Source organism: Periplaneta americana, chromosome 16, assembly GCF_040183065.1.
Source record: "Periplaneta americana isolate PAMFEO1 chromosome 16, P.americana_PAMFEO1_priV1, whole genome shotgun sequence".
NCBI classification, from domain to species: Eukaryota; Metazoa; Arthropoda; class Insecta; order Blattodea; family Blattidae; genus Periplaneta; species Periplaneta americana.
The window spans coordinates 69,267,522-69,389,741 of NC_091132.1; the positions used below are offsets into that span (position 1 = coordinate 69,267,522).

The 122,220-nt window shown below is 33.0% G+C and overlaps 2 protein-coding genes across 12 annotated transcripts; one reads left to right on the forward strand and one right to left on the reverse strand.

The window, feature by feature from the left end:
* Positions 1 to 23,279: 23,279 nt before the first annotated feature.
* Sec31 (secretory 31) lies at positions 23,280 to 110,526 on the reverse strand. Of its 11 annotated transcripts, none has more exons than XM_069849455.1 (25): positions 110,400 to 110,526; positions 109,865 to 110,083; positions 106,320 to 106,512; positions 103,795 to 103,930; positions 98,065 to 98,162; positions 95,504 to 95,646; positions 93,882 to 94,146; positions 91,717 to 91,845; positions 88,848 to 89,144; positions 85,333 to 85,422; positions 77,357 to 77,443; positions 70,104 to 70,215; positions 63,088 to 63,242; positions 60,582 to 60,732; positions 58,808 to 59,118; positions 56,951 to 57,100; positions 55,357 to 55,648; positions 52,870 to 52,980; positions 47,657 to 47,958; positions 41,475 to 41,555; positions 36,390 to 36,482; positions 35,296 to 35,544; positions 32,884 to 32,955; positions 32,387 to 32,604; positions 23,280 to 23,936 (listed from the first exon to the last, which is right to left on the reverse strand). In XM_069849455.1, the coding sequence occupies exons 2-24, from the start codon at positions 110,065 to 110,067 to the stop codon at positions 32,416 to 32,418; spliced, it is 3,909 nt and encodes a 1,302-aa protein (XP_069705556.1). In that variant the 5' UTR covers positions 110,068 to 110,083; positions 110,400 to 110,526; the 3' UTR covers positions 23,280 to 23,936; positions 32,387 to 32,415. The 11 variants fall into 11 exon arrangements, with proteins under 11 accessions (XP_069705556.1, XP_069705553.1, XP_069705557.1 ...); XM_069849452.1 differs by having other exon boundaries at positions 23,280 to 27,806; XM_069849456.1 differs by having other exon boundaries at positions 32,382 to 32,604.
* A 37-nt stretch (positions 110,527 to 110,563) lies between these two features.
* Positions 110,564 to 112,268, forward strand: LOC138716401 (protein aveugle-like). The gene is made up of 3 exons (XM_069849463.1): positions 110,564 to 110,745; positions 110,849 to 110,962; positions 111,728 to 112,268. The coding sequence occupies exons 1-3, from the start codon at positions 110,707 to 110,709 to the stop codon at positions 111,902 to 111,904; spliced, it is 330 nt and encodes a 109-aa protein (XP_069705564.1). The 5' UTR covers positions 110,564 to 110,706; the 3' UTR covers positions 111,905 to 112,268.
* The last annotated feature ends 9,952 nt before the right edge of the window (positions 112,269 to 122,220 follow it).

A 122,220-nucleotide genomic window follows, 5' to 3' on the forward strand; every position in this document is an offset into this window, starting at 1 on the left:
TATTCTATTCTATCTGTCTATTCGACTCTATCTATTCTATTCTTTATATTCTATTCTCTATATTCCGTTCTATATATTCTATCTATTATCTATCTATCCTATCTATCGTATCCAGTCTATCCTTTTCTTTCTATCTCATCTATTCTATCTATCCTATCTAATATATCCAATCCTGTCAATCTATCCTGTCAATCTAATATATCCTATATAATCTATCCAATCTATCCTGTCCATCTATCTATTTATCTATCTATCCTATGAAAGCTAACTAATCTATCCAAACTAAGCTGACTAATCTATTCAGTCTAAGCTATCTAATCTATTCAATTTATACTTTCTATTCTATGCAATTTATCCTATCTGATCTATCTAATCTTTCCAATCTATCCTCTAATCTAAAATATTGAAAATTTTTCAAAATAGCAACAGCTTTCAGAATTTTCAAAATTTTTCACAATTTCTAAAAATTTTCAATTTTTCTTAAATTTCCAATTTTTTCAAATTTAAAAAAAATTCAAAATTTTTCGGAATCCAAAAAAATTTCTAAAATTTGCAAAATATTTCAAAAATTTTCAAAAATCTCCTAATTCAAAAAATTTCAAATTTATAAAATTTTCAAAATTTGAAAATTCAAAAAAATAGTTAAAAAAATTTAAAATATTTTCAAAATTAAAAAAAAGTTCATAATTTTCAAATTTTTAAAAAATTCCTACAAAATTTTCAGAATTTTTCAAAATTAAAAAAAATACAAATTTTTTAAAATTTTTCATAAAAAAAAAAAATATAAAATTTTTTAAAATTCAAAATAATTTCAAAGAAATAAAAAGTTTCCAAAATAAAAAAAAAATTCAAAATTTTCGAATCTTCTCAAATTGTTGAAAATTAAAAAATTTTCAAAAATTTAAAAACATTTTCAAATCTTTAAAAAATAAAAAAAATCCAAAATTTTAATTTTAAATATTGAGAAAATTTTTGAATTTTTTTTTATTTTTGACATATTTCTTAAAATTTTTTTTTTTTAATTCGAAAATTTTTTTTTAATTTTGAAAATATTTCAAATTTCATAAATATCTATGACGTAGTGCAGAGGGCGGCTACTAGAGGGAACCTAAGAGTTGGAACTTAATCTGAGACGATTCTGTCCGGCGCCGGGGTGGGTATCCGGTGTGACTCAGTGGATGAAGCATCAGCACGTAAAGCTAAAAACTCGGGTTCAAATCCCGGCGCCGGAGAGAGTTTTTCTCCGTTCCATTACTCCTTCATCGTATGACGCGGAATATCTGCATGGAAATATCATATGTACTTCGGTACATTAAAAAAATCTATCTATCTATCTATCTATCTATCTATCTATCTATCTATCTATCTATCTATCTATCTATCTATCTATCTATCTATCTATCTATCTATCTACCTACCTACCTACCTACCTACCTACCTACCTACCTCCCTACCTACCTACCTACCTACCTACCTACCTAGCTATCTATCTATCTATCTATCTATCTATCTATCTATCTATCTATCTATCTATCTATCTATCTATCTATCTATCTATCTATCTATCTATCTATCTATCTATCTATCTATCTATCTATCTATCTATCTATCTATCTATCTATCTATCCTATGTATCTATCCATCCTATCCATCCTATTTATCCATTCGATTCTATTCTTTCTATTCCATTGTATTGTATCTATCTATCTACCTACCTACCTACCTATCTATCTATCTATCTATCTATCTATCTATCTATCTATCTATCTATCTATCTATCTATCTATCTATCTATCTATCTATCTATCTATCTATCTGTCTGTCTGTCTGTCTGTCTGTCTGTCTTTTTTCTATCTATTCCATTCTATTCCATCTATTCTCTTCTACTCCGCCCACTCTATTCTATTACATCGATTCTATTCTATTCCATGAATTCTTTTCTATCTGTCCTATTCTATTCTATCTATCCTATTGTATCTAGCTATCTATCTATCCTATCTATATATCCTATTCTATCTACCTATCCTATCTATTCTATCTATGCTATCTATTCTTTCTCTCCTACCTATTCTATCCCATCTATCCTACTACCAATTCTACCTATCTACCCATCCTATCTATCCATCGTATGTATCTATCCTACATATCCATCCTATCTATCCATTCTGTCCTTTCTATTCTATTGCATTTATTCTATTCTACCTCTATTCTATGTATCTATTCTATTCTCTTATATTCTACCTATTCTATTCAATCTATTATATTCTATTTATTCTAGTCTATCTATTCTATTCTATCTGGCCTGTGTATCTATATATCTATTCTATTTATTCTATTCAATCTATTCTAATCCAACTATTGTATTCCATCTATTCTATTCTCTCTATTGTATTCTATCTATTCCATTCTATTCTATCTATTCCGTTCAATCTAATCTATTCTGCTGTATTCATTCTATTCTATCTATCTATCTATCTATCTATCTATCTATCTATCTATCTATCTATCTATCTATCTATCTATCTATCTATCTATCTATCTATCTATCTATCTATCTATCTATCTATCTATCTATCTATCTATCTATCTATCTATCTATCTATCTATCGTTCTATCTATCTATCTATCTGTCTGTCTGTGTATCTATCTATCCCATTCTAAATATTCTATTCTATCCTATTCTCTATTCTATTCTCTCCATTCTATTCTCTCTATACCATTCTATCTGTTCTATTCAATCCTTCCTATTCTATCTAGCCATTCTATTCTATATATATTATTCCATTTATTCTATTCGTTCTATTCTATTCTATCTATTCCATCAATCTATTCTATTTTATCTATTCTATTCTATCTATTCTCTTTTATCAATCTATTCTAATCCATTTATGAATTCTATTCCACCTATTCTATTCCATATATCTATTCTATTACATCTATTCTATTCTATTCTATTGAATCTGTTCCATCTTTTCTATTCTGTCTAATCTATATTATCTATTCTATTCTACCTACTCCATTCTATATATTCTATCTATCTATCTATCTATCTATCTATCTATCTATCTATTCCATTCTTTCTATTTTATTCCATCAATTGTATTCCATCTATTTTATCATATCTATCTATACTATTATATCTATTTATTCTATTCTATCCACTGTGTTCTATCTATTCTATTCCATCTATTCCATTCTATTCTATATATTCTATACTATCTATCCTATTATATTCGATTTATCCTATTCTATCTCATTCTATCTATACATCCTATTCTATCTATTCTTTCTCTCCTATCTATTCTAGCCTATCTATCTATTCTACTATTTAACCTATCTATTTATCTATCCATCCATCTTATCTATCCTATGTATCTATCCATCTATCCATTCTATCTATCCATTCTATTCTGTTATATCTATTCTATATTTTCTATTCTATTCCATTCTGTCTTTTCTATTCTATATATTCTATTGTCATTCTTTCTATCTATTTTATATATCTATATCTATCTATCAATATTATCTATATATTCTATCAATCTATTCTATTCTCTATTCCATTCTATGTATTCTATTCTATCGATTCTATCTATCCTATTTTTCTATTCTATTCTATTTTATCTATCTATTCCATGCTATCTCTTCTATTCTATATATATATTCTATTCAACCTATTCTATTGTATCTATTCTATTTATGATATTCTATTCTATCTATTCTATTCTATCTATTGTATCTATTCTATTCTATTTATCTATCCTAGTCTATCTATTCCATTCTATTCTACCTATCTATTCTATTGTATCTAATCTATTCTATCTATCTATCTATCTATCTATCTATCTATCTATCTATCTATCTATCTATCTATCTATCTATCTATCTATCTATCTATCTATCTATCTATCTATCTATCTATCTATCTATCTATCTATCTATCTTATCTATCTATCTATCTATCTATCTATCTATCTATCTATCTATCTATCTATCTATCTATCTATCTATCTATCTATCTACCTACCTACCTACCTACCTACCTACCTACCTACCTACCTATCTATCTATCTATCTATCTATCTATCTATCTATCTATCTATCTATCTACCTACCTAAATACCTATCTATCTACCTACCTTTTTATTCTATTCTATTCATTCTATTCTATCTATTCTATATCTATATATCTATTCTATCTAGTCTATTCTATATGTTCTATCGTATCGTATTCTATCTATTGTATTCAATCTATTCTCTTCTATCTTTTCTATTTATTCTCTTTATGCTATTCTATTCCATATATTCTATTCTACCTATTCTATTGTCTTTCTATCTATTCTATTCTATATATCTGTTCAATGCTATCTAATCTATTGTATCTATTCTATCAATGTATTCTGTCTATCATATTCTATATATCTATTCTATTATATCTATCTATTCTATTTTATATATCTATTCTATTCTATCTATTCAATTCTATATATCCTATTCTATCTATCTATTCTATTCTATTTATCAATTATATTCTATCTATACTATTCTATCTATTCTATTCTATCTATTATATCTATCTATTCTATTTCATTTATCTCTTCTATTCCATCTACCTATTCTATTCCATATATTCTATTCTATCTATTAAATTCTACATATTCCATCTATCTATCTATCTATCTATCTATCTATCTATCTATCTATCTATCTATCTATCTATCTATCTATCTATCTATCTATCTGTCTGTCTGTCTGTCTGTCTGTCTATCTATCTATCTATCTTTTTTCTATCTATTTCATTCTATTCCATCTATTCTATTTTATATATCTATTCTATTCTATCTATTCAATTCTATATATCCTATTCTATCTATCTATTCTATTCTATCTATCAATTATATTCTATCTATACTATTCCATCTATTCCATTCTATTCTATATATTCTATACTATCTATCCTATTATATTCGATTTATCCTATTCTATCTCATTCTATCTATACATCCTATTCTATCTATTCTTTCTCTCCTATCTATTCTAGCCTATCTATCTATTCTACTATTTAACCTATCTATTTATCTATCCATCCATCTTATCTATCCTATGTATCTATCCATCTATCCATTCTATCTATCCATTCTATTCTGTTATATCTATTCTATATTTTCTATTCTATTCCATTCTGTCTTTTCTATTCTATATATTCTATTGTCATTCTTTCTATCTATTTTATCTATCTATATCTATCTATCAATATTATCTATATATTCTATCAATCTATTCTATTCTCTATTCCATTCTATGTATTCTATTCTATCGATTCTATCTATCCTATTTTTCTATTCTATTCTATTTTATCTATCTATTCCATGCTATCTCTTCTATTCTATATATATATTCTATTCAACCTATTCTATTGTATCTATTCTATTTATGATATTCTATTCTATCTATTCTATTCTATCTATTGTATCTATTCTATTCTATTTATCTATCCTAGTCTATCTATTCCATTCTATTCTAACTATCTATTCTATTGTATCTAATCTATTCTATCTATCTATCTATCTATCTATCTATCTATCTATCTATCTATCTATCTATCTATCTATCTATCTATCTATCTATCTATCTATCTTATCTATCTATCTATCTATCTATCTATCTATCTATCTATCTATCTATCTATCTATCTATCTATCTATCTATCTATCTATCTATCTACCTACCTACCTACCTACCTACCTACCTACCTACCTACCTACCTACCTATCTATCTATCTATCTATCTATCTATCTACCTACCTAAATACCTATCTATCTACCTACCTTTTTATTCTATTCTATTCATTCTATTCTATCTATTCTATATCTATATATCTATTCTATCTAGTCTATTCTATATGTTCTATCGTATCGTATTCTATCTATTGTATTCAATCTATTCTCTTCTATCTTTTCTATTTATTCTCTTTATGCTATTCTATTCCATATATTCTATTCTACCTATTCTATTGTCTTTCTATCTATTCTATTCTATATATCTGTTCAATGCTATCTAATCTATTGTATCTATTCTATCAATGTATTCTGTCTATCATATTCTATATATCTATTCTATTATATCTATCTATTCTATTTTATATATCTATTCTATTCTATCTATTCAATTCTATATATCCTATTCTATCTATCTATTCTATTCTATCTATCAATTATATTCTATCTATACTATTCTATCTATTCTATTCTATCTATTGTATCTATCTATTCTATTTCATTTATCTCTTCTATTCCATCTACCTATTCTATTCCATATATTCTATTCTATCTATTAAATTCTACATATTCCATCTATCTATCTATCTATCTATCTATCTATCTATCTGTCTGTCTGTCTGTCTGTCTGTCTATCTATCTATCTATCTTTTTTCTATCTATTTCATTCTATTCCATCTATTCTATTTTATATATCTATTCTATTCTATCTATTCAATTCTATATATCCTATTCTATCTATCTATTCTATTCTATCTATCAATTATATTCTATCTATACTATTCTATCTATTCTATTCTATCTATTGTATCTATCTATTCTATTTCATTTATCTCTTCTATTCCATCTACCTATTCTATTCCATATATTCTATTCTATCTATTAAATTCTACATATTCCATCTATCTATCTATCTATCTATCTATCTATCTATCTATCTATCTATCTATCTATCTATCTATCTATCTATCTGTCTGTCTGTCTGTCTGTCTGTCTGTCTATCTATCTATCTTTTTTCTATCTATTCCATTCTATTCCATCTATTCTCTTCTACTCCGTCCACTCTATTCTATTGCATCGATTCTATTCTATTCCATGAATTCTATTCTATCTGTCCTATTCTATTCTATCTAACTATCTATCTATCCTATCTATATATTCTATTCTATCTACCTATCCTATCTATTCTAACTATGCTATCTATTCTTTCTCTCCTACCTATTCTATCCTATCTATTCTATCCCATCTATCCTATCTATTTATCTATCCTACTACCAATTCTACCTATCTACCCATCCTATCTATCCATCGTATGTATCTATCCTACATATCCATCCTATCTATCCATTCTGTCCTTTCTATTCTATTGTATTTATTCTATTCTATCTATCTATTCTATCTATCTATTCTATTCTATTATATTCTACCTATTCTATTCTATTCAATCTATTATATTCTATCTTTTCTAGTCTATCTATTCTATTCTATCTGGCCTGTGTATCTATATATCTATTCTATTTATTCTATTCAATCTTCTAATCCAACTATTGTATTTCATCTATTCTATTCTCTCTATTGTATTCTATCTATTCCTTTCTATTCTATCTATTCCGTTCAATCTAATCTATTCTGCTGTATTCATTCTATTCTCTCTGTCTATCTATCTATCTATCTATCTATCTATCTATCTATCTATCTATCTATCTATCTATCTATCTATCTATCTATCTATCTATCTATCTATCTATCTATCTATCTATCTATCTATCTATCTATCTATCTATCTATCTATCTATCTATCTATCTATCTATCCCATTCTAAATATTCTATTCTATCCTATTCTCTCTATTCTATTCTCACCATTCTATTCTCTTTATACCATTCTATCTATTCTGTTCTATCTATTCTATTCAATCCTTCCTATTCTATTTAGCCATTCTATTCTATCTATACTATTCCATTTATTCTATTCCTTCTATTCTATTCTATCTATTGTATCAACCTATTCTATTTTATCTATTCCATTCTATCTTTCTCTTTTATCTACCTATTCTAATCCATTTATGAATTCCATTCCATCTATTCTATTCCATATATCTATTCTATTCTGTCTAATCTATATTATCTATTCTATTCTATATACTCCAATCTATATATTCTATCTATCTATCCGTCTATCTATCTATCTATCTATCTATCTATCTATCTATCTATCTATCTATCTATCTATCTATCTATCTATCTATCTATCTATCTATCTATCTATCTATCTATCTATTCCATTCTATCTATTGTATTCCATCAATTGTATTCCATCTACTTTATCATATCTATCTATACTATTACATCTATTTATTCTATTCTATCCACCGTCTTCTATCTATTCTTTTCCATATATTCCATTCTATTCTATATATTCTATACTATCTATCCTATTGTATTCGATTTATCCTATTCTATCTCATTCTATCTATACATCCTATTCTATCTATTCTTTCTCTCCTATCTATTCTAGCCTATCTATCTATTCTACTATTTAACCTATCTATTTATCTATCTATCCATCTTATCTATCCCATATATCTATCCATCTATCCATTCTATCTATCCATTCTATTCTATTATACCTATTCTATATTTTCTATTCTATTCCATTCTGTCTTTTCTATTCTATATATTCTATTGTCATTCTTTCTATCTATCTATATCTATCTATCAATTCTATCTATATATTCTATCAATCTATTCTATTCTAACTATTCTATTCTCTCTATTCTATTCTCTATTCCATTCTATGTATTCTATTCTGTAGATTCTATCTACCCTATTTTTTCTATTCTATTCTATCTATTCTGTCTATTCTATTTTATCTCTCAATTCTATGCTATCTCTTCTATTCTATATATATACTATTCAACCTATTCTATTGTATCTATTCTATTTATGATATTCTATTCTCTCTATTCTATTCTATTCTATCTATTGTATCTATTCTATTCTATTTATCTATTCTAGTCTATCTATTCCATTCTATTCTATCTATCTATTCTATTGTATCTAATCTAATCTATCCATCTATTCTACCTATTCTACTCTATTCCATTCTAATCTTTCTCTTATATCTAACCATTCTATTCTATCTATTCCATTCCATCTATCCTATTCTATCGATCTATTTTAGCTATTCTCTTTTATCTATCTATTCTATTCCATCTATTCTATACCATCTGTCTGTTCTATTCCATCTATTCTATTACATCAATTCTATTCTATCTATTCCATTCTATCGATTCATTTCCACATTTTCTATTCCATCTATTCTGTTCTATTCTGTCTATTCTATTCTATCAATTCCATTCTATCTATCTATCTATCTATCTATCTATCTGTCTATCTATCTATCTATCTATCTATCTATCTATCTATCTATCTATCTATCTATCTATCTATCTATCTATCTATCTATCTATCTACTGTATTCTATATATTCTATTCTCTCTATTCCATTCTATATATTCTATCTATTATCTATCTATCCTATCTATCATATCCAGTCTATCCTTTTCTTTCTATCTCATCTATTCTATCTATCCTATCTAATATATCCAATCCTGTCAATCTATCCTGTGAATCTAATATATCCTATATAATATATCCAAACTATCCTGTCCATCTATCTATTTATCTATCTATCCTATGAAAGCTAACTAATCTATCCAATCTAAGCTGACTAATCTATACAGTCTAAGCTATCTAGTCTATTCAATCTATAATTTCTATTCAATGCAATGTATCCTATCTGATCTGTTTAATCTTTCCAATCTACCCTCTAATCTAAAATTTTGAAAATTTTTCAAAATAGCAACAATTTTCAAAATTTTCAAAATTTCTAAAAATTTTCAGAAACTTCCAATTTTTTCAAAATTCAAAAAAAAATTCAAAATTTTTCGGAATGCAAAAAATTTTTCTAAAATTTGCAAAATATTTCAAAATTCCAAAAATTTTCAAAAATTTCCTAATTCAAAAAAATTCAAAATTCTAAAATATTCAAATATTATCAAAATTCAAAAATTTCAAAATTTTAAAATATTTTCAGAATTAAAAAAATTTCATAACTTTCAAATTTTAAAAAAATTGCAAAAATTTTCAAAATTTTTCAAAATTGAAAAAGATTACAAATTTATCACAATTTTTTATAATTAAAAAAAATGTCAAAATCTTTTAAAATTCAAAATTTTTTTAAAATTCCTAAATTTTCTAAAATTGAAAAAAAATCAAAATTTTAAATATTCTCAAATTTTTCAAAACTAAAAAATTTTGAAAAATTTTAAAAATTCCAAAATTTCAAAATTTTGAAAATTCTCAAAGTTTTCAAAATTAAAAAAAAGTTTCAAAAATTTTTCAAATTTTTAAGGAAAATTCCAAAATTTTAATTTCAAAAATTTTCAAAATTTTTGAAGTTTTCTATTCTTGACACATTTTGAAAAATTCTGTTTTTTTTTTTAAATTCGAAAAATCTGTTGTTTTTTTTAATTTAGAAAATATTTCAAATCTCGTGATTTAAGACGGCGCTTATTCCGTCGGATCCCGGCCAACTAGTCACTGATAACGAGTGCACCTGAGCACGTGTGGACTTCAGTCCTACTATCATAGATGTCTATGACGTACTGCAGAGGGCGGCCACTAGAGGTAACCCAAGAGTTGGAACTTAATCTGAGACCATTCTGTCCGGGCGCCGGGGTGGGTATCCGGTATTACTTAGTGGATAAAGCATCAGCCTGTAGAGCTGAAAATCCGAATTCAAATCCCGGCGCTGGAGAGAGTTTTTCTCCGTTCCATTACTCTTTCATCGTATGATGACGCAGAATATCTGCATGGAAATATCATATGTACTTCGGTACATTAAAAAATATCTATCTATCTATCTATCTATCTATCTATCTATCTATCTATCTATCTATCTATCTATCTATCTATCTATCTATCTATCTATCCATCCATCCATCCATCCATCCATCCATCCATCCATCCATCCATCCATCCATCCATCCATCCATCCATCCATCCATCCATCCATCCATCCATCCATCCATCCATCCATCCATCTATCTATCTATCTATCTATCTATCTATCTATCTATCTATCTATCTATCTATCTATCTATCTATCTATCTATCTATCTATCCATCCTATTCTATTCTCTCTATTCTATTCTATTATATTCTACCTATTCTATCTATTTTGTCTATTATATTCTATCTATTCTGTTTTGTTTTATCATCCTATTCCATCTTTTCTATTCAATCTATTCTATTCTATCTATCTATTTTATTCTATCTATTCTATCCACCTATTTAATTGTATCTATTCTATCTATCCTATTCTATATATTCTCTTCTATCAATCTATTCTACACTATTCTATTCCATTCTATCTATTCTATTCTATCTATTCTATTTATTCTATTCAATCTATTCTGTTCTATTATTCTATTCTATCTATTCCATTTCATTTATTCTAACTATCTATCTATCTATCTATCTATTCTATTCTACATATTCTATCTATTCTATTCACTTATTAAATTGTATCTTCGTTTCTATCTATCTATCCTATTCTATCCATTCTATTTTATCTATTGTATTACATCTATCTATTCTATTCTATCTATCTATTCTATCTACCTATTCTATTCTATCTATCAATTCTATTCTATCCTAATCTGTCTAGCCATTCTATTCTATCTATTCCATTCCATCTATTCTATTCTATCTATTCTCTTTAATCCATCTATTCTATTCCATTTATCAATTCTATTCCATCTATTCTATACCATCTGTCTATTCTATTCCATCTATACTATTACATCAATTCTATTCTATCTATTCTATTCTATCGATTCATTTCTACATTTTCTATTCCATCTATTCTGTTCTATTCTATCTATTCTATTCTATCAATTCCATTCTATCTATCTATCTATCTATCTATCTATCTATCTATCTATCTATCTATCTATCTATCTATCTATCTATCTATCTATCTATCTATCTATCTATCCATCCATCCATCCATCCATCCATCTATCTATCTATTCTATTCTATTCTATTCTATTCGACATATTCTATCTATTCTATTCACTTAAAAAATGTATCTATTCGATTCTATCTATCCTATTATTTCCATTCTATTTTATCTATTGTATTACATCTATCTATTCTATTCTATCCATTTTATTCTATCTATCTATTCTATCTACCTATTCTATTCTATCTATCAATTCTATTCTATCCTATTCTGTCTAGCCATTCTATTCTATCTATTCCATTCCATCTATTCTATTCTATCGATCTATTCTATCTATTCTCTTTTATCTATCTATTCTATTCCATTTATCAATTCTATTCCATCTATTCTATACCATCTGCCTATTCTATTCCATCTATTCTATTACATCAATTCTATTCTATCTATTCTATTCACTTATTAAATTGTATATATTCGATTCTATATATCTATCCTATTTTATCCATTCTATTTTATCTATTGTATTACATCTATCTATTCTATTCTATCTATTCTATTCTATCGATTCATTTCCACATTTTCTATTCCATCTATTCTGTTCTATTCTATCTATTCTATTCTATCAATTCCATTCTATCTATCTATCTATATATCTATCTGTCTGTCTGTCTGTCTGTCTGTCTGTCTGTCTATCTATCTACCTACCTACCTACCTACCTACCTACCTACCTACCTACCTACCTACCTACCTACCTACCTATCTATCTATCTATCTATCTATCTATCTATCTATCTATCTATCTATCTATCTATCTATCTATCTATCTATCTATCTATCTATCTATCTACTGTATTCTATATATTCTATTCTATCTGTCTATTCGACTCTATCTATTCTATTCTTGATATTCTATTCTCTATATTCCGTTCTATATATTCTATCTATTATCTATCTATCCTATCTATCGTATCCAGTCTATCCTTTTCTTTCTATCTCATCTATTCTATCTATCCTATCTAATATATCCAATCCTGTCAATCTAATATATCCCATATAATCTATCCAATCTATCCTGTCCATCTATCTATTTATCTATCTATCCTATGAAAGCTAACTAATCTATCCAAACTAAGCTGACTAATCTATACAGTCTAAGCTATCTAATCTATTCAATCTATACTTTCTATTCCATGCAATCTATCCTATCTGATCTATCTAATCTTTCTAATCTATCCTCTAATCTAAAATATTGAAAATTTTTCAAAATAGCAACAGCTTTCAGAATTTTCAAAATTTTTCACAATTTCTAAAAATTTTCAATTTTTATCTTAAATTTACAATTTTTTCAAATTTAAAAAAAATTCAAAATTTTTCGGAATACAAAAAAATTTCTAAAATTTGCAAAATATTTCAAAAATTTTCAAAAATCTCCTAATTCAAAAAATTTCAAAATTCTAAAATTTTCAAAATTTGAAAATTCAAAAAAAGAGTTAAAAAATTTAAAATATTTTCAAAATTAAAAAAAAGTTCAACATTTTCAAATTTTTAAAAAATTCCTAGAAAATTTTCAGAATTTTTCAAAATTAAAAAAAATACAAATTTTTTAAAATTTTTCATAATTAAAAAAAATATATAAAATTTTTTAAAATTCAAAATAATTTCAAAGACATAAAAAGTTTCCAAAATAAAAAAAAATTCAAAATTTTCGAATCTACTCAGATTTTTGAAAATTAAAAAATTTTCAAAAATTTAAAAACATTTTCAAATCTTTAAAAAATAAAAAAAATCCAAAATTTTAATTTTAAATATTTAGAAAATTTTTGAATTTTTTTTTATTTTTGACAAATTTCTTAAAAATTTTGTTTTTTTTTTTTTAATTCGAAAATTTTTTTTTAATTTTGAAAATATTTCAAATTTCATAAATATCTATGACGTAGTGCAGAGGGCGGCCACTAGAGGGAACCTAAGAGTTGGAACTTAATCTGAGACGATTCTGTCCGGCGCCGGGGTGGGTATCCGGTGTGACTCAGTGGATGAAGCATCAGCACGTAAAGCTGAAAACTCGGGTTGAAATCCCGGCGCCGGAGAGAGATTTCTCCGTTCCATTACTCCTTCATCGTATGACGCAGAATATCTGCATGGAAATATCATATGTACTTCGGTACATTAAAAAAATCTATCTATCTATCTATCTATCTATCTATCTATCTATCTATCTATCTATCTATCTATCTATCTATCTATCTATCTATCTATCTATCTATCTATCTATCTATCTATCTATCTATCTATCTATCTATCTATCTATTCCTTCTCTCCTATGTATTCTATCTTATCTATCTATCTATTCTACTATCTATCATATTTATTTATCTATCTATCCATCCTATGTTTCTAAGCATCCTATCCACCTATTCATTCCAACTATCCAATCTATTCTATTCTCTCTAATTTATTCTATCTATACTATTCTATCTTTTCTATTCTATCTCTTCCATTCTATCTATTCTATTCTATCTATCTATCTATCTATCTATCTATCTATCTATCTATCTATCTATCTATCTATCTATCTATCTATCTATCTATCTATCTATCTATGTATCTATGTATCTATCTATCTATCTATCTGTCTATCTGTCTATCTATCTATCTACCTATCTACCTACCTACCTACCTATCTATCTATCTATCTATCTATCTATCTATCTATCTATCTATCTATCTATCTATCTATCTATCTATCTTTCTATCTATCTATCTATCTATCTATCTATCTACCTATCTATCCGTCCATCATATGTATCTATCCATCCCATCCATCTATCCATTCTGTTCTATATTATTCTATTCTGTCTATTAAATTCTATCTATTCTATTCTATCTATTCCATTCTATTGTATCTATTCTCTTCCTTCTATCTATTCCATTCTATCTATGTATCCTAACTATTCTATCTATCTGTCTATTCGGCTATCTATTCTATTCTATTTCCTCTATTCCATTCTATCTATTCTATTCAATCAATTGTATTTTATCTATTACTCTATTTATCTATTCTATTCTATCTATCTAACCTATTCCAACTATTCTATTTTGTCTATCTATTCTATTCTATCTATCCTATTCCATCATTTCTATTCAGTACATTCTATTATATATAGATTCTAACCTATTTATCCTATTCTATCTATCTATACTATTGTATCTATTCTATTTTATTGTATTCTATCTATCAATTCTATTCCATCTATTCTATTCTATCTATCTATTCTATTTATCTATTCTATTTTATCCATCTCTTCTACTTCATCTATTTTATTTTATCTATTCTCTTTTATTGATCTATACTATTCTATCTATCCATCCTATTCTATCTATTCTATCTATCTATTCTATTCTATCTATCCTATTCTATCTATCTATCCTATTCTCTCCATTTAGCCTATTCTATCTATCTATCCTATCTATTGTATCTATCCTATCAAGTCTACCTGTCCTATCTATTCTTTCTCTCCTACCTATCTATCTATCTATCTATCTATCTATCTATCTATCTATCTATCTATCTATCTATCTATCTATCTATCTATCTATCTATCTATCTATCTATCTATCTATCTATTTATTCTATCCATTCTATTCTATCTCTGTATATCTATTCTATCTAGTCTATTCTATATGTTTTATTGTATGGTATTCTATCTATTGTATTCAATCTATTCTATTCTATCTATTCTATTTATGCTATTCTATTCCATATATTCTATTCTACCTACTCTATTGTCTTTCTATCTATTCTATCCTATATATCTGTTCAATGCTATCTAATCTATTGTATCTATTCTATCAATCTATTCTGTCTGTCATATTCTATATATCCTATTCTATCTATTCTTTTCTATCTATCAATTATATTCTATCTATACTATTCTATCTATTCTATTCTATCTATTGTATCTATCTATTCTATTTCATCTATCTCTTCTATTCTATCTACCTATTCTATTCCATAGTCTATTCCGTATATTTTATTGTATCTATTAAATTCTACATATTCCATCTATCTATCTATCTATCTATCTATCTATCTATCTATCTATCTATCTATGTATCTATCTATCTATCTATCTATCTATCTATCTATCTATCTATCTATCTATCTGTCTGTCTGTCTGTCTGTCTGTCTGTCTGTCTTTCTGTCTATCTATCTTTTTTCTATCTATTCCATTCTATTCCATCTATTCTCTTCTACTCCGCCCACTCTATTCTATTACATCGATTCTATTCTATTCCATGAATTCTATTCTATCTGTCCTATTCTATTCTATCTATCCTATTGTATCTAGCTATCTATCTATCCTATCTATATATCCTATTCTATCTACCTATCCTATCTATTCTATCTATTCTTTCTCTCCTACCTATTCTATCCCATCTATCCTACTACCAATTCTACCTATCTACCCATCCTATCTATCCATCGTATGTATCTATCCTACATATCCATCCTATCTATCCATTCTGTCCTTTCTATTCTATTGTATTTATTCTATTCTATCTCTATTCTATCTATCTATTCTATTCTATTATATTCTATCTATTCTATTCAATCTATTATATTCTATCTATTCTAGTCTATCTATTCTATTCTATCTGGCCTGTGTATCTATATATCTATTCTATTTATTCTATTCAATCTATTCTAATCCAACTATTGTATTCCATCTATTCTATTCTCTCTATTGTATTCTATCTATTCCATTCTATTCTATCTATTCCGTTCAATCTAATCTATTCTGCTGTATTAATTCTATCTATCTATCTATCTATCTATCTATCTATCTATCTATCTATCTATCTATCTATCTATCTGTCTGTCTGTCTATCTATCTATCCCATTCTAAATATTCTATTCTATCCTATTCTCTATTCTATTCTCTCCATTCTATTCTCTCTATACCATTCTATCTATTCTATTCAATCCTTCCTATTCTATCTAGCCATTCTATTCTATATATACTATTCCATTTATTCTATTCGTTCTATTCTATTCTATCTATTCTATCAATCTATTCTATTTTATCTATTCTATTCTATCTATTCTCTTTTATCTATCTATTCTAATCCATTTATGAATTCTATTCCACCTATTCTATTCCATATATCTATTCTATTACATCTATTCTATTCTATTCTATTGAATCTGTTCCATCTTTTCTATTCCATCTATTCTATTCTGTCTAATCTATATTATCTATTCTATTCTATCTACTCCATTCTATCTATCTATCTATCTATCTATCTATCTATCTATCTATCTATCTATCTATCTATCTATCTATCTATCTATCTATCTATCTATCTATCTATCTATTCCATTCTATCTATTGTATTCCATCTATTTTATCATATCTATCTATACTATTACATCTATTTATTCTATTCTATCCACCGTCTTCTATCTATTCTATTCCATATATTCCATTCTATTCTATATATTCTATACTATCTATCCTATTGTATTCGATTTATCCTATTCTATCTCATTCTATCTATACATCCTATTCTATCTATTCTTTCTCTCCTATCTATTCTAGCCTATCTATCTATTCTACTATTTAACCTATCTATTTATCTATCTATCCATCTTATCTACCCTATGTATCTATCCATCTATCCAATCTATCTATCCATTCTATTCTATTATATCTATTCTATATTTTCTATTCTATTCCATTCTGTCTTTTCTATTCTATATATTCTATTGTCATTCTTTCTATCTATTCTATCTATCTATATCTATCTATCAATTCTATCTATATATTCTATCAATCTATTCTATTTTCTATTCCATTCTATGTATTCTATTCTATCGATTCTATCTATCCTATTTTTTCTATTCTATTCTATTTTATCTATCTATTCTATGCTATCTCTTTTATTCTATATATATTCTATTCAACCTATTCTTTTGTAACTATTCTATTTATGATATTCTATTCTATCTATTCTATTCTATCTATTGTATCTATTCTATTCTATTTATCTATCCTAGTCTATCTATTCCATTCTATTCTAACTATCTATTCTATTGTATCTAATCTATTCTATCTATCTATTCTACCTATTCTACTCTATTCCATTCTAATCTTTCTCTTATATCTAGCTATTCTATTCCATATTCTATCCAAGTATTCTATTTTATCTATTCTATTCTCTCTATCCTCTTCTATGTATCTATCTATTCTATTCCACATATGCTATTCCATTTATCAATTCTTTTCCATCTATTGTTCCATCTATTTTATGCTATCTTTTCTATTCTATCCTAATGTCTATTCTATCCATCCTACTCTATTCTGTCTATTCTATTCTATCCTATGCTATTCTGCCTATTCTATCTATTCATTCTATCTATCGTATTCTAATCCATCTATTCTATTTTAACTATTCTATTCTATCTATTCTAATCTAGTCTATCTATTCAGGTCCATCTATTCTATTCCACCTATGCTATTCTATTTATTCTATTCTATTTTAGTCCATCTACCCTATTCTATCTATTCTATCCTATCACATTCTATTCTATCCTTTCTGTTTACTCTATCTATCTATTGTATTCTATCCATCTCTTCTATTCAATCTATTCTATTCTACCCATTCTATTCTATTCCATATATTCTATCTATTCCATTCTATCCATTCTATCTTTCTCTTAAATCTAGCTATTCTATTCTATCTATTCCATTCTATCTATCTATTCTATTCGATCTATTCTATTCTATCCAACTATTCTATTTTATTTATTCTATTCCATCTATCCTCTTCTATGTATCTATCTATTCTATTCCACTTATGCTATTCCATTTATCAATTCTTTTTCATCTATTCTATTCCATCTATCCTATTCTGTTCTATCTATTTTATGCTATCTTTTCTACTCTATCCTATTGTAACGATTCTATTCTATCCTATGCTATTCTGCCTATTCTATTCTGTCTTGTTCTATCTATTCATTCTATCTATCGTATTCTAATCCATCTATTCTATTCTAATTTAACTATTCTATCTATTCTAATCTAGTCTATCCAGGTTCATCTATTCTATTCCATCTATGCTATTCTATGTATTCTATTCTATTTTAGTCTATCTATCCTATTCTATCTATTCTATCCTATCACATTCTATTCTATCCTTTCTGTTGTCTATTCTATCTACTGTATTCTATCCATTCTTTTCTATTCCATCTATTCTATTCTATTTTCCCTCTACTTTCCTTCTATTTTCTCCTGTATAATTCACTCTACAAAGAGATAATAGAGAAATAACTGAGGAGACAATACAGAAGATAACACAGGTGAAAATGAAGAGACAATACAAGGAAAATAGAGGGAAACTACACACCAGAAAATAGATGCAAAATGAAGCCAGGTTACAAAAGAAAATAGAGGGATAACAGAGTCGAAATAGAGGAAAAAAGAGAAAATATATGCGCACATATACGAATAAAAGAGGACAAAATAGACCCGAAAAAGAGACAACGTAGAAACAAGTGTAAGAAAAAAAATAGAGGGAATAAGAGGAGAAAGTAGAGCGATACTAGAGGGGTAAGAGGAGGAAATACAGGAAATATAGAGGAGAAAATGCGGCGAAAATAGACCAGAAAAAAGACGAGCAAATTCAGGGAAAATACAGGAATTAGTAGAGAAAAAAGAGAGATTATATAGACAAAATAGAGGGATAACAGAGGGGGAAATAGATAGGCAAATACAGGAGACAAGAGATTGAAAATGGAAGACAAAATCCACTTAAAATACAGGGGAAAGATAAAGAAGAATATAGAGACAAAATACATTTAAAAAAATAGACAAAAACAATGGATGGAAAATAGAGCAGAAAACAGGATAATAATTACACAGAAGCGATAAATCACAAGAAAACATAGGGCATATAAAACAAAATCGGGGTGAACAGAGAGAAAAATAGATTGGAAAATAGACGAGAAACTAGAAGATAAAATAGAGGGGAAATTAGAGGAGAATATACAGACAAAATTATACGACACTACTGAGGAGAAAATACAGCAAAAAACTGATGAAACAATACAGACAATAGAGAAAAAGTGCGCAGTAGATAGAAAAGAAAACATACAGTAAAATAGAGGAGAAAATAGAGACAAATTAGAAGGAAAACAGACCAAAAAATAGAGGGCCAAACGGAAGAAAAAGAGAGGACAATAAAAGAATTGGAGGAAAAATATTTTATAAAATACAGGGGAAAATGGAGAGCGAAGTAGAGGGAAATAGAGAAGATATTAGAAGAGAAACAAAGATAGAAGAGACAATAAAGCAGAAAACAGACGGCAAAATGGAATGTTGAGCTAAAAGACAGAAAAAGAGGGGATAATTGAGGGAAAATGAAGGAAAAATTAGAGAGTATAATAAAGGAGATAACGGAGAAGAAATATACTGAAAATACAGATGAATATAGAGCTAAATTATAGAACAAAACAGCGAATAAAATACATGAGAAATAGTAAATAGAGGAGAAAATATACTGGAAAACAGAAGGCAAAACAAGTGACAAGATAGAAAGAAAAAAAGCAAATACACAGCAGAATATAGGACAAAATAGGGAAGAAAATACAAAGAAAATATAGCAGAAAATACTCTACATGGCTAAATAGAGGACAACATACAGGGGGAAATAGACGAACAAACAACTGAGACAATAGAGCAAAAAATAAAGGAAAAATAGAAGAGAAAATGGAGTGAAAATTACAGGAGAAAATAGAGAAATAACACAAGAAAATAGCTGGAAAGTAAAGAACAAAATGGAGGGAAAATAGAGGTGTAATAAAGGACAAATACAGGGAAAATAGGATGAACGATAGATACAGGTAAAATAGAAAAGAAATTATAGACAGTATTAGAAGAAAAAAACCCGAAAAATACTCAGATAATAGCGCAGAAAAATGAGAGACAATAAAGGAGGAAAACAAAAAATGCAGGAGAATATAGAGGAGAAACAAGAGGCGAAATAAAGACAATATTGCTGACAAAATGAAGGGAAAATAGACTGCTCTTCCTGTGCTCTCACTGTCCCATCTGCACTCTTCCTCTTCTCTTCGTTCACACTCTGTCCCCTCTGTAGTCTCTCTCAACCCACTCTGCTCTCTCACTCTGTCCACTTTGAGCTCTCCCTGTCCCCCCTGTTCTTTACCTGTCACCTATGTGCCCATTCTGTCCCCTCTATGCTCTCTCTGTCCCTTCTGTGCTCTCCTCGTCTCCCCTGTGCTTTCCCTTAAAGAGAGAAAAATAGGATGTGACAATGGTGACAGGTGGCTGCTGTTAAGTCAGTAATGCAAACTGAGAACAATAATTACACAAATGATGTCACACGGATATACTACGAAAATGTGGCTACTAAACCAACCAGAAATACATAGTTTTGTGCCATCTATCATCACTCAGAATTGTCATTTTCTATGGTTCCATTTACCCTTCTATGCACTCCTATTTCGTCTCCTCTTCATAATGTCCTTTATATCGGTATATGATGTCACTACTTCCCCATTGATGACTGTTGTTCTTCTGCCTTCATCTTCTGGGAGTTAGGTGCTATGTATTCTCATTTTGTTTTCTGTATTTACGTCATTTTTCTGTAATCTAATTATTTTATGTTCAAATAACAATTGAGCTGTGGTTGTCTGGAAGAAGCTGAAATCAATATGTTGTTGTTGTTGTTGTTTGCTACTGCTGAATATATGACAACGAAATCATTAACTCTCTCGCTCTCCAGTATTTTTCACTCAAGGATGCCAAGTTGATAATGCCTGGGCAGTTGAAATCAATATGATACCTACTTATACGGAGCTCCATTGTATTTTCTTATCCAAAGCAAGATCTATATTGTTTGTTAAAATTTGCATACTTCAAACTGTACAGTACTGTATTATGTATGTTTTCCCTTTAGTGTAGAATATAGCTGATCACACTGCAATGAAAATGGGTGTAGAATATATTTACTGACCTCAATTATCTTTTTGGGTTCTATTCACCTTCTGGGATTTAATTTTCCGCTAAACTGGAGAATTCCCACGGTATCTTTGAACCGTGCCGTTACGTTTAGCACCAAATTTAAGTAAATACACAATCTTGCCAACATAAGAACACGACGTTGGTGTGTGGTGTTGTTGGAGGGAGAAATTTGTTTCTTTTCTCTCTCTACCTCCTTCGTTCTGAACATTACTGAGAGATAGCACCACTGTTAGCTACAAGATATATCTGCGCAAATATATTGAAGTAGATTACGTGACCTATTACGTGACTTAGATGAGAGTCTCGAGACAAAACAGTTTTGCTATATTTCTTTTTTTATTAAATGTTAAGCACAGGAACGCCATTTCGTAATTTTATTTAAGAAACAAGCCACACAAATTATCCTTGCATCAAAAACGGATGCTCCCTGGACCAAATTATCGTATTTTATAATTGTTTGAATGCAACAGAAGCCAGAAGTCTTGCACTTGACTAATGCAGTGAATTATTTAAGAATATAGTCGCGAATTTTACTACCACCATTTCGATTGTGTTTTGTTTGGCACGGCTCGGTACGGCCTGGTGACTAGTGGCCAGCGAGTAACGTCGACTATCGACATTGCTCTGCCGTGGGTATTATCCAGTTGTTCCTAATTTTCTTATACCACTCTTAGCAAATTTCCAAGTTCTCTACTCAATCAAAATGTAAATCTAACTTAACCTAATCTAATCTAAGTAAATGTAACCTAACTCAATCACTGTAATGTAATCTACTCTAAAGTTACATTTAAAGACTCAACATTTTCGGAAATATTTGTTGACAACATATTTTGTCCACAAAAACATAATAACGCAGTTGTGAATGTTGGCAGTATTCATGCTGACAATATGTTGACAACAAAAAATATTTTTTCGTTGGTGAATATTGTACCAAATGAATGTTGGAAACATACACTGACAATATTGTTAAGGCATATTTACATCAGCGCAACATAGTTATAAAGATATAATTTTGCTTCAGAATCAAGGTTATGTGCTTTTAGTTTCGTGAATTTCATTAATTATTAGGTACTTACATTCCAATATGGAATAGAAACAAGAAACTACCTACAGTTATTTTAATAGAAATGTACAGAAATCTTTCAGTTTTATAGGCTGTTAAGCATGAAGACTACAAAACAGAAACAAGAAACATGACAAGAAATTTTAGGTGTGTGTAAAATATGGCAAAAATTAAGGTAGAAAAAAATGAAGGATGTAGTGCCAACTTACATTCCCAATAATGTTATGCTGATATAAATGTCCCTTAATATTCACCATCAGGTAGAAAGATGATGTATTGGTTATTCAGCTAATGGTTAAACCAAATAGCTATTTAGGACAGTTGTACAACCAAAGAACTGTGATAAATAAATAAAGAATTCACAAACATTTTGATAGAAATATATTTCCACGAAAATCCAAAAAAAAGTTACCATCATAACAACATTCAATATGCTTCTTATTATTTCAGCTTACACTGTACATTTTACGAGCAACATAGTGAACAGATGAACTGATGACAACTTCTTTTACACTTATAAAAAGCTGTCTTTTTTCTTATGTACAATCAATTAAAGCACATGTATCTTTTAATGAGTGCTCAATACTTGTTGCTGAGACCCTGGGAAGGTAAGCACTGAAATCTTATGCTGATGTCGTAATTATGATTTTGACTGTTTTCTTGTGATGAATCTGATATAGCAGGGTGAGCAGAATCACAAAAAAATACTACAACCTCAAGATATTAAGCCTTAAACTATGGTTTAAAAATGCAGATGTTAATTTTTGCAAAGCAAATAAAAACATCTGTTAAATTAATGAAACGTTTCACAATTGTTCACAATGATCCAACAATAGCGTGTAAGGATATCAATCATGTAAATCAAAACAAAGATTATGTGTTTCCCATCGAGACTGTGTTTGTGTTACCGGTACTTTCTTCTGTTAGTTCTATGTTGTCTCAGGTGCTGTTCTTGCGCCAGCTAAACAGGTAACAGGAAGGAATGCTACAGCATAATCAACTTTCAGAGATGATGTCGTTACTAAGAAGGAAAAGAAATATTTTTATCAGAAGAGAGGCATGAAATATAATTTTATATGCTCCTCTATTACAATTGCGGAAAAATTACACAAATGCTATTTTTACATTTAGTGTAATTTTGTCACAATTGTAATAGATAAGCATAGACGGCTTTTTAAAATACAATTATATTTTACGGTTACGGCTTATTGGAAAATCAAAAATGGTTTTAAAAAAGAAGAGAGGCAGATTTCATCTGGGGATGCGAAAACTGGGGCAGGTTGAAAGATAGGATTTAGAGTTGCTTTTACCCTCGGCCAAGTAAACCTCAGGACTGTTCTGGAAGTTTTGGCAACGAAAAAATCTTATCATCCCCTGGAATTGGACCCGGAGCTTTCCAGTCCGCTGCCAGTTATTCTACCTAGTGAGCTACCCAGCTGCCTCTTACTTAAAAAAAAAAACAACTAAATATACTCGTATCAAATAGTCACAAAATTACACTCATTCTAAATTGAGGATGTCACCGGAATAAGGGTGTATAGAGGAAAATTTAGTTCTGATATAAACTAATTTCAATGTTTGTCAGCTGCCAGGTTGATCATAGTTGTGTCGAAAAAGTATAATTTAGCAGTGAAGAAAAACTTCTTCGACATAACTGTGATGAACCTGACAGCTGACAAACATTGAAATTAGTTTATATCAGAACTACATTTTCCTCTATACACCCTTATTCCAGTGATGTCCTCAATTTAGGAATATTAAACCTGGAGTTCCCCAGGAATCAATTTTAGGTCCACGATTTAACCTTGACCATAAACAATATATATACCGGTCTAAACTTATTTGCAGATGACACGAGGATGTGATTATCTTAAGGAAAGAATATTATCACTTTATAAACACCGTAAAATGGGGTGAATAGGATCAATGGAGGGGAATAGGATCAAAACTTTATTCTTGGTTATAAAGTTTGTTATAAACTGTACTTGAGCGGGATCAGTCATTGGTTACTATTATTGTTCTAGTAAGCAATGACTGTCTTTCCGCTCAATTGAAGTTTATAACAAACTTTACAACCAAGAATAAAGTTTTGATCCTATTCCCCCCCACTGATCCTATTCACCCCATTTTACGGCATTTCCAATAAAGTGTTAAACCTAATGAATGATTGGTTTAATGCAAATAAACTATAAACTAGCAATTACTGGTTTCATACTGAATCCAATTATTATTTTTAGGTTTGAAATAAGTCACGTCCAACCATCTGAGGTAAACAAAAAAAAAAAAAAAAAAAAAACATATATACCAATTCATCACTATTCCATATTTTCAAGGAAAATATCAGGTGGAAGGCATCAGGGAATTGCATGGTTTAATGATTGCAGCGAGAGGTACCTTGTTACAATCACTCCAAAAATAGTCATTTGAACCATTAAAGAGTCTGCAGCAATTCTCAACAACCATTTTTATCAAATATTATAGTTCCCTTATTTTCAATTTTCATATGAGGAGACAAAGAGGAAGGCAGAAAATAGGAAAGACTGGAGAATGCTGGGTTTGCAGTGAAAGGTCTGCCCTTGGACAGAATACTATGAATGAATGAATGAATTTTCAATTTGTGTTTGTATAATATGTGTAACTAAAGAGGAAAAAAAATAGGCTGGGTCACTGGCTAAGAAGAAACTGTCTACTGAAGGATGCACTGGAAGGAATAGTGAATGGGAGAAAAGTTCAGGGCAGAATAAAATATCACATGATAGACAATATTAAGATATGGGATTGTAAGAGGAGACTAGGAGGAAGGCGGAAAATAGGGAAGATTGGAGAATGCTAGGTTTGCAGTGAAAGATCAGCCTTTCGGCAGAAAACTATGAATGAATTTGTCTTAACCCTACAGTCTTGTTTTCTGTTCACGTAAATTTGTCTCAAATGTAATTTTTATAATTTATTACTGTTATATGTATTATTCTGTGTTTCTGGCAACCCAGAATGTCTGTGCACAAGATTTTTTGAAAATAAATTATACATATAATTATCTAGTCATCTTAAAAATCACGAAATGCGAAATAATATTTGTTCCAATGATGTTCACTCTGTTCCAGCAAATTCTTAATTTACAATTTACAATAAATGAATCAGAAAGATGTCCTTAAAGAAATATGTATTTTTTTCACACAATTTTCAGGCTTAATATCAATAAGCTGTTTACATTATTATTTTACCATCACATTTTTATCTGCATTTAGCACACAATCTTAGATATTTGTTGCCTATGAAACCTGGTCACCCCATGTTACACTAAATACATTCTCGCAACTTACTTGTAAGGTTATGTCTGACTTTATCACCAGTACTAGTCATAAGAAAACTTTGCGTGTCATTTGTGTCAGTTATATGTACCACTGGACAATAATTTACTAAAATCGTTCGTTATTAAGCTAAATGTTATTTGTAAGTAAATACACTCGAAAGAATTATTTTTTTTTTATATCATATGAAGAAAGTCAAATAACTAAATCAGATACCTTCACCAGTCAGAAAAATGCAGTCATGTAACATGATTTCGTAATGCAAAGTAATTTATAAACACTGTATATAACATAAAATTTGTATTCTGCTTTTTTTGTGTAACAAGTGTTTTTGAGTTCATTCTTATTCGTAACATATCTAGGTTACAGAGTAATAAATACATTTCATAGTTTAAAATTTTCCATACATTCTCATTGAATATTATAAATCCTACCTATAATAAAACTGCTTACGATGTAATTTCAACAACCTACATCTGTATTACAAGGAATTTATTATGCTGCAGACAAAATTCTGACTGCTCCTCCATTTCACAAACTATAATTTCATCTTCCCTACAGAGTATTTATGAATTTCTTGTATCATTATTTAAAAGTGAGTTAAACTAATCCAAAAGGACTAAAATCAGTCCAGATATACTACAGAAAAAGAATAAATATCTATGTGAATATATGTCATTCTTGGATAGATATCCTAAAATTGAATTTCTCTCAAATAACTTTGTCATCATACTTCAACAACTGTCATTGATTACACAATTCAACATGAAAGTTGTTACGATATTTATTAATTTTTTTGGGTGCTGGGCACGAAAATAGAATTAAAAGTTTTGGACTGGCTCTTTCTTTCAAGTAAAGAAAAGCTCTCTTATCAGCAAGTCTTATACTAGCACACCATGGAACAAAGATGTGACAGTGCCACATTCTATTATCACGAAATTTAATAAAAAAAAGTACATCTACTATGTGTACAGTGCTTCTTAGTAATGATATACCCATTCAAGAACTACTATTTCAACTGAATTTGGTAAGGAGCAGCATGACATACCTAACCTTCACAGAGGTGCAAAGGGCAAGGGGAAAGGTCTTAACCGCACCATTCTGTTGACAACTCAATTCGAGACAGCAGCACTAAATAAGGAATATTTTTCAATGCCACAACTAACTTTGTTGCTGGTAATTACGTCATTCAAGAGAGCGAGCATAAGGAAAACAGTGCAGTATCTGGCATCATACATTATATGAATGTAATTGTGCTGTGTTGATGAGAAACAATAAATTATAAACAAAATAAATATCCATTATAAAATACACTTTCTTCATCACATGAAGATAAGTAGAAAGTAAATACACATGGAAAGACTAACTTTATATTTGAACATAAAATATGTAAATAAAAGATGCTAAAATGTTTATGCAAAAAACAAATGGATTTATTGATGTGATATTAAAAATTCTTTCTTCTGTTTTCCTCGCATTCTTTTCGGTTGTATCTGGCAATGGTCTAAGAAAGGTGTGATGGATTTAGTTCACATCTGGTAGCAAGATCCCCAATTTTATCCAAAAAGTCATTGAACTCTTTGCTGAAAATTACAGAAAAATAGAATTCAAGTATAGATCAGTTTAGAAAACTTCAAAGTTCCGTCAATTTATTATATTATTTTATTACTAGGTCTATTATTATTATTATTATTATTATTATTATTATTTGCATAAAATATTCACAATATAAAATGATACATTATCGTTACTTTCCATTTCTAGTGCCAAACTAGCATCATGATGCACTTGGGAGCTACAATAGGTTACGAAAATCAGCTGTAACAGCTGAGGGGAACATTGTGCTAACCACACAATGCCTCCATTATGGATGGATGATCGTCTGCCTCTGCTTCGGCATGTGGACATGAGGCGAGCAGCTGGCTAGTCAGTCTGGGCCCTTAAAGGGCTGTGGCACCACGGATTATTATTATTATTATTATTATTATTATTATTATTATTATTATTATTATTATTATTATTATTATACATTATTCAACATTAAAAATATTACTTTACTTGAAAACCTCATGCTATTGGAAAAATCATGTAGACTCGGATGACAGAAGATTACCAAAAAAGGGTTCTCAACTATGTTCCAAGAGGAAGGAAAATTGTGGAAAGACCAGAGAATAATCAGTCAGAAACACAAATGATGGGTGAAAGGTATAATGCTTAACACAGGTAAGTTCATAGCAATATTCCATGTCCAACCATTTAATGACAAAAGCATAGATGTGAGTAGCCATATTTTTAAGAAAAGTAGAGGTCATCCATCAAATTAATGTCTATTTTCGTGTTCAGTATGGTACCAATATTTGTTGAACAGTGTTATAAGAATGTCTTTACTTCACTAGTTCCACATTTCATTTATTAATTTGAATGCAAATCTTTAATTTTAACATTTCATATTTGTCACTTTTCAATGTGTACCTAAATGAAAAACTCAGAATAAAAGTGTTCGAAGTTTTATTTTTTTAATTTTTAAGGTAACAAACATTACACATTTTCTCATAAATCCAGGGTAATGACTACCGAAGTGTATATATGATGATTCCCACTTAAGACGTTTTCCAGAGGACCAACACATGTAAACTTCCTATGATGGAAAATATCTTAAAAGGCTAAACTAAAAATTATAATAGAATTATAACATAATTACTATCGAAATTGAATGAAGTCTGTATTGATAATTTGAGAATGCCTAAAGCCTGAAATTATTAATTACACAACAACAGAACCATCAGTAGACATACACATTTTGTTTTCACACTTAGGTTTCATAACTCACTTCACAACTTTTGTGAATGTAACCATTCAATGCCTCAAAGTAAATATTTAGTCACAGAAAGTTATTTTCTCAGCTTTTACCCTAATATCGGAAGTGCAACATATATATTGACGCCACGTTTTTTTTTTTTAAATCATCCTAGCAGATCTGTTCTGATCTTCTGGAAGTCTTTTATTTCATTTTGAATCTTGCATACACTACTTTTAACACTTGAATATAAGTAATTGATTAACTAGCGGACTTATTCGTGTTAATTATGTAAGTTTGTGCGGCTTACAGCTGTTTCGGTGCTTCATCACACCATCCTCAGAGCCTACTAGATCTCGGCGTCATCTCGACCTTCTCTGCCTATTATGTGGGTGCATTTGATTGTTGAAAGGTGTTAAAAAGTGGAGTCAAATAGAGTGTGTACTGAAATTGATCTGTGTGTTGAGAATTTGATCGGGGTGTGTTTTAGTGTGTTTGTATATTTCGTATTGTTCTAGTGTGTTGAGTTTTTGATTCTTGGGCTGTATGTGTAGGATTTCCATGTCCGCATTTATGTTATTGTATGTATGGTTAGCATTGGTTATGTGTTCTTTGTAGCGTGTTTGGAATGATCTGCCTGTCTGTGCAATGTAGAACTTGTCGCAACTATTATATGTGAGTCTTTTATTTCTTCCTGCTTGGTTTTGTACTTCCACCTTGCTGTGAAACGTCATTTTTATGCGCCAACATTTGATTTACAGTTGAAACTGGTAAACCTAATTCTTCTGATAAATTGATAACATTTATTTTTTCAGCAATCGATAAATAATTCCTTTCGTTTTCTGTCAATTTATAACAAAAGAAAAGGATACACAGAATAATACAGTATTTAACTAATCACTTTTTATAAAATTCAAAGGAGTTCCTTACGTGAACAAATGACCGCACACAGAAACATATGAAATAGACAAAAAAGATTGCTTATCTCATGCGGGAAAAGCAGAGCTATTTCTGGGATCAAACAATTAAACATTTTAGGCAGAAAATATTTTAAACATAATCTTAAGTGGAAACCATTGTGTTTACATTGAGAGATACATTAACTTTTATTTTTTAACCAAACTATGCCTACTACAATATTGAGTGAAGTTAAATAAAACAATAATACAGCGCTCAAAGAAATTGTTGCATATTATTTTATTAACGAAGAAATATGTAATATGTAATATGTAATATTTTTTAACACAAATATAAATTTCCATATTACTTCGTAAGTTTGTAATAAAATAATATGCAACAATTTCTTTGAGCACTCTTAATTACAGAAGTAAACGTAATTTAATAAAAATTTAAGGAATGAGACTAAAGCTGCAACAATATTTTTATTAAATTGTACATTATTTATTCAAAATATACATTTCCGTGTTTCTGAATTCATAAAGAAAGGCATCAGACCTATTCAACAAGTCTTCTGTACACTATGTAAGGCATTTTCCTTTCCTTTTCACATTCTGTCTAACTAATAAAACAAATAACATGCAAATCATATAACAATATGTATAGTTACTCTTTTCTTGTGAAATCTCTATATCAAGATGGTCAATAACTAAAAGTGCAGGCAAATGTAATCATGGAGCATTTGATATTATTCTTACATATCATGGACTTGTACTACTGGAAAACTTATTATCACTTTGTCTTTACACCTTGCACAGTTTTTTTATTGGATATATGATAAATTACTGTAATAATAAATAGAGCCCAGATTCATACAAGTTAAGAATGACACAGAATATACTGTATTAGAATGAATATGGTGTCTATTAGGAGGAATTTAAACCTAGTTACTCCGAAATCTAACAATAGAGAGATGAGTCACAAGGTTTAGAGAATATATCTTATAACCTGTGCAATGACTTAGCAATTAAAACCATTAAGACCATTAATGGTACTAAACTGAAATACTACCTGGCAAGAATGAAATTTGAATACGGAGTGAGAACATAATCATAAATTATATAGAGTAAAAATATTAACTTTCCTTTTTTTAAGTTGAAATAAATCCGGGCTCCAATAAATAGCAAGGATTCAAAGAATATTGCAATTTGTTAAATAAGAATATGCCTCAACAGCACAAAGACTGACACCTCTGTTTAACCATTCTGGAACCTAAAAGAATATACAATCATAAAATTAAATGTGGTGACATGTAATGTTATGAACTATAATACTGACCAGCCATGGAAACATGCCTATTACTCTTAGATTTCACTTGAAATCTCCCATTGTTCATTTGTTGTGGACTATATCCTATCTTACTAACCCTTTGCAGTTTTGTGTCTGGTTTCAATAGACACATTTTTCTCTGGATTTCAAATTTGCTTCGTTCTAGATATCGTCATGATATTCTGGAACTAATTTGTTCCTGATAAATTACCGTATTTACTCGCATATTTTTCGCACTTTCTTGGATAAATAAGTCGTCTTGAAATAGGGTTGCATAAATTATACGAGGAATTAAAAAATACACATAATATCTTGCACTAAAGTACCATTAATTTTATTGTAATGTACTTATATATAAGTTATATTGTATATCAAATAATAAGTACGTAAATACAATTAAAAATCTTCGAAAACTGAATGCCACTTCAGCAAAATCACGGTTGACTGAAAAACGAATAAGAATACAGTAACATTAGGTTTCATTACAATTTTACAGTGAACGGTCAGGATGGAGGGGATGTTTTTATGCATGTGATGACATTGATTACAAGCAACTCTTTGTCACAGCAACTCAAGGACAGCCACGGGATGTAGTGAGGCATATGATGAGCCGTAATGCCATAGTATATTTTTTACCATTATAACTGGCCAGGAGGCTGAACTATGCAAAAGAAAAAAATAATAAGAAGAAAAATGCTTAAAAGTTGAGGTGCGTAAATTATGCAATGGCAAAAATTACGCGAGTACATACAGCAAATTTTCAGTGAAAGTTAAAATTATGTTTCATATTTATTTATGGAATGATGTCAGTCAGTGGTTTTGACAAGTTGCTCATTATTGAAAATTAATTTAGAGTAGATGTTGGTACTCCGATTGGAGGATGAGGAGAGGTGGGGGGGGGGGGGGAAGAGAAGATGCAAAAAGTTAACAATGAGAATAAATAATATCATGTTATGTAAATTCTTCTACATATAGGTAAGGGAGATTTTATAATAAAATTAAACAATTCAAATTGACTTAAGCAGCATCCCACAACTTTGGTCCTATGTGAATGAGATGTATAAAATTCCTCTAATGGGAATGCCTGCTGATATGTTCTGCAGCTTATTAATACGTGAATAAGGGCTCAACTCACATTACCTTCCGATGGTCTCAACAAAGCGAGACATTTACTGCAGATATACGTTGAGTTGCATGGCTGATTGCAGCAGCACCTTGAGGCCAGGCATGAAACTAGCAATCTGCGAGAAATCCGATCCTGACACCAGATGTGTATGCAGGGATAACCCACCAGTATAGTCGCCAATCTGCACCATCTGCACCATCTGGTGTAGGCCTTGCAATGTATTTGGTGACAGCTAAAATACACAAAGTGGGAAATGTAAGTATCGCATTTAAACACACTTAAATGCCATTGGCCTGGGTTGGGATCAAACCCGCAACCTCAAGCATAGAAGGCTAGCTCTATACCAACTATGCTACCGAGGCCAACCCTACGTATTGCTATGGTTAAGACATATACTGTAATATTAACCACAATAACAAATTTCAATTAGCCGCAATGTTATTTGTTTTCCCCATTAGTGACCAAGGAAGAAAATGTACGACTGAATTTCAACAGGACAGGGAATACATACCTTTGACTCCCTAAGGGCATCATACAAGCTCTCAAGTTTTCTGGATACATCTTCCAGTTTTCGTTTCAATTGCTGTAACAGAAGTTAAAATGTTATGAATTAGCTATTCTGTAGACTAATTTATAACTATCATATTTACAAGAGTAAATGTCCCAATTCTTTTTATTTAATTAATAATTACAATTTAGGATGTAGCAAAGAAGGGCAGCACTTCCACTTACAGACCTGTTACTAAATCTACATATTACTCTGTGAAAAGATTTATTAAATCTACATACTTAGACTTCAACAAGCAAAATTTGATAACACAATCTCAAAGGAAAAAATGGAACTCTCTGCATCATAATCCACAGTTAATTCCCGATTTACCACGCAAACCATCTGTAGCTGCATTTAGATTGGCAACAGGCCATAACAGTTTGGCCAAACACCTGCATAGAATTGGAATATATCAGTCCCCTAATTGCCCATTGTGCAACTCAAACCAAGGGATTCGGAACACCTCAAAATCTCTGCTTCAGTGACTGACCATGACAATATCTTTGAAAAATATTGGTGTTCAAGAGGACAAATGACTTTATTGTCAAATGCCTGACATTAGAAAACAACAACAACATATACATTACTAATTACTAAAACTATAAACCAGATGTTTAAAATTGTAAAACATAAAATAATAAGATAAAACTCAAATACAACACTAAATGTATCAACTCCCAAATTTTTAAGTTTCACAGCTTGCCACTTTCATAGAGAAACAGGTACAGTATTCAATAAAGCATATTCAGAGAAGCTCTGTAGGGAAGGTGTGGCATATTATAAATAATGTAATTATCGTAATATAATTATTTATACGAGTATCAGAAATATATGTGCGTTTTTTATATGGATTATAATTCTTTCTTAATTTTTTCCTTAAGAATAAAGTGTGACCATACATCTTTTCATTAATTCTGGTATTTTTTTACCATTGAAAAGTAAAGTGCAAGAATAACAATGACAACAATTTCTGTGGGGCGCAAATGTTATGCCATGTACAAAGTGGCATCATTATCTCGATTTCTTTTATAAATCTTATTATTTCTCAAGTTAGAGTGGCTCTAGATAAGAGACCTACGAATGACTGCACTAATTAGTTTACAATTTAGCATTAAGACCCATATTACCCTCAGATATTGTCACTTAGATCTTCCCGGACTCTGCTAGTCTGGTGGTACTGAAGTAGGGGCATCTCTAGGATAGGATTCATTACCCCAATGATATACCGGTAACGATAAATGGAGATAATTACCAACAGTTTAATCTTAATGAGAACGGGAAAATGACGATAAATTTTGCCTGAAGGCATCTTACTCAAGGACAAAATTACATCCTGTTTTCCAGCAGTAAATGCGTACTTCTACTTTTTTCATCAATAACTCAAATTTCCCTCCCTCTTACGAGAAATATGACAAAAAATATGAGAGGTGGATCCATATTACACCAGAATGATGACGACAATTATGATGGTGACGATGGCAATGACGGTGATGATATAGATGTGGAGTGGTGAAATGCCAGCAGATAAAATGAAGGAAGCCTGAGAAAATCTTCCCCAAACATCATAAATTCTACTTGCCTTGCCAGAATTTAAACTTAAATTTCTGGTACAGAAAACATTCTCTAGCAATTTAGCCTATCCGCTGAGAGATGAGACTTTTAGATTATTTCCTTGCCGATTTATAACCCTTTAAAATCAATTATTTTCACTCTATGAATTTCAGAACTAGCAAGCATTACAATCTTAAGTCACTGAAAGGCACAGCACTAAACAAATAAGTTGAACTCATTTCAAAGTCAAACAACATGGAGGAAAAAAGATGATTAACACTTGACGTCTTAAAATGTCCCTCATTGCTGAAAGCATTACTGTCAGTGACACAGTTCATATGCCCTGGAAGGAATGCGGAGTTGGGGTAGTAGTTTCGCACTAGTAGTGGATGAAGTGGACGGAGAGAAAGTTAGAAATACAATGTAGCATACATTATAAAAACATTGATTTACCAATTCCACTCACGTTACTATGGAGTACACTACACATGAAAGTTATATTGCTACGTCTTAACTTTGAATATATATTTACACCAGCAATTCTATTAAGCAAACGTTCACCTTAGTCTTCCAAGTACAAATGAAGAGAGAGAAATGCTTTTTTTTTTTGGAGAAAATAGAAAGGGGATTAAGCAGAGTGTATTCACACCAAAAGTACTGTTAGCTAGCCGCTTGCTCCAAAGTTAACCTCACACCCCTAACTTCCCCAAGGTTCAGGGTAGATGAGCTGTGTCATTGACAGTACGAGCATTAAATAAGCACCTATTTTAGGTTCGTATCTTACAGAAGTATTATAACAACATGCTATATATTGTTGCTTACAGGGTTGCTTGCTGCACATGTGCATCTGTTTCTCAATTCCTCAAATACTGTCTGAAGATACATGTGCTCTTCTGGAATGGGCCCTTTGGGTTTGGGGGGCTCAGCCACTTTTGCTGGAGCAACAGGTGGTTGTGGCTGTTGTTGCTGCTGCTGTTGCTGATGTTGTTGCTGAGGCATATATCCTTGGTGTTGATGTGGTTGATACGGAGTTCCCACAATGGGGTCCACATATCCTCCATTCATGGCCATCTGAAGGCAAAGCAGAGAATGAAGATAAAACACACTAATATTAATAACTACGTGAGATTTGAGACCATTTGTCAATATTATAGAAATGTTTGATGTGGTCAAGTCTCTCTACCACAAGCTTCCAGTAATGCTGTATGACATTGTCGAGCATTCTTGCCTCTTGCAATCTCAATTTTAATTAAGCATCTTTGTTCGTATTTGCTAAACGTTTTAGAGCACTACAGATAACAGCCTACAAATTAAACTCACTACAAATATCTCATAAATGATATTATTGTCTCTTCAAACTCACAGATAACATACAACAGATGCTCTTCTTTCTTATTGTTATCAGCTTGCATCATTTACCACTGATAGCACCACATACAAACATTGTTGCCACTAATTATTGAATGACCCATGTATTATCCTCCCATCTATGCCTCCCCCAAAGGTCTTTTTCCCTCAGGTCTTCCAACTAATACTCTATATGCATTTCTGGGTTCACCCATATATGCTACATGTCTTGCCCATCTCAAATGCCTTGTTTTATTGTTCCTAATTATGTTACATGAAGAATACAATATGTGCAGTTCTGCATTGTGTAACTTTCTCCATTCTCCTATAACTTCATCCCTTGTAGCCCCACATATTTCCTTAAGCACGATCTAGACTCTACACCAAAGTTAAATTTCGCAAATGTCCAAAATTCATCATGTGAATGGAGACTATCTACTCACTTTGTCCACTGATCAATGAGATCGAAGCTAACCTACCACTTCAACTAATTAAATATTATTTTGGCAAGAAAATGGAGGAAACCCAAGTTTCTCAGCATTAACAAATACACAATAAAAGGTACGTACATTTTGCATGGCGTTAGGGGGAGCTGTTACTTGTTCCACAGCTCCATATAATGGGTGTGTGATTGGATTAGGTGGTGTGTAGTCTGCCTTTGGCTGAAACAAAGATGTAAATGTAATCACCTTTACATTAGCAGGAGACAATTTATATACAAAGTTATACGTAGCTGAAATTTAAACACATTAAGCTCAAAGAACCTGCTTTATAGTATAAGGCTTTATTTTTTAAAATAATTACTAACAAACAAAATTAGAAAACTGGTATTACTTCCATCAAATGAAATAATGTAAAATATTAAATTAAATTAATCATGTTTCTTAACAAGAAATACTTAAAAGAGAATGAAATTCTCGTGCTTATCAATGTGCCGAGGTATCTAAAAGAATGTACGAACAAATATACCATCCTTAAAAATTCGACCATTTTAAGCGAGATAATAATTATTACTTTCACTTGGACTAACTAATTACATAATTAAAATTAAAAGCTATTCCTACAAATGCAAATGATCTTTGCTCTATATAGATTTTCGAACTCTATTTATGTACTGGAAAACATATTTTAATTAAAATGTAAAAGTGATAAAAACTGAATAAAATGCGATGACGAACATTCTCTATTCTCCGGTATCTCTCTAAGACATACATATCCAATTTTAAAATATTGCTCTCGAGAGAGAATAAACTCTGAAATATGGACGCAGACAGTTATTAGTCCAATGTAGACCCACTATTCTTTTCATTCTTAATAGATAGACGACTGCTCTAACTTCACATTATTTACACAAAAGTTTCTTTGCAGGTTATGTTCATGGGACTAATGTTTTTATCCTTAATACTTAAATGCAGAGTTTTACCAGAATTTCGGTTTTCAAGAAGATATCCTTAACACCCTCCAGCAGCTATTGAAATCTGAATTGTAGCCTGACCATTATCGGCTTGTTAATTATTGCACACCCCACTGTGTCTTGGGTCCCAAATAACTGTGCTTTATTATTTCAGAATAGAGTTACGAGGATAAATAAAAGAAAACATATAAAGAAGCAACTGTCACCAGACACTACTGAACAACTGCCAATATACTTTTAAAATTTAAACATATTTTAATCCAAACAGTGAAAGGGTTGAAAAACAGTAATAATAGCTTGTCTTAAAAAATGATATAATTGATATAAAAAATCAGGTTTGCCAAGCCTGGAAAATACTTCTTCAAAGCAAAATTCAATTTTGTACCCTCAGAGCAATTGAAATTAGAATTTCGTTACTATTGTCATCTTTGATATGTCAATCTTGTCTTGGAAAACCTCCAATAATGTAACATGAAAAATATTCTTTTTTTTTTTTTACATTTTATCGATGCAAACATTCCTTTACTCTAAAATACGGGGTGATTCACAAGGATTTACCGCCACTTAAGGAGCTTATTTCTGAAGACATTCTAAGGAAAAAATATCATATAAACATGTGTCCTAATCTCAATATTTTTCACAGTTACACTAATTGAAGATGACAGTAAAATACCTTTTTTCTTTTGTTTTAAGGGTAAAAAATATTACAGATAGAGAATGAACTATTCAGAAGTGTCATCATATATTTAATTGGCTAGTATTCTGAAGCTAAAAATGTGTTGTTAATTCTTTGTACAGATTTTGTTTTTCAATTTTTAACTAAAAATGACTTGTGTACTTATCACAAAAATTGTTACAAATCATATGACTTTAGCAACTGTTTAATTATGCATTCTAATGTACAGTCTTAAAGAATTTACAAGAGTGGCGTGATTTGTAACAATTGTTGTGATAAATGCATAAGAAAATGTAATGTTGTAGTTAAAAATCAGAAAAAAGTTCTGTACGAAGCAACTATGGAATTCACAATATATTTTTAGCTTCAGAATACTAGCTAATTAAAAGAATGATACTTATTAATAATTCATTCTTTATCTGCAATACTCTTTTACCCTTAAAACTCAAGAATAATGGTATTTTACAAATAACTTCAAATTAGTGTAATTCTGAATATATTGAGGTTAGGACAAATGCTTATATGACTTTTTTGCTCAGAATGTCTTCGAAAATAACCTCCGTAAGGGGTAAATCCTCCTGAATCACCCTGTATATGCAATTACGATTACAAATTAATGTAAAACTTGTAATAATACCAACATGAACCATGAATTTTAAACATCTCGTTTAATGAAATTATAAAACACTAAAAGAAACCTTTCTCTTATATATTGCAAACAAAAATAGAAAAAAAATAAATCCATAAAGCTCTTTCTTACATAACTAAACAAAAATAGAAACAAAAAATCCACAAACATACGCTATTACAAAACAAATGAAATTAAATGAAAAAAAAAATGCAGGAATTAAAAGAATATTAGTAACAGGTGAAAGAAAAAAAACAAAAACAATGAACAGAAAAACATAAGGGAACATATTATTAACATTTCATGCTACGTATATGTGGTTCAGTTGTGCATGATTCACAGAATTGTTGTTTTATAAATTATTCTGGGTTTTGATAGCTCATGAGATTGCCTTCCACGACTTTATATCTAAGTGTAAAGTACATTACAAAGAAGATGGCTTTGGATTGGAACCCCCAGGGTAGTAGAACAAGAGGAAGGCCAAAAAATACATGGAAGAGAACAGTTTTGGAGGAAATTGCTAGGGAGGGGAACATGGAGCGAAGTGAAGAAGTTGGCTACAAATAGGATCCGATGGAGGCACTTTGTGAATGCCCTGTGTTCCTCATGAGGAGATACAGGAGTTTGATTTGACTGAAAGTACATTATCGTACCATAACTTCAGGTGAACTACTCTCTAACCACAATTAAAATTTTAAACCTTAATATTTACAGGTTTTTAATTTTACTCAAATAAACTTCTCTTTTACTTAATGCGTGTTCAACTGCAGAAATAATTCAGCACTCAGTAGGCCATTCTTACTATTGTTGAGGTCTTGCATCTATTGTCGTATGTTACAGAAGACTTGTGTTCATGTAACTGATTTTAGATTTTGATTAATGCGTATGATATTGCCGACTGAGATGGTGATGAATCATGCCATGTAAATTTCCAATCCAACATTTGCCTTTGTGACTGAGATCTGGCCACAGGGTTTGAAACCAGGACCTCCCGAATGTGAGTCTCAAACATTACTGTCTAAGCCAACTCGCTCAGTAAAATGATTTTGTAACCAGCAAAAGTGAGAGTATCAATATGGAAGTTAAGTTGTCATTTTCTTAATTGAGAAATAATTCACTTAATCAATATTATATAGTTGCTGACATTTCAACAACCAGTCTGTGAATCCAGAGCACAACAAAAGTTTATCAGAATAAAAATATAAGCACAGTAAACCATGAAGGAAACATTTGAGAATAACATGGTAAACTACACTATAAAAGTCATGCAGAAAGGAACTGCCAAGCATGTTCTACTAATTGTAATACCAATCTGTTTGTAGTGATGCTGTGAAATGTACCATTTAACAATATATTCTCTATAATCACTAGGTACTGTGAAACAGAGAATAAGCTGACTCCTATTATGTGCAGGAATATTACATCTAGCATCTGAATGTAATTATCTTACTTTCTGGATTATAAAGCAAAACTCTCTTCATACAAAATAAGTTTCCGAGGCATGTGAGCAGAGGCAAATAATTTAAATTGTGTCTAATTTAAGTGTTAAATATGACAATGAATAAAGAAGATATGAAATGAAATCTAAAATATCAAGCTATATCGTACCAGTAAATCTACAAATTTAGTACACATGTGTCAAACACAGCTAACTTAGAACAGACGTAACATATCTTACTTAACATTTCTCATCTGTTTATCAAAATTAAAATTCTATTAAAATTGACAATATTAAATAAAAAATGTTTTTGTATCATTATGTTTAATTTATCCAATTGGTTTTTCGAAATATGAATAGACTGACTTCAATAAAAGCTGTATAAATTTCACCGATTCAAAAACTTTTAATTTTTTCTTATTTTCCTCATCTACGACAATTTCAGGTCACTATTACACTTTTACTACGTCATACTACAATAAAACGGTCTGGAACGACGTGTTTCAACCAATCATGGCTGCTTATCCTGCAATTTTTATCACCTCTCTAGCATTTGTTTGTTTGTATCACCTCCCTAGAATTTATTTCTTTGTTTGACAACATTGTACTTTCAATAAATTGTACCTTTTAAAATGAATTATTCATGTTTATTTCATCATATTTAATTAAAACTCTTCTATCATTTATCTTATTTATATTATTTAGGTTATGTAATAGCTTTTGCTGTGAGGTTATGGATAGTCACGTATCAGAGATTGTTTAATATATATTGATAACTGAAGTGGAATGCAACCGTTTTAATAAAAATGAAATTGAATCAACAAAATCTTCCTCACTAGTAATTGTCCATAGAGTGCAATGAAGATTGTATAGTACACCCAACTAGTAACAAGAGAACACTAATCAAAACACATTACTGCCATCTAGCGGAATATTTGTAATGATGAGACGGTACAATAATACATTTTCAAGACAGTTTAGCAAGTCAATTATTAATATTTTATTGTATTAGAGTACTTTATTTCTTCTAATCATGTAATAGTCAATTAAATTCCACTCGACTTTTGATTTTCTGTATATAAATCATAACCTCTAGTGAGATTATTGTTGATGAAACATACATAGAGTTAAAAAAAAAAGAAGAAAAGCAGTATTTTGAAAGAGCAACTTGCATGAGAGAAAATTATACAGAAATGTTTTTCTTTATGCATATGATTTTCAATTATCTTTTTGCTGCACAAAGCTGCAAATGCCTTAATTATGAGAGTAATAATAGTTTGTTTTAAATAAAATAATTTTTCTACTTGAAGATATTGAACTTTCCTAATTTGGAATCCTACTGGAGAATGTTCCTAACATAACACTATGAATACATTGAACTTATAGAGCATGTATGTTATGGAAGATCAAGTAATGTTCTGCCATGAGTTTCATTGGTATGGCATCCTTTCTGACAAGGAAATTGGGCACTTGATCGCATGCAGCATGCTTGCGATACCTTGTGACCTATAAAGCTTTTCCATTTTCTGGTGCCCGCATGTTCAGCTGACATTTCTATATTTGGCTCACTGTGCACAGCCTACATTATACAGAAAAAGAAATCAAGTGTACTTACAAGTAGGAAGTCGTAATAAGCAAGCTAGCAAGAGAAGAGAACCTGTATTAGATGGGGAGCACAACAACTTTCTCAAACTGCTTGCATACAATCAAATTTTTCTTCCAATTCAATACTCTAAAACAAAATTTGTCAATGATTGATCAATACTGAAAAATATTTGTCAAGAACTGTTTCATCTTGCTAAAGATTTGATAACATTTTAAAACATTTAACCTATGTAAGCTTACCTGTACAATATAAATATGTAAAAATAATTACGTTATACAAAACAATATATATTTTGTTTTACTTAACCCAATTAAAATTATAGCTATTTATCTTCTTCTTCTTCTTCTTCTGTCTGACAAATGTTAGGCCACAAGGCCTGTTACAGTCTCACATATTTATGTATCAAGTACACAAAATAAGGCTTTAGTGGACGAATTCAGTGTTTTTGGAGACCAAAATATAGGCTGAGTCAGCTAAAAGTTTTGCATATGTGCTGCATACAATAGTTTTTAGTAAAAGCCTAGATCATATATGTAACAGATATGTCGAGGTTATAGGCTTTGAGGTTAACAACTTTTGTCAGGTTTACTACGCTGCCATCTAGTTGTTACATAAGGAGTCACGTATATATACCCATTTGAATTGCATTAGCAACTGTGCTGCCATCTCGTGTTCGTTTACGGCGGACGGGTGGCGATCCTGGCGGTTGTTATCTTCAAAGTGCTGCCAATTTTAACGTGGCGAGGAGTTATCTGTTACATATATGATCTAGGGTAAAAGCTACCTTAAGCTATTATGAAGAGTACAGGGGAAAAACATAGTAGTCACGTCTTATTGCTTTTACAGGAGAGCAGTTAAAAGTTTCAAGACCCTTTATAACCTATTGTATTTGGGTTACAATTCTTCAAATTTCTTTGGACTAATGAGGTTGTTATACTATACCATTAAACTATACAAATCTACACTACCAGAGCTATTACAAGGCATCTAAAACTAAAAACCGAAGCATAAAAGGCATAGTCAGTCAACTGTCATATTTTCACCGCCTAATGATAAATGTAATGAAACAATGTTGGCATATTAAAGGTTGCCATGACGACTTTAGTGGCCTAGGCTGCTAAAGTTCAATTTTTCAGACTGATAACAGTCCGAAAGGCAACTATTTTAAAGAGCATGTACTAAAAGGAATATTAAGTCTTACGAAAAGTTGAATTTGAAGAAAATTTGATCATGTACAAGCATGTTTTTTACAAGGTTGCAATAATAATTATAATTTGATACAGGTACTATACATTTACATATTCTATATTTTAAACTTGTGTAAATGTCTACATCGATAGCAGATTATCTCAAAAAGAAAAAAAAGACATTTTAATACATACTAGCAATAAACATGGACTTGATGACGGAACATATCAGTAATAATTGAAACTACGCAAGTACTACTGAATGAAAAACACTAAAAGTATACAACTACTTTGGTATTGGTATAGTACTAAAATAATGTATGGTTGTAACCAATTAATGTAAAACTGAACTTTGTAATTAGTATTACATATAACCTTTTCCAATAATTATTCCTATGATATAATTTAACCAACATACATTTTTGTGTTCAATTTACAAGTTGTGGTTAAATTACTTTTAGAGACATAAGCAAAACAATTTTTGTAATTTTACTGATATTAACATTTTAATACGTTGTGTGTGTAAACTACACACAATTTCTCATTACACCATATTTTAAACTATTAAATATTATATGGTAAATACTGGGAACCTTCAGACTCCTATCCTCTCAAGTGGAAGAAGGGTAAGATATGTCTAAGAAAATTCAATAATTAAAAAATAAATCAAGTTCACTGCATCACATAGAACAATTACACATATAAGAATAAAAAGACATTTTAATACATACTAGCAATAAACATAGAATCTCAAAAGTCATGCTCCACTATCGTCCAAACGGGAAGAGATCTCTCGGTCGTCCAAAGAAGCGCTGGATTGAAAATTCAACTGTGAGATCGTAACAGGCCATTTGGCCTAATACTTGAAGGGAAGAAGAAGAAGAAGAAGAAGAAGAAGAAGAAGAAACCTTTGAAGTATATATTAATTTCTGCCTAGAGTTATTAAAAACCATTTAAAACAGGACACGAATCTTGGAGTACCCAAAACTACTCTTGGTAAAGAAGTATCTTCTCTATATATGGATCATATTTTTAACAATATTTATATTTTGCTGATTTGTGGCACAAATGGGAATGAGAGAGCTGATATGTTGGCGAAAAAAGGCTCCAAAATTGAACAGAATACAAGTCTAAATCTATCCTATGAATCTGTCAAACGAATCATCAAAAGCAAGATCGACCACAATTACAATATTAAAATATTAGCAGAAAGTGATAATACTAAATGGAAAAATCTGTTGGAAAACACTCATCTAATCCCAGAACTTTCTCGTAAATCTGTTGTTGCTATGTTCAGGCTACTCATTGGCCATGATTTTTTAAGTAAACAACTCCACCAAATTGTTTGTTATGCTGTCAGAAGCAGGAAATGGATATGGATCATCTGGTAAGCTGCACAGCCCTTCAAATAGCTCAAGACCTCAGATCGAAATATTGGGAAGCACGAAGGAGAATGACTTTCATTGTTAAATCAAGAGCAGTAGATACATAACATATTTGGTGATTTTTTTTTTTTTAGTAGGTTATTTTACGACGCTGTATCAACATCTCAGGTTATTTAGCGTCTGAATGATATGAAGGTGATAATGACGGTGAAATGAGTCCGGGGTCCAGCACCGAAAGTTACCCAGCATTTGCTCATATTGGGTTGAGGGAAAACCCCGGAAAAAACCTCAACCAGGTAACTTGCCCCGACCGGGAATCGGACCCTGGCCACCTGGTTTCGCGGCCAGACATGCTAGCCGTTACTCCACAGGTGTGGACCATATATTTGGTGATAACCAAATTCTTATTACCAAAACAGAACACGAACTACAGTGTATCATTCACAACTTAGAAAAAGTATCAAGATTATTTAATTTGGACAAATATATATACAGGTATATATAAATATATATAAGGGTATCTGTCGGATACAGGGGGGAGAGCCATTAATCCTTCCCATTGAAGGTTTTAAGGAACCAACCTGGACAAATATCCAATGTCCCATCCCTACCTTCCCGTGGTGCAGCTGTTAGTAAGCATAATTTTACGAGCTGAACTAAAGGGAGGGGCTACTCATCAATTAGCACTGGTCAGCTTGATGAGTTAATGACTGAATTTGGTATAATTTTCCTCTATTCAATACCTAATTCCCTCTTTACCCTTTCCTATCCAGTCCTCTGACTGAACTCTTACTTTCATCAACCCCAATGGCATTAGAGCATTCGAGGCCTAGGGGTTCATTTCCCTTCCCTTCCTCCTCTTTCTACTTTTCTGTTCCTAGTGCTGACCTGCTATGGCACTAAAATCGTCCTTCAGTGGCTTAAGGAGGGAAAGCTGGTGATAAACAAGATCTCCCAGCTAGGTCCAGTGGACCCGTCGACCAACAGCAGGTGTGGTCCTCCAGACATTCTGGGGGTTGTGTGTGAATAAAGTAGCCACCAAAACGTTAAAATATGGTGTTCACTTAAATCGGCTACAAGTTGCCATTTTCACTCCAATATGAAATGAGTACCATTAAGGTAAAATTATCCGGAGGTAAAATAATCCCCCAATCGGATCTCCGGGCGGGGACTACTTTAATGGTACAGAATCATCATAATCCACAGTTAAATCCCGATTTACCACGAAAATCGTCTGTAGCTGCATTTAGATTGGCAACAGGCCATGATTGTTTGGCCAAACACCTGCATAGAATAGGAATATATCAGTCCCCTAACTGCCCGTTGTGCAACTCAAACCAAGAAATGGATTTGGAACACCTCAAAATCTGTGCTTCAGTGGCTGACCATGATAATATCTTTGAAAAATATTGAAGTGCAAGAGGTCAAATGACTTTATTGCCAAACGCCTGGCATTAGAAAACAACAACAACAACATATAAAACCAAAGTTATGGCTTTCTCTGGAAAAGACCATGTCACAACTAAAATTTGTGTCAACAATTCATATCTTCAACAAGTTAATTCTATTAATTATTTAGGCTGTGAAATATTACATATTGTGTACAATGAAGAAAAAGATATGTCTGTGAAAATATAAAAGTTTATAAGAATTGTGAGAATTACAAATTCAATTTTTATGGCCTCTCTAGCAAAAAAAGTACACTCAGATCAAATTCATAAAACTTCGACAAAACCATTGCTAGTCTATAGAAATGAGGCTTGGACCATAAAGAAATTGGATCGGCATCGACTCACAAGAGCAGATATGCGACATAATGAAAAAAACAGCCGAGTATTCCCTTTTGGATCATAAAACGAACTTGGACACATTGAAAGAATTACATACGCAGCCAATTTTTTAATATATTCCCGACTGCAGATTGAACTGAATACAGCTTGTAGAGAGGATGAATAAAGTAGCAAGATATCCAAACAGCTCTTACACTACTAGCCTAAGGGAAGAGATGTTTTGGACGACCAAATAAACGACTGATTGAGAAGACTGTAATAGGCCACAAGTCCTAAATCAGGAAAGGAGGAGGAGGAGGAGGAGTAGGATGATAATGATCTACACAGATGAATCATTAATACCTAGAAAAATGTGACAGATGTGGTGCTAATCCAGTCTGTGATATATTTGTATTCCACTAATCAACTAAAGAAGTATGAATAAATGAAAGTGATGCTATAAACATTGTTCCTTCTCAACTTCTCCAAAGAATGAAAAGCTTAAACAATATTGTAATTTTCAGACACCAAGACTGCAATTCAACAACAGCAGAAAATAAACCCGTCAAGATAAAAGATACTGAAGAAGAAAGCAGTGCCATCATTCAAAGATTAAAGAAAACCATAACGTTCAAAGTATTTCAGCTCTTTGTTGCATCATCAGAAATGAAACAGCTGACCAACTTGCTAAGAAAAATGATTGTGTAATATGAAAACTACTTTAATTGTCCCATTTAAATCATTAAATCCATTATAAAATAATTTTATCAAGTGAACAAAAGGAACTTTTTCAATTATGGTTATTCTCACTAAGTGATGCATTATACCAGGAGAACCTCGAAAATCTGTGACCTCCTAAGTTCTTCTTCAGGCTACTAACATTATTGAGTGCCACTGGATGCAATATGACAAATGTCTTCATTGTCAAATAGCTGTCCACTAGACACTATAGCTGTCCACTAGACACTAACAAACCATATTTAAGAAATTTTTACTTAATGTGTGTTAATATAAAATCATGATAATAGCTGCAGAAGAATTTGGTAGAAAGATCAGAAATACAGCAATTCATATATTAACTGGTTTACGGCATTCTACATGCAACAATATCTGTCAATATATCATATACGTAATAACAGCACAAATTGAAAATGGGTAACAACTAAACCAGCAGTCATCAGCACAGTGAACTCTCGGACCTCCCTCTCCCTTCTGTACGACAGTGCATATTCTGATACACTCCTTACGTTACCCATTTCACAGAGTGCTGATGACCGCTGAACTAAACCAAGACCAACTGAGAAAAATCAGTAACTTCATTGCCATGTGTTCAGCAATGGAAAACAAGAAAAAAAAAAAAATTATTTTCCTTAATGGTGATTCTTATATTAAGGTGAAAGATCAAGAAAACTATTGCTCGAGATTTAAGAGTGCTATTTACGTCATGATTCAAATAACTGTCATTATTTATGAAGGAAAGTTGTGATATTTCACATGCATTACCATCTGTACAGAAATTAACTATGTACAAAACTTGTCCACTAGCTTAAGAAACAAGGCTGTACAAAGAATGAAACAGACAGACCAACAACCAGAAAATAAGTGTTTCCACATCTCTGCACTGAATAACAAAAATTTAATAATTTATACTCAGATATATAGAAAGTCCCAACAGAAATTTAGATTTATTATACAATTTGACTTAATTGCACTTGAAGAATAAGATTGCTTACCTGGTTTCGAGCAGAATTTTTCACAGCAGGTGGGTCATTCCAGCCAGGCGGAGCATTTGCCAGAGGAGTTGGTATTGTACCAAATGGTTGGGCATTTACATTATCAGCAGGATTGTAGACATGTGAAGTCGGATACATTGCATTGACAGGCTTGTTGGGATATGTTGGTGCTGCTGGATTGTTTTGTACAGGAGCTGCATTGAAGCCACCAGAGTACATGCCCCCTGGATTGCCATACTGGGGTCCAGTCTGTACAGATGGGTCGAGCACATATGGTTTTCGTGTTGTGGTAGTAGTGCCACCTGGAAATATTTCCATAATTTACAACAAGTTTATCTTTCAAAAGTTAATTAAAATTTCCAATTGAAAGATTGCAAAAACAAGGACTTTCTTGGAGTGGTATGGGTGGTTTCCATTGTTTAACAATATAAATGGAATTAAATGCTACCATGCAAAATTTAAAATTTATAAAAATAAGAATATCTTATGTCTTGTATCTTTCACTGCCATTACTAAGTATTTTAACAAGTTCAGTTCTGAATTCAAAGGCTGTATTCCTAAAGATGATGAATTGAGATAATCATATTCATATATTTTCTAATTCATATTGAGTCCAAACATCTATTACATATTATGATTCCAAAGAAGAAAATTGTTTAGATATAATTAACAAATTCAATCCTCTGTACCCTATTTAATACATACAGAATGAACCATAAGTAATTCATTAATCTCAGGGGGATATTCTTTGACATATTTTACACAAAAAAGTTTAATACAACTGTGTTCATTTTTGCTTCCTTTTCGAGATAAAAATTATTTTATATGAAACATTTCATAGCGTGTTTGGGGAAAGCTATTGATTTAATTACCAATTTGCTCAGTCAGTTTAAGAGAGCAGTGTATTATGATAACATATTATCGAAAGAATTTTAGTTTTGTCCTTTAAATATAGAATTCTGATCCGAACAAATGTAACGCTGTAAAATTCCTTTGCACAACAAAAACTTACATTTGTTCGGATCAAATTTCTGCACATTTAAAGGACAAAACTAAAATTCTTACAATAATTTATTATCATAATACACTGCTCACTTCAATTGACTGAGCATACTGCTAATTAAATCAAGGGTTTTTGCAGAACACGCTATGAAATGTTTCACATAAAACAATTTTTCTTCTCGAAAAGGAAGCAAAAACGAACAAAATTGTATTAAACTTTTTTTTTTCAAATATTTCAAAGAATAATCCTCTGAAATTAATGACATTACTTACGGTTCAATCTGTGTAACTATATACCTCATAAAACATTAAACTTATTATTCTGGAGCAATAAAACTTCAGGTTTAAGAACACAATGAATTCATTAAACTTATTATTATGCAATAATAAACCTTTATCTTTAAGGAAACACTAATTCAGCAAAACATTCCACTACTATTATTATTAATTGTAAAATTATTGTATATTTTGTAATTATTGTGTATTGTAATTATGTATGTATTTATTCACACTGCAAATGGGTATATACCCGGTGGCAGTGGTAACTAATTACACTCAATAATGACAACTAATAATAAACACAACTAATAAAAATAATAATAATAATAATAATAATAATAATAATAATAATAATAATAAAATAATAATAACAAGGAGCATCCTAAATTAAAATGAAGCATGGTCACTTAAAATAACATTTAAAGTAAATCTAATTTGCATCTTAACCCTAAGCTCGAACTAAGACCCACGAGTCTGACAGGTTCATACCTGCACAAGTACCTTTCGGCACTACATTATTTCGCTATCAACTTACTTACTGCACTGATTCTACCTGATTTCACTAACACTTCTAACCATTTCACTGTTCGAATACTTTGCACAGCCACTTCACTGACACCAACACACTTCACTTACATAATAGACTTCACTGACACTACACACTTCACTGACACAACACACTTCCTCACTGATAGAACACTTCAAATAACAAGATATCAATTACACCCTTTAACTAGTGTGTATAATATACACAATATATATTGTGTATTAATTGTTTATCGTGTATTAATTGTAATTATTGTGTGTAGGCTAATTAACCCCTTACCGCATTCTGAGACAGATATGACACATACCGGTTTTATATTCATATAATATAAGCATATAATATTTCAAACTACACACTGGACAGATATGACACATGGTCAAGAACTGGATTTGACCATATGTGACATCAGTTGAGAAAGAAAGAACTACTTAAGTTATTTAAATATTAAACCAGTGTGTGCAAGACTGTCCCATGCGGTAAGGGGTTAAGTTACCACTGCCATCGAGTATTTGCCCACTTGCAGTGTAAATAAATACACATAAGATTTGAAATATTAGTTACCATATCTACGAATTCTAGAAACTAAGACAAACCTAAAACAGGTCAGGAGTAGTGACTATAACACACAATCCAGATACCCTAAAAGTAAGACTGATTAATTCGTTTTGGAGGAGAAACAGACCAATTTTATCTACTTCCTGACACTGTTGATGGTGATGGTAGTGAGGATGATGACGTTGAGGATGACGACGATGATATATTTAATAGGAATAAATAAGACAGAAATGGAAAGAGGACAACTGATGGTTTTTACATTTTGAAGAAATGAATAAAAGTTAATTTTCATTAACACTTCATGAATTTCAGTTAAAAGAATGTGAAGAATTTATAGTAATTACAAAGAAAGGACCATTAGACAAACAAAAACAAGAACTGTCATCTTAAAAATGCTTCCGTTACTTCACATAAAAACATAATATAATCTGTAAAATATGTATTTCGTCTTCATTTTAAATTTACAACGAAATGTGAAATTTAAAATTAGACTATCAGGTGCTTTAATCTTTCTATCATTTTCTTATGTGGCTAATATCTGTATCCTCTTGGTGATATCATCTAATACAGGTAAATGTGAATACCCTGTTTTACATAATATTAATTATTTTATCTCTGAAGGAAAGACTTATTGTAGATCCTTAATATTCATTTATAAATCTATTTCAATTAATTTCGAACTCTAGTAGTGAAAGAAATTAATTCTAATATGAAAGAACATAAGTTTAAAAATAAAAGCCATGTTTTTGCAATCTTAGTTGGAAAGCAAACATTTTTATTTCACAAATACAGCTAATCATGCAAGGTAAAAAATTAAAAGAATTAAAGCATGCTTTTCACACCATCAACAACTACACTTACTTTCAAACATGAACATAAGGGTATGAAGGTGTACTACAATAAAAATATGGTTTGGCAAGAGCAAATAGATCTTTAAGACATGTTAGCTACAGTAAAGTATAGCCCTTGAATTGTTCCACATCCTAAAGCTTCAATGCTGATGTAACATCTATGGAATACAATAAATTAAATGAAAATTAGGCAAAGACAGAGACCAGAAGAAAGGATGGATGAATTTGAAATTATTGTATGAATAACAAATTGAAAGTAATGCAAACTTTAATTATCACAATTATTACATAAATAACTTACTTGTCTTTAACGATAACACAATTTAGTTTACTTTGTTTTGAGAATTATGTCTACTAAATGGAAATCACCATTTCTTACATAATCCTGCAGCTGTGCCTTTCAATTTGCTACAGTACTTAATACTGTATCATTTGGCAATGCAATAGCTAATTTTAGATCTTCGGTTCTGCATGGTCTTCCAATATAGACTTTCAACTTCTAATAGCCCCAGAGGAAATAATCACATGCTGTCAGCTCTGGGGATAGAGCAGGACAGGAAAGGTCGCCATTCCTTGAAATACCACGCCCAGGAAACATTTCTCGGAGCACAGCCATTGACGTTCTTGTTGTATGTACAGTAGCGCCATCTTATTGAAATCATAGGTTAGGAGAATTGATTCCATGACTAGCCAACTTCGTTGCAAGAAGTTATTCAGCATTTTTACATAATGGACTGAATTAATTGAAACCATTTGACAATCACCTTAAAAAAAATACGAAACTATCACTCTGAATTTGGCCATAGCACAGCAAACAGTCACACAATCAGAATGAAATGCCTGTTCATGAAGCTGACGAAGATTATCTGCCATCCAATATCGAAAATTTTGTCTGTTTAAACATCCAGAAAGATGAAAGTGGGCCTATCAGACATTAGAATGATAGTGTCATCATTAAGAATGTTGAGAATGCACGTAGCATTTTGGAAGTCATGGTCACTTACTTCTTGCACTTAGTTTTATATGGGTGGAAATGAAGGTCCAAATGAGCAACCTTTGAACACTATGGTTGGTTATGCCAAGAGTAGTGTGTTGAGTGGCAGAGCAATGTGGACTCCTAGTAATTAAGTGGCACTAAGCTTCAACATTTTCTAGAGAACATATATTATGTGGATTGTTTGTAGGTTTCTCTTTTAGAGATGAACCTGTTTCTCTAAAAGTTTTAACCCAACGCATTATTGCATTGTGACTGGATACAGCACCATGTCAACTGACATTGAATGGCCTATAAACAATCACTGGATTTGGACTAAAAAATCATCTGATTGAAAATATGTTTCAATAACAAAGTTCCACTGCCTCATTGTGACTGAATGGCACTGAGTGATGGAGCCAACAGCATTCATATAACTTACTCCTTGCAAGTAACAGAGATGTACTGACCATTTCACAACAATTCATTCTTTCTGTAGGTCCCTGTATACCAGTATAAAGTTTAGAGCAATGTAATGTATTTGTTTGTTTTATAAGACCACGAAGCTAAACCACTACACATCTACGAGTATACATTTTAAAATGTTTTGAGTTTTAGATAGTCTTATCACATCATAAAAGTTGCAGGAACACCTCTGAACAAAAAATACTGGATTCATTTTTTTATTTAAGACAGAACCAAGACATGACCTAGACATTTTGGATATGTAATACCTAGCAACATTCAATTAACAACAGAATTTCATATAGAGTTGGCAATCATGGCACCACAATGTTACGTAAATTTAAAACTTTACAAATGCAGAAAATTGAATTACATATTTGCATTAGGCCTACATATTTTAATTAGTTTAAATTCTACACAGATTATGTTTGCTAACTACTGAAAAAATGCTGCACGCTTTAAGCAATGGGGAAAATGGGGAGGAGGGGAATCTACTGCATAAATATACTCAACAACCAGTGGGAAGCAGAAATCTACTTACTCCACCTGGAAATATTTGCAGCCTTATCTCTACTCTGAGACGATTCCCAAGACTTCTGATAAACACTTGGTTCCACTGGAGTGTAGGACCTAGCATATGTAGGCACAGAACCTAGAGTAACAACACAACATCATGCTCTATCCAATTAGGAAGCAAGTCTAGCAGATCTTGGTATCCATACAACAACACTACTGTTTGGTATTTTCGTATTGAAATATAATTTTACTGTTCTTGAATGAAGAATTTGGTGATTATTGTATTATATTCTGAAACAGCAGCAATATAAAAAGAGACGATAATCTTTTCCTGCTGTGTATATAAGGACATCCAGATAAAATAGATATTTGACTGTATGTATTATCAACTGTCCCAAATTTCTTGTGTTTGAGATTGTTTCAGTAAATAGATTTTGAGCGAAAATTTTAAAATAAATTCTCATATTTTTTCCTTAAAAATACAAAACGTATATCTTTAAAATCACACAATTGTACTAATTCAAATCAACAGTTTCAATAGCTTGTGGATAATGTATATTATGTGCACTTAAATGCATTCCTATGAACAATTCAGGGGGTGAAATCGATATACTGTATTGGCAAAAAGATCAATGGTGTCATGCAAAGTAAAATACCTTTTTATTATTTTTTTTTTCAAGCAAACCAATATTCACAGTATTTCTAAAAGAGAAAAGAGTTAAGTTAATTATCGCACTTATAGTCGCAAATTCTAATACCAAAATAAAAGCTAAATCAGAGAAAATATCAGCAATAACTTCGAGTATCAGTATTTGTCAATTTATTTCAACTTTTCAATCTGAAATCATAGAAACAAATTCTGGAGAGTACGAATAGGCAAGCCTTTAGAATGGCAGTTTCTGTGACTGAAGTCATTAGTCATTTAATAAGGGGGCAATGAAGCAAAAGGAAATATGTATGTATGTGAACGACCACAAATAATATCAGAAAATGCAGGCTCTAAATTTCTAAAATTTTACAGGAAAATGAACTCGCAAGTGGACAAAAATTAGTAACAATCATTTTTTAAAGCTAGTTTCATCAGAGTATGAAAAAAAAAATTATGCAATTATATCATTTGGTAACCTTAACATTGTTAGGGTTTCTCTGAAATCTTTTTGATCTAGAGAAAATCAAAACTCGAATGGGATTTAATTGACTATTACACGATTAGAAGAAAGTATATAAAGATTAGAAGAAATAAAGTACTTTAATACAATAAAATATTAACTGACACTAAAATTCTATTTCACTAATGTTAGCTTCACCAAAAAGTTTGAACAGAGCCGCCATTTTCAGTTGACTGTCTATGTTGTAAACAAATGACGATCGCAAAGCATGTTTTATAGTACCGTAAAGAATTTGCAGTTTGAAATGTTGGCAAACAAATGATAGGGACGTGATAAAACAGAAGAAAGTATATAAAGATTAGAAGAAATAAAGTACTCTAATACAATAAAATAGATATTAATTGACTTACTAAAATTCTATTTCATTAATTTTGCCTTCATCAAAATGTTTGAACGGAGTGCCATTTTCAGTCGACTATCTATGCAGGAAACAAATTACCATCACAAAGCATGTTTTATAGTACCGTAAAGAATTTGCATTTTGAAATGTTGACAAACAAAGAAACAAATGCTAGGGTAGTGATAAAAACAAACAAATGCTAGGGAAGTGATGAAATTAAACAAATGCTAGGGAAGCAATAAAATTGTGCGATAAGCAGTCATGATTGGTTGAAAGACGTCCTTTCATACCGTTTTATTGGTGAGAACTAGTATGACGTAGTAAAAGTCAATATAAAAACAACCACTCAATACTGGATCCATGTTTATGAGGAGGGGCTCACGACAGGAACAGTTTGGCTGTGGCACATGTGCAGGCCTCTCATGCAGTGCCAGCACGATCCTTACCTGGTTTTATTTTCGCGTGCACATTCGAGATCTAATTAATTAATTAAGATCAAATCAAAAAGCTCTCTTCGTGCTCTGGTTGCACATCTTGCATATACGAACGTTAAGTTTGGTTAGTTTCGGTTTTTATTAACCAAATCCGTGCATTTCACGCATGAACAGTTATCATCTCACAGCCAAGATGATCCTGTCGTGAGCCGCACATTGTTTATGGGTGATTAGTGTGTCTGGTCATTAACTGACATCTCTAGGATATAAATGTCTTAAAACTGTGAATATATAGATCGGTTAATTATAAAACCGAATTTGATTTAGTCAACCTGGTGTTGCATCAACTTTTACAAAAATAAATGATTCCGGGATATCCTCACGTTATGAATCTCAGTCATGAACCACCCTACAAATTTTTAATAACTCTTTAGCATTCAATGGTCTCATCTAGGAGGTCAATGCGAAGAGGTCTTGCATTACTCTATTTATATTACATCACATTGTTATGGTCGTGTGTGGTTTACTGTTAGAAGAAAGCCTACAAGAGTGAGACAATGGCAACTTACCTGGCTGGACAGGAGCCACAGGTGTAGCCGGGATATTTGGCTGTGCGGGTGCCACAAAGCCTGGAGGCTGAGGAACAGCTGGTGCAGGTGAGAACGGTCTTGGGGGCACAGCTGCTGGGGCGAAAGGCTGTGGTTTGGCAACAGAATTTCCGGGATAGTAATTTGGTACAGTTGGAGCACCAAAAGCAGGCTTTGTAGGCACTTGTGGCTGCTGAACAGGAAACATTGAGGAAGGCTGAGAAACTACAGGCCCACCATAACCCTGTCCATACTGTGCAGGAGTCGTCTGTTGCTGTAATGCATACAAACAGGTTAAGCAAAAGTTAGTTGTTTGGTTCCTACAGACAATTAAGACAAAAGTTTTTGTGAAAAATTCCATCTGACGTAGAAAAATGTGAAGGATTTAATCCATTTTTTTAATGGATTGTTTTGCAACGCTTTATTAACTGCTGTGGTTATCTAACGTCTGAATGATATGAAGGTGATAACGCCAGCAAAATATAGTAAGTCTAGGGTCCAGGCCGAAAGTTGTTGTTGTTGTTGTTTTCTAATGCCAGGCGTTTGGCAATAAAGTCATTTGACATCTTGCACTCCAATATTTTTCAAAGATATTATCATGGTCAGCCACTGAAGCACAGATTTTGATGTGTTCCGAATCCATTTCTTGGTTTGAGTTGCACAATGGGCAGTTAGGGGACTGATATATTCCAATTCTATGCAGGTGTTTGGCCAAACAATCATGGCCTGTTGCCAATCTAAATGCAGCTACAGACGATTTGCGTGGTAAATCGGGAATTAACTGTGGATTATGATGCAGAGAGTTCCATTTTTTCCCTTGAGATTGTCTTATCAAATTTTGTTTGTTGAAGTCTAAGTATGTAGATTTAATAAATCTTTTCACAGAGTAATACGTAGATTTAGTAACAGGTCTGTAAGTAGCAGTGCTGCCCTTCTTTGCTAAAGCATCCGCTTTCTCGTTTCCCAGGATTCCGCAATGGCATGGTATCCATTGGAATAAAATTCTTTTATCGAGTGATATTAATTCAGAGAGCATTTTAGTTATTTCTGCTGTTTGAGATGAAGGTGTGTGCTTAGAGACTATTGACAGAATAGCTGCTTTGGAGTCTGACAATATAACTGGCATTCTTAAATTTATTGATGTGGCATAGAAGATTCCTGAGACTTTCACTTATTGCAATGATTTCTCCATCAAAACTTGTTGTTCCATATCCAAGAGATCTATAAAGTGAGAAGAGACAGCACATAACACCTGCACTGGCCGAAAGTTACCCAACATTTGTTCTTAATGGGTTGAGGGAAAACCCTGGAAAAAACCTCAACCAAGTAACTGTCCGAGTCAGGATTTGAATCTGGGCCTCTTGTTTCCAGTCAGGCATGCTAACTGTTACTCTACAGCGGTGGACAATATACAGTATGTCTTCTTAAGCAGTTGTAATATTCTTTTTCAGTATTTGGATATCAAGCATTATATCTATTCAATCACTATGGACAACATTTACAAATTGCTTTTAAAGGACAATAGATTTGGATCAATATGGTAACTGTAATATAGATTATGTATTAAGTAACTTACCAGTCCAGGGAAAGAAGGCTGCCTTACTCGGCCAGTTGGTGCAGGTGGCTGCGGCTGCTGCTGTTGAGGCTGCGCCTGAGACTGCTGTGGATATGCTGGACTCAAACCGAGAGTCCGATACACACGGTCCCGCAACATCACCATCTGCTCCTGTAGGCACAAACAGAAGACAGTCAAATTTATTATTGTAATTCTGTATGTACTACTGTATCTAAGTTTCAAACCCTTACACCAGAATAACAACACGATAATGACAACAATGTCAATGATTGTCACCACTGGACTTAGGATTTGTGGTCCATTTTCAACTACAGTCTGATCTGTTTGGGTATGGATATTATTAATTCATTATTATAAAGCTATTATGATAGCAGGAAAAATTTCTTGCTGGTTACATTAAGATTAAAAAAAAAGGGAGTTTTCATATATGACAATCAACAACGATAAAATATGGTGTTCACTTAAATCGGCTACAACTTGCCATTTTCACTCCAATATGAAATGAGTACCATTAAGATAAAATTATCCGGAGATAAAATAGTCCCCCAATTGGGGATCTCCGGGCGGGGACTACTTTAATGGTACAGAATCAACTAAACAGAAATAGATTCGGAACACCTCAAAATCTGTGCTTCAATGGCTGACCATGATAATATCTTTGAAAAATATTGGAGTGCAAGAGGTCAAATGACTTTATTGTCAAACACCTGCCATTAGAAAACAAAAACAATGCACAATTTGAAAAGACAAATTAAAATTGTAGATGATTAAAATGGCTACAAATCAACAGTGGGCACAATGTGTTCTTTGGTATGCTAAATTTGAGTGTGTTAAAAGAAGTTCAAAGGAGATTTCGACGTGAGTATGGTGTGTATAATGTACCTAAATACGATTCCATAATGTTGTGGTATCGAAAATTTGTAGAAACAGGTTCTGTGTTAAAAAAACATGCAGGAAGTCGCAGGCGAAACCCAGTACGAGAAGCACCTATCTCTTGGCTTGGTCTCCAAACTTCCCAGATCTAACCCCTCCTGACTTCTTCATGTAGGGTTTTGTTGAAGATATAGTCTATTAATAGAAACCCAGGAACATTGATGATTTGAGAGTCAAAATTACTCAAGCTTTTCAACAAATCACCCCTCTTATGTTACAACGGATATGGGCTGAATTGCATCACCGTTTTGAGTTGTGCAGGGTGCGCAATGGGGGTCATGTTGACCTCTGAGGAATCTCCCATCTTTCAGTGTTGTATGCACAAAGTTTCAACAAATAAAGTTCAGTAGTAAATGTTTTACGGTGCTTTTATTTTAACCATACCAAACAGATCATCCTATATAAGAGAATTCATGTTTCCATTTACTCAGAAGGTATCAACATGTCCGTATCCTCTGGGTTAACAAGTTATAATTTTGTGGGGTATCCCTGCTGACATTCTGAAAAAATGCTTTCCAGTATAGTTTTTCCTCTGGGCCACCTGGTTTCGTGGTCAGATGCACTAGCCGTTACTCCACAGGTGTGGACTAAGGCTTCTTGTGCTGACTTCCTTTTTAGATATAGATGATTGTTTTAAGTCTGTACGACTGCATTCCCATAAGTACTGTGACTTGCTGTTTGGTGCCATCTATTGATTCAGCTACACAATGGAGTCCACTACAAGAGTCCCTTGCCCTCCTGGAACTTCAGTAGCTTCCTCAAATCAATGCTATCTATATGCAAGTCACAGTACTACATCCTGCTGCATCCTATACTGATCTGAAGATTGCGTCTGTAGGTCTCTTGATTCAGTAATTATATATCTATTTTGAAGTGATAAAAACATTAAAGTATTTACAAAAGATACAAGATATTATTACTTACATCCTCAGAATTTCGTAAATATGTCAGAGCAGCAGTGAGATTGCCCTGAGAAGCAAGCATGGCAGCATAGTGCGACAGCAGTTCTGCCAGCTTGCCTGACACCTCCACAGTGCGTCCCTGCTGCTCCACGGCTTTTCTCAGTAACATCGTCAACTCCACCAAGTGCTGCAGCTTGGCAGGTGTGTCAGGCTTCTCCGCTTGTGTCCAGCTTTCCACTAGTCTGTTCAGGTTGCCAGCACAAATGTAACATAGCTGTGCATTCAAAGATAAGGGGCTTTTTCCTTCCACTTCAAGCCGTGCTCCAAGTTGTTCTGTTCAACAAAACACAAATTAATGATATTTAGAGCTGAACTACTGATTTGTGACCCATTGCGTGGAAAGGGACCTAAAAGTCATGAAATGAAATTTTACAGAAGAACAAAATAACGAGTTTGCAATGTAATAACTGCATTTCTATCTTTTGACATCTTGTGCTACCTGTAGACTTTCTTTACACATTAAACTAGGACGTAGTTTTATTATTTGCCACAAAATCTCGCAAAACGAGTTTTACTGACTGAATGCCAACAGTAGAGAAGGGACCCAAAATCATTTATGGGATTATAACATTGCCGATTTTAGGTTCCTTTCATTTTGTACTATTATTATCTGTTGGAATTGACACTGATTTGATGTTATGGAGAAGGAAATTAATAAAGAAGGTTTAAGTGACGAATTTCAAACTTTTATACTGATTTTTTACAACACGTGACAGTGAAAGTGAAACAGAAAGTGAAGTGGGGAATGAAAAATCTGATGGTCAGCTAGAAGACATTGTTTGAATTATTGTTTTTTTTTTAAGTTCTTTATGTTTTGTGTATATATTTCATATCAATTCCATACTATAACTTAATGTTTAAAGTGTGCGTTGTGTTTCATATTAATTTATATTCACTTTACATTCAACTCATTTTGCAGAAAAATTTACTTTTATATTATCAAACACAGCTTGCAACATACGAATACATAAATAAGCAATGTTAATGTTTTTATACCATTAAGTACGAGAAAAATTCGTACCGGCACCGGGAATCGAACCCAGGACCTCTCAGCTGTGCGCGCTGAGTGCTCTCTAACCAACTGAGCTATGCCGGGACCCGATTCATGATGCCGGCCGAACTCCTCTCGTAGTCCTGGCATAGCTCAGTTGGTTAGAGAGCACTCAGCGCACACAGCTGAGAGGTCCTGGGTTCGATTCCCGGTGCCGGTACGAATTTTTCTCGTACTTAATGGTATAAAAACAAACTGACTAGTCATACTAGTCAAGCAAAATATAATGAGGTGGGCGAGACCTCATTCATATTTGATACATAAATGTTAATGTTGTTTTTACCTTATTTCATGTATGTATAACGTACATAATAACTACACACTGCTTCTTAAATACCTAAATCTTTCTTATAGTTGCTAAGAAAATAAGTGAAAACTTTAATTGCATTTTTATCGAAAAGTACATAATGTAATATCAACATTCAATAAGTAATTAAAAACTATAGTACCTAGAACCATGATTTTTTTAAATGCTCAGTATTGCATCCTCTTTTTGAAACACAAAAATAGAAAAATGGAAAATCCTACTTTAGGTCCCATTCCTGCAACTGGTCACATTTTACTCCAACATATGATCACTTATTTTTATTTTATTCTTAATACCAAAAACTGAGACAGACATTACTATGCAGTCTCCAGTTTGACTGAGTTAATAATAATGAAAATTCTAAGACAAGAAACATACCACAAAGGGTTGGGAATTCATCGTTCTTTGTATAAGTGAGGGCAGCTGCAAGGGCCTCTTTCCAACTATCGACTTCACATGACCCAATCACTTGGTTCCAGTCCTCTGTCACCACTGCAGAGATTATAGTTGACAGGTAGCCTTTTGTTTGCTGTGAAGAAAGAAAGAGATTTCACACACTCATTCATAACAGTTCGTAGCTAATCAGTAAGATAGTTCTATTATTTGTAAGCACATGAAATTTAACACTGTTTTATAGATCAGGTCCGTGAGCTTTTGTGGTGGAAGTGTTGTAGCTTTCATGGAGCTTCAGATCAGTGGTCAAACCAAAATAGTATTACAACTTTGTCCTTCCAATAATTCCAATGATGGTGATGATAATGAACTAGGGAATGTTATCAGAGAATGCAGAAGTGACTTAAGAATATTAATTACCGAGTCTTTCTCTACCATAAATTCCAATTTCGACTCTTTAGGATTTTAGCCTGTATTTATTATGTACTGGATGGGCGGATTAGCTATGAAACACGACTGCAACAGTGGTTAACCAGTGTTGGCAAAAAAACTGTTTTATTTAAAAAAAAACATGTTTTGTCTTGTTTTAAACTGTTTTTTTTTTTCGTGTTTTAAACTGTTTTTATATCAGTTTTAAACAGTGCCATGAAATAGTGCGTTTTTAAAATATGTTATTATTGTTAACTAATGCTGAGTTCTTGGCAATAAATTCTATAACTGTTTTACTCTCCAAAATTTCTCACACAATAGGTTTAGGGAAAGAGCTCGACATCACTGAAGATGATTCTGACTCATTTCTTAAGATGAAGCGAATTTTTACAGATAAAGAGAATTTTACCGAATTTTGAGAAATAACACCATTTTTGCTTTAAATAAATCCATCTTTTAACAGGACAAAGGAATAAATAATAAAACGTGAAGCAAATATCATTCATCACAAAACTGAAATGATGCCAAATTATACTGTAATATGTGCTACCAATCACTCTGACTCTCTCTTTTTGTGTATTAGTATTGTGTGCAAATTACTGCTCCTACTCTTTGTGGAGACGTGGAGAAAAATTTCTTTCTTCTTTGTGTTTTCATCATTGATGGTGTGTTTGGCATGTTAAGAATGATAACAAAATGCCAAAACCTGGGGTTTCATTAGTAGATGAAGCAAATGAATTTAAACAAGAAGGCTTCATTGTGTCGGGTTCACTTCTAATGTGCAAACATTGTGAACGTGGTCTGGAGTATAAATGGAAAGATGTGCTTAATAAACATTCTTTGTTCCGAGTTACTTCTGTGGTAGCATGTCTGTCTCCAGATTAACCGTCCCGGGTTCAATTCCCGGCAGGGTCAGAAATTTTCATATAAAATTTCTACCTTGGGGCTAGAAGAGATGGTGGTGCAGAACTTCTAATCTTCGATTGTGCACCAATATGCCTTGGTTAAATCCAAAATCTCTCCATAGAGCATATAAGAGAAGACTGTTCATACTGATTCATCTGTCGGACAGGAATGTTAAGCCTGGAGGGCCCCTGAGTGCTATTTGACAGGAGTAAAGTACATGCCAACACCGAGTTTCCCCTTCTCCCTTCCTCATCTTCATCATCATTCATTCCATACTCTACACTTACACAAACATTTACACATACTCACCCTAGTATACAACACAACTCTCTACAGATCACATGTACAGCACGGTCCACCAAAGTGGTGTGCAACTAGAAAAATGGGTCACATACATACATACATACATACATACATACATACATATATACACTGTTTGTCTGACAATGAGAAGCATGTGCAAAGAAAAAAAAATATTCGTCTGTCCAGTCAAATGGACAACAAGTTGCAATTGGAAGAATCAATTTCCATTTAGTGAAGGGCATAATGATTTGTAATTTGATATGTTTCATTACTTGCAATTTAATGAACAATGTCTATGCACACACATTTTAACAGATTCCATATAGCGTAGAGCTCAATATTTTATAATTTCATGTATTTAATTATCTGAAACCTTGTCAGTACTGTACATACAGCATATATTAATTAATACAAATAAAAACATCAAACGTCAGTTTTTTATATTAAATAAACACTTTCTGGAAAAAAATAAAACCATTTTCAAACACACTTAGTAATTGCTTTCAAAGCAAACTCTTATTAAAGTATTTTTGGAAATCTGGTTTTTATGTGAATTTTCTCCCTCATTATAATTTCATAATTTATTTCATTTTTACTATCTGACCTTCCAAGCCTTACCTATAGATACAGAATAACACACAATTTACAATAATGGTTGTACATGAATGGGGACATGAAAAAAAATATAGATAAAAATTTAAGATATAAATATAGATTTTCAATCACAAATATATCATTAAACAATTATGTGGAGTGTTTACCATGTAGGTGATTTTTTTTAACATTTTCTAGATATACAGGATTTGATGATAAACTATCGATCTGTAGTAAGCATGGCTCTTAACTTACTTACTTCAAAGTAACGATACTGAGTCTTCGCTAAAAGGTCACTACCGCCAGTCATGGCAAGGATGATTGCATCTGCCATGCGTCCATTTTGCAGACACAGCTCAACTGCTGCCTCAGTGTTGCCTAGCAGCAATGCCTGACAAATCAACCCTTCAGTATCTGTAGCAAAGAAACAAGGCAGGGGACTGTAATGTACTTTCTTTACGAAAAATGATTCCTATAATCCTTTCACTTCTAAAATTAACAAATCACTAATGTGGACTACAAATTTATAATGAACTTGAATGTAAAACTCAGTACCACAATAGAAAGTATGACAGTATTCATAGCATGTTTGACTAATGTAGTAAGGTGACACAATGCAACTATTGACAAGTATACAATTCTGACGGGAAAGAGTATAAATAATTCTGTATATAATAATTAATTTCTCTAAAGTCATTTTTTTCCTTTCATACTAAGTAGGGTAAACACTTTTCACTGATTTCAAATATATTTCAACATTACACAACCCTCAGTAATGGTAAGCATGACAAATAAACATTGTGTTATTTTTAGATCTCTCTTTTCCCTGAAAATGGGTTTAAAATAATAAAGTTGACTTTTTTTTCATCTTTTAATTGCTAGTTTACATTTACCCCTTTGAGAGGGAGGTAATTGTAAACACCAATTTTCGCTATCAGACACTGAACATTTTTTATTCTGTTTCAGAAGAAAGAGCTGGGTTAAACGAGCGTTGAGCAGATTCCGCCGATTTTGGAATAGACACCGACGCACTTAGGTTAGGTTAGGTTAGTTTAGGCTTTTATTATCCCGTCAAGATGAAGATGAAAGCGACTGAGTGTGATTTTTTGTTTTCTATGTTGGCAGTTCAAGTACGTTGGTGTCTATTCCAAAATCGGCGGAATCCGCTCAACGCTCGTTTCACCAAGAGCTGTACTCCTTCCAACTCCAATTTTGGTCATTGGTACATTTCGTCCCTTTAACCTATGATATATGACGATATACGAACTCAGTACCTCTCCTGAGCTTGACGATAACTGTAGTTACTATTTTTCACATCTGTGACAACCCTCTCTAAATCCTCTACAGTGTAGTTGGGTGGGGGTCTCTCTGATTACTGAAAAGTACGAAATGTACAGTAACCGTAGTAAAACATGTTTACAATTGAATCGGTCATTGCAGAAAGGGGATAAGTCATAAAATCTTACTTTTGAGATAATCAATAAAAACTGTTTTCTTCTTCCAATACTGGAGTAATCATTATAAATATTTTTTCTTACTTTGTTTATGAATAGTGAAGTCTAATACATCATGTTAGACATCTGACATCTCAAACACTTTTGTTTAAAGTTGTTTAATCGAACCATGACTTATCCCCTTTCTGCAAGGAATTGTTAAATATAAAAGAAAAAAATATATAAATTACAATTTTGGGCTAATGTAATATTTGAAATCAAACTAAATGTTAATAATTACAATAATAACGATGTTTTTGTGTGTAATTAGTACACTACTATCACCATTTACATAATTATTTTTGCATTTTAATCATTATTCCTACTACAGAAATGTACCAATATGTGATTTTATATCACAGTTTTAAATCAAAACTCTACTTTCAAACTAATACTTAAAACTGCATATAGGAGAGCACAATAAAAATACACTAAAGTACTACACAAAATCATTTGTTTCAATTGTTATAGAGTGTATTGTTAGACGTTGGAAGCAACGTCATTTCTAGATTCCTTGTCACAAGGTGGCCAGTTCAGGATCTCTTCGTAAAAGAAAGTGTGTTCCAATGGAATGTATTGCCTCACTTTCGTTACGTCTCCAAGTTTTTTTTTCGTATTAATGGGAATTCTCCCATTGTATGCTTTTGTGTAGGCATTACTATGCATCCAGAACCTGGTTTTTTCATACAGAATCTGTGTTTCTTCATTTCACTACCAATGAACAAACTGGCAGTCACACATCCTGGATCATCTTTAGAGTAAACAAATTCACTGAATTGTGCTGAAGAAAACATATTATCTTTCCCTTTTTTCCTCAGTGTGTCTAATGAGCAGGTGGTTTTCTTGTAACACTCTGGCCACCAGTATTTAAAATTCAAAATATCATCAGTAGTAACTGATTCTACAGAAAATCTGTTGTTTGTGTTTGCCTGGTGGATCAAGGTATTGTATTGGTCTGGCACATATACCCTGTCTGTCTTACTTAGTTTGCGCTTCACTACACCAAAGTTGCGGTCACAGGGAAGAAATGAATGGCCTCGTTGTCGAAAATAATGAATGATTTTGTTAAATCTCCCCATTTGGGTCAGTGGAAGCAACAATCGAATTAAGGTATGATTTTTATTTTCCCTCCACAGTTATCAGAGAAAAGATACAATTCCTTGACTGAAGAAGGGACATTACTTTCAATGTAGTTCAGAAGGAACACACTTCTTTTGAAGATTTGTGGCCTATACCTTCATGATAGGAATAGAAGTGCGCCGTATGGTCTTTGAAATTGTGAATGTTGAAAATTGATGACCCAAAGTTGCGGCTAAACAAACAATGAGTAGTTTCTTACCCACATTGTTCTCCTGTCGTACGGGCTGCTACAGAGTTCCCAATGGAATTGACGTTCCAATGCCTTCAGTTTATTTTTCTTATTTACATTTCTGCGGTAGTTAATTTCATTGCGTTTACGTTCACCACTAATAACACAGTTTTCTTCCCCTGGGTCACTTACTACTTCTAGCTTATCTGTCATTTTCCTTTATCAGCTGATGGGCGCGTAACTTATTAGATCCGCGGGACTCAATTGCGTCATGTCGTCAGTCAGTGCAGAAAGAAGGTAAGTCGCTGACTTGTCCCCTTTCTGCAATGACTGCGCTGCTTATGGTACTCTGCTTTGCTTTGGGAATGAGAAAATTTGTCCCATTTCTGTATGGAAATGTGTGTCTACGTCTGGAGAAAGCAATGGCACTCTTAACTCATTTTCGCGTTTTTCATGACTTATCCCCTTTCTGCAATGACCGATTCAATTACCCCCAAGCAATTAAACTACGGAACAAATGTAAACACGTCATAATTTAATGAAGTGAGGTTATGGGAGATCTCAAAACCGTTGTAATAAATCTTAACTATTATACTTACTTACTTACTTACTTACAAATGGCTTTTAAGGAACCCGAAGGTTCATTGCCGCCCTCACATAAGCCCGCCAGCGGTCCCTATCCTGAGCAAGATTAATCCAGTCTCTATCATCATACCCCACCTCCCTCAAATCCATTTTAATATTATCCTCCCATCTACGTCTCGGCCTCCCTAAAGGTCTTTTTCCCTCCGGTCTCCCAACTAACACTCTATATGCATTTCTGGATTCGCCCATACGTGCTACATGCCCTGCCCATCTCAAACGTCTGGATTTAATGTTCCTAATTATGTCAGGTGAAGAATACAATGCGTGCAGTTCTGTGTTGTGTAACTTTCTCCATTCTCCTGTAACTTCATCCCGCTTAGCCCCAAATATTTTCCTAAGCACCTTATTCTCAAACACCCTTAACCTATGTTCCTCTCTCAGAGTGAGAGTCCAAGTTTCACAACCATACAGAAGAACAGGTAATATAACTGTTTTATAAATTCTAACTTTCAGATTTTTGGACAGCAGACTGGATGATAAGAGCTTCTCAACCGAATAATAACACGCATTTCCCATATTTATTCTGCGTTTAATTTCCTCCCGAGTGTCATTTATATTTGTTACTGTTGCTCCAAGATATTTGAATTTTTCCACCTCTTCGAAGGATAAATCTCCAATTTTTATATTTCCATTTCGTACAATATTCTGGTCACGAGACATAATCATATACTTTGTCTTTTCGGGATTTACTTCCAAACCGATCGCTCTACTTGCTTCAAATAAAATTTCCGTGTTTTCCCTAATCGTTTGTGTATTTTCTCCTAATATATTCACGTCATCCGCATAGACAAGAAGCTGATGTAACCCGTTCAATTCCAAACCCTGCCTGTTATCCTGAACTTTCCTAATGGCATATTCTAGCGCGAAGTTAAAAAGTAAAGGTGATAGTGCATCTCCCTGCTTTAGCCCGCAGTGAATTGGAAAAGCATCAGATAGAAACTGACCTATACGGACTCTGCTGTATGTTTCACTGAGACAATTTTAATTAATCGAACTAGTTTCTTGGGAATACCAAATTCAATAAGAATATCATATAATACTTCCCTCTTAACCGAGTCATATGCCTTTTTGAAATCTATGAATAACTGATGTACTGTACCCTTATACTCCCATTTTTTCTCCATTATCTGTCGAATACAAAAAATCTGATCAATAGTCGATCTATTACGCCGAAAACCGCACTGATGATCCCCAATAATTTCATCTACGTACGGAGTTAATCTTCTGAAAAGAATATTGGACAAAATTTTGTACGACGTCAACAAAAGTGATATTCCTCGAAAGTTACCACAGTTGGTTTTGTCCCCCTTTTTAAAAATAGGTACAATTACGGACTCCTTCCATTGTTCTGGTACAATTTCCTTTTCCCAAATAGCAAGTACAAGTTTATAAATTTCGCTATATAATGCGCTTCCGCCCTCTTGTATTAATTCTGCTGGAATTTGATCGATACCTGGAGACTTGTACTTTTTCAGATTTTCTATCGCAATTTAGACTTCTGAAAGCGTGGGTTCGGGTATAAATGGCTCAACAGTTTGTATTTCAATTTCGTCCCGATCATTTCTATTTGGCCTGTGTACATTTAGTAGTTGCGCAAAATAGTTTTTCCATCTGTTTAGGATTGATGGAGAGTCTGCAAGCAAGTCACCATTCTCATCCTTGATCACGTTTACCCGTGGCTGATATCCGTTCTTAAATTCCTTTATACCTTATTATTGTTTCCTTCCCCATAATACAACAAGTAATCTCCTATTTGTGATATGCCATTCCCATCTAACCTAACCTCTTGTACTCCCACGAAGTCTATTCTATATCTAGCTAGTTCTTTAGCTACTAATGTTAGCCCTCCTGTTCTATAAAGACTAGTTACATTCCAAGTGCCAAATCTCAAAACCTTATTCCTTTGCTGTGGTCGTGCCAGAGAATCAGTCCTATTCCGAGGCTTATTATAGGGATACGTAACAAGCTGTTTTTTACGGTGATGGGTTGTTAGCCCTTCGCCCAACCCCCAAGCTGGAGGACCACCCCTTATCGGCTGTCCACGACTGCTTATTCAATATATTCGCAGCTACCCTCCATATCTGGAGGCCGTCTCCTCTATCCGCAACCTGAGGACGCGCCATGCCGTGGTGATAGGGACCCACAATACATGGAACTATTATACATTACTCATAAAAACAACATATTCTTAAAAAATAGCACTGTACAAACGTACAATGCCAAAAATTAAGGTGAAGCAAAATTCTTTCTCAACTTTTCTTGTAGACTCTTACAAAACATTCGTTCACAACTAAGCAGTTATTCCTATTTGGCGCCAAACTGTTTTGTAGTTTAGCCAACATGTTAATTTAAATAATCCCCCGAATTAAAGTTTTTATATTGACAGTTTTGTATTTCTCACAGAATTTGTTTATAATTACCCTCATCTACCCTATACCATTTCATTTGATGGTTTATTCTAGCAATACAGAAATTCACAAAGAAAATAATAATTACACTAATTTGGACTAAATTACCATTGTGAATTACTGGTTTCAAATAAAGATCCATGAATTATTTAAAATATCATTATATTCAGACAGAGAACATGCTCAATACCACTTATTCAGTATCACAGATGATGAAAAAATATTTTCCGTGAAAATCATGAAATCATTGTTTTTTAGTATCAAATACTTTCGCAGGGTAAGTTAATAAAATTTTAGATTTTAAGACAGAATAATATTTAGCACAGCAACTTCTCTTGAAACAAAACCATAGATTTACAACTAAGCCAATTTTTACAAACACTCACAAAAAAAAGAAAATGTAGTACAAGTACTAGATTCCTAGCGTGAATGAAACTGATGATAGTGAGATGGTATTTGTCAAGGTGAAGCCAAGGATTCGCCATGTGAATATCTGAAATTCGCCTTAAAGTTGCGGAAAACATCGGAAAAAACCCAACCAGATAATCAATCAAAGCGGAATAGAACCCATGCCTGAATACAGTCTTGGAGAAGCTGGCACATGCACTTACCACGTGACTTACACCATGCTTTAAAGTATTACAACAACAAAAAATTACTCTATTTCAGAAATTTAAAATATATAAGCCCACATCTTTCTTGAATTTTCATTACTTTTCAAGAAAAACTCATTTTGTACAAGCAATTAAGTAAAGAAAATACTATGCAAATCTGGCTTTCAGGTAGAAGCTCCCTGTGAAGCAGGCTTCAATAATTTCAAGGGAGAAATTCTTCTGGGGCCAGGTATTGATCCCAGGACACTTCGCTTAGCACACGAATGCTCTACCAACTGAGCTACCCCAGGAACTATACACGACATCGTCACAGTTCCTCCCTTTTATCTCCACACAACTCAAATGGGCTGACAAGGCACCAGAAACCCAACTTTGAGTGCACACAATTCTGTGTGACTTAATTATTATTCAAGTCTGCTTCACAGGGAGCTTCTACCTGAAGCTAGATTTGCATAATATATTCGTTACTGTAGGTACGTTAACAGAAAGTCACACAGAATTGTGTGCACTCGAAGTTGGATTTCTGGTGCCTTTTCAGCCCATTTCAGTTGTGTGGATATAAAAGGGAGGAATTGTGTCGGTGTCGTGTATAGTTCCTGGGGTAGCTCAGTTTGTAGAGAATTCGTGTGCTAAGCGAAGGGTCCCGGCATCGATACCTGGTCCCGGAAGAATTTTTTCATTGAAATTATTCAAAGAAAATACCTTTAAGGCAAACTTCTTCAAAGAATTACAATAAAGATATAATAGCCCAATTATGTGAGAAATGCGAAAACTACTAGCAGAAATGATTTTACAAGAATACTTACCATCTCCAATTAAGATCTTGAAGGGGTCAACCGGTGACTTGCTAACTCCATTCACTTGACTGCTAGCTGCTGCAATAGCATCGAAGGCTGCAGATGCATCTCCATCTGGTACCTGCGGTAAATTGTTATGCAAGGCCATGCCATTAGTAATCAAGTTCCATTGTCATTGTAATTAGTCAAATTATGACGTCTATGACACAAAGTTTAATACTTTATTTAAATAAATTCTCCATTATTTGTCGTTTGATATATCCTCCACAAAATGCTATTAATAAACATAAGAAGGTGCATCTACAAAGAGCGATCATTCCTAAACATCAAAGCAGGTATTGCTGAATCAATAAGAGCTGGCTTAGCAGTTCCAGTTTCTTATTAGTCATCATAATCTCCAATTTTCTCCCATTGTACCCTATCTTATGCTAAGCTCTGCTACATGAAACATGGTACAAACAATGGTGTACAAAGCTTTCTTCTAAAATCTACTGCAGGATACTGAATGTAGAATAGTCAGTCATAATCTCCATTACAAAATACTACCGGAAAACATATAATACAATTTTCACAACAAAATACTACTGAAAGGTGTGAAGTTACATAAGCAAGAGCTTGAAGAATCTTTAGCATACATGCACAGAAAACTAAACCAAACAAAACAGAATGACAAAATTCAAATTTACAATACTGAATACATAAAAAGGGCTTCTTCATTTCAGAGAAGAAAATGCTGCATAAAAACTTGAAGTTTATATTAACAACTTTTGGGAATTTAAAGAGGAGCAACCGAGATTAAAGCACTGACACTTCACCAAACCAAAATTTTGAGAAACATTTCGAAAACACTAATAGTTTTTTTCCTTGCAACTAAATTAAGTGGTATTAGCTTATTATTTCATTCAAAGCCAATGTAATATTTCCCTCCATTAGTATCTTGATTACCAACATTAATTTCGTTCAGATCATCTAATCTAACTGAAACAACAATATAGTGAGACCATTCATAATTCTGTGCAATGAACCCAAAAAATTTGAAGATACATTTAACAATAACATAACATTATACATGTACCAATTACAGACTAAATTTTCATATTTCATTACTGTGACTTAGTAAAAGTTTCAAAATTATATCGCTTTACTTCAATCTCGCATCATATTATGGAAGAAAATAAAGAGAGAGTGGACAAGGGGGAAGGAGCAAAAGAAACTGCACAGTTACAGACTTTGTCTTTCCAGGATTAGAATGTCTGTCTACAGCACGAAAAACTAATGAAATAGGTAGCTATCTGACTAGGAATGAACCTAATACGACATTAATTAGACTATAGCAGTGTGTTACATTCAAATATTACCTTATCTCTTTCAAGGTAATAGAATATTTCGAAATTTGGTTTGTCTTTTGACGAGAAGGTGCATAGGGAACAGAGAAGTCTACCTTATCAAGCTATTATACAATGGTAACATAAAAACTTATCTGTCAATTAAATAAAGTAAAGGCATTGCGTTTTCTAGACATATAGTTTTTATAACTATTATGGCCTTACACCAATGAATTTTTGTTCCAACAGCAGAGAATATTCTATATACATGTACATGCCCCACTCTCTCACATGCAATTTTGACGGACATTCACAAACAAACACATTGATTTGGGACAATACACACTAAAACGAAATTTGTGATTAATGCTCTTTTCCTTGTAACACATGCTACTACAATATAGGTAGTTTAACTTCATGAGATTTTCCATTAAGTAATTACATTTAAATGCCCCAATCTAAATTTAATTGCTTCTTTATTATGAAATACGTGAATTGCATAAAAACTTAACACAGCATCCAATAAATATTTTAGCAGATACAACTTCGAAAGTGCTTCTTTCGTGAAATACACTAAAATGATATGTGGATTTTTGGGTACGTTCACTGATTCAGGAGACATTTAGATTGGAAACAGAAGAAAATGCGAGCTTCTAAAGATTTTGGGTCTATCTTCGCCACGAAGTTTAAAAGAAGCAGAAAAAAGAAACGTCATTCATGACTCTTACAAATGGCTAAATCAACTTTACTGACAAAGATGGTCCAGTCACCTGTAATGGGCACAATAACTACAATTTATTTTTCTCTTCCCTATTCTCATCTCAAGACGACAAACTGCTGAATAGGAGGGGATTTGGGATGAATGTGACCTACTTAAAAAAAAAAATATCAGACCAAAAAGACAATAACAAACGATAAAAAATAATACTTCAGAAAGAATGTTACTACCTTAATTTTGTACAGTAACAATCCTATACATTCATAAATAAACACATATATGGTGGGAGTGCTTATGGGCTTTACATATTATGAAGCACAAAGCAACAAACAAAAGGGTCTTACCATGGAATTGGAGTGGGTACTCTCAGAGCCATCTGCATCTCCATCAGAGTCGCTCTAGAAGAGCCCAACATAAAGCAGGAAAGGTTAGGCAACACCCAAACCAGCATCAGCACCATGCCACACGATCACAAAGAGAGGTAACACAAACAAAAACTCACTGTTATCTTCCTAGCTTCAATTACAAGACTGAAGGATATCAAGATGCTATATAAAATTTTCAACTAACCCAAAGGACCCAAGTACACGAATAATTCTATTTCTATTTATACGTAAAATTTGAGTTGTACTACGATTCCATTTTCTCATTAGGTGGAGTACAAGAAAGTAGAATAGTGTGTGAGATGATGTTATATGATTTCATAACATATACTGAAGGTTTTATGTTCCTAATATTATAATTATTTACAAAGACAAACCATAATTATTTATTATTATTATTATTATTATTCCTTAAAGGGGATTATTCCTGTGTTCGACCATGGTCTGGAATTTAGGTTAAGTTCAGATTTAAGACCTCTCCTGGAACCACATTATCATAATCATCCTATCACATCATCGAGGTAATGTAACTCCGCCTTCCAGGCGCCCCAACCTCAGAAGTGGGTTACAATTAAGCCACGGCCAGGAGAGAAGACCAGAAATGTCGAAAAGACAACCTGGTGGCATTGGATTTAAAAAAAAAAAAAAAAAAAAAAAAATTATTCATATCATGAACAGTGTGTAGGGCATACCTTACTACTAAAGTTCCTTGGTATACAGCACTGAGTACCTGTATACCTATAATCCTACATAAGTAATACAAATTACATTTCACATTATACCAGTGGTTTCCAAACTATATACTGTTGTGTCCTGCGGTGTTGCAGCAAACTAGTATGGATGCTGTAGAATTGGGTCACAACCACTTGGATGTTCCTTCTAGAGTTTCTTAATTTATTGTTTCTTTAGTGCTTTATTAATATAACAATTTTTTCTCTAGATGTCATAATATATAACTACAGTACCAAGAGCAGTCTAGCTACTGCTGCTCCTTTGAGTAATATGAGTAAGAATTTTTACGTGGGAGGGAACCAACCTGCTGCACAACCCCCAACTTGGAGGACCAGGGTTTGATTTCGAGAAAATAAAAAAAATGGTTCCAACATATACAAAGAATGACACTATCAAAACCAGTTACATGCCTTTATGAATATAAACCAAAAGGAAAACGAAGTACTAGTCGACCATGACTATGATGGGAAGACGATCTTTGACTCGGAACGGACCGGAATCGGTCCACCTTGAAGTAGATGATGATGATGATGATGAGCAGTAAGAGCAATATGTTATAATTTATAGCCAATTACGTTAAATTGATTTCACCCATGAAAATGAATCGCTTTCAAGAGCAATTGTTACTGCTCAGTGACTCTTTTGAAAACACTTTTTAGTACACTGTAGATATACAAGACCCCAACACCTCCTGAAACCGCATCTGAATTTATCTCTGCATAATAAGAAAATTTTATGGAACTTCAAAAGCAATATTTACCATTGCACAACTAAATAAGTTTTGTACATCTGCAAAAGAAGAATATCCACTACTAAATTTTACAAGTTAAGAGAATTCCAATTACATTTGAAGGTTACACGGGAATAACGAACAATGTCCATCAAAAATCGAAATTGAGTTAATAGTGCCATCTGATAGTAGAAGGGGAGTACTTTCATTTGGCTGCATTGGTATTATGTAAGAACGAAAATTGTCCTCAGTATTCTGCGTTAAAGTTTCTGTATACTTTGGAAGAATGAACAATGTCACATCCATCCCAAGAAAGAACGAACAATGTCCATTTTAAACACAGAAACTAATGCAGACAGCTTTTACAAACTTGATCTTAGAGTCATAGCACATTGCTGGTTAGTTTTTTTTTTTACATATGCCAATACAATCTGTATTATACAATAATAATATTATTAAATGACTGTATGATGTTTAGCTGTTATTCCATGTGACAATAAATTCCATTAATTTTCATTAGAACTACTTGTGAGCATAATACAAACAGCTGTACTATTCCAGTGTTCAGATGTCTGTGGTAGGGTATTGATTATTTCCTTTATTATACTTTTATGGTACATACTATAGTGTTTGTGGTTAGTGCAATTTATTTTTATAATGTCTGACGTTAGAGAAAATTAATTATCCGGACCCATTCCATGTTCTATAAATTCAAGGAAGAGAAAATTTACAGGACGTGTTACAGATGCATAAAAAATTCGTGCTATGAGTTATATTATGGGAGAAGACTGTAAATATTCTCGTTTTCCGTGTTTTCAGAAAATAAGCCAAAGTGAAAGAAGCGATCTTATTAAACATTTCAATGAATTAGCATCATATGACACTCAAAATGCTCACCTTTCAGGACTAATTTCAGTACTTCCTGTGCAAAGAAGAAGATCCAGAAAAACACAAGCCGAAGCTGATTTTCGTAATTTTTCTTATATATATAAAATGCGAATAAACAAAGATCGGCAAAATACTGATGTTCCCGTTTATAAAACAATTGCTCTACATGGAGTAATAGGCAGACGTTTAGTCACTTTGAAAACGTCATTGACTACTACTGGAAAAGCCCATACAGAAACAAGAGTTAAACATGGAAACAGGGCTCACCAAATGAAAGGAGAGATTTTATCTAAAATTTTTCAGCACATTCAGTCACTTAGAGGTCAGAAAGTCCACTAATCTCGTCACGATAGCCGAAGGTAGTATCTTCCAGAGGACTTGAATATTTCTAAGCTGCTTAAGTTACACTTAGAAAAATTTCTTGCGAACCCTGTGTCTCACGAGCAATACAGAGTAATTTTTGTCACTAAATACAACATTAGCTGACATTTCATACATTAAATCAGAAATTTCCAATGAAAAAGATGCAAGTAAATTAGATAATTTTGAGAAGGAGAAACAAAATTTAATTTGAAAGAATGAATTGCACAAGAGAAAAGGACATAAGTTCTATGAAGTAAAACAGGCTGCACGTCTAAAATCCAGGAAGTCAGAGTATAAAGAGGCTATCTGCATGGATTTCCAAAAGAATTACCAGTTCCAAACTTTTCAACTATTGAGGGCTATTATCGTCGACAGCTGCCCTTTTATTCTTGTAACATACATACACTGTCAACAGGAAGACATGTATGACCAAAATATTTAAAGTAACGGCTCTGAGGAAGTTTGCTCTATGTTATAGCACCACTGTATGAATAATGTACCAAGCTGCGTTGGTGAACTCCGTATCTTCTACGATTCTTGTTCCGGACAAAATAGGAACTTTACGGTATTTAGATTTTGTGGATCACATTTCCCACTCGAGGTCACTCGTACATGGAATGTGACAAAAACATGGGACTTGTCAATCAGAGAGCAAGGTGTGAAGTACCCGATGACAGAAGGCAAGAGATTGCGAATTCTAGGAGGAAACCAAACCATTCATCATTGTAAACTGTAAACAGCTACAAGGCAATGTACAAGGAATTACAAATTTTGAAAAATGTTTGTTCTCCAACTGCTAGAGAATATTTCAGTCTTTCTCCCACCAATGACGAGTCACAAGAAGTCAATAACAGTGAATGAGACGATTTTATAGTTCAATCTATTCATTTACAATGGAAAATTCAGTGCAATTAGATTAGTTTGTAGATTTGTTTTTCAATAATTGTTTGGAACAATGAACACTCAAAGATAAAAATATTTATAATGGGTCAACAATATTTATAACCTTTAAAAAGGATACCCTACACGAAAGTAAACATGTGCTACATTGTTTGAAAATATTATGCCTGATTCTATTTCCAACAAATATTCAATTAAATTGTGACATTGTTCGTTCTTCCCGTTTATAAAACATAGCAAAGTAGACTTTTTGCAGTTTTGCATTGTTGTAATTCATGAAATCAAAACAATATTTCGTCACATATTTGCTTTATAATGGTACATTCTTGTGTGATAAAAAATAACAGTAAGTTAACAATAAACTATACATTTCAAGTCCTCAAACTTTAAATTTCATTTATCTCAAAATTATTCTGAATGGACATTGTTCGTTATTCCCGTGTACCCTTCATTTTTGTAAGATGAGTGGAAATCTCTACATTACACTTTTATGTGCGTACTTTCCATTACATTTATTTTTAATTCCTCGATGCTACATTTTCTGATCTCTTTGAAATAATTCAGAAATTATTATTATTATTATTATTATTATTATTATTGTTTGGTCAACTGTCCAAAGACAAGTTTTAATCTCATAGGTGATACCAATAAGGCATCACTCATGAGGCAACTAAGCCAGGAGATAACGGGTAGAGTGGCCAGTTTCTTTCCTCTTCCATTGCATACATCACTGACTAGTAAGTTATTATTATTATTATTATTATTATTATTATTATTATTATTATTATTACTATTATTATAGGCTATTATCTGAAATATCATCCACTTGGATCTAGTTCTGAATATAATAATATTGTTAAAGAAGTGAGTTTCAGGTAGAAATATGATTTTAAACCAGATCTACTGCAAAATAAGAAAACATTAGACGAATAACTACTTATTTAGACATTTATCAATCAGATGTCCACACCACAAAAACCCACCTTAATATCTATATGTTTACAATCATATGAAATTACAATTCCCCAATGATAAACCTAAAGATTACCAATTTTATCAAATTATACCTACTTTACTTAATTTCACCAACCAATTACAACTACTTATTTAAATCACTCTTGTAACTACTACCGTCTTTAACCAAATGGCTGAAATTAACTCAGTCAGATAGGGATATCATGCCATGCTAAGTCACTCTAATACTTCCGTTTGTAAGTTCATACCTTTAACCATTTTAATGCGGCAGACTTTTTAAGTTCTGAAGTGGGTGCTAGCACAGAGCGATTCAACGACGTTCTCTGAAACTTTGTCTGGTGATAGACAAAAGAATTGGTTAAAATAATTAAAAAAAAACCAAACAAAATCAAATATAAAACAACAGCATAATTCAAAATTAATTTTTTTAGTGTGCAGAGAGAGATTATGCATCATTATGACAACTAAACTAATAATGAGGTTAAATAAAAGAAATTAATATTAATACAGTAAAACCTCGTTCAAATATTTCTGTTTTTAAGGAATGATTTCGAAAGTTCCAGCAAAACTACATAAAATAAAGGTAAGTGATTTCTGCTTTTATGGAACCCAACTTTAAGGAAAATTCCTACATTTAAGAAATATATCTGAATGGATCTGCAAATACACATCTCGTTTTAATGGAATTCCAAACCTAGTCCAAACGTTTGTGATTGATTTCTGAACAAGTGTCTAGCTTTAATACATTATGATCGAATAGTATGTACTGATATCTCGATTGAAAGTAAGCTTGTCTTTGTATATGAAAAATGTAAATTTCAGTACTTCAAAATAAGTTATGATTTTGTAAAAAACATATCATACCGCATGTTTGCGAAAGTTTACTATTAATGAGTTTTTGCTAATAATAAATTTTATGGATATTAAGAATATGTAAATACAACGTACTTCAATGGTCTAAGAGTTTTCTAATTTCTAATCTCAGCCATTTCTTGCTTATTTAAGTGGAAATCCCCCTTTTACGAAAAGCCAGCTTTTAAAGAGAAAATAATTAGTCCCCCAGACATTCGTTAAGAAAGAGTTTTACTGTATATTGTTTGTGATAAATCGTTTCAATTTATGAGAGACTTTCAGTTTAATTTGAAATAAATATCGTTCTATACATTACTGCTTAAGTCTACAGAATTATAAACAGTTGGTTATAAAATTATACCTACAATTTTAATAAATTTATCATGCATTCAGACTTGCATGGCATTGTCCCACACGTTCAGGCCATAATAATATGTCTTAAATGACAGATTTTATTTTTATGGAATATCATAGATAAAAAATATTCAGTATTTAAATCATCTCCAAAAATGTTATTTATTAAAAGAATGGCTCAAAATGATCGAAACACTTTCACATACTTATTATAAAGTAATTAATAATGGTACAATAACATTGAGTGCATCATTGTTAACAAAACTCTCCAAGTTTCGTTTTTATCAATGGAAGAAGTCTGTTTCATACTTTCCAATACAGGAGAGACAGTTTGGCAAAATGGCGACTTTACAACACAATTTGTTTTTCGTACTGCAAATAGGGAAGACGTACTCAGTAACAATACTGCAAATGTTCATATTGTTTCTCCTTTCTAATGACATGGCACTCTGCCTTGTTTCCGTAATAAAGTATCCATTTCTCTCAATGAATATCTGCCACATATTTGGATTGGACGTGCTACTGCAATTGATCTGCTCTACAGTGCTAGCTTCTCAGGTCACCAGTTGATTCCATGAGATTTCTTTCTTTGGGGTAAATGAAGGACGACGTCTATGGCAATCTCTGCCACATGAGTTGCAACAATTAAGGTAAAGGATCATTGCTACGATTGTATTCATAAACAGAAATATGTTAATGACAATGTGGCAAATACCTAACTGTCAAATTTATGTAAGTAATTAACACAGAATTTTCACATTCGGTGTTTGTAAGATCTCAAATAAAACTTTGAGAGTTTCGCTGACAATTGATGCACATCACATTATTGTATCATTAATAGACCTGTATTGTATAGGACATCCTGTATTTGAGACTATAAAAGCTTGCCCTTATTGACCTCATACAGGACGTCTAAGATCCTGTACTTACAGACTAATAAAAGAATGGATTTTTACAGCAGTGCTGTGTCTATTTCAGGACCAAATGTCTATGTCGAAAGGGCATTTTCTGTTACTAAAAATAAGTGTAGGGATAAAAGGAACTAATGTTCCATAGATCTCACGAAAGCTGAGGTCCAAGTTACCTCAAAATGTAATCAGGTTGTCATTCATTTTTTAACCAATTAGGATAGATTAAAAAAGAAACAAAATCAATAATCATAATATACGTTGTACTATACAGAAATGCGATAAATTCAGCTTATAAACACGTATACTTTTCATTAGAAAACAGTAATTTTATTGGATAATTTAGTAGCATAAAATCATTTAAATTGTTATTTTATTCCAAATCTCTATCACAATAAAATAAGCTGCTAATTAGGAATTCAGTGTGAGTGTTTTTAGATAAGTACAGAACTATGGCAATAATATGGCATAATGTGCAAATGGGGATATCTCAAATTATGTGCATTTTTCTTTCAATAAACATCACACCTCAACGATTAACCTAATTCTGTCCCTTACTGACATTCTGAAAACCTGATAACCTTAGATCTAAACCTTTACATTTTCATAGGTGTACATTATAGAAGTTAGCGTCCTTAATATACAAGTGCGGCAAAAAGCTGCTTGAAACCATGTAACACAGCGAGAAAGTGGAACAAAAGTGTAAATAAAGACATAAGAGTGAGGTATTTTTACATGCAAAAAGACTATATGTGCACAGAAATTACGTATATGTGCAAAAAAAAGAAGTACAAGTGATAACCATACAAATGACATCCCATTGTAGTTCTTCTGTTCACAAGTTGTTTTGAGTGCACATAATGGTAAAAAGTGTGTTGAAATATACTTCACAGATGTTCCACAGGAATGTGAAAGTTCCTTTGAAAGACAAGAGTATGAAAACGGTGTATGAATAGCTTCACTCAATAAAAATGACCAGCCTTCCAAAAATTACAATTTCTGAACTCTTTGACTGCATTCACATAAGAGGAACCCACAAAATAATATGATTCCAACAGTATTTCCTTCAATGCAATGTAAGTACAAGTAAACTAAACGACATTCTATTCAATAATTCATACATCTCGATGGATAAGCACGAAACCTGTAGCCATAGCACAAAAGTTCAAATCTGATCATCCATAATGATTTTTTAAATTGTTTATCTTTACAGAAATTAATAAATGATATTTTATTTAATAAATTGTTGTGTCTTCTATCAAGGCTAAAATATATTGGAATGGGAATCATTTAGGCACATCATATTAAAAGAAAAGAATATGAAACAAAAACATCATCTATTGAGTTGAAATCAATAAATAAATAATAATGGGCATGGGTATACTCTAACACCCTGATTCAAGTGCCTTTTACACTCGGGAAAGATCCAGTATTCAATTTGATAAGAGGCTGAATGGACCTTGGCGACTTTCTGAAAGTTTTGGCAACAGGAAAATTCCTGCCACCACCTGGGATCTTCTAGCTTGTCTAGTAACTGGATGCTAATTGTTATAAACATACTGAAATAATATTAGTAAAATTATCATTTAAGACATATGAACTGTCTTGTCCTTCTGTTATGCATCGTTTACAATGACGCGACATACGTGACACGACACAGCGACGCGACATTATATAAATTATGGCCCAATAGGAAATCCGAGTTCCATGATGTCATGACGCACATCGCGACGCGACAAAAGTTAAAATTGAGTTAACTTTTACAGCGCGACGTTACCGGAATGCGTATGTGTTTTGTTTATAATGGCGTCGTCTGCAACAAAATTGAATACTTTTTCAGATGAGATGCTGATAGAATTGGTTAAAGGATACCCTGAATTATACAGAATGAACCGTGAGTAATGTCATTAATTTCTAGAGGTTATTCTTTCGGATATTTCAAACAAAAAAGGTTAATATAATTTTGCTCGTTTTCGCTTCACTTTCGAGAAAAAAATTGTTTTATGAGAAACATTTCATGGCGTATAGGCTATTTTGGGAAAGCCATTGAATTAACTTAATTCCCAATATGCTTAGTCAATTTAAGAGAGCATTGTATTATGATAAAAAAAATAGTTTTTGTCGTTCAAATATACAGAAATTCCATGTGAACAACTGTAAATTTTCGTTCTGAAAAGGAATTTTAAAACGTTACATTTGTTACATCAAATTTCTGCGTATTTATTATCATAATACAGCACTCTCTTAAATTGACTGAAAATATTGTTAATTAAATCAATGGTTTTTCCAAAAGACGGTAAGAAATGTTTCATATAAAACAGTTTTTATCTCGAAAAGGAAGCAAAAGGAAAACAAAAATTACATTATTTTTTTTTGTTTCAAATACCTCAAAGAATAACCCTCTGTAATTAATGACATTATTTACTGTTCACCTTTTATATTACGATTTGTTTACGTGAAAAACATAATGCTTTCCATCCATGGCTCCCATGAAGTTCGGAAAATTTACTTTTTTCTAATAGGTATCCTTCCACCTTCGTGAAATTGTCCTCAAAAAGTTTCCACTTAATGAGGTGCTTTTTAATTTATCCCAGATTACAGGACTTGTTTCTAAAACTATAGGCCTAATGGACATTGTGTAGTTAAAATACGAAAATCGTAAAGAGAGAGAACCAAGTTCTTAAAGAGAGATACCAACTAATAGGGAAACCTAACCTCAAAGTTACGCTTAGACGCTCTGCTGGATGCCTCCCGCATTGGAAGTTTTTGTATTTGAGGGCCAATGATATGCAGGACATCATCAAATTGCGAAGATGTCATTCGCATATAGTTATGATATGTTGATTTCTTCTACTCCAAAAACCGAGAAGGCAGGCATCGTTTCATTTTAATTTTCCTAATCAACACGAACCAGCGATTCAAGTCGCGGAATTGTGAACACCAGTCCGCGACGCGATACTGCGATGTCGCATCGCGTGTCGCGGATGTCGCGTCATTGTAAATAAAGCATTACCAATAATTATCAGTTTTTAATACTTAATTAAACTTCATTTTACTTAATTCTACAAGTAGGGAGTTACACAGAGCCATCTCCACACAGATCTAAGCTATTGCCTTCTTATTTTTATCTGCCTCACTATAAATTCGTTATTAACCACTAAGTACACATCAACATGAATGCAACTCTCACTGTATAACATTATTTAATTTCATAAAAGCATTTTAAATTTATGCCACTAATATGAAAATTAAAGTTTTCTTCTGTCACAATAATATGTTTGTATTTCATTTACAGTGGACTGTAATGAATCAGAAAGTGAAAAATAGTATGAGAAGTAATACCACAAAAAGACACTTAAAGACATAATTTAATTTCTTCTATCACCTAACTTTGCACGTTTAAAACAGGTATGAATGAGAAGTTCAAGAAAACTGATTAGTTTTATTAGTCACCAGCAGATATAAGATGAAAGAAAACGAGACAAGGCAACTGTGAAATTAAAACCCATATCATTAAATTAAACATACTTTCTCATTACACGTATGACATAGTGATTAAAATAGCAGTTTTAAGTAAATATCTGTCCAACAAATTAAACATTTCTTTCTTTTTCAGTCGTAACACTCCCATTGCCAAAGTTCTCTAATGTACAAATCCCTAGAGTAGAGATGTACAACTCAAAATAAAGATGAAGGGTGCCAATTCTTGCTCCAAGCTTCAAACTGATACTATCATCTAAAGATTTTAAAAATTTATCATATCTACTAAGTGACATAATGCCAACGCTTCCAACAACCTTCAAGCAGATATTGCCATTCAGGATTCCATAAACCTTACTGCATCTACTAAACTGGTCTGATATACTACGAGTAAATCAACATTTTCTGGAACATATAGCACATAGTTTAATTTATAATTATTTATTATGCTTTACAAAGTAAAGAACAAAATGTCAATAAATCACAATTTTGACATAAGGACTTACAGAATCTCCTGTTGTTAGGGTAAAAATTATATTTAAAATGCATATTTCCTGCAAACATTAAGGAAAGGCAATATTGCATTGTGACAATGAAAACAAGTAAGGAACTCGGAAAGAATGGCTTGGTTCAGGCTGTTTCTCATCATCCATGACATGTTCCTTTCACCAAACTGCCATGCACAATCTTTCCCCACACGAAGATTAGTACATATTCTCTTTACATAAAATCTAAAGTGTAAGTACAGATTCTAAAAATCACGGTTTATATAAATATTTATTTTCACGTGTTTATTACTTTCACAACTATTTCCCAACATGCACCAAAAACAAACATGAGTTCTATTCTGCACATTTTCGTGCAGGATCCCCAGATTCCCCGTCAGTGAAACATCATTGTATTTCCACTGCTTACAACTTGGAGTATGAGGTATTTTATTTTTTAAATATAAATAATTTATGTAATACTTTCACGAAAGATTAACATTATATCGAAAGTCAGAAAATATTACCGTCTTCCCCAAGTATATAAATTATGTGTAATATTCAGCAAAACAAAAACACAAAAATGTATCATCATATTAAATGAAGTTAAACTAAAAGAAAACCTATATACCGTTTATAACACACACAATTACCTAATCTACACTCACTCACTTAAAACAGAGTTTACACGTAATTACTCTCTCATGGTCTTAGTAACATAAACTTAACATGAGCTTTCCATTGCAATGGGTAACTTGGAATGAATTAATAACTTACTAAAGAAATTAATTTAGTTTATAAATATGTCAATCACAAATAAGGTGAAATTATAAACTTTTGAAAATTTACTAAACTAATACAAGAGAATAATTTCAAGAGAAAAATTGTTCCGGGGCCGGGTATCGATCCCGGGACCTCTGGTTGAACATACCAGCGCTCTCCCAACTGAGCTACCCAGGAACTCCACCCGACACCGTCTCAACTTTTCCCTTTATATCCACACAACTCGCGTGGGATGACGAAACACCAGAGACCCACATCGAGTGCACACAAACTCTGTGTGACTTGGAATTGTGGTTTTCTGTTAACGTACACAGTGACGTATATATTATACAAATCTAGTCTAGTCTGAAAGACTAGATTTGCATAATATATACGTAATATATACTGGTACGTTCAACCAGAGGTCCCGGGATCGATACCCGGCCCCGGAACAATTTTTCCCTTGAAATTATTCAAATCTGCTTTACAGGAAGCTTCACCTGAAAGACTAGATTTGCATAATATATACGTCACTGTGTACGTTAACAGAAAACCACAATTCCAAGTCACACAGAGTTTGTGTGCACTCGATGTGGGGCTCTGGCGTTTCGTCAGCCCACGCGAGTTGTGTGGATATAAAGGGAAAAGTTGAGACGGTGTCGGGTGGAGTTCCCGGGTAGCTCAGTTGGGAGAGCGCTGGTATGTTCAACCAGAGGTGCCGGGATCGATACTCGGCTCCGGAACAATTTTTCCCTTGAAATTATTCAAATCTGCTTTACAGGAAGCTTCACCTGAAAAACTAGATTTGCCTAATACAAGAGAGTCTCAAATCTTATAAATGCAAATCTTTAAATAAAATTACATTAAAAACTTTCTCAGAAGTGTCGTATACAATCATCAGGAGGTTATCCCATTATTTTCACAAATAGACCTAAGATTCGTGGATTCGCACTTAGCTAAGGTCAAACTTATGTGCTCAAAATACTAAATAAAAAATGAATTCTTTCAGAAGGGAAGTGAAGCTAGGGTTTCATGCCATACATTGTTATGTAAAAAAAATCTACTCCTAGAAAAGACGGCTCCAAGTAAAATGGCTCCAAGTAAAATTTATGGGCCATTTATTGTCCACGTCAAAATTTAACTCTTCTAGTCATTATTTTCTAGAAGTATCATATCATCAGGGGCTTCAAAAATGAAATTTATAACTGTTAGATTAGAACTCAATACATTCCTTGATGATGTAAATATCTAGAGATAATGGAAACCAATCACCTTTTTAAGAAGTGCTATGGGAGTTCTTTTATACATAAAATATGACGTTTCACTGAATATTATACATGCACACAAGTTAGTAAGAAAGTTAAATAAAAACAATAAGCTTACATCACGTCCTAGTGCTGCCACTCTATCACCTAGGCCATCCACTTCATCAGCAGGGCGAGCATTAGCTGGTTTTCCAATATATCTGCCAAGCTGAAAGAAGAACATAATTAAATAAATATAAAAAAATTCTCCTTAACAATAATCTAGTACAACAAATATTGTAACACTTTTCTGATATGAAATCCTAACCTTCTTCTCGCACGCACGCACGCACACACACACACACATATACAGATATATATATATATATATATATATGAAATCCTAACCTTCTTCTCGCACGCACGCACGCACACACACACACACACATATACAGATATATATATATATATATATATATATATATATATATATATATATATATATATATATATATATATAAGTGTACTGTAACATAGCAAACATTTTCTCATATTGTAAATTTTATATAGTTATATAAATAACAAGAATGCTGTAACATGGCGAACATTTTCTTATATTATAAATTTTATGTACTAACTTACTAAACACATTATCTTCAGTGGTCTAATGATTAATGTACTTGCTTCAGGAATCAAATATCATAGGTTCAAACCAAGATGGCTTTTGATTAGGGACCAAAGATACTACAGCTGGGGACCATTAAGACAGGAAGTGTAAAACATAAAAACATATACTTTTCATTCTGTAACAGACAATTAATAAAAAAAAGCTGCCAATATACAAGCCAAAATAATGCACACTATAATTTTCAAGATTTTTATACTTCTCAATTAAACTAAGGAAGAAAACAGTAGCCATGTTCAGATTAAATACACTGCATGATTGTTTAGCATCACAACTCCACAAAATTAGTATCAAAGATTCACCACACTGCATCATCTGCAATAACCTGCCACTATTGTGACGAAAAACCATCTCCTGAACTGCTCAGCCATAAAAGAGAAATATAGAACTGTTGTCAACCTCCTAAGAATCTACTAGAACACTAGATAAATGCGATAGTACTTAGAGTCAACACCATTGAAATAATAAAAAAGATGTTAGCTATTATTTGTTATTACCAGACAGTGAATTTTCGGTCCCTACACAGTGACAAAATGTCACGTCCCTTGGCTTACAGAAGGAGCGTAGCAATGAGTGTGATGACTTGTCTGCAACTGACTTGCACCTAACATTCAGTATTGGGACCGAAAATCTGGTTATTAGATTTGTTTACTGTATTATTATTGTGGTTGCAGGGAAAGATGCAACTTCTGACATTTCTAGTACAGCATTTGAGATGTACAGAGCCAAAGTGCAACATTGCAACTAAACAGCATTTCCTCTTCCCTCACCCCAATAGCAGATAGTCAGCTGGAGGGCAGCGGGTGAATGAGCAGGCAGGAAAGCACAAAAGGAAAGTTAGGAAATATAATCTATGTGACTACGTCATGTCCACTTCGTTGATTATGGCGTTTGGCAATGGAAAGACAGCTTTAGTTGTATAATTTCGAATAATAATAATAATAATAATAATAATAATAATAATAATAATAATAATAATAATAATAATAATAATAATAATAATAAACTAAACATCTCTCCTCTGTCGTCAATCTACCTCAAAATTTTCCAATTACTTGTTCAACACCATGTGCATCATAAATCAGGTAATAATAATAATAATAATAATAATAATAATAATAATAATAATAATAATAATAATAATAATAATAATAATAATAATACAATAAAAAAGAAAGTAATTTCAGGTTTTTAATTTCATTTAAACACACTCAAATCAGTATCTGACAATAGGGAAAAACATTATATTGCAAAACTTAGAAATTACTGTACACATAAATCATAAAAAATTAAAGGGAACATGACCTATTGCATCTTGCAATTCTAACGCATATTTACTAACAGGATAACATGGTATTTGCAAAAAATATGCTAATGACAATCACTTTTACGTTGCTTAAGTTATCTCTTAACATTTAACAACATACATAATTATGAAGGTCATACCGAAAGCACTGTGCAACAATTTTCTGTGAAGTGGAAGTTTCCAGAAAAATTAATCTTCTTAATAGACACACAATGATCTCTATTTCTCCGGGCACATTTCTCTCATTTTATCAAAGTTTGAACATACTGTTACAAAGGAACTTCGTTCCAGCTGCTCAAAGACACTGTTGCAACATGTTACTGGATTGCCTCTGTGTTCTTAGACTGTATATCTTGCATATGGTCCTTTACAAATCCGAAAATGTGATAATCAAAGAATAATAAATCAGGACTGTAGGAGGACTGAGGAAGGAACTCCAAGCGATGCCACAATGTGGAGCCAGTAATAAATGTAAAATATCTATCTATCTTCATAGTGTATCCAGTTATCTGCTGACAACACGTGTTTCATTATGTTTCACTATGAATTTCTTCTTCTTACAAATGATGGGTAAAAAGCATGATGCTTGTTGTATATTTCAGTAGCCACATTCCAATAATTAGATGTATTCAAATTGTATTGGAGAGAATTGTCCAAGGTTACAGGGATTGCAGATTTTATATTAGTTCTGTAGATGTTTGTGACAGGGCAGTTTAAGAGGATATGTTCCAAATCTTCTTCGTTATAGTATCAGCCTCCCTTTCCTTTCCTTTTGCTCTTTCCTATCCAGCCTCCCTTGGCTAACTCTTGTTCTTTTCGACTCTGATAGTATTAGAGCATGCGAGGCCTAGGAGATCATTTCCTCTATCCTTTCCCTCTATATCTATCAATACTTAATAAACCCTCGTAGGTACTCACCTAGTGATGGTGAGGTAGCTTCAATCCTTTAGATTGAGTTAATAAATAATCAAGAGATACCTAAATAAGCTGTAAAAACATCTACTACAGCCCCACTCTTTTTCACTAACAAAAATGTAAAATATAAATATTATAATACCCTTGAAAACTGTTCCTTAATCTTTTCACTACAGGTGGGCTAATAATTGAACAAATCTTTAGGTTACTTAATTTTTTTTATAAAACAAGATTATAGTATTCTCAATAAAACAAGGTTGTTACTAAACTAGGATCTATGAAATTTAACTTAATACATTCTAGAATACGCTATCACCATATTCGTAATACATTGTATGTACAGTACATGTTTTGTCCAACATCAGCTGATCTGACAGCACTGTTACATTGGTGCCACTTTAATCCGAAAATGTAGTAATGTATGCCCTCTTTATTTACTTTAATGCTTGAAGGTATACACCACGCGGATCCTGAAACTCGCAACACACTTGAAAATGTGACGTGAAAGAATTCTGAACAAAACAATGGGATAGAAAATTTATGAACTGAGCAGCTCAGTTGTTTGCATAGCCAAACATAACGAGCCCAACATATCTATCTGCTCTCATGATGAAACCTGTATGTAGTTCTGAAACGTTGGAAAGTTAATTTCAGCACACAAAATATTCTAAAATCTATTTCTTATATTCACACTGTGAAATCCTACAAACATAATTTAAACAAGAATAGTACAAAATTCAGAAAATACCTTGCTATTTATTTCGTCTGGCTTAAATCCCAACAAGCTTAGGAGTTCAGCACGAGGATTGGCATCAAAGCTAGCACGAAGGAAGTTCCAAACAGAGCGTTCATGGGGAGTCGCACAGGTTGCAATCTTGCTTTGGCAGAAGTCAGCATATTGACCATACTGTAACGTTGCCTCCAGTTGATTGGAACGTGCTATCAGCTCTGGCTCTGTTACAACCTGACTCACATACACTGCTCGTGGTACTGCAGTCTGTCCTTGCTGTGTCTCAATTCCAAATGTCACAATTTTGCCACCAAACTGAAACATAATTAAATGTTCATGAAATCTGATAATATGCTAAATTCTGCTGAACAAAAGGAAAATAATAATTCTAACAACAATATACATGCTAAAATATTTAATATAAAGTAACACTGACAAATATTGCTCTTATATAAAATATATGTATATTTTTTATTGGTAGAATCCAAGCAACAAATATCAATAGAAAGCTTAGAAGTGCAAGGAGAATGATTTATGCTGGAATGCTAATGATTTAGATTTCTGAGTCCCCAGAAAAAGTAAGGATATGGCGACTAATACCATAATTTCTGCTGCAAATGTGAGTTAACACTACAATAGATAAAAAATAGTTCTTGCATAGATCAAAACTCTGAATATAATTAGTTAAAAGAGAACACCTATAGTTTCCACTTAACCTAGCCAAAACCAAATCAAAGAAATTATAGTATAACCTCGATTATCCATTTTAATGCATAGGACATAGTGAACAATTATTGTAATCACATAAAATGGACAATCAATGATCTGAATGCATTTAAATCTTTCTATGAAGCTTTAAAAAATCGGTTATATTTTTCTACACTTTCAAACAAATAATTTTCTTTTTATGTCCATTCTGAGGTCCATTTTAAATTTACTATTTACCAAGACATATTCGAGCATTTCTCAACTTTCATAAAACGACAATATTACCTATCACTATAGCTTCCCTAACTATGAGGTCAGAAAAACTCTTTTTGGTTTAGATGGCATATGGAACACAAAAATCCTGTACTTATGGACAGTGTGTCATAGATGGCTAATGTTACTTATTTTTCTTCAATTCTTTTCTCATAAGTTTTGTACAGATATCGTGTTGCAGAAATATCACATAAAACAGTCACGTTTTTTTTAACAAATGTCTTAAGAAACGTGACAACAAAGCAAATAAATTTAAACCTCTAGCATCTTCTGTTTCATTTACAAGTAATTAGATTGCCAACCAATACTTGTGAGTAATTCTGAAACAGCAATTGTTGGATTTTGTGTAGTATGTGTGAGGAGGTGAAGAGTGTTTGAAATCAAACTGACAATGAGAGATTCTCTTTCACACGAAATGAAAAGGAGTTAGAAAAATAGAACCTTTATTTAATAACTGATAACACAACTTTTTTAGTCATCTCATCCCAAATATCATCAATGTTTCTAATAAATATAACAGCTTTAATGGTGAAAGATTCAAATATGTTAGTATATGCTCTGAGATGGAACCCACATCTCTTTCTCTCTTAGATGTTCCTCGTATTTTCCTAAAGTTAATATCGGAATTGTTCCTTATTTACTTATGAAGATCTGGTTATCTTATGCTAAACTTATAATCAATTAACGCTCACCAATAAAATACTGCTACTTTCCTGTAACTTTTAGCATTCCTCAAAGAAGAAGTGGACAGCTTCAAATACTTGGATGTGCTATAAGTAGTAACATGAGCTACTGCCAGGAAGTCAAAAGGACAGCAATGGCAAAGAAAGCTTATAATAGAAAAAGCAGCATCTTCTGCGAACCTCTGGAAAAAGAACTAAGGAAAAGACTACTGAAGTGCTTTATGTGGAGTGTGGCATTGTATGGGGCAGAAACATGGACATTACGACGAAGTGAAGAGAAATGATTAGAAGCATTTGAAATGTGGGTATGGAGAAGAATGAAGCATGTGAAATGGACAGACAGAATAAGAAATGAAGCTGTGCTACAAAGGGTGAGTGAAGAAAGAATAATGCTGAAAATAATAAGGAAGAGAAAAAGAAATTGGCTGGGCCACTGGCTAAGAAGAAACTGCCTAGTTAAGGATGCACTGGAAGGAATGGTGATTGGAAGAAAAGTATGGGGCAGAAGAAGATATCATATGATGGCCAACATTAAGATACATGTCCACACCTGTGGAGTAACGGTTAGCGCATCTGGCCGCGAAACCAGGTGGCCCGGGTTCGATTCCCGGTCAGGGTAAGTTACCTGGTTGAAGTTTTTTTCCGGGGTTTTCCTCAACCCAATATGAGCAAATGCTGGGTAACTTTCAGTGCTAGACCCGGGACTCATTTCACTGGCACTATCACCTTCAACTCATTCAGATGCTAAATAACCTAAGATGTTGATGTTGATAAAGCGTCGCAAAATAACCTACTAAAATAAATAAATTAAGATACATGAATCATACGTGAAGACTAAGAAGAAGGCAGAAAATAGGAAAGAATAGAGAATGGTAGGTTTGCAGTGGAAGACTTACCCTTGGGCACAACACTATGAATGAACAGATAAAGGAATGAACAGACATCTATTAATAGATAAATGAATGAATAAAGGAATGAACAGGCATCTATTAATAGATAAATGAATGAATAAAGGAATGAACAGGCATCTATTAATAGATAAATGAATGAATAAAGGAATGAACAGGCATCTATTAATAGATAAATGACTGAAGAAAAACTGAATGATTTAAAAGAAAATAATAAATATTTGATTAATTTCGTACAATATCATAACAATTTTTAACTAAAATAACAAGAGTCTTTATCAAAATTATTGCATCTAATAAAGACACAAAACTTACACCAAATGATGCCCCAACAGGCCTCCGTAGCCACTTGGGAGGTTTCCGGAGATCAACAGAACTCTGCTGCTGTTGTTGAGGAACAGGAGCTTGTGCATAGGCATCCATACCAGGAAATGAATCTGCTATCTGAAAAGTAACATATAAAACAATATTGAGCATTTAACATTAGTGTCGGCTATTACATTGACCTGACATGATAAATATTTATGTAATGAACACCTGTGCTTCGAAAAATAAGCTCATTCTGAAATGTGTTCATGTATCAAAAGGGACAATGCTATCAATTTCCTGACAACTAACTGGCAAAACTTGGTCTTCACAATATGTAACAAACTTCTGATATTACACATCATCAATGCAAAATTTCTTAAATTTTGGTTAATAAAAAATAACAACAAATATTACTTTTCTAATTTCTCTAATTATGGTTAAATCCAGATTCCAGATTACTTTTACAATTCCACATAGGTTCATTTTTTAGATTTACAGCAATGAATTTATTTTGTAATCAGGTTATTATTATGCGTCCTTATTATCAATTTTAAATAGTAAACATAGCAACACAAACCACAATCTTAGAAGTTTTGCTTTATCTTGTGTAGACTAACATTCCAAAAAGGATGGATTCGGGAAAACTGACTAATCTTCATCCATCATAAGAAAAAAAGCAACATAAACAGAGCTAGTAAGAATCGTTTTGTGATAGTCTGTTCTGATTGGTAGATTACTACAGTGGTACTATTTGGGGTACAGTCAGTCAGTTACAATGCCAATCTAATTATTGCTTTGTATTGGACGTTATGCATTCCACTTCCATTTGAAAAATATTACAGTACTGGTATATCAAATTATAGGAAATTCAATTTGATATTTAATATCGTAACAAGAAATGTTTAATTCTTCTACTAATATAAATATATAATGAAAGCTTGTCACAAAATGTACTAAATGCAAAAGCAAAAAATGCAAATTTACCAATGTTATAGTCACTGCTACTTTCACTTGTTGCTTAAAAGGAACTATGCTTTCACCCTAACTGGCAAATTGAGAAAACCAGCTGTGCAGTTGCTGGCCAAATGGACAATTCTGTAGTGCTCGGGAAAAGTGGCGCAAGTCAAAAATGTTAATTTTACAGGAGAAGGAAAAAAAAAACTGTCTTCACACTGGTTATGTCGATTTGATTTTCTTCTGTATGAATTATTGTAATGGGAGAAATACTTATGTCTCTTTTCGCAAGCCAGCAGATGTTCTGTAAGTTGTCAATAAGTTATTAAAAAATGTTTGTGAAAACTGACTTATGCCACCTTTTCCAAGTACTGCTGAATTAGCAGTCAGTGAATTGAGAAGGGTTTCAGAAAGCGCTGTCTTTCTAAAAACATGGTTGGCAATGAGTATGACATTTTATGGGAGAATTACCAGAATGAAGAATAATTCTGTTCTAGTTCAGAAGAAAAGGCGATAGGAGGAGGAGGAGGAGGTGGAGGAGGATAGAAGACTGAGATAACCAGAAGAATGTGTTGCTGAAGAAGGACTGAAAACTTGATAAAAATAAACTTATAAGTTTATAAAGTTCATTCATTTTATAACATTTTCAAAGTGCTGTTGTTTTCCAATGCTCAGCTAGTCGGCAATGAAGCCATTTGCTCTCTTGCAGTGCAATACTATCCATGACTTGATCTGCTGGGAGGGTCTCGCAGACAGCTATATATAGTCTTTGTCAATGTATACATCCTTACCACAAAGTACACAATTTGGTGACTATAGAATGTTAATCCTATGTAGATACTTTGTCTGGCAATCATGGCCAGTTAGCAGGTGGAAAGCTGCAAAGGCTGGTTTTCTTGGTTCTTCTGGGATTAGATTTGGTTTCTGGAGGAAACCTTCCCATGATCTATCTTTAACTGATTGTTTCATTTTGTCCGTGAATTTCTATCTGTATTGATGTTTAATGTAAAATCTAACATTTTCAAAGTGCAGAGCATATTAATTTGAGATATTTTTATTTTTCCATACAAAACATCTGAAAACTTGGGATTATATTATATTCGAGCCATACTACTTCACTGGCAGTAAGAAAGATTGTGAAATATGTAGAAAGAATAACCACTTTAACCTCCAATTAATAAAACTGAACACTAATATCATGGAGTTATATGACCCACCTTGTTACTTGTCTGCACCTGCTGCTGTCCTCCAGTGAGTGAGTACACACTCACATGTCCATCGAAGCTGGAGCTGGCAATGAGTGCAGGATTGCGAGGACACCACGACACATCGAAGTTCCACTGATTTATCGTTGCTATGTCACACACAATCTCTCCACCTGACGCATTGCTGTTTGGGTTCCAGCACAAAATTCGATTGTCTTTTCCACAACTTACAAGCAGATCTGGATCTTGCGGACACCATGCTATTGACAGTACACCCCTATAATCACATCAAATTAGTCTGTAAACAAAATGAAACTTTTCTAAAGCTGCACTATCTAATCAAAATTATCCAGAGATCTTTCTTATGAGTTGATCCTCCATATATTCTTAAGTTAGATGCCATGGAACTACTCTGCAGCACATATAAGGATCATCTTCAAATTTATACAGATGGATCTCTAAATCCTAATAATGGGACATCAGGAGCAGGGTATTATATTCCCAAATATCAAGAAAGATATTTCATACCATGTTTATCCTCCTCCAGTCTTGACACTGAATTGCTAGCTATTGATGCTGCTCTTCAGTGTGTTACTCAAATTTCTGAAAAATCTATTTGCACTCCAAGGGGGCTATGTACCAAACCTATACGCACACATAATTATTCCATTCAGAAACAATTAACTAAACTAAAAAAACTCCAAAAGGAAATAACATTTCAATAGATACCTAGTCATTGTGGTATACCTGGAAACGAGAAAGTCGATAATATTGCAAAACAGGCAACATATTTGCAACCAAGACCTCTTCAAGTGATATCTCTATCCAGTGCTTTTACTTCAGTAAAGTCTCATTTTATAAACTTATGGATCAACAATTGGCTCTATTCTGACAAAGGAAAAATATTACAGTCTTTACAAAACAAACCAAATGACCTGGAAATGTACAAAGACTTGCCCAGACATGTTCAAACATTTTAACAAGAGCCAGAACAGGTCACATTGTCACTCAATTGTATCTACAGTGATTTCACATTTCTGATAATCCTACTTGTCTGTGGTGTAATAATCATGATGAAGATCTGAAACACATTCTTCTACACTGTCCATTCATAAACCACAAAAGAAGTAAATTAAAATCATCAGTACCAGCTGGAGAAGACACAGCCCTGCAGTATATATTGACTACACCGCAACTCTGGCTACTAGCAACAGGCATCTATAATGAACACCAATCAAAATACCCCTCATTTCTCGCGAAAAACAACAACTGAATAGACTATAGTAGACTTTATGTTGTCAGCAAACAGCTGGATACATTAAGAAGATTGATTCATTGATTTCTTATGAGTAGATGTGCATCATAGTCTGCGGTTATTTTTCATGGTTTAAGTTCAGCCCCATAGTTCCAGAGTAGAAGAATCTTAACACTGTGAACTATGACATTCTAAACAATTCTATATTTTAGAGAACAGTTCAGTAAATCCCTTTCCTTTGTGAACATGACGAGTCCACCGCTGTGGAGTAACAATTAGCATGTCTGACCAGATAGGCATCTCTGTAACTGAAACCCACATCTCTAATCATACTGGTTATATACAACCAGTTGTCTTCCAACATTAATTCTACACTTACCGTTGATGATTTTCAAGAACTTTGAGTGGTGATGTTGCAAATCGCAGATCCCAGAGTTGAATGACAGGACTTTGATCCTCTTCTGATGCAAGGCAAAGTTGGGTAGCTACTTCTGGATGCCATGCCACTACCTTCCAACGTATCTATTTCCAAGAAAAGAAGAAAGAAGAGATATTTCAGTAAAAGTACTTGATGCTATACTAGGACAAGAATTATTGCTTTACTCCATTCAATGACTGGTCTTAGCATTATTTAAATCCTATATCAGTATATACATAGTTACTAAATACTACAGACTCAACTACTGCTTGTTACAGACTTTCCAAGAATCACAAAATATAAAAAGAATAAAACTGGAAAGAAACGTTACAGATGACAGTTGTCCTTAGTAGTCAAATGGTTATCATGCTCAACATTATGAATAATGTTCGTTGGGTCAAACTTGGACTAGAACAAAAAGAAATTAAAATCCTTAGGAAATAAAGCCATGAATCCCATGTCATAGAGATACAGTATGTAAAAAATACTCTATCCATGAAGGAGATGGCTTCAGCCAAAATATACTGTTTCTTGTCCACGCCAAAATTCAACTCTAGCTGACTAAATAACAAACATAGAGAAACAGTACGTAAAAAATACTTCGTCTATTAAGATGATAGCTACAGCCAAAATTTAATGTTCTTGCCCATACCATTATTCAACTCTGCACCTATCAGCCTTCTTTGGGGATAATGATTTCAGCCTTACAGGTGCCCTTCCAACTCAGATATTAAATTTTGCCAAGCTAGGACAATTTATTCTAGAAAGATTTAAATTGACTATACCTCAAGATACTGAAAACATTAGCAAGTGTGCGAATTTAATGTTAAAATTAATTTTACTGTCAGTAATATATTGCTATGTATAGGCCTACGCGAATTTTGGAGAGAAGATTGAGGAAGATTTCGAGGATGAGCAGGTAGCCTTTAGACCTGGAAGACAGGCAGAAGATGTAATATACACCATTAGAACAAGAGGTGAGAAGTTTTTGGATAAAGGAAGGAGAGTTTTTCTGGCCTTCCTAGATTTAAAATTGGCATTTGAAATGGTATCAAGATTGGAAATATGGAAGATATTGAGGAAGAGAGGGGAGAATGAGAAGTTAATAAGGGTTATGGAATCATCCTACAAGTCAATAAAAGGACTAGTGAGGATTGATGGGTTACTATCACAGGAATTTTAAATTAATAGAGGGATGAAGCAAGGGAATAGTTTGAGTCCATTGCTATTTATTATTTTTACGGACGAAATAATTAAAATATGCAAAAGAAGGACAGCAGAGTTGAGAGTTGGTTATTGGAATATGAGGCCAGGTGTTGGTGTACGCAGAAACAGAGAAAAATTACAAGAATCAGTGAGTTTTTAAATATTTTTTGTAGGTTATTTTACGATGCTTTATCAACATTTTAGGTTATTTAGCATCTGAATGATATGAAGGTGATAATGCCAGTGAAATGGGTCCAGGGTCTAGCATCAATAGTTACCCAGCATTTGCTCATATTGGGTTGAGGAAAACTCCGGAAAAAATCTCAACCAGGTAACTTGCACTGACCGGGAATCGAACACAAGCCACCTGATTTCGCGGCCAGACGTGCTAACTGTTACTCTACAGGTGTGGACGAATCAGTGGTTGTATGGACAGAAATCTTAAGAAGTAAGGGAATGATAGTAAATACCAAAAAGAGTAAAGTAATGCAAATGGCTAATATAGAAGAAACAATAGGTACAATCCATATTAATTGTGACAGGGAACAACTAGAACAGGTGAAAACTTATGAATATCTTGGAACTATTACACATCAAAATGGAAAAATAAAATAAGAACTATTAAACCGAACCAAGGAAGCCTGTAATATTTACTATCAATTAAGTAACTTAATATTTGGGAAAAAATAAATATGGCTCAAAACAAAATTACAGATATACAAATCCATTACAGAACCAACCCTGCTACATGGAGGGAAAAGTTGGCCAGTGACGAATGAGAGAATAATATAACAGCAATTGAAATGAAATGCTACCGAAGAATAGTGGGAAAAACAAAGAAAGACAGAGTACGAAATGAGAGAATTGGACAGGAACTGAAACAGAAATCAGTGGAAAAGAAGTTAAGAAGAAAACAACTAAGTGATATGGACACATGGTGTGAATGAAAGAAGAAAAAAAAACCAAAACAAGTAATGGAGGCAATATGGAAGGAGGAAGAGGAAAGGGAAGACCAAGGACGAGGTGTATGGATAATATCGAGACGATGGCAAGGAAAAGAGGGAAAGGAATTGGAGAACTCAAAATAATGGCGAGGGATAGAGAGAAATGGAGGAGATAGATCGAGGCAGACCAGACGTTGTGACGCAAAAGGGAAAGAGGTAGAAGAAGAAGAAGAATATATTCCTTACATTGTGATGTTATTGCACACGATCCCAAAATGAAGCAGTTAGTAAAACAAAGCCTCCTATCAATCCTAGCAATGCTTTAATTATACATTTACTGTCTCTTACTCAAAGTAATCACACGAAACTTACTCGGGAAGTAGTATCAGTAAGTTTGATGATTGGCTCATTTTTCCTAAGGTCCCACACCACACACCGTGGAGCAAATGTAGATGCTAAAATATGCTGCACTGAAACATATGAGACAAAAAAAAATTGTGCCATAAACCAAAACAATTGCATACACGAATTAAATAAAGTTCTCATAATATAAACAATATCACTAACACATAGAGCATATAAGACTGAAATACACTGCCAGTTTAGTATATAACGACGACCATGATAAAGATCTTCCTCTTCTTCTTCTTCTTCTTCTTCTTCTTCTTCTTCTTCTTCTTGTGACATACTCTGTTTCCTCATTTGTTTCTTGTCAAAGAGTTCACAATGGAAGATATTATGCTGTTTTTACAGTAATGGTAAACGTTTGCTCATTATTCAGAAGATTTTAATTTTAGGACCCATGTTTATAGGACTTTTACTTCTTGTTTTGAAGCATACTACCTCCTCTCTAAATACTAGAATTTTTTTTCAGAGCACCCTGTATAAATATGTATAAAATTATTAAATGTGTATCTCCTTTATGAAATAACACAGAGCCTACATTAGATTATCGACAGCGTAACACAAAAAATTTGTACTGTAACATGTCAATGAACTACATAACTACTAACAAAAACACTATCAGATTAAAAATAGTGAACTTTGCCCTTGATGGTCACTGACCCACATACAACTGCAAAACAAATTATAAAATGATTACTACATCATTATATTCTCAAGCTGATTTATTTTACGCATCAGCCTACACATGAACGAAATAGTCTTCAACTTACGAAAACATTCTGTTCCACGAAGTCTTTTATAAGTTAAATTATTTGTGAGTCTGAATTTAACTCTATGCGATTTTGAACCCTTTCCAATGTCAATATCCCTACTCATTTCTGTATGGAATGATTACTGATATAAGTCACTGTAGGATGAAAGACAGAAAAAGAAAACTCAAATATTTAAATCATTACTGGTTGATGAACTTTCTTTGGCACTACACTAGCAGCCACAAAGTAATGTATGACAGTTAATTTGAATTAATAAAATATACAACATTTTCTCATGAAATTTCGGCCAGTGTATGATACTGGTGCTCACCCAGTAAAATGGTGAATTTAGGAAGCTGTATTAGGTATCAAAATCCGGTTCTCAAACCAGCTACAATGGCTAGAAGAATCATCATCCTGACCACATGATACTCCCATACCAGTTGGATGATCATTCACCTCTGCTGAAGCATGAAGCTAGTAGTTGGATGGTCGACCTTGACACTTCATGGGCTGTCATGCCACCATAGATTATTGTTACAAAATTATCGTCAATATTTTATAAATTTCAAGACTAGAAAATTGAATTAATATTCATACGAATTAACTAATGAAGCTGGTAACATAAATCAGCACTGTGAAGGTAATATCATCACATTCCCCTTTTGGGGGTGGGGAAAAACAGGAAAAGAAAAAAAAAACTCTCTCACTCTCTCTCACGCACAACCACACTCACGAAAATATGCATGATATATACATACACAAAAAGAAAATAGCAAGAAAGGGAATTCTTAAGATAACTGACCTCTGAAACTGAACTTTCGACCTCTGAACTTCGAATTTAAGCGTAATAGTGCCAAAGTGTGTGCCTGTTCATTGCCAATGTGAATTGGAATGCTATCTCAGTCTTCATCAATGGACACATTTATAAACAAAATTTATTAATAAAATGTTTTAACTTCATTTTGAAATAGGAAAAATACACACTCCTATCTTTCATTACTTTACACTTCCAAAATGTTCACTGAACTGTTTAAGAAATGAAGCTGCACTTAATAATTATTCTAAATTCCTACTCCTAATTCAAACCACAATTACATTTCCATACAAAATGTAAAGCAGGAAATATGCATTAATATTTAATAACGCAAATGACAAGAAATATATTTGTAACTCTAGACAAAACATTCATTTCTATCATTCTTGCAAATATTACATATTTGCTACAGTATCATTTACATCTGTCCAAACATATAACATGTTCACCTTGACATACACTTAAGCTAACGGTGGAAATATAGATATTTGCAAGGACAGTCAGATAATGAGTATCTTCCAAACTCCTACATACAACTTACTACATTACAAGCATCACCATAGTTATGGTTTGCCAACATTTCAAGATTTCAAGCATCTAAAACGACACATTCTGAACAAATTACAACAGTTTTGTATCGAAAAAATCTTACATACTGATATTGTGCGTATATATACACAGGGTTTTCATTTCAAAACTTCCCAGTCTAAATAATTAATTAATTAAATTGAATTCAATTTTAACAAAAAACACGTCAATTTAGATACTGAGTGGGAAGTCTGAAATCAGCTTAATTGCATTTTAGATTTCAACCCCAATTCCCCAGCAACCCCCCTTTATAAATTTCAAATGGCACCCCTATATTTTTATACTTAAATATGAAAGAACATTTTATTGTTTATACACCTCATTCATTTTTCTCAACTCTGGCTACTAGCAACAGACATCTATAATGATCACCGATCAAAATACCCCTCATTTCTCGTGAAAAACAACAACTGAATAGACTACAGTGGACTATAGTGGACTTTATGTTGTCAGCAAACAGATGGATACATTAAGAAGATTTATTTGATTGACACCTCATAACATTTATTTCACATCTTTTGTTTTATATCGTTGCCTGGCAACCTCGTGTGTCGAAAATGGAGTATACCCTTCAAGACAGAACAGAAATCACATTATTTTATTAATGGAGCTGAAACCCGTGGTCAGACAAAGACATCCATTACTTTCTAGAATGTTTCACTGACCTGAATTGAAGAGGGCTATAATAGGAGAGGGGGGGAGGGGAGGGTTCAATCCAATCTTTTTCTTATTAATCACTTTTAACTCTAAGCAGCCTCCACTGAGAAGAGCACTAACATTGTTTCTTACCAACATTCTGCCACTGAATTTAGACTCTTGGAAATGGAAAATTAACATGCATGCTCTTGGTTTAAGTTGTTAGTCCTGGAAATACATTTTAAGGAAGACGTTTTGAATTTTTAAATTTTAGTTACAGAATTTTTGTTATATCTGTTACATTGCAATGGCTGCACATATTAAATCCAAGTATTCCGACTGTGTAAATAGGAGGAGTATTCATCCCATAGGGAGATAGTGAAAGGTGAGTTTTCATTTACAATATATAGCAATGTTATCACATAAAACTAGCCCTAATTTGATATACTGATAGATTTTGCTAGCTACGTGCATCATTATAAATCATATGTTACCAGATACTAATTCATTATCATTATATATAGTTGTTAATTATATGTATTGTACCAATGATGAGCTCAGGATCAAGAAATATTTCTTGTATTACAATAGAACAGCAAACAGTTAATTCCAATCATGCTCTTTGTTTGTATGTTTATGTACAAAATAAAATATTGTTACTATAGTCCCGACGCTGTTATTTCCGGCGTGACTCCACCTCTTTGCTTACGTCTTAGAAAGTGGAGGCTCTATAAATTCTAGGTAGGTAGTATCGTTCGCCATTTTTGTTCTTACGTTCCCGAGCTACCATACGAGGAATCTATTTGGCACACCGTTAAACATTATCATGTTGTAGCTCCTATGATAATAAATCAAACGCAATGTAATTCAGCAAATAATTGAGCGGCAAATAACGTCTTCGTGTGCTTTCTGCGAATGCCAGCGAAAGAGCTAAAATGGCGGGCGACTATATTAAGTATTTATCGAGCCTTAAGAAATGAATCAGCGAATCACAAGATGCACACGTTTAAATGTAGCTGACCTGCACGCGATTGGCTGCCGGAAATTAGAGCGACAGGACTATAAATAAATCTGATGCATTCTAACATTCCAGATTTGGTTGGTCATGTCTAAGCCATTTCAAATTTCACAGCCCATTTCCTATCTCTACTTTCTGGGATATCACGTTCTAAAAATGCTGATGGTATTGGCTCAAGATTTTTTTACAAAAAAAAAAAAAAAAAAAAAAAAAAAAAAAAAAAAAAAAAAAGAAGAAGAAGAAGAAGAAGAAGAGAGAGAGAGAGAGAGAGAGAGAGAAAAAAGTAAAAATTGTAATAGGGATGGTTACATTAAACTTTGATTATGGATATAAAGCAGAGGTACAGAGAATATTTTGAAATTCCCACTATCTTTTGTGCAGGAAAATAATTTGAAATTCCCGCCACTTTCTGTGCATGTGGCACTCCACTCGTGGCTGTGAGAAGCATATTGACAAATTACACTTAATCTGGCTTATGAGCCCATCCTTCCTATATAGCCCTCTTGTCTAGGTTATGTTCACAGAAGATGTTCGAATTGTCCACAATTGCATTCACAACACAACTCAGCTCTCCTGTATCATTATTGTTGTGTTTGTTGAAAGAAGTGCGACATATCCCATATTATATTTTCTACAGCCACAATGCATTCCACAGATGTTCTTTCATGTCATGCCACTGGGACCATATAATTCCCTTCATGTGGCCCATTGCATTCAATCCATCATCTGGAATAGCATTCGTCCAAATGGCATCTCACTGTATGGGAGTAATGTGAAGAGGATCCATCATCAAGAAGCTGCATATTCAGCTACATTGCCAGCAGAATGTGAGTTTGGTTTGCAGAAAATGTAGGCAGATGCCACCTTTAGTCATGCAAGCAGTTCTCACGAACTAATTAAAATATCACCCATAACTCCCAAACACATATTGATGGACAACTATTTTGTAAATGGACATCCAGGACAGCATGTGATTCTCGTTGGCCCAGACATGTTAGCTGTGGAGATTATGCTTCATTCACTGCCAGTACTTCGCAAAGGAATTGTAGATCTGTGGCAGGGTGGTGTAGCATCCACTCACAGAATGTCTTACAGTGTTCCAAATTGAGTGGTGTATTCAATTCTTTTACTGGTTGCATATGGAAGGGGTAGACTGATTAGTTATGTACTATTCTTTACACAGATGAATGTAGCATATGACAATGTGTATCTAACTGCCATGAACTTATATCCAGTGAGTGCTGCACAGAATATAGAATTGTCTGTTCCACTTCAACTGTTCTGTGGAGTCACAGCCTACCAGCACTGGCACAGGTGCAAAGCAAAAGGCTTCCCTCAAGTGTCACAAATGTCTTTGGATATGGGTGTCATAGACAAGAATACGTGAAGCCAACAATATAGCCATATCTCGATAACGAAACTGTTCTAGTGATTAAGCTGTTATAAGACTTTTCACTTCATAGGCTATTCAGTGTAGAATTGACGGCACCTCTTCACTGCATACAATTACGAATTACCCTGTGTAATTATTTTATTTCAGCTTTGATCAACCAATTAATTGAACATAAACATTTTGGCTTTGGCTTATTTCATAAAATGTCATGTTTTATTTAACGACGCTCACAACTGCCGAGGTTATATCAGTGTCACTGGTGTGGCAGAATTTTTGTCCCACAGGAGTTCTTTTACATGCCAGTAAATCTACTGACATGAGCCTGTCACATTTAAGCACACTTAAATATCATCGACCTGGCCCGAGATCGAACCCGCAACCTCTGGCATAGAAGGCCAGCACTATACCAATTGCGCCAACCAAACTGACTTACTTCATAAAAGTTTAAAATTAAATACTATTGTAGTTTATAAATTGTTAACTATTACCATACCTTGTCGGTTCCAAGAAATCCACAGCACATCATCGGCAGGCTGGGACTTAGCCCCTGGAAGCATAGGTGTATCTGTGTTGTTTAGGTCCCATATAAGAATCTCAGATTCGGAAGCTCCTGATGCCAATAGATTTGCCTGCAAAAAAATATGCATGCTTACTAAGTATTATATTATAGTCCGGCAACAAACATTTCAAAGTGCACAGAATCCAAACCAGACTGGAGTGGGAATTAAGTCCTGTAGAACAATGACATCATGCACGAATAAAGAACGGAAACGCTATGTTTTGAATGTTACCTGGCTATATCATTATCTCATTATAAATAAATAAGCACACTACATTCCATTAGGGCAAGGATCTCCTGCATTAGGAGGGTGAGCTCTCCTTACACTTGCCAGGGGAGCTATTCCTGACAGCCTATCGTACTGATTAAAAAAGTTATACCCTGATGCTTAATGATTGTTTATTTACTGTCTCTAATGTTTGTCCATTTTCAGTCACTTGTGTTCGTTTTTAGGGGTTATGCACTGATAAAGGTTATGCAATGATATTGATTGGATGTTTAATGTCAGCCCACTTTCTGTCCCTGAGGATCTATCCATCTTCTTCCGAGCATCTGCCATGTTGTCCTGCATGTCGCCGTTCTTGTCCACTATCTACCCGCTTCCTTCCTGAAGAAGTCGCTCCATCGAGCCCTCGGTCTTCCTGCTGTCCTCTTCCCCATTCTTGGATCCCACATGGTTGTCACATACGCCTATCCAAATTGTTCAGTCTGCTTATGTGGTCTCCCCACTTCCACTTCAGTCGCTGAGCTGCCATCACGACATCTTGTAGGCCTATCATCCTCCTTATTGTTGTTACTCGCACTCTATCTCTGAGAGATATTTTGGTGATTCTACATTCCATTTTTTGCTGACATTTTTGTAGCTTTAGTTTTCCCCTTTTGGTGAGCGACCATGTTTGGCACCTATAGAGTAGCATGGGTATTATACAGTGCTCGAGTGCTTGTTGTTATTATTATTATTATTATTATTATTATTATTACCATCACTATCACACAGCTTTCAAAATACACTGCACAAAGAAAGAGCACTTCAGAGTAATCCCAGAAATAACACACTGAGACTATTACATACACACGATCAAACACTTTATACAACAACAACAACAATAACAATAATAATGCAACAACTGAAGTTAAGAAAAACGTCCTAAAACAGAAGAATGTAAGATGGTGCAAGTAGTATATCATAAGAGATGATACAAAAATGAATAAAGAAATCTATCTTTCACTGGATACAACATAGAAGAAGGAAGCCACAACCTTTTTTAGTTGGTTATTTAACGATGCTTTATCATCTACTCCTAGGTAATTTCTGCATTATTAGAATTGACGAAATGAAACCAAGGATTAACTTTACTTATGGTTAAGGAAAACCTCAGAGAAAACCCAACCAGGTAATTAGCCCAAGTGTAACTCAAACCCACACCTGAGCAAAGCACAGGATCAGCATGAAAATGCACTACTGCCTGAGCCACACCGGTGGATTGCCACAATCTTCATACAATGATGGAATAGGGGATTACTTGTGAAGAGTGATATGAATGAAGAAGATTAATTGGATTGCAAGCTATGTATAAAGAAAATCATAGCTTTTGGTTAGGAAACCTGTGTATTTCATATAAACACACATGAATAACAACAGCAACAATATCATTATTAACAATTATTCTACATATCACTAAGTGTTTATTAAATAACTGATTCATTGTTTAGAGATAATTTGAAATCACTAAGGTTGCAGTCATCATCATCATCATCATCATCATCATCATCATCATCATCAACACCACCACCACCATCAGTTATTGTCATAGTGGTTGTCAGTCATAATCATGGTCACTGTCTTGTTAGATTCATCATATCATCGTCGCCACTACCACCACCATCATGACATAATTAACATTATCTTCACCATCGTATTGTTATCATCACTATGATAGTCTTAGTCACAGTCATCTTAATTTCTGTCTCTTCATCTTCAACACATCACAATCATACTAATATTCAGGATCATTATCAGCAACCTTCTGGAATGCTATATAAAGAGATCTGTCTTGAAAATCATATCTATCAAACATTTCTCTTGGGGCCAGCAGTTTAATATTTGTAGAGATAATCTTTATTCATTCTTATAACATGTTACAGCCAATTTATGCTTCCATCAATCAGATTATTACATGTTATTACAAAGAAAGATGATTTTAAAGTAGGTCTAATGACTTATGGTAAATATCTCTAAAATAAATTTATAAATACATAAAAAATAATTGGTTATAATATATATATATATTATAATTATAGAACTTCACCACACTTTGTTTGCTATAAAAATTACCGGTAAGCCTATATGATAAAAATATTATAAGTGAAACAATTCTATAAATTCTACTAAATCCCAGAAGGTCTACTTAAAAATAAATTTGTATCTCATTTATGATCATGTGTAAAACTTACATTACCTGGTAAGGATTGAAGTCAAGAGCTCGTACAGGCCCCGTATGTTTGTCCTGTCGAGCAAGGAGACCTTCCTCCCCAGCTAACAGCTTGGCAGCACTGTATATCTGAACACGTCCACCATCACAGCCACCCACTAAAATGCCATTTGCATGGTCTCTACCGAAGCCATATGAGCCCCACGCAATCTTGTGGAACCTACACACCAAAAATATACAAAATTCAGATCATAAGAGCATTATTATATTTACAATGTAATGAAACTTCTGCAGATTGATCTTTAAAAGCGAAGACACTGAAGCCTGACTGCAGTGTACATAGAATATTTTATATGGTGTACTGCCACTTCAAATCTGCTGATATTATATCGCCATTCCCGAGCAATTGTGGGAAATCGAAACATCTCATGGTTATGTTTTGTTAGCATAGACATAAACGTTAGTATTACTTAAAAATGGCTTTTAAGGAACCCACAGGTTCATTTCCACCCTCACATAAACCTGCCATCAGTCCTTATCCTATGCAAGATTAAGCCACTCTCTCTCATTATAACCCACCTCCCTCAAATCCATTTTAATATTATCCTCCCATCTACATCTCGACCTCCCCAAAGGTCTTTTTCCCTCCGGTCTCCCAACTAACACACACTATGCATTTCTGGATTCGCCCATACGTGCTACATGCCCTGCCCATCTCTAACATATGGATTTAATGTTCCCAATTATGTCAGGTGAAGAATACAATGAATGCAGTTCTGCATTGTGTAACTTTCTCCATTCTCCTGTAACTTCATTTTTCTTAGCCCCAAATATTTTCCTAAGAACCTTATTCCCAAAGGCCCTTAATCTCTGTTCCTCTCTCAAAGTGAGAGTCCAAGTTTCACAACCATACAGAACAACCAGTAATATAACTGTTTTATAAATTCCAACTTTCAGATTTTTTGACAGCAGACTAGATGACTTTAAAATTTAATTTTCTTTTCTTACGAGAATTTTTCAAAACGTAATCTATTTGCAGACATTCCTGGTAACATTATAAGAAGAAGTTGTTGGAAAGGAATCAATGATATTGCTCTTAGATCTTCTAATGTGTACGAGCTGTTTAGGACCCTTCTCTTTAGAGTAGAAGTGGGATATGACAACGTTTTGCCATCATAACTCCAAAAAATTGCAGTGATGGATAATAGCTATTTTGTCACAGTGTGCTTTTTGCGTTCGGATGATTCTTGATGACTGTGAATGTTTATCATTACCAGGTGACGGATGTTTATGTTTATCGCTCTTCTACAAACTGACATACAAGTGCCATGTCTTATTACCAAGAATACAATTTGCACGGCGAGTATAAACATACATGCTCTGCACTACAATATCTTGATGTGTGAGCGCGTATATTTGCACAAGAACATTTACAAGTGACTGGATCAATCATTCATGGAAGAATATAGCGAGTGCATTGTAGCTTGAATATTAAAGAGTTTCTGATGTTAACCTTTAAGTGGGAGACGAAAATTAATTATATTATTTCAGTTATATTGTCCTTCAAGTTAATTTTCTGACCTCCAGCTGTCTGGAGTCTGGAGCTGTTATTGTATATTCGTACATGAGTCGCCATCACTATGAGTTACATTTTAGTCAGAGACTGTGATTTCTCGGAGCTGTGATTTTGAAACTACGTCACAGCCAGAACCAGTGACAAACCTATCACAGTGAAAAATCACAGGTCTTGAATTCACACCACTCCACAGCTTTGGGGTGATCTCACAGAGCTAAAGAATGAAGTCACAATTTAATATAAATAATTCATTCTTCAAACACTGTGACCAAGATTTTTAGAGGTATATTAGAGTCTTGCAGGAAATAATAAGCAAACTTGCACTATAAAGTAGTCTGAAGCACAGCTGACTCATTGAGCAATTGTGATGAACCAACCTAGTAAGTTGCTAGCTTTGCTTTAGTGTGTTCTTCTGTAAGAATATGCTCCCTTAGCCGAAAATCGCCCTAATCTACTAATCTGCTACAACTAAAGTTGCATTGCCCAGGAATCATGGATGTGAGAACAACATTTTCTGGCAAAACTGACCGATACAATGTCAGATGATATTTTACAATATTTATAGGTACCATTTCATCGACATCGACAGCACCCCATATGACCAATACTAGAATTTCGCACAAAGCATCACAAGCTACACATTATACAATAGAGAGAAAAATGAAAAGATTAGAAATATAAATATCGAATCCAAGATGGAAACATCTTATACAAATTATTTGTAAACAGAAAATTTTTAACTTCTATGAAAGGTATGTCATTTTGACTAAAATAAAAACAATTTAATTTCTCTTACAATAACCACGGAAGATATTAATTTTAGGACTCCTATTTATTAGACTTTGTTTTCTTGTTTTGATGAATATTACCACCTCTCAAAATATTGAATATCCTTTTTTTTTTACATCCTGTATAGGGATGCTTGTGAGAATCACGCAGTCATACTGACATTGGTTAAACAAATTTTCAACCAATGCAATAAAATACTTCGATAGTCTAATTACAACAGAACCCACAAAAAAAACACCAAAATATGTATCTCCCAGAAACAATCAATTTCTTAATACGATCACAAATGGAATAAGCAAATATTCCAAAAAAATTACATAACTTACAATGATCATTAGTTTACTACTGATAACAATCAGAACTTCTATCCTCTTAAGCTTAGTTGTAAAAATTCTATCACATATTTTGTCTATATTTACGAAAGTTTATTGAAACCATGCCCGTACTATAAACTACCGGTACTAATAAAAAGAAAGCAAAAACTGAACATAAATTTAAATTATGGTTTATTTAAGGCCGCTCACAACTGCCGAGGTTATATCAGCGTCGTTGGTGTGTCTGAATTTTGTCCTGCAGGAGTTCTTCTACATGCCAGTAAATCTACTGACATGAACTTGTCGCATTTAAGCACACTTAAACACAACCTGGAGCACAGAAAGGTCAGCACTATACCGACTGCGCTACTCAGGCCGACAAAAACTGAACATAACATTATGTAAACGAATAGCTTTTTTGTCGCCTGTTATTGTTACATGTGATGTGACAGAGAAAAGGATTTAGGCCTAGGCCTATTAGATAAAAAAGAAGTCAAATAACATAGCTTCATAAACTGCAATAATAATAATGAATAGCAGTAAAGTTTTGTTGTTATAGAACTTAAAGTATACTACTTCATTAATCTGACACTGAAATTATTTAAAATACACAAGTCTATCAGCAATAAATACACATAGTGTGCATATAAACCGAGCTCGCTGAATTTGAATTAGACTATTAAAATAAAGACGCACATAAACACGTGTACAAACTGTTTGTAAACAGGAAATTTTAACTTCTATACAAGGTGTGTCATTTTCACTAAAATGAAAACAATTTCATTTCTCTTACAATAACACAGATAAACAACGAATCTAAAAACCCAATTTTCTTCTATATGAAGTATAATTTTGTACATATTATACCTGCATAAAGCCTTACTTTAACGTACCTATAATCGCTGGGTATTGATGTACGGAGTTCCATATCCAAACCCGGCTCGCTCAAGTTTAGAGAAAATATTTCGAGAGCAGCTGATGTGCTAAACGATGCGTCCAGTTGCTGAGCTGCAGTCCCTGCTGCTAACAGAATTGGATGCTGAGCAGCAGGAGACCAGGATACATTGACAGTCCTCTCTATCTCCTTTACCTTCATTTTTGGTGTATTTAATCTGTGAAACGAATAAAATATTCGTGTAATCACGTGCAGGTCTGCCTCCCTTGCGACTAATCAATATGTTCTAGCCTTCCAACAAATCTGCTGTATAAAGTGACGAAATTGACAATATCATATTTTTACTTCAATCAGATATGAGAACCAGCATTATTGACAATTTAAAGGGGCATATTTTGATAAATAAAATAGGTAGGCCGGTGACGTCTGTGTGTAATGTCAAAATTTTTAACAAATCATCACAGAACGACTAAAACTGCGAAAGAATAACCGTTCTCCACATTCATAATATTGCGGAAAGCACATATACTTACCCAGCACAACACTAATAACACAAAATTATTAAATTCACAAATAACTTAGATTCAACACCTTCTGTACATTGACTTTTAGGCACCACTTCCAACGTGGCGTTCTGCGTTGTAGACGTTTAGCGAAATCTATGGTGGAGATTTGCAGTTAGCGCAATAACAAACGCGCAACAGTCTACGCGAGAAGAAACAGCTGATAAGTAGATCAAAGTCAGCTGTTTCCGCTATAAGTTGTGAAAAACTGACATGTAAAACATTAAAAATCTCAGGATGACATAAATAATTAAAAACCAAAGATTTAAATTATATAATGGTTGAGGAAACACTAAACTCAGTGAATAAACCTAAGGTGAGAAATTAATGTATGAACTCTCCAATATTTATCACAGGTGATGCTACATGTCATACAGTAAAAAAAAAAAAATACGTATTTTGCATTTGGTTTATTTCAGAATAAAACAGCTCGTCCTAAACCGGTGTACCTATGGACCGTCGTCGATGTTCAGAAATGGTTGAGACGACACTGTAGTGACTATTATCCTCTCTACTGGGAAAAATTTCAGCAGGTATAGAAATAAACCTTATAGCGCCTGTAATTTTATGTATATATCACTCATCACTAATATTCTTTTCTGTATGAAATTAATATTGTTTGAAATAATGAAAAGTAAAGCTGTGAAGCGTGTATCGTTGATTTACGGTATGTAAAAGAATCCTACCCTGATAAAGGATTCGAAACTAAATTTGTCGGCCATTTTTCGTTCAGGTTGAATTTTGACGTTGAACACTTCGCAGTTCAAAGCGTCTTTAAATCAGATACAACTTACTATTAACACTAATACAGTTGCAGTCCTTCCACTTGATTCTTCCCGAACCAAAATGTATTCTTTTCAAGTTTTATCTTCCACCAATTTATTTAGGATGTATGTTGCAAAGTTGAAGTTAATCATCTTGCAGAACCAAATAATATATCGGTATAACAATTTTATAAACTTTGTCAATGAATCATACATGTTTTAGTTACCGGTACCGTTTAAAATTCATTGAAACTTTGATCCCGCTACTCACTACGCACGGGGTAAAAAAAATGCTTAAATGATTGCAAATCACCTCTAAATTGTAGCACACCATTTTAAAGACATGATATGACCATTGCGAAACCTATAAAACCATCCTACCAGTCCCTAATACCTTCGTTTCTGTCTCTCTCTCTCCATTACCTCGTAACTAGCGCTGAAATGATTAAGCTAGGGTTTTGCTCAATTTGTCAAGCTACATACAATTTTAAAGTGATCTTGGTTTTAAACCTAACCTTAATTTTTGTTTTACAGCACGACATAACTGGAAGATCTCTGGTTCGGATAAACGAAACTACACTTCTAAGACTCGGCATTGAAAATGCTGAACACAGACAGGAAATCTGGAGGGAGATCATGAAATTGCGTCTCAAGACAGATATAATAGAGATCAGAGATTTAGAAAGAAGAAATAACATGAACTATGATTAAAAATAACAATGAAACTCAGAGATGAGGAATGTATTGTTTTAATGTCTTTCTTGTCACTCTTATGGCTGTACCATCAGAACAGCCAGGCAATGACAAGAAGACTATTACGACTGAAAAAAAGGCGCTGTTATTTGCGTAACGTGATATCGAAACTTCTAATCTCACAATCGGTGTTCGATAATGACTCAAATTCTTCGGAGACCCCAGATTCTGACTAGATATAGATTTTAGAAGTACTGTAGCTATGTACACACCTGCATTTCCTCTGCAATAAGCAGAGCTTATTTGTAATCTGATATTGTGCTGTTTTACTTATTAAACTGTAATACTCTTTTCAAATAAAGTTTTCTCTTAAATTTATAAACGTTTAATATACACGGTGGAAAGATGACAGTAACTTCACAAAGTAAATCCTTAAGATAAAAGGGAACGAATTTTCCTGTGCCATTGTGCAGTATTACCTTTTACTTATTTGTGTTTGTGCATATGAAAAGGGACCACTTAGTAGCTTCTAGTTTCAGATGTAATCTTAAGAAAAACAAAGGGAGGTTTCAAACTGGTGAATTTTTTTTTTTTTATGTCTTCCATGTAATCACATAAGTAAACTATATAAATATTAAAGTCCTGCGTCAATTGGATCACGCTAAAATCACTGTCTATATCTGAAACTAGAAGCTGCCAAGTGGTCCCTTTTCATATGCATGCACACATTTAATAGGAAATTGACTTTGTTTTTTAAAATAAATGCAACAGTAAATTCATTAGCACTTGCAAGGCCTGGAGAAAAACTTTCTCCACAACTATAAGGCCAGTTATTTAATTCATGTCGATATCAGACTTGTTTCACGTGGTGACTACCCTTATGCCCTGCAGTACTCAGGGCTTAGTGTGTGGCATGAATCTGGTAACTGCACTGCCAAACATCCATTACTTAAAGTGGATTTAGTAATATAGGCTAACTACTTTCATATGTTAAAATATACTAAATTGTAGTTCCCTAATTGGCTAGTTTCAGCTTATATCAGCCATCATCAGAAGTGAGGTACCGGTAGGTAATTACAAATTAGTTTTAACTACATTACTTCATCATCATCAGCAGCCATAGAGGTTATAGTCCCAGAAGGACTGTTATGGTCCACACATTACTAATTGATATAAAGTGTTGAAAGTGTGTAATCAAGATGGATAAAGTGAGTTATTAATAGTTAAACTGAAATATTCTTTAAGCCATAAACGTGACAGAAACATTATGCAAAATAATTTGTTGATCTCAGATCTCTAACATAAAGACATTTGAGGGGTCTAGTATCAAAACCTACCACATCCACTTTGCTATATTTTGAGAAAAATGAGAAAAACGTGCAGTTACTTCGTTGAATGTGGTGGGTTTTGAAAATAACTTCCATTTTTACTATGCATTATATATGGGTTGTAGTTCAAATTTGAAAAAGCCGGTCAGTGCATGTGGTAGGTGTTAGAAAGTACTCCAAAATAATAAGGGAACTCAATTTTAAAAAAATGGATATAGCAGGTTTTGATACATTTTATACAATGTGTTTAAAAAAGATAATGGAATCAAAAATGATTATGTAAAATACTTATTTCTGGAAAATAGTAAGCATGAAGGAACAAAATGTAGAGAACTTTTCCATACATATAGAGCTCAGAATTGTCTTTTGACTGTCATTTAACATCTTCCATCCTGTATACTTCTCACTTTTGGCATGCTTAGTGTTTTGTGTAGATTAATATGTATTTTATTCCAACCGAAAGAGTAAATCACACTGTATCACAAGAACGAAATGTTTCCACTGGCACGAAAGTCACAAAGTAACAAAACAGTACATGCAGTCTTTTCTAATTTCCAATTTTTTTACGTCTTACATTTTTAAGGATGAAATTATGTACTTACTTACAAATGGCTTTTAAAGAACCCAGAGGTTTATTGCCACCCTCATGTAAGTCCCCCATAGGTTCCCCAACTAACACTATATGCATTTCTGGATTCACCCATACGTGCTACATGCCCTGTCCATCTCAGACATCTGGGTTTAATGTTCCTAATTATATTAGGTGAAGAATACAATGCATGCAATTCTGTGTTATGTAACTTCATCCCTCTTAGCACGAAATATTTTTCTAAGCACCTTATTCTCTAACACCCTTAACTTCTGTTCCTCTCAAAGTGAGAGTTCAAGTTTCACAACCATACAGAACTGGTAATATAACTGTTTTATAAATTCTAACTTTGTTTTTTTCTTTTAAGTAGACTAATGACAAAAGCTTCTCAACTGAATAATAGCAGGCATTTCCCATATTTGTTCTGAGTTTAATACGAAATTATATACAAAATATAATTTCTTCATCCACTCAAATATGAATATGGAGTTCTTACAAAATCTCACAAAACAAAAGAAAATGCGGTTCTCCCGCCTCTCCTCTCCACTTACGTCCAGGGAGGGACCTTGAGGGCTACTTTTGTGTGAAACAGGCTGCTTATGCCTTACCACTACTTTGAAAATGGCTTTCGAGTCCAAATGGCTGCTTTTTTTTTTTTTTTTTTTTTTTGGGAGGGGGTGGATATCGTGTCTCAGTTATATGGTGCCATCTGTTGATTCAGCCATGCTCAAGGATAGATGAAGTCGCATTAGAGTGCCCTTTCACTCCCTGAGGGCATACATCTCCTCAAACTGATGCCAACTGTACACCAGTCACTATATTACATCATGCAGCACCATTTTGGGTAGATACTATTGGAGATTGATGGAGGGGGACAAAGGAGAACCCCGAAAAACAATACTCAGGAATCTTGGCTTACTTCACCACAAATATGGCACTGGTATCACCGGAATTTGAACTCAGGTGTGCAGTCATAAGTCTGCACTGTGCCAACTGCGCTACTACAATGCGGTTTAGGGCAATGTGATAGAAATAATTACTTTCGTTTGGTTTGAAATGCAAAAATAGTAGAAACTTGATGTTTCCTATACTATCAAAGATTAGGTCTTGGTAATTACATAAACTTTTTAAGTCGCATTCTCAGTTGAACTTATTTTTATAACCGCATATATATATATATATATATATATATATATATATATTGAAGGTCATAAATGTATCATATGAATATTATTGGTAATAAAGTTTATATAATTATTCTGAAATCATTAAGGAAAGCATTTTCTTTTACTATTGGCTGTTCTGTGATTCAGAAATTCAATATTAAACTAATATAAGGTTGCCAGATTTTTTTACCCAAAATCCGTACAAAATCAGCTCCAAGGTACGATCCCTACATTAATTTTTTTACCATAAGAGACATTAAAATTTTTAATTGTCGATCAAAATACTATCAATAACAATTTGCAGTGTTGGCCAACTCATACTGTTGTCGCGCTCAACTTATATTGAAGAAGACATGAGAATAATTATGTACCAGTACTGCATTAGTAACACATAAAATACGGAAGTTTTAAATTATGCAGCTGCTACCAGCATAACTCAGTCGACTAAGGTCCTTACCTACTGATCCGGAGTTGTGCTCGGGCTTGGGTTCCCCCCCCCCCAATTGTGAGCAAATGTCAGGTAATCTATGGCGAATCCTCGGCCTCATCTCCCCAAATACTATCTCACTATCACCAATCCCATCAACACTAACCTCATAGTTGATACAGTGTCATTAAATAACCAAGTAAAAAGAATACATACAGCTGAAGGTGATGTCACTGGCAGGGACAAATTAATACCTTTTCAGCAAAGCTCATCAGATTCTCCAGGTAGGGATGATCCCCAGCATCCTCTCCGTCAATTCGCACCCTGATTACAACTCCGAAACAAAAGCCCAGTCTTCCCAATTGAAGTTTGTCTCTAAAGTCCGAAGAAGGCATGGCAAAAGTCAGCACAATGTCAATGTTATGCTGATAGTTCTTTTTTTTTTTTTTAACATGAAGGTGTTATCCACCACAAGTATGGTCCTCAAGGCAACACAATAAATAAGGATTACTACATTGCATTACTTTGCCAACTTCATAATGACAATGTACCTGCCCATTCTTCACATTTTGTGCAGAGTTTCTTTGGCAAATCATTACATCACCCAGGTCTCTCAGCCTCCATACAGTTCGGATTTGACTCCCTGCAATTTTTGGATTTTCCCAAAGCTAAAGGAAGAAGGTTGCAGACAATGAAAAGAGTAAGGAGAACACAATGACACAGCTGAAGATGATTAGTGATCATGGAAGGGGAATTTGCAGATTGTTTCAAAAAGTGCAAGAACATTGAGATGAGTATGTGAGGTTCCAAGGAGAGTAATTTGAAAGGCACTAAAGTGTCATTATTCTAGGTAAGCTACTTTTGGTGATTAGTAGGGACTGGAAGTTCATGTTCTAAAAAACTATGAAATATGCATGCAAATATGCTCTCAAAAACTTGAAAATATGCACTATTAAATTAAAAGAATTAATGTCCCTTGCCAGTAGACAAGACGAGTTAGTATTAATAATAATAAACTTACATTATTCCTCTGAGGTTGAAGCAGAAGTGGTCCCACTGCCAATGTTGACTGATGAACTGCAGTTCACAACCATCACTTTGCACAAATTTTCAACTGATAAACTTCGTCTGTTGTCTCACAAAACACTTTTGTAACGTGAAAAACTTTTCTCCACGTCACAAGATGTTATTGGGGCATATTTAAATGATGTTAACTGCTCCACAGAGAGAGGCAAGTCTCTTGGTATGATAGACGGTTTTCTTTCAGGGTGTCTTGAATAATGCAGATGTGTTTACAACCAGGATTTTTTAAAATAATTACATAATTCACTTTATAATCGACCATGCCGAAATATAGTAATTATACACCTGGTAGCAGCCCTTTAATGGACCTCATTAAAGTACACCTATTCATTAAAGTTCAGGTGTTCCACCAATCAGAAAGCACCATATGAAAGCACAAGTATCGATTTCACCAACTGCACAAAAAATAACCTACATTTGAAATAAAGTCAGTTCTGTTACTATAATAATTAGCGATAACTGTAAATAATATTCAAATAAATTCAATTTGTCATCTCGTTTTTCAATGTATAATTCAATTTCAAGATTATATCAAGATTAATGTTTCTTTTACTCTCTAGATTATATCAAGGTCGTCAACATCTGTTTCTCGGAAAAAATCAATACTTTCGCGTCTGCGCACATCTCACAATTTACGAAGTAGGCTATTGCACAAGGTCAGTTCCGCTCCTCACTTAGATAACAATAACATGAATACTTATGAATAATTTCAAGTTAGAAATATGGTCGAGCATAAAAAGTCGTATGAAACTTGCCTATAATGGTAATTAAGACGCTCGTATGAAAATTATGAAACTCGCGCTCGTTTCATAAACATACTCGCTTCTTAATTACTACCATTATAGGCTCGTTGCATAATGTACTATTCTCTTTCACTTTTTGTCCTATACTACCAGGAACAGAACTGACATTGCATATTGTTTTTTTCAAAAAACAGTAAGTGATTCATTTAAGGAAGATTCTACAGCTTCCAGTGATATTATGGGTGTTGGTAAGAAAGAAAAATGGGCAGATATGAAAACAAGATTCTCTTCTAACCCAGTGCTTAACAGAATATTTTGCACTGTTTCTATTGATGTAGCATCATTCGAGTCCAATGAATTAACAACCTCTTTAACTATTTCTATGTGCTCAGCATAATACAAAGCTGCATCCAGCCATGTTCCCCATCGAGTTAACAATGGCGCAGGAGGAAGTGGGATATTAGGTGCTGTTGATCTAAACAACTTGACTCTTGAAGGAGATTTAACAGAAATTCTCTTTGTAGAGGCCACAAATCTATCTACCAATTGGAAAGAATTACGTATTGTCTCAGCAATGCGTTGAAGAGCATGTGCCACACAAGTTATATGAATTGAGTTTGGAAAAATACCTTTCAGGGTTTGTCATGATTTTACCATATAAATACCTGCATCGATAACAAATGAAAGTAGCTGGTCGTATTTGATTCCAGATGACCATAATAACTTCAAGGAGTCCATCACACACTGGGTCACAGTTACATTGTTAGTGGCCGGCAATTCACATACATTAAGAAGATACGATATCATCTTATGTTCCTTATTTAAGGCACCGACAATTATATTGGCAATAAAATGGCCCTCAGAATCTACGGTTTCATCAACAAACAACCACACAAACTGATCCGCTAATACAATTTGTAAATTTGACAACACGTTATTGTAATGATGTCCTACATAAGTCTTATGCAATGTACTTTCTTCAAGCACAAGTTGTCGAGTGTATTTGGCAAGAAAATGTTTTAATGTGGGATTATTAATTTTCCACAAGGGAATATCAGCAGCTAAAAATGCTTGGCAAAAGTTAATAAAATGCCACATGACGAGTTGCATCATCAGACGCAATGTTACTGCCAATATAATCCAGATGGAAAAAAAAAAATAAACGCCATAAAACTCATTAAAATATACCATATAGGCACTAAAATATTTAAATATGATGCATTTATCAAAATCACAAAACTATGCAGTTATATGCATCATAAAATCATGTTCAAATAACTGGAAATTCCATTATTTGTGCACATAATGTATAAGCATACATTTTTAACCCCTAAGAAAAAACATGCAAATGCATGAACTTCCAGGCCCTAGTGATTAGATACTTTCCATACAGACTTCGTGTATGATTTTGACAATATACACATAACATGGTAATATAATTTTGCTTAATCATGTATTCCGTATTTTCACCTTTATCTTGAGTTCGACATGAAGAATCATTTCTGTTTTTAAACATGGATCATAATATTTTAAGAGATAAAAGAAATAGAATGTCCACACAGATATAAAAGGAGGAACTAATTTATTTACTAATAATAATGTGATACAACACGGATCTTAAGCAAATATCTTAGTCTGTACTCAGGATGCACTGATCCCAGATCTTGGTATAAAAATGTAACTAAAAAGTAATGAGAAATCACTACGAGTAAATTACTCTCTAATATGTAGTGATCACATACTGGAAGAATATCATAAAATGCATTTTCTCCATTACTAAATAAAATATCAAGGAAGAAACATTTACAAAAGCATAATAACAGATATATGCTTGAAACAGGTTTTGCTTAATATGACACAATTCAAAATGTGACGTGAGCAAGTAGCCCACTTAGTAATGATTCCGCATATAAGCTTTTGGCAATAGAATCTCAAGATTTACACATCATTACATTACAGATGCAATTTATTAGCTTACTTTATAATGTGCTAGAATTTGTAGACCATCCTCTCTAATGCACATTTCACGTCATTTGAAAAGATTTTTAGACACACCCTGCATTTTGTCTCTTAATGACAGAATTGAACCTCAGACACATGTCTGTTTCATTCAATACCTGCCTGCTAAGCTAACTTTCTTAATGATTTCGTACGAGACTGTTCTAGCCAATAGTCTATATCATCGAGTTTTTCTTCAGTTGGAACAAGATTTGTCTTTTTTATTTAAAAATATGCGGTTTTTCTCACTTTTTCGCCAAATTACGGATTGTTGAATCAGATGGTTGTTGAATACAGAGATATTTCTGTAAAAAAATAGCACAACACTTTTTGTACTATTGCTTCATAATATACATATCATAAATGAAGATTCTCTGTTCTGTGTACTGCATTGTCACGAACTAAACTGAAATGCACTAAATGGAAGTCAGCTGTATACTAATACTCTAACCTTGACGTTCCTTCAGCCTGTGTTACATTTCCATAGCTACTATGCAATACACAACCTTCCCATGTTCGATTCAAGGGAAATAAATTATTTGCTCGACAGTCATGTCTGATCTATAACAGTAAAAGACCAATGACATTTACCTGAGCAAAACCTGTTTCCTGACAAATGCTCTGTAGTAATTGGCATAATAAACAATAATGTTTCTTCCTATTTGATAACTAATATTAATAGCCAGATCTTACTTATTAAACCCTTCATAGAGAGTGATTTTCCCTTCACATTCATAATAATCTATATTGTTATAAGAGAGAGCTAGATTATGGCAGTTACTGAGATTGAGTAGGGATGGCAAATGCGATTGAAACACTGCAAAATTTTGTCAAGGTTCTCAAGTCACATGGTTGCACTCGCTTCTCTTATTCTCTCTTCAAGACCACCCTTTCTCCCATTTAAAACTATATACTGGTATGTGAGACAAATAGCTATACAATCTCCTGAGATTCTTTGCAAGGAGGCAACATCACATTATGTTTCCACATTTTTCTCATTCCAGTATTTTGCTTGTGTTGTCATTATCCCATTGTCATTTTGACAATTTTCTTATGGTCTATGGCAGTGATATTCGTTATATGGCCTGCAGGCTGCTTATGGCTGTTAATGACATTGCAGCTCTTGAAGTATTATGAATTTTATTAGTTCACGTGAACTGAACACAGACTATTCAAAGATTCCCCAAAATAACTTAATTCACAATATTATGGTGTTATAGGTCTACATTAGAGAAACATGAAATTTTTGCGTAAGGGAAGAGTTTTAGTTTTGGAAGCTTTTTCAGTCTCTGTCATGAAATCAAACTACTTTTTACAGATACTGTCTCATAAGCAATGTCGGTTTTCGAGATAAATTTTAGATGGAATGTGTTGTAACAAGAAATCAACCTAATCTTCAAAGTAAAGGCCATTAGATTCTATGGTCTTTGAACCACCTTTCAGCAAGGCTTCCTATCCCACAACAGTACCAGTTTCTCATTTTTGATGTGAAAAATTCGGTCATACCCATTTCAACAGCTTCTAAGTTTTGGGAATTTCTTCCACGCAGGAAGTGGGCCATGGATCGAAATAGATGGTAATCTGAATTAAGAGAAAATAAACTGACTAGAGCATTAAAGCAAGAGCCGTGATACAGTGTCATGGAGCTATGAGGATCTGATTGCATGCAAGAAGCGGTATAAGTAACAAAGAATTTCAAGACAGTATATTTTGTAAACGGGGAAAAAGCGAAATGAACGACTATCACCACGTTTCTTAACAAACGAAAATTAGCTTAAATATGCATTTCTAGCAAATTTAAACTACACGAACAGGGATGGTTCCCTTGTGAGCTTATTTACTTTTTTACGAGCTGTCATAATTAAATTAAATTCGAGATTTTGCTTTATGTTTAAACTGTCAGATTGGCAACACTTATGTTATAACCAGTTTATTTCCATCATACCATTGGAACACAGCTAGCACACACTGCTCACAAAGCAGCAAACTAAGGAACTTGTACAAGGATAGATCTTGCATCATACAGTAATAGTTAAAATCTCCTGGTTTCTACTGCGTTACTTGATTAGTGTATAAAATCTGCTTCATCGTCAGACCATAAAAAAAAGATTCTTTGCATACTTTTTTTTTTTTTTTCAAATATTGTGATAGGTCTAATTACAACCATATGTCGTGATATTTTCTTGTAATAGTTTCATTCATGACAACGAATGCAGAGAGAGAATAAAAGAGAACGTGTGAAAGTAAACCAGAAACAAAAATCATAATTGTCTGATATCTTTTGCACAGTGGATGCACAAAGAAATCTTACTCTTTAAAGGGCTATTGTTCTATAACCATGGTGAAGGGACTGGAAGAGTAACGTATACATTCATCTTTTACTGACTAGAATTCAATGGTCTTGAAAATTCAGTCTGGCATATGGAAAAACATTCAATCTGGAAGCATTGAAAACATTACTACTATATAGGCTTCGGGAATCTTCATTAGTATAAATATTACTATAACAATACATTGTTAAAATTACAATTCTCTTTGTGAGAAGACACACTACAAAACACATATTAAAGCATTGCAACGTCTTACTTAACAAAATATTTTTGTTATCAATTTTGAAAACAAAACTTTTGTACCTCTAACTGCCATCAGATGCTTTGTACTATAAATCTTAAAAAAAAAAATACATTTTTATTTTTTTATTTATAGGCTAGTTTCCGACATGACAAAGTTAAATATATTATAATACATATTAGTTTTGCCGAACACTTATGTTAATAACACATGAATAACTTGTCCTTCAGCAACAACTATTCGGAATATGTATGGTAAGACTTTCCTGTGTTAAATTTCAACGTACCTCGTTTACATGTTTCGACCTATTTATGGGTCATCTTCAGAACTGGTCGTTGTTGGTCATGGCGCCACTTGTTCTGTTTCCTGTGAGGGTGTGTTCCTGTGGTATAGTGTAGAGTCAAAGAGTGTGTGTGTTTTGAAGTTGAG

What these genes read in the sequence shown, in the direction of transcription:
- Sec31 (XM_069849455.1), bottom strand. Translation starts at nt 110,067, where the DNA reads ATGAAGGTAAAGGAGATAGAGAGGACTGTCAATGTATCCTGGTCTCCT. An exon ending in AGGTGCAGACAAGTAACAAG is followed by an intron (nt 91,846 to 93,881) that starts GTGGGTCATATA and finishes GTTACTTTTCAG; the next exon opens with ATAGCAGATTCATTTCCTGG. An exon ending in CAGACGAAATAAATAGCAAG is followed by an intron (nt 85,423 to 88,847) that starts GTATTTTCTGAA and finishes TTCTTCTTTCAG; the next exon opens with CTTGGCAGATATATTGGAAA.
- LOC138716401 (XM_069849463.1), top strand. Translation starts at nt 110,707, where the DNA reads ATGGTTGAGGAAACACTAAACTCAGTGAATAAACCTAAG. An exon ending in ACTCAGTGAATAAACCTAAG is followed by an intron (nt 110,746 to 110,848) that starts GTGAGAAATTAA and finishes GGTTTATTTCAG; the next exon opens with AATAAAACAGCTCGTCCTAA. An exon ending in ACTGGGAAAAATTTCAGCAG is followed by an intron (nt 110,963 to 111,727) that starts GTATAGAAATAA and finishes TTTGTTTTACAG; the next exon opens with CACGACATAACTGGAAGATC.